The sequence below is a fragment of the Urtica dioica genome, chromosome 4 (assembly GCF_054948205.1).
Source record: "Urtica dioica subsp. dioica isolate 48M chromosome 4, U.dioica_male_clone48M_v1_H2, whole genome shotgun sequence".
NCBI lineage: Eukaryota > Viridiplantae > Streptophyta > Magnoliopsida > Rosales > Urticaceae > Urtica > Urtica dioica.
This window is the reverse complement of record NC_142759.1, coordinates 44,386,874-44,531,052: the sequence shown is the minus strand read 5'-3', so window position 1 is coordinate 44,531,052 and position 144,179 is coordinate 44,386,874. Positions and strand designations below refer to the sequence as shown.

The 144,179-nt window shown below is 42.6% G+C and overlaps 1 pseudogene; it reads left to right on the top strand.

The window, feature by feature from the left end:
* Positions 1 to 91,505: 91,505 nt before the first annotated feature.
* LOC149401583 (uncharacterized) lies at positions 91,506 to 92,803 on the top strand (annotated as a pseudogene).
* Positions 92,804 to 144,179: the final 51,376 nt, after the last annotated feature.

The following is a 144,179-nucleotide window of genomic DNA, read 5'->3' as shown; positions in this document are numbered from 1 at the left end:
GTAGGCAGCCAACCTTTGGCACGGTCACACCCCCCAAAACACACCTCAGGGTTTGGAGGGTGCAGCTCGGTCTGCGAGCTCCCATTTTTGGCCCGGGCGCGATCACTTGGTCCGGCCTTGGATCGAACCGCCCGAGGTATTTAATCGTTGTTCATTTTCGTGCGACAACATGATTGTTAGGAGAATCTATGATGTCTGGTTATGGGACATAGAGAGTTGGAGACTCTATAGTTCTTCCTAGGTATCTTCTGAAGATACTGAATTGACCAGTGCACTTCTAGAGACAAAATAAGAACAAACCATTTAACCTCTTATGTCTCGGAGTTACTATGTATGAATTGCATCATGCTTAACTAAATCTTGAAATGAGATATGTCATTTCATAGCTTACGTACTCTCATTTGAGAAAATCAGAGCTCTAGACTCACTATGTGATATAGACAAGACCTATTGGTGAAGTACTAAGTTATGAAGATGTCATGAAGAACTTTGTGAAGATCTCATAGATATGGAATTCATGTACAAGATTGCTGAAATGCAATGTATATCACCTCATGCTTTGTTCCTTGGAATGTAAATAAATGAACTGGCCAGTGTCCAAATTGAGTCGTGACTCTTTTGGATGAAACAATGTGACTTGTTAGCTCCTCGTCAATACATTGTTTCTAACTTATTCACACGCGACAAATGAGTTGAGGAAATAACAACTAGAAAGGTAAAATGATAATTTTGTAAATCCCATCTAGTTGATGATATTCATGAATGGTAAACATAGACTATATTCAATGGATCTACTCATTACAATTGAGTAGAATTCTTGAGTAGAAAATATATTCATTTGAACCGAGAGATTTCAGTGTCAACTCTTTAGTGGAGTTAGTTAACATTAAGCTAGAACTTGGAAAAAGGTTTGTGAACTTTTGAGTCCAAGTATGCTAGCTCAAGCTTTGTTCATTTGGATCCATGAGGTTACTACCACAAGTCATTAGAGTAGGATTAGTTAAACATGAAAGCTAAGTCAAAACAAGTTCAAACGTTGAACTAGACAAGTTTTACGAAAAATGTCTAAATGGTAATTTTATCTTTTTGGACATAGGATGGTATGAATGTCAATAAATAAGTTTTTTGACATTGACATTGTCATATGATGACAATGAATTCATGTCACACAGCCAACTTGAAAATTTGGGCCTTGAGGATTGAATTTCATTTCATGGAATTTTATGTGAAAATTATTAATGGGCTTTTCTTATGTTGTCATGAACAAATAAAGAAACATCTAGAAGCATGTTCAAGAAGCTCATTTTCGTCCAAACCAAGAGAGAAAAGAGAGTTTATTTTGTGCATAGATGTATGAAGATACTTGTCAAAAGAAAAAGAGGAAACAAATTTGCTCTAAGAGGAAAGCATATGGGCGGCCAAGGAGAGAAGCAAGCAAATGAGGAAACAAATCCATGTGTCATGAAGACATGTTGGACGTCCATGAGGTAGAAAGAGGAAACAAGGATTTGCTAATGAATATGTGATATTTAATTGAAAAGATGAAACTATCTTTTAAAAGCAAAACCTCCTCCTATAAATACCCCACATCATTCACAATTCATAATTCACAATACACAATTTTGAGATTGAGAGCTTCTCTCTCTAGTTGTTGGCCGCCCCCCCCTCTCTCTAGAATCTCTTCTTGTTCTTTTATTTTGGCACCTAGGTCCTCAATAGACCTAGTATTTTGTTTTAGCTCTTTGGCTCATAGACTAGTTCTTGAGTCATAGTGTTTAAAAGTGCCCACACACTAAATCCAACCTAAACTCTAAAGACTCTAGTGGTAGAAACTTTTGTGGTTGCTCGCAGGTTCAAGAAGACTAGTGGGAGAGGCGAGCTGAGTGGGGAGACGAGCGTTTCAACCTTCCTAAGGCTTCTCAATGTTCAAGCTCCATTCAAGGTTGGTACCGAGTAAAAACTAAAAGTAGTTTTAAAATTTTAAATTATACGCTCATGCACTTTGTCTAGGTTGTAAAATCGTTTTACGTGTTTTAAAGAATTTTTCTTTATATTCCGCCGCTTGCTAGAAGCGATAAATCTTTTCTTAACCCTAGATCTATTCCAACACACAGCTGCGCCCGGGATTTTCTACTGAGAATCTCCCTCATCTCCAACGCATACAGCTGCGCCCGAAATTCTCCACTGAGAATTTCCCTCATCTCTAAAGAGAAAATACACATTCTCTCTCAGGTCACTCGAGTCTAGAGTCTTGAGACATCGCCGAAGACTCATCCGCGCTCCGTCTCCTCTGTCGAGCACACCCTCTAGACTCCGCGCCTTAAACAACGTATACAGACGCCTTGAACTACGTTATGACTTGATCCTGCCGTGCTCAGGTACGTAGGCAGCTCATAAGAAGCGCAATCACACCCCCTATTCACTCCTTCTCGCCTTAGAGAACATCTTCGATTGGAGGAACCTCAAATCGAGACTTTCGAGTTCACACACTTGGCTCGGGTGCGGCCACTTGGTCCAGCCTTTGGTCGAACCGCTCGAAGCTTTAAATTGTTGTTCATTTTCATGTGACAATATTTTTGCGCTAGAAGGAGGGGACTTCCCGACTTGCACAACCCAAAATCCCTTCTAATCATCTTCTTATTTTCTTTTGAAAACTCCACTTCCGTAGACTTGAGAAAAGATGAGTAATCAACCACCCGCGCGTGCTGAGCGCATTAAAAACCCCGATAGCACTAGCGGGACCAATAATTTTTCTTGCACTCCCGAATGCATGGTGATGAAGAGTTGGTCCCCGAAGAGAGCTCGACCCGCTCACCATCTCTATCTCTGGATAGTCGAGGTGACCGCATAAGAGATATGTAGGAGGATATCTGCTAACTAAAGGCGACAAACACAAGGTACCACGGCCGATTGGTTGCAAAATGACATATGCATGATACGTAATCTCCAACGGGGAACCCCAAAACCTCAATGAGAAAAGTCGCGACCATGACCCTGATTATAAAGGCCTTGAGAATTCGGAGGATATCGAGACTTCTCTCACTAAGGACGGGAGACTACCCACCGTGAATGAAGCCGGTCCTTCAGACCGCCACTTAAGACGAGGGACGCACATGCAGCCTCCTAAGAAGGGAACTCCCTACGTTCGACCCATGACCAACTTGGTCAAGGGGAAAACGTTGTGGAAAGTCAAGGCACGCGAAGAGAGCGACATCTTAGATGGAGCTTGCGCCTCCGTGCTGCGAACTCGGATCTTAGGGATCGCCTTATCGCCCAACGCAACGAGCGTGGGGAATACCTAAGAGAGCGACTAACTATCCCTCTCTTTGTTCTTTCCACCACCGATATCCTACAATCCTTGGCTCTAAACCCTACTTTTCTTCTGGTCACTCGCTCACAACAACCGCCAATAAAAAATTAAGTCAAATTCAAGGAACAATGAGTCAAAACCTCGGGGATTTCTTGGCAGCAATACTTGCACTAATTTTTCCAAGGTGATTACATAAATCAAGCTCGACGAATCTCATGGCATAGAAGATATAAACGTGACGAAGAAAGCCCAAAATCTTAACTTTCTCTTGTTAACTTGAACCCACAGCCAAAGGTTATAGATTCCTCTTCTTCGAGCATCTCTGGTTTCTTTTGCTCTGAGCGTCTTCGATCAGTTCCGTCGTCATCAAATTTTTTTGGTGGTCCGATTTCTCTATTGGCATTTCACTTATAACTTCTACTTTTAAAATCAATTTATAGATGTATACATTGAACACTCATCGTGTTCATTGTTTCTTGTAAGTTGTACTTAGATGTTGTCATTTCGGATTTTTCATTGTTGTTGGTTTTCGTTGCTACAAGTTAAAGATCCAATTTTTTATGGGTAAGAAGATATAACATTTCAGCTTGGTTCATATACTTCAAAATAAACATTTATAAAAATTTGATCTGTCTATAATTACGAAGGGAACATGGTTTTCAACTTGGCTTTCCGATTCGTTTATGTTATGGTAACAAAAATATGAAATTCATGAAAAATCGATAAGATTTCATGACAGAGTAGTCACAAAATTTGAGAATTTCGTGATAAGTCGATTATCAAATTAATGAATTTCATGAAAAATCTGTCGCGCGTAACAAATCTGCCACGAAACTCTCTAATTTTGTGAGAGGTCGATCACGTAATTCTCCAATTTCGTGACAGGTCAAGTAACGAACCGCGACCTGGTCAAGTCATACATCATATAATCACAACATCTAATATCAAGTAGATAAATAAGTAAACAAACATAATAAACATAAATACTTATATAAACATAATTTAAGTGCGATAATACATAAGTATAAAAGTGGTTATATGAAAATCCCGGAGAATTTTCATTTTTCGTTTCCAAACCTTAAGTCTTATAACGACTATTATATATATACAAGCTCCTGGCTTTACGTATATATATAAGGGATAGTTTAGGAGTGTAGATTAAGAAAGAGTTTGACAAGATACTATTATATAATAGTTTTGATCCCGGGTGAGATTCCATTAGCCCACAGATTGAGAAATACACGTTCGGTCTCCGTCTTTGGTTTCTTCCTTCACATTGCCATCTTTCCCTTCTCTACATTACCATGGGTCATAAAACTATGATTTGATTGACTCAGCAAGTGGGAGTCTAACTTAGGAAGGAAAAGCAAACTAATGCCATGTGACGTGCAAACAAGCACATAAGAATGCATGATGCAAATTTAACTAGTTCTAGAGCATGATTAATGTGTGCACACTATAACTAGTACTTGCCGTCTGCAAGGTTACACACATCCCCCGCTATAACCTTCGGAACGACAAGAGACCAGCCTTAGACTACGAGCAACAGTCGTCCTGTGGCCTGAGAGTTTTATTGCTTGTTTGCGATCCACTAGTGGTACCGTCTGTTAGGAAACGAGGATGGGTATCAGACACAAACGACTGCTCTGACACAACTCGTCAGTGAAGCACATAGGATATCAAACACGAATAATCGCTCTGATGTTAGAGAAACACGAGCGGTATCGGATACGAACAATCGCTCCATTACCACTTGTTGTAATTATGTGCTCACCTTGATAACCATATAAGTTGCGGAATAAATTAATTACACTAACAAGAGCTAATTAAATGTATGGTTATCTAACAAGATCTAGATTTACATTATTAATTTAATAATGAAAGCATTCAAACATGTCAAGCAACCAATAAGAACAAAGAACAAGGTTCATAGAGAACTTACGGATTGGGCTCACGAATAGAAACTTCAAGCTTTCTCAATCCGCTTCAAATGCCTTGATCTCATTCTTCAAGCTTTCAGATCCTCGCACTCCTCTTAATGACACCGTAGTCTTCCGAAACGTAATCTCCGGACGAATAAAGAAAGACGGCTCTTGATGACATCGTAGTCTTCCGAAACGTAATCTCCGGACGAATAAAGAAAGACGGCGTGAGGCTCTTTAATCTCACACGATCGAGAAACAATGTTGTTTCAAGATCTCACTCTTGTTTTCTAAGAACGAATAGAGTAATTCCAAGGGGAGAGAGAGATGTGAGTAGTCCTTCATGCCTAATCCCTCCCGATGCTGGTCGAAGACCTTGCTGGCTAGGGCCTTGGTGAATGGATCTGCTAGGTTATCCACCGTTGAGATCTTCTTCACCACCACATCTCCGCGCTACACGATCTCTCGAATCAAATGGTATTTCCTCTCAATATGCTTAGAGCGCTTATGGCTTCGAAGTTCCTTTGAGTTAGCGACAGCCCCACTATTATCACAATAAAGAGTCATGTGCTTGTCGACATTTGGAACAACTTCCAAATACTTAAGGAATTTTCTAAGCCATACAGCCTCTTTGGATGCTTCACAAGAAGCCACATATTCTGCTTCCATTGTGGAGTCAGCAATGAAAGATTGCTTGATACTCCTCCAAACCACAGATCCACCATTAAGGATGAACAAAGATCCTGAAGTCGATTTCTTGGAATCCTTATCCGCCTGAAAATCGGAGTCGGTATATCCCATCATGGTCAGGTCAGTACCTGAATATGTAAGCATCAAGTTCCTAGTTCTCAGAAGATACTAAGGAACATGCTCAATCCAGTGCTCGGGTCCAGGGTTGGATTGAAAACGGCTAACCAAGCCGACTGCAAAGCAGATATCTGGTCTAGTACATAACATTGCATACATGAGACTTCCCATGGCTGAGGCGTAAGGAATTTTTCTTGTGTCCTCAATCTCTTGTGCAGTCTTGGGAGACTGGTCCTTAGAGAGTGAGACTCCATGTCTAAAGGGTGTTTGGCCTTCTTGGAATCTTTCATCGAGAAGCGATCCATCACCTTATCAACATAAGATGCTTGAGAGAGTGATAGGGTCCGGTTCTTTCTATCTCGAAAGATTTGGATCTCCAGAATGTACGCGACTTCTCCTAGATCCTTCATATCGAATTGCTTTGCTAGCCAGATCTTAACCTCAGATAACTTACCCACATCATTACCTATGAGTAATATATCATTGACATACAATACCAGAAACACAACTTTTCCTTCGTGTATTAACTTGTAAACACATGGCTCATCAATTGTTTGCTCAAAGCAAAAGCTCTTTACAGTTTAATCGAATATAATATTCCATGACCTAGATGCTTGCTTTAATCCATACATGGACTTAAGCAACTCATAAACCTTGGTCTCTTGACCTTCTTCCATGAAACCGTCTGATTGAGCCATATAGATGCGCTTATCAAGATAGGCATTCAGGATGGCAGTCTTGACATCCATTTGCCAGATCTCATAGTCGAGAGCTGCAGCTATGGATAGAAGTATGCAGATGGATTTAAGCATCGCGACTGGTGAAAAGGTATCCTCATATTCGATACCTTCCTTTTGGGTATAACCCTTAGCCACTAGTCGTGCTTTGAATGTCTCGACCTTCCCAACCAGACCCCTTTTCTTCTTGTATATCCACTTACACCCTACGGGTTTAATCCATTCGGGAAGGTCTACAAGTTTCTAGACTTTGTTGACATACATCGAGTGCATTTCAACTTTCATGGCGTCAAACCAAAGGTTTGATTCAGAACTAGCCATTGCATGGCTGTAGGAAACAGGGTTATCCATGTCAGAGACGGCTACGAGAGTATCTCCGTAAGACATGTACCTGTTAGGCTTTTGAGAAGCTCTCCCACTACGTCAAAGTACTTACTTGATGAGGTTCTGATGAGTTAGGTTGTGTTTCAGTTGGGGTAAGAACAGTTCTTACAGATGAGGTAGAAGCTTCCTCACCCAAATTTTCTTCAAGCATAATTTTGCTTCTAGGTTTTACATCTTTCATGAAGTCCTCCTCAAGGAAATGAGCGTTCGTGGTAACGAAATTCTTATCGTCCTCGGGACTATAGAATGTGAAACCTTTTGTTTTCTTCGGATATCCAACAAACATGCACAATTCTGACCTACTAGCCAACTTGCTAGTCTTTTGCCTTAGCACATGTGCAGGGTATCCCCAAATTCGGATGTGGCCTAGATTTACTTTACGGCCGTCTATCGTTCATAAGGAGTACCAGGAACCGTTTTAGACGGAACTTGGTTCAGAATGTAGGCTGCTGTTTCGAGGGCATAACCTCAAAAAGAAGGAGGGAGTGATGAGTAACTCATCATTGGTGTAACCATCTCCATTAGAGTTTGGTTCCTTCTCTTCGACACTCCGTTTTGTTGAGGTGTGCCAGGTATTGTAAGCTGAGAAGCGATACCTTCTTCTTTAAGAAAGTCATCGAACTCTCCAGACATATACTCACCACCTCGATCGGATCAAAGGGTTTTGATCTGTTTACCAGTTTGCTTTTCCACTAAAGCCCGGAAGACCTTAAATATGTTAAAGGTCTCGGATTTGTGGTTGAGCAAATAGAAAAAACCGTATCTTGAGTAACCATCGATGAAGGTAACAAAGTTATTCGTATCCTCCCCGTGCCTGTGTACTGAGCGGACCACATACAGAATGTACAAGTTCCAGCAACTAAGTGGCTCTTCGATCCTTAGCTGAGAAAGGTCGCTTAGTCACTTTTCCTTCTATACAAATTCACAAGTAGGTAATGAACCTATCGGAGAGGCTTGGAGTGGACCGTCCCTCACTAGTCTCTTAATCCTTTCTAGACTGATATGACCAAGTCTTAAGTGCCAGAGATATGTTGATTTTATTAGATCGGAGGAATCAGAAAGTTTGATCCTCTTAGGTTCCCTAACTAGATCGTTATCTATTTCAGTGTCTAAAAGTGAAGGTTGCGTGGGATAAATGTAAAAGAGAGCATTCTTCATACATGCATCAATGACAAAAGAATTTGAAAGAGAAATACGAATTCCATTGTTTATAAACTTTAAACAATAATCTTGCTCAAAAAATCGAGCAACAGATATGAAGTTTTTTCCAAAGGAAGGAACAAAATAAAAATTATTTAAATTTAAAGTTCTGTCTTCAAAAGACAGCGTCACAGATCCCACAGCCTTCGCCTACACCGAGCTCCTATCACCCCATCTGAAGGAGAAGTCACTTCCTTTAAATTTTTGCTTTTCCTGAAACCAGTCAAGGAACAACAAATATGGTTAGTAGCAGCGGAGTCATGAATCCAGGTTGATACATTATCAGCTACTAAGCATGCTTCGGTAATAAGTACAATACCTTTTTCCTTAGTTTTGAGGTAGGCAGGACAGTTCATGCGCCAGTGTCCAGGTTCATTGCAGTTGTGGCACTTGTCGTTAGACTTGTCTACCTTAGCAACCTGGGGTTTCTTCTTTTTTTGAACCTTAGGTTGGTTCTTCTTTTCGGCCTTGCGAGGTCTCTTCTTAGATCCAAAGGTGGAGGCTCTATGCTCAGTAGCATGTACCTCTCCTTGAGTCCTCTTTTTCTTAGTGAGACCCTCAGTAGTGTGAAGCTCCTTCATAAGCGCAGTAATAGTGTACTCCATCTTGTTCATGGAGTAGTTCAGCTTGAAGGTATCAAAAGATACGAGGAGAGTTTCCAAGATCATATCTATTTTGATCTCCCCCTCAATTTCAGATCCTAGGATTTCCATCTCGTTCAGGTAACTAATGATCAGCATCATATGGTCCCTGACAGGAGTCCCAGCTTTCATGCGACAGTTCTTAAACTCTCTGACTGCTTGTTGTCTGGCCTGACGCCCTTGCCCTCTAAACATGTCATGGAGATTGTAGAGCATATCAGCGGCAGTCTCAATGTCACGATCTTGCTGTTGCAGCACATTGTTCATCGATGCTAAGATATAGCACCTCGCAATCTCATCGGAGCAGAGCCAGGCTGCCAAGGCGTCCTTGTCCTCTTAAGTCGAATCATCATTCATCTGAGGAGGACACGGGTTGGTGAGTATTTATGCTTGTTAACGGTAAGGACGATGTCGAGGTTACATTTCCAATCAACGTAGTTTTCCGTTTTGAGTTTGTTTGAGGAAAGGAGGATCGAGAGAGGGTTGAGAAACATCTTGATGAAGTTAAATTGAAACAAGTTTATGATTAGTCTTTTGGTTTAGGATTAAGTTTGTTTAAGTTTTTAGGATGAACCAGACAGGAAAAATCCAAAGGTGTTATGAACGAAATGACACTCTACTCCTTCGAGGGAAGGCCGCAAAGAGTCTCCTTTCATAAGTAAACGACTCATCATTAATGCATAGCCAATATGTCAATACATCGAGCTTGACTACCCACCTTGTAAAAATGTTTGATCATTCACATCCTTTTGCAGGGCCTTGAGGGAGGATTACTAGGGATTGAGTCTAAGTGTGTAACCATCCACTTAGTCCAAAAGATCGACTTTGAAAAACAATCCACCGAAGGGAGGCCTTGTCTCATTGTCTCACTCTCGGACGTAGCTCTTCGAGCAATGATTAGAGCAAAGCGGCGCTGAGTACTCTCATTTAAGAGAAGACCATGAGGGTGACTCTTAGTCTGGCGACAATTGCACTTTTCATTAGTGTTGGAGACCGTGGGTTGCAAACAACAAGTATAACCCTCCCACTTAGTTTTTAGAGTTGGCACATCGTCTCTTATAAGTTCGGAAACACATTTCCTAGCGTATAGAGAGATAGAGTGGAGTTCTAGAAATTGAATCTTAGATCGACATGTTTTTAGGAAGAGCAGTGTTAGTGCATAAAGGCACAAGGTACACACTCAGACATTTTCATATATTTTCTGTTGTCAATGGTGCCCACAAGAAGAGTAATATTGTCTATTTATGTACATTTGATGTCATATAGTCTTACGAAGACTCTTGCTTGTAATTTCTTATTCATTAATAATAAAGTTGAAATGTTCATTCATTCTTTCTTTGTTTGAAGCTTTATGATAAAACCTTAGTCTTTTAGTCCATAAACAAACTAAACAACTTACGAAGAGACAAATGTAGATTTGCATGAACAAACTCTTTGTAGTTTGCTTAAAAAGATATATTCGCAATCTTAGGGTCAAAGGACTATTGACCTCAGTACGATTGTTAGAAGAATCTATGATGTCTGGTTATGAGGCATTGAGAGTTGGAGACTCTATAGTTCTTCTAGGTATCTTTCGAAGGTACTGAATTGACCAGTGCACTTCTAGAGACAAGATAAGAAAAAACCATTTAACCTCTTATGTCTCGAAGTCACTATGTATGAATTGCATCATGCTTACCTTAATCCTGAAATGAGACATGCCATTTCACAGCTTAGTATTCTCATTTGAGAAAGTCAGAGTTCGGACTCACTATGTGATTCCGAACAGGGCCTATTGGTGAAGTACTAAGTTGTGAGTATGTCATGAGTAACTTTGTGAAGTTCTCATAGATATGGAATTCATGTACAAGATTGCTGAAATGCAATGTATGTCACCTCATGCTTTGTTCCTTGGAGTGTGAATAAATGAACTGGCCAGTGTCCAAATTGAGTCCTGACTCTTTTGGATGAAACAATGTGACTTGTTAGCTCATCGTCAATACATTGTTTCTAACTTATTCACAAGCGACAAAGGAGTTGAGGAAATAACAGCTAGAAGGGTAAAATGGTAATTTAGTAAATCCCGACTAGCTGATGACATTCATGAAGGGTAAACATAGATAATATTCAGTGGATCCGCTCATCATAATTAGGTCGAATTCTTGAGTAGAAAATAAATTCATTTGAACCGAGAGATTTTCAGTGTCAGCTCTTTAGTGGAGTCAGTTGGCATTAAGCTAAACTTGGAAAAGGTTTGTGAACTTTTGAGTCCAAGTGTTTAGCTCAAGCTTTGTTCATTTGGGTCCATGAGGTCACTGTCACGAATCACATCGATAGGAATAGTTAAACTGGAAGCTAAGTCAAAACGAGAACGAAAATAGTCAAAAGGGTATTTTTGTCTTTTGAGACAAAGGATGAAATGAATGTCAATAAATTTTTTGACAAATTCATTTGATGACTTAATGTCACTCGGCCATGACTTGATCATTGGGCCTCGTGAATTAATTTAATTTCATAAGAGTTTTATTGAAAATTCTTAATGGGCCTTTTACATGTTCTCATGAATAAATGAAGAAGCTTCTAGAAGCTCCTTCTGGAGATATGTTGGGCGCCTACCCTATAGAGAAATAGGAGAGTTTATTTTGTGCATAAATGTATTTAGATACTTGCCAAAAGAAAAAGAGGAAACAAATTTGCATAAGGATGCATAAGGGAACTTCGGCCATGTTGAGAGAAAAGGCAAGCCATGAACAAAATAGGAAACAAATCAAGGCTTCTAGAAGCCTTGTTTGGCCGAGTTTCTCAAGTGGGAAATAAGGGTTATTTTGCTCATGAATATGTGATATTCTATAGAAGAGGAAACTACCTTATTGAAGGTGAGACCTCTCCTATAAATAGGAGCCTCATTTCCTCACATTTCATTCATCCAAGTTTAAGAGATTTGAGAGACTCTCTCTCTAGAACTTGGCCGAACTCCTCTCTCTCTCTCTCTTTCTAGTTTATTTTCGATTTTTCTTGTTTTGGCACCTAGGTCCTCACTCGACCTAGTGTTTAGCTCTGCGACTTCAAGACTCGTTCTTAAGTCGTAGTGTTTAAAAGTGCCCACTCACTAATTCCTTTATTTCGAGTGATTTAGTGATAGAAACTTTCGTGGTTGCTCGAGGTGCCGAGGAAAGGAAGAGAGACGTGCTGCGAGGGGAGACGAGCGTTGCAACTTTCTAAGAGCTTCTCAAAGATCAAGCTTCAAGAAAGGTTAGTAAACTTCTTAGCTCATATTAGTTTTTAATTACATGTACTTGCACTTGTCTAGGTTAGTAAAAACCGTTTTTACTTGTAAAAGAAAATTTTTAAAATTCCGCCGCTTCCCGAAGCGTTAATTATTTTCTTAAACCCTAGATCGATTCCAACAAATGGTATCAGAGCCATGGTCAAAGATTAGCATGTACATGTATTTAAAAATATGAGCTTGAAAATCGTTTTCGAAAGTTTACTAATTTTGTGACAAGTTAGAATTGTTATCTTAGATTTTTTTTTTTTTAAATTTATGGCTCTTGCCTTTAAATTAAAAATCATGTTGATTTTCTATGATTTTGGGATGTTTTTAAAACACATTAGAATCAGTTCTAAAAGTTTTTAATTTTTTATATTGAAAAACGTGTTTTAAAGATTTGAGAAATTTCGAGTAAAATTTTGTGACTAGTTTTCTTGTCTTACTAGTTTCTTATTTTTACTTGAATCGTTTTATGCTTGTTGTTATTTCTTTCATGCCTTGTTATTACCTTGCTAATAAAATAAAAATAAAAGCTTTAACAACCTTCATAAAACGTTCCGTTACACTCGATTCTTTTTCGCACCTAAAAAGGACCAAGCTTTAATTATTTCTTTTTCTTCAAGCTGGAGTAAACCCGCATTAAAAGTGGCATAACTCTCTATTCAGAAATCTAAATTTAATTATTCTTAAATAAAATTAAAGCTCTGTCTGTCCTCTGTCCAATGCCACCGGTTTCGGCTCAAAAGGACATCGGCGCCGCCAGATATGGCGATTTTACTCCGAGGTGCGCGGCTGTTCCGAAACTCCAGTTTTTTAGAAATCCGGATTTTCAAACCCCACTACCATGAGTTATAGAACTCTAATGAGAAAATTTTCTTGAGCAAAAATGTTTTTCATATGATTATAAACATGATGTGTAAGATTAAAATGTTTTGATTTTTGAAAGTTTAATTGAAATTGAGTTTTTACAAAACTAGTTTGAATTTTGAAAAACCGTTTTCACTTTCAAACTTGAAAATATTTTGTCATCCAAATTAAATAAGTTTTCAAACTGTTTTCAAAACTATATCTATATCACATATGTTCAAAATCTATATGCTCTTGAAAATTTGAGTGGGAGGTCTCTTTGTAGACAAGCCGAAAAATAAAAAGATGTGTAATCTCAAACTTTCAAGTGTTCGAGTGAGTTGAAGTTCACACTTCCCTCATGCACTTTCCCGAAATAGAAAATAGGAAAAGATCGAGTATGTACCTTGTGCCTTTATGCACTAATACTACTCTGAACATGTCGATCTAGGATTCTCTTCTAGTTGTCCGCTCTGTCGCTCTCTAACTAGGAAATTTGTTTCCGAAATTATAAGAGTCGATGAACCAACTCCAAAAACTAAGTGGGAGGGTTATTCTTGTTGTTTGTAACCCACGATCCCCAACACTAATGAAAGAAGCAATTAACGTGGGACTAAGAGCCGCTCTTGCGACCCTCACTTAAATGGGAGTACTCCAAGGCGTTATTGTTTCGATCATTGCTCAATGAGCTACGTCCGAGAGTGAGACGATGATGGCAAGGCCTCCCCTTGGGGGATTGTTTTTCAAAGTTGACCTTTTGGACTAAGTGGTTGGTTGCACACTTAGGCTCAATCCCTAGTAATCCTCCCTTGAGGCTCTGCGAAAGGATGTGAGTGATCAAACCAATTTAAAAGGTGGCTAGTCAAAATAGATGTATTGACATCTTGGCTTAGCATTAATGATGTGTCATTTACTTATAAAAGGAGATTTTTTGCGGCCTTCTCTTGAGGGAGTAAATTATCGTTTGGTTTATAACACCTTTGGATTTAATAAAAGTCTTAATAAAACTTAAATCCTAAACCAAAGACTAATCATAAACTTGTTTCAACTTTTATAGGCAATATGTCTCTCAACCCTCTCTCAACCATTCTTTCCTCGAATAAACTCGAAGGCGACAATTACGTCGACTGGAAACGTAACCTCGACATAGTCCTTACTGTCGACAAGCACAAATGGGTTCTCACCACCCCCTGTCCTCAAACGAATGATGATTCGACGCAAGAGGAGAAAGACGCCCTGGCAGCCTGGCTTCGATCCGATGAGATTGCGAGATGCTATATTTTGGCATCGATGAACAATGTGTTGCAACAACAACATCGTGATTACGAAACTGCCACCGATATGCTCTACAATCTCCATGAGATGTTTGGAGGGCAAGGATGTCAAGCTAGGCAACAAGCAGTCCGACAATTCATGAACTGTCGTATGAAGGCTGGAACTCCCGTTAGAGATCATATGATGCTGATCATTAGCTATCTCAACGAGATGGAGATCCTTGGATCTGAGATTGATGGGGAGACTAAAATAGATATGATCTTGGAAACTCTCCCCGAAACCTTTGATACCTTCAAGTTGAATTATTCCATGAACAAGCTAGAGTACACTGTTACCGAGCTCATGAAGGAACTTCAAACCGCTGAGGCACTCACTAAGAAAAAGAGGGCTCAAGGAGAAGTACATGCTACTGCCTCCACCTCTGGATCTAAGAAGAGACCTCGCAATGCCGAGAAGAAGAACCAACCTAAGGTTCAAACGAAGAAGAAGGCGCCAAAGGCTCCAAAGGTGGACAAGTCTAAAGACAAGTGCCACCACTGCAATGAGCCTGGTCACTGGCGTAGGAACTGTCCTGCCTACCTCAAAACCAAAGTAAAAGGTATTGTACTTGTTACTGAAGCTTGTTTAGTAGCTGATAATGTATCATCGTGGATTATTGACTCCGCTGTTACTAACCATATTTGCTGCTCCTTGACTGGTTTTAGGAAAAGCAAAAGCTTAGAGGATGGCGACTTCTGCTTCAAATTGGGTGATGGGAGAATGGTGTCTGCGAAGGCTGTGGGATCCGTGACGCTATCTTCTGAAGATCGAACTTTAAATTTGAATAATGTTTATTATGTTCCTTCCTTTGGGAAAAACATAATATCTGTTGCTCAACTTTTCGAGCAAAATTATTGTTTAAAGTTTATAATGAATGGAATTCGTATTTCTTTTTCTAATTCTTTTGTCACTGATGCATGTATGAAGAATGGTCTTTTTTACATCTATCCCACTCAACCTTTTCTTTTAGAGACCGAAATAGATAACGATCTAATTAGGGAGCCAAAGAGGATCAAACTTTCTGAATCCTCCGATCTAACAAATTCAACATACCTATGGCACTTAAGACTTGGTCATATCAGTCTAGATAGGATTAAGAGACTTGTGAGGGACGGTCCCCTCCAAGCCTCTGCAATAGGTTCACTACCTACTTGTGAATCCTGCATAGAAGGAAAAATGACTAAGCGACCTTTCTCTGATAAGGGTCGAAGAGCCACTGAGTTGCTGGAACTAGTACATTCTGATGTATGTGGTCCGCTCAACCAACAGGCACGTGGAGGATACGAATACTTCGTTACCTTCACCGATGATTACTCACGATATGGGTTTGTCTATTTGCTCAAACACAAATCCGAGACCTTTAACGTATTTAAGGTCTTTAGGGCTTTAGTGGAAAAGCAAACTGGCAAAGTGATCAAAACCCTTCGATCTGATCGAGGTGGTGAGTATATGTCTGGAGAGTTCGATGACTTTCTTAAAGAAGAAGGTATCGCTTCTCAGCTTACCGCACCTGGCACGCCTCAACAAAACGGAGTGTCAGATAGAAGAAACCGAACTCTTATGGAGATGGTTAGATCAATGATGAGTTACTCATCACTCCCTCTTTCCTTTTGGGGATATGCCCTTGAAACAGCCGCCTATATTCTGAACCAAGTTCCGTCCAAAACGGTTCCTGGTACTCCTTATGAACGATGGACTGGCCGTAAAGTGAATCTTGGCCGCATCCGAATTTGGGGTTGCCCTGAACACGTGCTGAGGCAAAAGACTAGCAAGTTGGCTAGTAGGTCAGAATTGTGCCTGTTTGTGGGATATCCAAAGGAAACCAAAGGTTTTACTTTCTATAGTCCCGATGACGATAAGACTTTCGTTAGCACGAATGCTCGTTTCCTTGAGGAGGACTTCATGAAGGATGCAAAACCTAGAAGCAAAATTGTGCTTGAAGAAAAGTTGGGTGAGGAAGCTTCTACCTCATCTGTGAGAACTGTTCTTACCCCAACTGAAACACAACCTAACTCATCAGAATCTCGTCAAGTAGTACTTAGACGTAGTGGGAGGGCTACTCAAAAGCCTGACAGGTACATGTCTTATGGAGACTCTCTTGTAGCCGTCTCTGACATGGATGATCCTGTTTCCTATAGCCAAGCGATGGCTTGTTCTGAATCAAACCTTTGGCTTGACGCAATGAAACTTGAAATGCACTCGATGTATGTCAACAATGTCTGGAAACTTGTAGACCTTCCTGAAGGGATTAAACCCGTAGGGTGTAAGTGGATATACAAGAAGAAAATGGGTCCTGATGGGAACGTCGAGACGTTCAAAGCACGACTTGTGGAGAAGGGTTATACCCAACAAGAAGGGATTGACTATGAAGAAACCTTCTCGCCAGTCGCGATGCTTAAATCCATCCGCATACTCCTATCCATAGCTGCAGCTCTCGACTATGAGATCTGGCAAATGGATGTCAAGACAGCCTTTCTGAATGGCAATCGTGACGAGCGCATTTACATGGCTCAACCAGACGGTTTCGTGGAAGAAGGTCAAGATACCAAGGTTTGTGAGTTGCTTAAGTCCATTTATGGATTAAAGCAAGCATCTAGGTCATGGAATATTAGATTCGATGAAACTGTAAAGAGCTTTGGCTTTGAACAGTCAATAGATGAGCCTTGTGTTTACAAGTTAATACACGAAGGTAAAGTTGTGTTTCTGGTACTATATGTCGATGATATACTACTCATTGGTAATGACGTGGGTAAGTTATCTGAGGTTAAGGTCTGGCTGGCAAAGCAATTTGATATGAAGGATCTAGGAGAAGCCGCGTACATTCTGGGGATCCAAATCTTTCGAGATAGGAAAAACCGAACCCTGTCGCTCTCTCAAGCATCTTATATTGATAAGGTGATGGATCGCTTCTCGATGCAAGACTCCAAGAAGGGCCAAACACCCTTTAGACATGGAGTTTCACTCTCTAAGGACCAGTCTCCCAAGACTGCACAAGAGATTGAAGACATGAGGAAAATTCCTTACGCCTCTGCCGTAGGAAGCCTCATGTATGCTATGCTTTGCACTAGACCTGATATCTGTTTCGCCGTTGGCGTAGTTAGCCGTTTCCAATCCAACCCTGGACCCGAGCACTGGATTGTGTTAAGCATGTTCTTAATTATCTTCGAAGAACTAGGAACTTGATGCTTACATACTCAGGTACTGACCTGACTATGACGGGATATACCGACTCCGATTTTCAAGCGGATAAGGATTCCAGGAAATCCACTTCGGGATCTGTGTTCATCCTTAACGGTGGAGCTGTTGTGTGGAGAAGTATTAAGCAATCTTGCATTGCTGACTCCACAATGGAAGCAGAATATGTGGCTGCTTGTGAAGCATCCAAAGAGGCTGTATGGCTTAGAAAATTCCTTAAGTATTTGGAAGTTGTTCCAAACGTCGACGAGCCCATGACCCTTTATTGTGATAATAGTGGGGCTGTCGCTAACTCAAAGGAACCTCGAAGCCATAAGCGCTCTAAGCATATTGAGAGGAAATATCATTTGATTCGAGAGATCGCGCAGCGCGGTGACGTGGAGGTAAAGTAGATCTCTAGCAGATCCATTCACCAAGGCCCTAGCGAACATGGTCTTCGACCAACTTCGAGAGGGATTAGGCATGTAGGACTACTCACATTTTCTTTGAGTCAAGTGGGAGTTTGTTGTCAATGGTGCCCACAAGAAGAGTAGTATTGTCTATTTATGTACATTTGATGTCATATAGTCTTACGAAGACTCTTGCTTGTAATTGCTTACTCATTAATAATAAAGTTGAAACGTTCATTCATTCTTTCTTTGTTTGAAGCTTTATGATAAAACCTTAGTCTTTTAGTCCATAAACAAACTAAACAACTTACGAAGAGACAAATGTAGATTTGCATGAACAAACTCTTCGTAGTTTGCTTAAAACGATATATTCGCAATCTTAGGGTCAAAGGACTATTGACCTCAGTACGATTGTTAGAAGAATCTATGATGTCTGGTTATGAGGCATTGAGAGTTGGAGACTCTATAGTTCTTCTAGGTATCTTTCGAAGGTACTGAATTGACCAGTGCACTTCTAGAGACAAGATAAGAACAAACCATTTAACCTCTTATGTCTCGAAGTCACTATGTATGAATTGCATCATGCTTACCTTAATCCTGAAATGAGACATGCCATTTCACAGCTTAGTATTCTCATTTGAGAAAGTCAGAGTTCGGACTCACTATGTGATTCCGAACAGGGCCTATTGGTGAAGTACTAAGTTGTGAGTATGTCATAAGTAACTTTGTGAAGTTCTCATAGATATGGAATTCATGTACAAGATTGCTGAAATGCAATGTATGTCACCTCATGCTTTGTTCCTTGGAGTGTGAATAAATGAACTGGCCAGTGTCCAAATTGAGTCCTGACTCTTTTGGATGAAACAATGTGACTTGTTAGCTCCTCGTCAATACATTGTTTCTAACTTATTCACAAGCGACAAAGGAGTTGAGGAAATAACAGCTAGAAGGGTAAACTGGTAATTTAGTAAATCCCGACTAGCTGATGACATTCATGAAGGGTAAACATAGATAATATTCAGTGGATCCGCTCATCATAATTAGGTCGAATTCTTGAGTAGAAAATAAATTCATTTGAACCGAGAGATTTTCAGTGTCAGCTCTTTAGTGGAGTCAGTTGGCATTAAGCTAAACTTGGAAAAGGTTTGTGAACTTTTGAGTCCAAGTGTTTAGCTCAAGCTTTGTTCATTTGGGTCCATGAGGTCACTGTCACGAATCACATCGATAGGAATAGTTAAACTGGAAGCTAAGTCAAAACGAGAACGAAAATAGTCAAAAGGGTATTTTTGTCTTTTGAGACAAAAGATGAAATGAATGTCAATAAATTTTTTGACAAGTTCATTTGATGACTTAATGTCACTCGGCCATGACTTGATCATTGGGCCTCGTGAATTAATTTCATTTCATAAGAGTTTTATTGAAAATTCTTAATGGGCCTTTTACATGTTCTCATGAATAAATGAAGACTAGAAGCTCCTTCTAGAGACATGTTGGGCGCCTACCCTATAGAGAAATAGGAGAGTTTATTTTGTGCATAAATGTATTTAGATACTTGCCAAAAGAAAAAGAGGAAACAAATTTGCATAAGGATGCATAAGGGAACTTCGGCCATGTTGAGAGAAAAGGCAAGCCATGAACAAAATAGGAAACAAATCAAGGCTTCTAGAAGCCTTGTTTGGCCGAGTTTCTCAAGTGGGAAATAAGGGTTATTTTGCTCATGAATATGTGATACTCTATAGAAGAGGAAACTACCTTATTGAAGGTGAGACCTCTCCTATAAATAGGAGCCTCATTTCCTCACATTTCATTCATCCAAGTTTAAGAGATTTGAGAGACTCTCTCTCTAGAACTTGGCCGAACTCCTCTCTCTCTCTCTTTCTAGTTTATTTTCGATTTTTCTTGTTTTGGCACCTAGGTCCTCACTCGACCTAGTGTTTAGCTCTGCGACTTCAAGACTCGTTCTTAAGTCGTAGTGTTTAAAAGTGCCCACTCACTAATTCCTTTATTTCGAGTGATTTAGTGATAGAAACTTTCGTGGTTGCTCGAGGTGCCGAGGAAAGGAAGAGAGACGTGCTGCGAGGGGAGACGAGCGTTGCAACTTTCTAACAGCTTCTCAAAGATCAAGCTTCAAGAAAGGTTAGTAAACTTCTTAGCTCATATTAGTTTTTAATTACATGTACTTGCACTTGTCTAGGTTAGTAAAAACCGTTTTTACTTGTAAAAGAATTTTTTTAAAATTCCGCCGCTTCCCGAAGCGTTAATTATTTTCTTAAACCCTAGATCGATTCCAACATTTTCTACTCGGGAAAGTGTACGAGGGAAGTGTGAACTTCTAACTCATTCGAACACTTGAAGTTTGAGATTACACATCTTCATGCAGTTTTTTGACTAGTCTACGAGGAGACCTCCTACTTAAATTTTCAAGGGAAAATAGATTTTGAACATAAGTGATATAGATATAGTTTTGAAAACATTTTGAAAATTTATTTGATTTGGATGACAAAACATTTTCAAGTTTGAAAGTGAAAACGATTTTTCAAAATTCAAACTAGTTTTTGTAAAATTCAATTTCAATTAAATATTCAAAAATCAATACTTTTCAATCTTACACATTATGTTTATATCATTTAGAAAAAAAATTTGCTCAGGGAAATTTTTCCATTTGAGTTCTAGAACTCTTGGAATGGGAGCCGGGATTCGGAAATAAAAAATTAAATTTTCAAGAAATCCTGGAATCACGGGCAGCGAACACGTCGAAGTAAAAATACCGTAAAAGGTGACTCCGATGTCTAATTGAGCTAATTCTAACTGTTTTGTAAAGTAGACTCACAGACCTTTAATATTGTTCAAGAACCATTCAAATCTAAGTTCCGAGTAGAAAGATACGTCCTTTTTACAGTCGGTATTTTTTAAGCTCAAGGAAAACTAGACAGAAATTCGGTCGGGACTTAAGTGCAAAAGATTTAAGTGTAACGGAATGTTTTATTGAGTTGTTAGGTCTTTCGGATGTGTATTATTAACATATTAATAGTATAGCACAAGAGATAATAACAACAAAAATAAAACGAGCAAGGAAATAAGCAAAGCAAGCAAGACAATATTACTTGTCACAAAATTACGTGAAATTTCTCAAACTTATCAAAACATGATTTTGATAAAACTTTTAGAACTGATTCTTATGTGTTTTAATATCATCCCAAGGTTGTTTTTCGATCTAAAGTACTATGTGAAATCTTCGCTTTTTTTCTCTTTCAGAAAATCAACATGCTTTATAATTTAAAGACACGAGCAATAAATAAAAAAAAAAATCTAAAATAACAATTCTAGCAAAACCATAACTCGAGTAAATTCATGAAAACGAATTTCAAACTCATATTTCAAATTATATGCACATGCTAATACTTTGACCATAGCTCTGATACAATTTTTAGAATCGATCTAGGATTAAGAAAAGATTTATCGCTTCTAGTAAGCGGCGAAATATAAAATAATTATTTAAAAACTCGTAAAACGTTTTTACAACCTAGACAAAGTGCATGAACATATAATTTAAAATTTCTAAAACTACATTTAGTTTTTACTCGGTAGCAACCTTGAATGGAGCTGGAACGTTGAGAAGCCTTAGGAAGGTTGAAACGCTCGTCTCCCCACGCAGCTCGCCTCTCCCACTAGTCTCTTTGAACCTGTGAGTAACCACAGAAGTTTCTAGCACTAGAGTCTTTGAGTGTGGTTAGGATTTAGTGTGTGGGCACTTTTAAACACTATGACTCAAGAAATAATCTATGAGCCGAAGAGCTAAAACAAAACTCTAGGTCTAATGAGGACCTAGGTGCCAAAACAAAAAGGACAAGAAGAGATAGAGAGAGAGAGGGTGGGCGGCTAACAAGTCTACAGAGAGAATCTCTCAATCTCTAAAATTGTGTGTTGTGAGTTGTGAATGAGGTGGGGTATTTATAGGAGGAGGATTACCTTCAAAAGGTAGTTTCCTCTTTTCTATAGAATATCACATATTCATGAGCAAATATTCATTTCCTCTTTTCCCACCTTGCACGTCCAACTCATGCTTCTAGAAGCAAATTTGTTTCCTCTTTTGCTCTCTCTTGCCTTGCCGCCCATCTACTTTCCTCATAGAGAAAAAATGTTTCCACTTTTTCTTTTGGTAAGTATCTTCATACATGATTGAACAAAATAGTTCCTCTTTCCTTCTCTTGGTTGGACGGTTTCATGGCTTCTAGAAGGAGCTTCTAGATGTTTCTTTATTTGTTCATGACAACATAAGAAAAGCCCATTAAGAATTTTCATAAAATTCCATGAAATGAAATTCAGTCCTCAAGGCCCAATTCTCTTAACTTGGCCGTGTGACTTGAACCCATTGTCATCATATGACAATGTCAAAAAACTTATTTATTGACATTCATACCATCTCATATCCAAAAGGACAAAATTACCCTTTAGACAATTTTCGTAAAACTTGTCTAGTTCTTGTTTTGGCTTAGCTTCTAGTTTAACTAATCCTACTCTAATGACTTGTGGTAGTGACTTCATGGATCCAAATGAACAAAGCTTAAGCTAGCATACTTGGACTCAAAAGTTCACAAACCTTTTCCAAGTTCTAGCTTAATATCAACTGACTCCACTAAAGAGTTGACACTGAAATCTCTCGGTTCAAATAAATATATTTTCTACTCAAGAATTCTACTTAATTGTAATGAGTGGATCCATTGAATTTTATCTATGTTTAGCCTTCATGAATATCATCAACTAGATGAGATTCACATAATTACCATTTTACCCTTCTAGCTGTTATTTCCTAAACTCCATTGTCGCTTGTGAATAAGTTAGAAACAATGTATTGACGAGGAGCTAACAAGTCACATTGATTCATCCAAAAGAGTCATGACTCAATTTGGACACCGACCAGTTCATTTATATACATTCCAAGGAATAAAGAATGAGGTGATATACATTGCACTTAAGCAATCTTGTACACGAATTCCATAACTATGAGATCTTAACAAAGTTACTCATGACATCTTCATAACGTATTACTTCACCAATAGGTCTTGTCTATATCACATAGTGAATCTAGAACACTGACTTTCTCAAATGAGAATACGTAAGCTATGAAATGACATGTCTCATTTCAGGATTGAGGTAAGCATGATGCAATTCATACATAGTGACTTCGAGACATAAGAGGTTAAATGGTTTGTTCTTATTCTGTCTCTAGAAGTGCACTAGTCAATTCAGTACCTTCAGAAGATACCTAAGAAGAACTATAGAGTCTCCTACTGTCAATGTCCCATAACCAGACATCATAGATTCTCTTAACAATCATACTAAGATTAATAGCCCTTTGACCCTTAGATTGTTAATATGCTGTTTTAAGCAAACCATGAAGAGTCTGTTCATGCAAATCTATATTTGACTCTTCATTTGTTGTAAGGTTTGTTTAAGGACTACAAACTATAGTTTATCATAAAGCTTCAAACAGACAAGGAAGAATGAATGAACGTTTCAACTTTTATTAATAATTCAGTAGTTACAAGCAAGAGTCTTCGTGAGACTTTATTACATCAAATGTACATAAATAAAGACTACTAATCTTCTTGTGGGCACCATTGACAACATCTATTACTCTATCGATTTTATCTCATCAACGCGTTTTAACATTCTTTAGTTCATGCTACTTTGCAAGTGATCCTTGACTTACTTTTATTAGGTCAAGTTAACTTGTCCATTAGTAAATCAATTTACTATTGAACACATTAACACTTCGCATACGGTTAGATCATACACCAGACTTTATATCTTCTTGATAATAAGTCCCCTATCACAGGTACATCCCTTTGGCACCAAGACTAGTTGTAGCATAGCATGTTTCAATCTCATCACCACTAACTATAGTGTGATATCATTGAACATATTTTTATGAACTTTTATTGATCTGTTTCCATTACTTGGTTATTACATAGTAGATCGTAATTGGTCGAGTTCATATTCAATATACACATGACTCAAGGTTCTACAATATCTATAATAACTAAGTATCTCACTATTTCCAGAAATCATCGTGTTTTAAACATTTGTCAGATTTGTCGGAAATTGAGCATTGTCAAGGGACTAATGGTTAGCCCTTACAATGTCTTCAGCCTTGTCAGTCGAGCTATATACCTTATGTCAATAAGTATATTTGAGATAATATGGAAAGTGTTGAAATTGATCTAGGGTTAAGAAATGATTTAACGCTTCGAGAAAGCGGTGGAATTTAAAAATTTTCTTTAAAACAAGTAAAACGTTTTTACTAACCTAGACAAATAACAAGTACATATAAGTAAAACTATAAATGAGCATTATATGTTTACTAACCTTTGAGAAGCTTGAACGTTGAGAAACCATAGGATGGTTGAAACGTTCGTATCCCCTCGCATCACGTCTCTCTTCTTTCATCGGGAACTCGAGCAACCACGAAAGTTTCTATCACAATAATCACTCGAGAAAGAAAGGAATTAGTGTGTGGGCACTTTTAAACACGATGACTCAAGAACAAGTCTTTAAGACGAAGAGCTAAAACACTAGGTCAAATGTGGACCTAGGTGCCAAAGCAAAAACGAAAGAAAAACATAGAGAGAGAGAGGAGATGGGCAGCCAAGCTAGAGAGAGAAGCTCTCAATCTTTAAAACTTTGGAATGAATAGAATGAAGGGAATGAGGGCTCTAATTATAGGAGAGGTTTTACCTTCAATAAGGTAGTTTCCTCTTCTATAGAATATCACATATTCATGAGCAAAATTTGCTCTCCTTCCATTTGATTCACACGGCCAAGAGGGGTTTCTAGAAGCCTTGAATTTGTTTCCTCTTTTGCTTCCCCTCTTGCTTTGGCCGAAATCCCCCTTTCCTCATAGAGGAAATTTGTTTGCTCTTTTTCTTTTGGCAAGTATCTTCATACATTAATGCACAAAATAGACTCTCTTTCTTTTGGGTTTGGGCGTGCAACATGTCTAGAAGGAGCTTCTAGATTTTTCTTCATTTGTTCATGACAACATAAGAAAAGCCCATTAAGAATTTTCATAAAATTCCATGAAATGAAATTCAGTCCTCAAGGCCCAATTCTCTTAACTTGGCCGTGTGACTTGAACCCATTGTCATCATATGACAATGTCAAAAAACTTATTTATTGACATTCATACCATCTCATATCCAAAAGGACAAAATTACCCTTTAGACAATTTTCGTAAAACTTGTCTAGTTCTTGTTTTGGCTTAGCTTCTAGTTTAACTAATCCTACTCTAATGACTTGTGGTAGTGACTTCATGGATCCAAATGAACAAAGCTTGAGCTAGCATACTTGGACTCAAAAGTTCACAAACCTTTTCCAAGTTCTAGCTTAATATCAACTGACTCCACTAAAGAGTTGACACTGAAATCTCTCGGTTCAAATAAATATATTTTCTACTCAAGAATTCTACTTAATTGTAATGAGTGGATCCATTGAATTTTATCTATGTTTAGCCTTCATGAATATCATCAACTAGATGAGATTCACGTAATTACCATTTTACCCTTCTAGCTGTTATTTCCTAAACTCCATTGTCGCTTGTGAATAAGTTAGAAACAATGTATTGACGAGGAGCTAACAAGTCACATTGATTCATCCAAAAGAGTCATGACTCAATTTGGACACTGACCAGTTCATTTATTCACATTCCAAGGAATAAAGCATGAGGTGGTATACATTGCACTTAAGCAATCTTGTACACGAATTCCATAACTATGAGATCTTAACAAAGTTACTCATGACATCTTCATAACCCATTACTTCACCAATAGGTCTTGTCTATATCACATAGTGAATCTAGAACACTGACTTTCTCAAATGAGAATACGTAAGCTATGAAATGACATGTCTCATTTCAGGATTGAGGTAAGCATGATGCAATTCATACATAGTGACTTCGAGACATAAGAGGTTAAATGGTTTGTTCTTATTCTATCTCTAGAAGTGCACTAGTCAATTCAGTACCTTCAAAAGATACCTAAGAAGAACTATAGAGTCTCCTACTGTCAATGTCCCATAACCAGACATCATAGATTCTCTTAACAATCATACTAAGATTAATAGCCCTTTGACCCTTAGATTGTTAATATGCTGTTTTAAGCAAACCATGAAGAGTCTGTTCATGCAAATCTGTATTTGACTCTTCATTTGTTGTAAGGTTTGTTTAAGGACTACAGACTATAGTTTATCATAAAGCTTCAAACAGACAAGGAAGAATGAATGAACGTTTCAACTTTTATTAATAATTCAGTAGTTACAAGCAAGAGTCTTCGTGAGACTTTATTACATCAAATGTACATAAATAAAGACTACTAATCTTCTTATGGGCACCATTGACAACATCTATTACTCTATCGATTTTATCTCATCAACGCGTTTTAACATTCTTTAGTTCATGCTACTGTGCAAGTGATCCTTGACTTACTTTTATTAGGTCAAGTTAACTTGTCCATTAGTAAATCAATTTACTATTGAACACATTAACACTTCGCATACGGTTAGATCATACACCAGACTTTATATCTTCTTGATAATAAGTCCCCTATCACAGGTGTACATCCCTTTGGCACCAAGACTAGTTGTAGCATAGCATGTTTCAATCTCATCACCACTAACTATAGTGTGATATCATTGAACATATTTTTATGAACTTTTATTGATCTGTTTCCATTACTTGGTTATTACATAGTAGATCGTAATTGGTCGAGTTCATATTCAATATACACATGACTCAAGGTTCTACAATATCTATAATAACTAAGTATCTCACTATTTCCAGAAATCATCGTGTTTTAAACATTTGTCAGATTTGTCGGAAATTGAGCATTGTCAAGGGACTTATGGTTAGCCCTTACAATGTCTTCAGCCTTGTCAGTCGAGCTATATACCTTATGTCAATAAGTATATTTGAGATAATATGGAAAGTGTTGAAATTGACCTAGGGTTAAGAAAAGATTTAACGCTTCGAGAAAGCGGCGGAATTTAAAAATTTTCTTTAAAACAAGTAAAACGTTTTTACTAACCTAGACAAAGAGCAAGTACATATAAGTAAAACTATAAATGAGCATTATATGTTTACTAACCTTTGAGAAGCTTGAACGTTGAGAAGCCATAGGATGGTTGAAACGTTCGTCTCCCCTCGCATCACGTCTCTCTTCTTTCATCGGGAACTCGAGCAACCACGAAAGTTTCTATCACAATAATCACTCGAGAAAGAAAGGAATTAGTGTGTGGGCACTTTTAAACACGATGACTCAAGAACAAGTCTTTAAGTCGAAGAGCTAAAACACTAGGTAAAATGTGGACCTAGGTGCCAAAGCAAAAACGAAAGAAAAACATAGAGAGAGAGAGGAGATGGGCGGCCAAGCTAGAGAGAGAAGCTCTCAATCTTTAAAACTTTGGAATGAATAGAATGAAGGGAATGAGGGCTCTAATTATAGGAGAGGTTTTACGTTCAATAAGGTAGTTTCCTCTTCTATAGAATATCACATATTCATGAGCAAAATTTGCTCTCCTTCCATTTGATTCACACGGCCAAGAGGGGTTTCTAGAAGCCTTGGATTTGTTTCCTCTTTTGCTTCCCCTCTTGCTTTGGCCGAAATCCCCCTTTCTGCATAGAGGAAATTTGTTTCCTCTTTTTCTTTTGGCAAGTATCTTCATACATTAATGCACAAAATAGACTCTCTTTCTTTTGGGTTTGGGTGTGCAACATGTCTAGAAGGAGCTTCTAGATTTTTCTTCATTTGTTCATGACAACATAAGAAAAGCCCATTAAGAATTTTCAAGTAAAATTCTATGAAATGAAATTAATCCACAAGGCCCAATAAACTTGTTATGGCCGAGTGATAATATGTCATCATATGACAATGTCAAAAAATTTATTGACATTCATTTCATCCTATGTCCAAAAAGAGAAAAATACCCTTTTGACAATTTTTGTAAAACTTGTCTCGTTCTTGCTTTGACTTAGCTTCTAGTTTAACTATTCCTACTCGATGTGATTTGTGACAGTGACCTCATGGATCCAAATGAACAAAGCTTGAGCTAAAATACTTGGACTCAAAAGTTCACAAACTTTTTCCAAGTTTTAGCTTAATGTTAACTGACTCCACTAAAGAGTTGACACTGAGAATCTCTCGGTTCAGATGAATTTATTTTCTACTCAAGAATTCAACTAAATTGTGATGAGTGGATCCACTAAATATTATCTATGTTTACCGTTCATGAATATCATCAGCTAGTCGGGATTTACAAAATTACCATTTTACCCTTCTAGTTGTTATTTCCTCAACTCTTTTGTCGCTTGTGAATAAGTTAGAAACAATGTATTGACGAGGAGCTAACAAGTCACATTGTTTCATCCAAAAGAGTCATGACTCAATTTGGACACTGGCCAGTTCATTTATTCACATTCCAAGGAACAAAGCATGAGGTGATATACATTGCATTTCGGCAATCTTGTACATGAATTCCATATCTTTGAGATCTTTACAAAGTTACTCATGACATCTTCATAACTTAGTACTTCAACAATAGATCCTGTTCAGAATCACATAGTGAATCCGCACTCTGACTTTCTCAAATGAGAATACGTAAGCTATGAAATGACATGTCTCATTTCAGGATTGAGGTAAGCATGATGCAATTCATAAGTAGTGACCTCGAGACATAAGTGGTTAAATGGTTTGTTCTTATCTTGTCTCTAGAAGTGCACCGGTCAACTCAGTACCTTCGGAAGATACCTAGAAGAACTATAGAGTCTCCAACTCTCAATGTCTCATAACCAGACATCATAGATTCTCCTAACAATCGTACTAAGATCAATAGTCCTTTGATCCTTAGATTGCGAATATATTGTTTTAAACAAACCATGAAGAGTTTGTTCATGCAAATCTACATTTGTCTCTTCATATGTTGTTTGGTTTGTTTATGGACTAAAGACTAAGGTTTTATCATAAAGCTTCAGACAAGGAAGAATGAATGAACGTTTCAACTTTTATTAATAAATAAGCAATTACAAGCAAGAGTCTTCGTGAGACTTTATTCCATCAAATGTACATAAGTAAAGACTACAACCCTTCTTGTGGGCACCATTGACAACAGAAAGAGCTAGTTGTTTCTAAAAACTTAGGTTATAGAAACGACCAGCTTAGTCAATTTCCCTGTGTCAATCGTTGACACGTGTTTAAGGAGCTACACATATCGATCATTGTTGTAATATCGATTTCATTCAATAAACTCTTAAGTACAATCGTATTTAGTTTATTTCATTCTTAGATCAACCTTTGTGAAGGTTTTAGTAGTTACACTACTTTGATCCATGTCATAAGTTTTTCAGAACTTTATCCATAAGGTCAGTTTAATAACTTCCAATTGGAAAACCCAATGAATTGGTTCGTGATATCAGAAGAGTCATCGTCGCCAATGTCTCTAACCAAGGGATCAAACCCCATTTCCATCATTAAGCTTATTTAAGCTTGATCGTTATCATTAATCATTTATAGATCCCTTCTAATCTGTTAAGTTGAAGACGTAATTGGTAGATCTACTAAAATTGGGTTTATGACATATTTCAAGTTATTGTGATCAAATCTTTAATTGAGTGAAAGATATTATCGATGATATTGAGGTGACGAGGATCCTTGCCAGGATGCTCCCACTATTTCATTAACTCTGCTCATAAGGAAAGTGTTGTTACCGGCCCGTCCCGGCTCGGTGAAGCGGCGATGGTCGCGATAGCGGCCGACCTTGGATCCCCCCTCGGCGCACGACCGGCCCTGGGCCGTCACTCGGCCAATGGCCAGCCCAGGAATGGCACTCGGCCATTGGTCGGGCCTGGGCCGTCACTCGACCAATGGCCAGCCCAGAGCCGGCACTCGGCCATTGGTCGGGCCTGGGAAGTCGTTCGGCCGGGCCTGGGCCATCACTCGGCCAATGGCCGGCCCAGGACCGACACTCGGCCATTGGCCGGGCCTGGGAAGTCGCTCGGCCGACCCTGGGCCGTCACTCGGCCAATGGCCGGCCCAGGGCCGGCACTCGGCCATTGGCTGGGCTTGGGAAGTCACTCGGCCGGCCCTGGGTCGTCACTCGGCCAATGGCCGGCCCAGGGCCGGCACTCGGCCATTGGCCGGGCCTGGGAAGTCGCTCGGCCAGCCTTGGGCCGTCACTCGGCCAATGGCCAGCCCAGGGCCGGCACTCGGCCATTAGCCGGGCCTGGGCCGTCGCTCGGCCAATGGCCGACCCAGGGCCGGCACTCGGCCGGTCTTGAACCTTCACTAAGCCAAGGGACCTCCAAGTCTCATAACTCATAACTCATAACGCTGCTGAACTGAAACGCTGCTGAACTCATAACTCACTTGTTTCTCTCAAGTCTCGGCTCTCTAAACACCTAATCTCTTTTATCCACCTCAATCCTACTAATGTTGAGCGTCGGAGAGGTAAACAGAGGCACCCCCTATGTTTCCCCTTTGTAGTTCACACTCCTTTTCCCACTTTTCAGGTGTTAAGACGAGACAGGCACCAATAACAGCTAAGGGATGACTTGGGATACCAGGTCCGACACGCTTGAGCCCGGATGCGATCACTTTGTCCGACCTTGGGTCGAACCGTTTGGGGCTCCTAAATCGTTGTCCAAAAATGAGCGACAACATTTTCGCGCTAGAAGGATGGGACCTCCCGACCTTGGCGACGCTCTCCCTTCCAATCCCTTTTCTTGCTACCTCTACGACTCTCGAGAGATGAGTCAAATTCCTACCACCTCCGTAGGCACTCGAGAGACGGGCTCGAGATATGGCCTTCGAAGCCTCGCGCATCGCTTAGGAGGGCAGCTTCGTGACAACGAGAGCGAGCCCCTAGACCCAGCAAATGACTCCGAGGCTGCGCTCGGAGAGGACACGGCTCGAAGGCTCGCCGAGCTCCTAGAACGACCCGGCGTTGACGGCACGCTTATCGCCGACCTTCTCGGCTATGACGTCGAGGAGAGAACCACCCAAGGCGACTCCGACCCCGACTATGTGGGGGAATCAAGAACCGACGAGGCAACGCCTAGCCTCGCCCAGTCTCGGTCAGAAAGGACGAATGGCGCCCCGGCCGGACCATCTCACCCGGCGCGGCAATACGCATGGTCACACACCCAGGGGCCTGCCCCCTCGGTTTCAAGAGGCATCCGAACACGGCCCCTCGCCGGGGAGAGAGTCGCCCTCGGGGAAAATGGGGCCGATAGCTGAAGCGCTCGCCGGACAATCCGGCCAAAGGCAACTTCGTCTCGTCAAGCGCCGAGCATAGACCTAAGAGAGCGCCTAACGGAGCAGAGAAAATACCGAGGGGAGGATCTCCACCAAAGGCTCAACTCCCGAAGGGACGCACTCCCCGTCGCCACTCCTGGCCGACCTCAAGCCAATGTCGGGGACCAAGCGTCCAATGAGTGTCAACGGGCGACTCCCGCGGTCCCGGCGGTCAGCCCAACTAACGGGCTCGACATGGTGACGATGATCCAGAGCCTCCAAAACCAGATCATCGAAATGAGGGAGTCGGGGAGACAAAGGCCCTATGGAGGGATCGAGGAGTCATACTCTCCCTTTGCCGCACAAATCCTCGTGCAGCCTTGCGTAGGGAATTTCAAACTACCGTCCATCCCTCTCTACGATGGACGGACGGACCAGAACTTCCATATCCAACATTACGAGACGTGGATGACAATGCAGGGACAGTCGGACACCACCCTGTGTCAAGCCTTCAGCCTGACCCTCACAGGGTCGGGATTCGAATGGTTCCAGAGTCTAAGACTGGGGAGCATCTCATCCTTCCGAGCCTTGCGAGTGGCCTTCCTTGCTCGTTTCGGCACTCTCGTGGCACAAAAGAAGTCGAAAACCTACCTCCTGTCTATCCGGCAGGGGAGAGACGAGACCTTGAGGCAATACTTCGCTCGCTTCACCGAAGAATCCAACAAGGTCGAAGGGTTCGATGACAAGGACGCCATCACGGCGATCACAGAGGGAGCTCGCACAAGCGATTTCCTCAAGTCTATTGTTGGAAAGGTCCCGCGGGACATGGCGGAGCTGATGTCGAGAGCCCGCACCTACATGGGGATCGAGGACTACCTTGAAGGTCGAGACGGTCGGAAGTCTGGGGGACAAAGCGGTCGCCGTCACGACGATCAGGACGGGGATCATCCCGACCCTTGAAAGAGGAGGAACAAGGGAGGCCAGGCCCCTAACGGTCGCTCCCTCCCCGGACTGAGACCCTCACATGTCGATAGCTTCCCAAAGTTTTCGGCATTCACCCATCTGAACACTCCGTAAGAGCGGATCCTAGCCCTGCACCGCGACAAGCGAGGAAGCCCCGCTCCTCTCACGAAAGATCTTGCGAAGCGGGACCAAAGTAAATTCTGTGAATACCATCAAGACCATGGGCACCTGACGTCCGAATGTTACCAGCTCAAACGTCTGATCGAAGCCCTCATTCAAGACGGGAAACTGAAAGAATATGTCCTTAGAATGATTGGGACAACCGCGACAAATGGAGAACGCCCGCGGCAGGAAAGGAAAGGTCCGGCGACAGTAACCGTCACGGATCGGGCGGCGAACCAAGAACTGGAGAGCTCACAAATGCACGTCGTGGGCTTGATCATGGGAGGCCCTGAGTTCGGGTACTCGAGCACGCAAAGCAAGAAGTACGTGCGAGAAGTCTCCCAGGGGAAGATAGCGCACTACATCAACCACACGTACAAGGCTCCCCCTCCGACCCCGTTCGAGTCCATGTTCTTCACTAACCACCAGGCGGTGCGAGTGCTCTACCCACACAATGACGCGATAGTCGTCTCGGCCCCGGTCGCCAACAATATTGTCCGGGGAATCCTGATCGACAACGGCAACTCTGCCGACATCATCTTCAAATCAGCTTTGGACAGAATGAAGCTGACCAGACTAAGACCGACTTAGATCGCGACCCCACTCTTCGGCTTCTCCGGGGAGAGGGTCATGACAGAGGGCACCATCGACCTCCCGGTGACCTTCGAGACTCCTGGAGGGATCGAGGTCACCCACGTCGTGTCATTCCTGGTTGTGGACTAGCCATCGGCATACAACATCATCATAGGCCACCCGACTCTCAACCGGTTGAAGGCCATAACTTCCACCTACCACTTAATGATGAAATTCCCAACCGAGAAGGGGATCGCCATAATGTTGGGAGACCAATCAATGGCGAGGATGTGTTACATCCAAGGTGTAGACGGAAAGGGGAAGGGCAAGATGTTGAGCACCATCTTCCAACTCGGAGATAAATTCCCATGCAAGATCGAGGGAAGGGGCACCTTCGGAGAATTGGACCAGAGGGACGATGTCGAGCGTCGGAAGGTGGAGACACCGGATGACCTCGTTCCCGTCGTGCTAGATGACGCAAAGCCTGATCAAGTAGTCAAGATAGGCTCCCAGCTCCCATCCGAGATCCGACTCCAACTCGCCGCCTTCCTCCGCGAGTTCAAAGACGTCTTCGCGTGGACACACGCCGACATGCCGGGGATCGACCCCGAGATAATGGTCCACCGCCTCAATAACGACAAAAGGGTGACCGAGCGCGTCCAACCGAGGCAGGCATTCAGCGGAGAAAGGTACCAAGCCATTGGGGAAGAAGTTGACAAACTTCTGGCCGCCAACTTCATCAGGGAGGTGGAGCACCCCAAGTGGGTGTCCAATGTCGTTATGGTAAAGAAGCCGAATGGGAAGTGGCGAATTTGTATCGACTACAAAGACCTCAACAAGGCCTGCCCGAAAGACGGCTTTCCTCTCCCGAGAATTGAGCAACTCGTGGATGCCACAGCGGGCCATGAACTGTTAAGCTTCATGGACGCCTACTCAGGCTACAATCAGATCCGCATGCACGAGCCGGATCAGATCAAGACCACCTTTGTTACAAACCGCGGACTCTATTGCTACAAGGTCATGCCCTTTGGCCTCAAAAACGCGGGAGCAACGTATCAAAGGCTGGTGAACCGAATGTTCGCCAACCAAATTGGCAAAACAATGGAGGTCTACGTGGATGACATGCTAGTCAAAAGCCTCAAAGCCCACGACCACGTCCGAGACCTCAAGGAGATGTTCGCAATCCTGCGGCGCTACAAGATGAAGCTCAATCCCAACAAGTGCGCTTTTGGGGTTGAGTCCGGAAAATTCCTTGGTTACATGGTAAGCCGCCGCAGGATCGAAGCTAATCCCGAGAAGATCAAGGCGATCCTGGAAATGAGGTCGCCACAAAAAGTCAAAGAAGTGCAGAGTTTGACGGGAAGGATCGCCGCCCTGACGCGATTCGTTTCCAAGGCAACCGTTAGGTGCCAACCATTTTTCAAAGCATTGAAGAAGACCAACGGGTTTGTGTGGAAAAAGGAGTGTGAGGAGGCGTTCCGCGAAATGAAGACTTACTTCAGCTATCCTCCGTTCCTGTTGTCAATGGTGCCCACAAGAAGAGTTGTAGTCTTTATTTTGTACATTTGATGTAATAAAGTCTCATGAAGACTCTTGCTTGTAATTGCCTATCTATTCATTAATAAAAAGTTGAAACGTTCATTCAATCTTCCTTGTCTGAAGCTTTATGATAAAACCATAGTCTTTTAGTCCATAAACAAACTAAACAACTTACGAAGAGACAAATGTAGATTTGCATGAACAAACTCTTCGTAGTTTGCTTAAAACGATATATTTGCAATCTTAGGGTCAAAGGACTATTGACCTCAGTATGATTGTTAGAAGAATCTATGATGTCTGGTTATGAGGCATTGAGAGTTGGAGACTCTATAGTTCTTCTAGGTATCTTCCGAAGGTACTGAATTGACCAGTGCACTTCTAGAGACAATATAAGAACAAACCATTTAACCTCTTATGTCTCGAAGTCACTATGTATGAATTGCATCATGCTTACCTTAATCCTGAAATGAGACATGCCATTTCACACCTTAGTATTCTCATTTGAGAAAGTCAAATTTCGGACTCACTATGTGATTACGAACAAGGCCTATTGGTGAGGTACTAAGTTGTGAGTCTGTCATGAGTAACTTTGTGAAGTTCTCATAGATATGGAATTCATGTACAAGATTGCTGAAATGCAATGTATGTCACCTCATGCTTTGTTCCTTGGAGTGTGAATAAATGAACTGGCCAGTGTCCAAATTGAGTCCTGACTCTTTTGGATGAAACAATGTGACTTGTTAGCTCCTCGTCAATACATTGTTTCTAACTTATTCACAAGCGACAAAGGAGTTGAGGAAATAACAGCTAGAAGGGTAAAATGGTAATTTAGTAAATCCCGACTAGCTGATGACATTCATGAAGGGTAGCATAGATAATATTCAGTGGATCCGTTCATCATAATTAGGTCGAATTCTTGAGTAGAAAATAAATTCATTTGAACCGAGAGATTTTCAGTGTCAGCTCTTTAGTGGAGTCAGTTGGCATTAAGCTAAACTTGGAAAAGGTTTGTGAACTTTTGAGTCCAAGTGTTTAGCTCAAGCTTTGTTCATTTGGGTCCATGAGGTCACTGTCACGAATCACATCGATATGAATAGTTAAACTGGAAGCTAAGTCAAAACAAGAACGAAAATTGTGAAAAGGGTATTTTTGTCTTTTGAGACAAATGATGAAATGAATGTCAATAAATTTTTGACAAGGTCATTTTATGACATGTTTCACTCGGCCATGACTTGATCATTGGGCCTTGTGAATTAATTTCATTTCATAAGAATTTTATTGAAAATTCTTATTGGGCCTTTTTGATGTTGTCATGAACAAATGGAAAAGCTTCTAGAAGCCCATTCTAGAAGGACATAGGCGCCCAACATACCCAACCAAGAGAGAATATTTTGTGCATAAATGTATCAAGATACTTGCCAAAAGAAAAAGAGGAAACAAATTTGCATGAGGATGCTATATGGAATTCGGCCAAGAGAGAGACAAGGCAAGGCATGGAACAAAATAGGAAACTATTCCAAGACTTAATGAAGTCTATTTTGGCCGAGCTTCTCAAAGAAAAGAAAGAGGAAATTGGCTCATTTTATAAAAGAGGAAACTACCTTATTGAAGGTGAGAGCTCTCCTATAAATAGGAGCGTCATTCTTCTCATTTTCATTCATCCAAGTTTAAGAGATTTGAGAGACTCTCTCTCTAGAACTTTGGCCGAAAATCCTCTCTCTCTCTCTAGTTTATTTTCGATTATTTCTTGTCTTGGCACCTAGGTCCTCACTCGACCTAGTGTTTAGCTCTGCGACTTCGAGACTCGTTCTCAAGTCGTAGTGTTTAAAAGTGCCCACTCACTGATTCCTTCTTTTCGAGTGATTTAGTGATAGAAACTTTCGTGGTTGCTCGAGGTGCCGAGGAAAGAAAGAGAGACGTGCTGCGAGGGGAGACGAGCGTTGCAACTTTCCAAAAGCTTCTACAAGGTTCAAGCTTCAAGAAAGGTTAGTAACTTTAATAGCTCATATTAGTTTTTATTTACATGTACATGCTCTTGTCTAGGTTAGTAAAAACTAGTTTTACTTAAAAAGAAATTTTTTAAAATTCCGCCGCTTAACGAAGCGTTAAACTTTTTCTTAAACCCTAGATCGATTCCAACAAATGGTATCAGAGCTATGGTCAAAGAAATGCATGTGCATGTTTTTAAATTATGAGCTTGAAAATCGTTTTCGAAAGTTTACTAATTTTGTGACAAGTTAGAATTGTAATCTTAGATTTTTTTTAATTTATTGCTCTTGTCTCTAAATTAAAAACCATGTTGATTTTCTATGAGTTTGGGATGATGTTAAAACACATTAGAATCAGTTCTAAAAGTTTTTAATTTTTTATATTAAAAAACGTGTTTTAAAGGTTTGAGATTTTTCGAGTAAATTTTGTGACTAGTTTTATTTTCTTGCTAGTTTCGTTTATTTACTTGAATCGTTTTATGCATGTTGTTATTTCTTTTATTCTATGTTATTACCCTGCTAATAAAACACAAATAAAAGCTTTAAACAACATCTTAAAACGTTCCGTTACACTCGATTCTTTTTCGCACCTAAAAGGACGAAGCTTTAATTTATTTCTTTTTCTTCGAGCTGGAATGTAAACCCGCATTAAAAGCGGCATAACTCTCTGCTCAGAAATCGAAATTTAATGCTTCTTGAATCAAATTAAAGCTCTGTCTGTCCTCTGTCCAATGCCACCGGTTTCGGCTCAAAAGGACATCGGAGCCGCCAGATATGGCGATTTTACTCCGAGGTGCGCGGCTGTCTGAAACTCCAGTTTTTTAGAAATCCGGATTTTCAAACCCCACTACCATGAGTTATAGAACTCTAATGAGAAAACTTTCTTGAGCAAAAATGTTTTTCATATGATTATAAACATGATGTGTAAGATTAAAATGTTTTTATTTTTGAAAGTTTAATTGAAATTGAATTTTTACAAAACTAGTTTGAATTTTGAAAAACCGTTTTCACTTTCAAACTTGAAAATTTTTGTCATCCAAATCAAATAAGTTTTCAAAATGTTTTCAAAACTATATCTATATCACATATGTTCAAAATCTATATGCTCTTGAAATTTTGAGTGGGAGGTCTCCTTGTAGACAAGCCGAAAAAAAATAAAAAGATGTGTAATCTCAAACTTTCAAGTGTTCGAGTGAGTTGAAGTTCACACTTCCCTCACGCACTTTCCCGAAATAGAAAATAGGAAAAGATCGAGTATGTCCCTTGTGCCTTTATGCACTAATACTGCTCTGAACATGTCGATCTAGGATTCTCTTCTAGTTGTCCGCTCTGTCGCTCTCTAACTAGGAAATTTGTTTCCGAACTTATAAGAGTCGATGAACCAACTCCAAAAACTAAGTGGGAGGGTTATATTCGTTGTTTGTAACCCGCGATCCCCAACACTAGTGAAAGATGCAATAACGTGGGACTAAGAGCCGCTCTTGCGACCCTCACTTAAATGTGAGTACTCCAAGGCGTTATTGCTTCGATCATTGCTCAATGAGCTACGTCCGAGAGTGATGCAATGATGACAAGGCCTCCCCTTGGGGGATTGTTTTTCAAAGCTGATCTTTTGGACTAAGTGGTTGGTTGCACGCTTAGGCTCAATCCCTAGTATCCTCCCTTGAGGCTCTGCGAAAGGATGTGAGTGATCAAACCAATTTACAAGGTGGCTAGTCAAAATAGATGTATTGACATCTTGGCTTAGCATTAATGATGTGTCATTTACTTATAAATGGAGATTTTTTGCGGCCTTCTCTTGAGGGAGTAAATTATCGTTTGGTTTATAACACCTTTGGATTTTACAAAAGTCTTAATGAAACTTAAATCCTAAACCAAAGACTAATCATAAACTTGTTTCAACTTATATAGGCAATATGTCTCTCAACCATCTCCCTATCTTTCTTTCCTCGATCAAACTCGAAAACGAAAACTACGTAGATTCGAAACGTAACCTCGACATAATACCTACCGTTAACAAGCACAAATGGGTACTCACCACCCCGTGTCCTCCTCTGACGAATGATGATTTAACTCAAGAGGACAATGATGCCTTAGCGGCCTGGCTTCGATCCGATGAGATTGTGAGGTGCTATAACTTGGCATCTATGAACAATATGCTGAAAGAGCAACATCGTGACATCGAGACTTCCGCTGACATGCTCTACAATCTCCTTGAGATGTTTGGAGGGCAAAGGCGTCAAACAAGGCTATAAGCAGTCCGACAGTTTATGAACTGTCATATGCAGGCTAGGACTCCTGTTGGAGACTTCATGATACTGATCATTAGTTTTCTGAATAAAATGGAAATCCTAGGATCTGAGATTGATGGGAAGAATATCATAGATATGATCTTAGAAACTCTCCCCGCATCTCTTGATGCCTCCAAGATGAACTACTTCATAAACAAGCTAGAGTACACTGTTACCAAGCTTATGGAGGAACTTCACACTGCTGTAGGTCTCACTAAGAGAAAGAGGAATCAAGGATAGGCACATGCTACTGAGCAAAAAGCCTCCGCCTCTGGAACTGAGAAGAGACTTTACAAGGCCGATAAAAAGAACTGTCCTGCCTATCTCAAAGCAAAGGAACGTAGTATTGTACTAGTTACCGAAGCATGCTTAGTAGCTGATAATGTATCAATGTGGATTCTTGACTCCGCTGCTACTAACCATATTTGTTGTTCCTTGAATAGTTTCAAGAAAACCAAAGGCTTAGAGGAAGGCGAGTTCTGTTTCAAATGGGGTGATGGGAGCCTGGTGTCTGCGAAGGCTGTGGGATCCGTGACGCTGTCTTTTGAAGACCGCACTTTAAACTTGAATAATGTTTATTTTGTTCCTACCTTTGGGAAGAACTTAATATCCGTTGCTCGACTTCTTGAGCAAGATTATTGTTTAAAGTTTATAAAGAATGGAATTCGTATTTCTTTTTCTAATTCTTTCGTCACTGATGCATGTATGAAGAATGGTCTTTTTTACATCTATCCCACTCAACCTTCTCTTTTAGACACCGAAATAGATAACGATCTAATTAGGGAGCCAAAGAGGATCAAACTTTCTGAATCCTCCGATCTAACAAAATCAACATACCTCTGGCACTTAAGACTTGGTCATATCAGTCTAGATAGGATTAAGAGACTTGTGAGGGATGGTCCACTCCAAGCCTCTGCAATAGGTTCACTACCTACTTGTGAATCCTGCATAGAAGGAAAAATGACTAAGCGACCTTTCTCCGATAAGGGTCGAAGAGCCACTGAGTTGCTGGAACTAATACATTCTGATGTATGTGGTCCGCTCAACCAACAGGCACGTGGAGGATACGAATACTTCGTTACCTTCACTGATGATTACTCAAGATATGGGTTTGTCTATTTGCTTAAACACAAATCCGAGACCTTTAACGTATTTAAGGTCTTTAGGGCTTTAGTGGAAAAGCAAACTGGCAAAGTGATCAAAACCCTTCGATCTGATCGAGGTGGTGAGTATATGTCTGGAGAGTTCGATGACTTTCTTAAAGAAGAAGGTATCGCTTCTCAGCTTATCGCACCTGGCACACCTCAACAAAACGGAGTGTCAGAGAGAAGAAACCGAACTCTTATGGAGATGGTTAGATCGATGATGAGTTACTCGTCACTCCCGCTTTCCTTTTGGGGATATGCCCTCGAAACAGCCGCTTACATTCTGAACCAAGTTCCGTCTAAAACGGTTCCTGGTACTCCTTATGAAAGATGGACTGGCCGTAAAGTAAGTTTGGGCCACATCCGAATTTGGGGTTGCCCTGCACATATGGTAAGGCAAAAGACTAGCAAGTTAGCTAGTAGGTCAGAATTGTGCCTGTTTGTAGGATATCCAAAGGAAACCAAAGGTTTCATTTTCTATAGTCCCGAGGACGATAAGACTTTCGATAGCACGAATGCTCGTTTCCTCGAGGAGGACTTTATGAAAGATGCAAAACCTAGAAGCAAAATTGTGCTTGAAGAAAAGTTGGGTGAGGAAGCTTCTACCTCATCTGTAAGAACTGTTCTTACCCCAACTGAAACACAACCTAACTCATCAGAATCTCGTCAAGTAGTACTTAGACGTAGTGGGAGGGCTACTCAAAAGCCTGACAGGTACATGTCTTATGGAGACTCTCTTGTAGCCGTCTCCGACATGGATGACCCTGTTTCCTATAGCCAAGCGATGGCTTGTTCTGAATCAAACCTTTGGCTTGACGCCATGAAAGTTGAAATGCACTCGATGTATGTCAACAAAGTCTGGAAACTTGTAGACCTTCCTGAAGGGATTAAACCCGTAGGGTGTAAGTGGATATACAAGAAGAAAATAGGTCATGATGGGAACGTTGAGACGTTCAAAGCACGACTTGTGGCGAAGGGTTATACCCAACAAGAAGGGATTGACTATGAAGAAACCTTCTCGCCAGTCGCGATGCTTAAATCCATCCGTATACTCCTATCCATAGCTGCAGCTCTCGACTATGAGATCTGGCAAATGGATGTCAAGATAGCCTTTCTGAATGGCAATCTTGACGAGCGCATTTACATGGCTCAACCAGACGGTTTCGTGGATAAAGGTCAAGAGACCAAGGTTTGTGAGTTGCTTAAATCCATTTATGGACTAAAGCAAGCATCTAAGTCATGGAATATTAGATTCGATGAAACTGTAAAAAGCTTCGGCTTTGAACAGTCAATAGATGAGCCTTGTGTTTACAAGTTAATACACGAAGGCAAAGTTGTGTTTCTGGTACTATATGTCGATGATATACTACTCATTGGTAATGACGTGGGTAAGTTATCTGAGGTTAAGGTCTGGCTGGCAAAGCAATTCGATATGAAGGATCTAGGAGAAGCCGCGTACATTCTGGGGATCCAAATCTTTCGAGATAGGAAAAACCGGACCCTGTCGCTCTCTCAAGCATCTTATATTGATAAGGTAATGGATCGCTTCTCGATGCAAGACTCCAAGAAGGGCCAAACACCCTTTAGGCATGGAGTTTCACTTTCTAAGGACCAGTCTCCCAAGACTGCACAAGAGATTGAAGACATGAGGAAAATTCCTTACGCCTCTGCCGTAGGAAGCCTCATGTATGCTATGCTTTGCACAAGACCTGACATCTGTTTCGCCGTTGGCGTAGTTAGCCGTTTCCAATCCAACCCTGGACCCGAGCACTGGATTGCTGTTAAGCATGTTCTTAAGTATCTTTGAAGAACTAGGAATTTGATGCTTACATACTCAGGTACTGACCTGACTATGACGGGATTTACCGACTCCGATTTTCAAGCGGATAAGGATTCCAGGACATCCACTTCGGGATCTGTGTTCATCCTTAATGGTGGAGCTGTTGTGTGGAGAAGTATTAAGCAATCTTGCATTGCTGACTCCACAATGGAAGCAGAATATGTGGCTGCTTGTGAAACATCCAAAGAGGCTATATGGCTTAGAAAATTCCTTAAGTATTTGGAAGTTGTTCCAAACGTCGACGAGCCCATGACCCTTTATTGTGATAATAGTGGGGCTGTCGCTAACTCAAAGGAACCTCGAAGCCATAAGCGCTCTAAGCATATTGAGAGGAAATACCATTTGATTAGAGAGATCGCGCAGCGCAGAGACGTGGAGGTGAAGTAGATCTCTGGAAGATCCATTCACCAAGGTCCTAGCGAACATGGTCTTCGACCAACTTCGAGAAGGATTAGGCATGTAGGACTACTCACATCTTCTTTGAGTCAAGTGGGAGTTTGTTGTCAATGGTGCCCACAAGAAGAGTAGTAGTGTCTATTTATGTACATTTGATGTCATATAGTCTTACGAAGACTCTTGCTTGTAATTGCCTATCTATTCATTAATAAAGTTGAAACGTTCATTCATTCTTTCTTTGTTTGAAGCTTTATGATAAAACCTTAGTCTTTTAGTCCATAAACAAACTTAACAACTTACGAAGAGACAAATGTAGATTTGCATGAACAAACTCTTCGAAGTTTGCTTAAAACGATATATTCGCAATCTTAGGGTCAAAGGACTATTGACCTCAGTATGATTGTTAGAAGAATCTATGATGTCTGGTTATGAGGCATTGAGAGTTGGGGACTCTATAGTTCTTCTAGGTATCTTCCGAAGGTACTGAATTGACCAGTGCACTTCTAGAGACAATATAAGAACAAACCATTTAACCTCTTATGTCTCGAAGTCACTATGTATGAATTGCATCATGCTTACCTTAATCCTGAAATGAGACATGCCATTTCACACCTTAGTATTCTCATTTGAGAAAGTCAAAGTTCGGACTCACTATGTGATTCCGAGCAAGGCCTATTGGTGAAGTACTAAGTTGTGAGTCTGTCATGAGTAACTTTGTGAAGTTCTCATAGATATGGAATTCATGTACAAGATTGCTGAAATGCAATGTATGTCACCTCATGCTTTGTTCCTTGGAGTGTGAATAAATGAACTGGCCAGTGTCCAAATTGAGTCCTGACTCTTTTGGATGAAACAATGAGACTTGTTAGCTCCTCGTCAATACATTGTTTCTAACTTATTCATAAGCGACAAAGGAGTTGAGGAAATAACAGCTAGAAGGGTAAAATGGTAATTTAGTAAATCCCGACTAGCTGATGAAATTCATGAAGGGTAAACATAGATAATATTCAGTGGATCCGCTCATCATAATTAGGTCGAATTCTTGAGTAGAAAACAAATTCATTTGAACCGAGAGATTGTCAGTGTCAGCTCTTTAGTGGAGTCAGTTGGCATTAAGCTAAACTTGGAAAAGGTTTGTGAACTTTTGAGTCCAAGTGTTTAGCTCAAGCTTTGTTCATTTGGGTCCATGAGGTCACTGTCACGAATCACATCGATAGGAATAGTTAAACTGGAAGCTAAGTCAAAACAAGAACGAGACAGTTTTACGAAAATTGTCAAAAGGGTATTTTTGTCTTTTTGGACATAGGACGAAAAGAATGTCAATAAATTTTTTTGACATTGTCATATGATGACAAATGAAATAAATATTACTCAGCCATATTAGTGTAATTGGGCCTTGAGGATTAATTTCATTTCATAGAATTTTACTTGAAAATTCTTAATGGGCTTTTCTTATGTTGTCATGAACAAATGAAGAAACATCTAGAAGCTCCTTCTAGAAGCTCAAATTTCGTCCAACCCAAGGAAAATAAGGCTGAATTTCGTTCATACCATAGTGGGAAAGAGAGTTTATTTTGTGCATTGATGTATGAAGATACTTGCCAAAAGAAAAAGGGGAAACAAATTTCCTTAAGAAGGAAAGTGCATTTTCGGCCAACTAAGAGGAAATCAAATGAGGAAACAAATCCTAAGCCTTCATGAGGCATGTTGGACGTGCAAGGCAATAGGAAAAGAGGAAACTACCTTTTGAAGGTAATCCTCCTCCTATAAATTGGAGCCTCATTCCTCACATTTCATTAATCCAAGTTTAAGAGATTTGAGAGACTCTCTCTCTAGAACTTTGGCCGAAAATCCTCTCTCTCTCTCTCTCTAGTTTATTTTCAATTTTTTCTTGTCTTGGCACCTAGGTCATCACTCGACCTAGTGTTTAGCTCTGCGACTTCGAGACTCGTTCTTAAGTCGTAGTGTTTAAAAGTGCCCACTCACTGATTCCTTTTATTTCGAGTGATTTAGTGATAGAAACTATCGTGGTTGCTCGAGCTGCCGAGGAAAGAAAGAGAGACGTGCTGCGAGGAGACGAGCGTTGCAAACTTTCCAAAAGCTTCTACAAAGTTCAAGCTTCAAGAAAGGTTAGTAAACTTCTATACTCATAATAGGTTTTAATTACATGTACTTGCTCTTTGTCTAGGTTAGTAAAAACTGTTTTTACTTGAAAAGAAATTTTTTAAAATTCCGCCGCTTTCCGAAGCGTTTAATCTTTTTCTTAAACCCTAGATCAATTCCAACAAATGGTATCAGAGCTATGGTCAAAGAGATGCATGTACATGTTTTTAAAATTATGAGCTTGAAAATCGTTTTCGAAAGTTTACTAATTTTGTGACAAGTTAGAATTGTAATCTTAGTTTTTTTTAATTTAATGCTCTTGTCTTTAAATTAAAAAGCATGTTGATTTTCTATGAGTTTGGGATGTTTTTAAAACACATTAGAATCAGTTCTAAAAGTTTTTAATTTTTTATATTGAAAAACGTGTTTTAAAGGTTTGAGAAATTTCGGTAAATTTTGTGACTAGTTACTTTGTCTTTCTAGTTTCTTTTATTTACCGTATTCGTTTTATGCTTGTTGTTATTTCTTTTATTCTATGTTATTACCCTGCTAATAAAACACAAATAAAAGCTTTAAACAACATCTTAAAACGTTCCGTTACACTTGATTCTTTTTCGCACCTACAAAGGACCAAAGTTTTAATTTATTTCTTTTTCTTCGAGCTGGAGTAAACCCGCATTAAAAGTGGCATAACTCTCTGCTCAGAAATCTAAATTTAATGATTCTTGAATCAAATTAAAGCTCTGTCTGTCCTCTGTCCAATGCCACGGTTTTGGCTGAAAAGGACATCGGAGGCGCCAGATATGGTGATTTTACTCCGAGGTGCGCGGCTGTCTGAAACTCCAGTTTTTTAGAAATCCGGATTTTCAAACCCCACTACCATGAGTTATAGAACTCTAATGAGAAAACTTTCTTGAGCAAAAATGTTTTTCATATGATTATAAACATGATGTGTAAGATTAAAAGTTTTGATTTTTGAAAGATTAATTGAAATTGAATTTTTACAAAACTAGTTTGAATTTTGAAAAACCGTTTTCACTTTCAAACTTAAAAATATTTTGTCATCCTAATCAAATAAATTTTTCAAAATGTTTTCAAAACTATATCTATATCACATATGTTCAAAATCTATATGCTCTTGAAAATTTGAGTGGGAGGTCTCTTTGTAGACAAGCCGGAAAAATAAAAAGATGTGTAATCTCAAACTTTCAAGTGTTCGAGTGAGTTGAAGTTCACACTTCCCTCACGCACTTTCCCGAAATAGAAAATAGGAAAAGATCGAGTATGTACCTTGTGCCTTTATGCACTAATACTGCTCTGAACATGTCGATCTAGGATTCTCTTCTAGTTGTCCGCTCTGTCGCTCTCTAACTAGGAAATCTGTTTCCGAACTTATAAGAGTCGATGAACCAACTCCAAAAACTAAGTGGGAGGGTTATACTTGTTGTTTGTAACCCACGATCCCCAACACTAATGAAAAGTGCAAGTGTCGCCGGACTAAGAGTCACCCTCGTGGCCCTCTCTTAAATGAGAGTACTCAAGGGCGCTTTGCTCTGATCATTGCTCAATGAGCTACGTCCGAGAGTGAGACGATGATGGCAAGGCCTCCCCTTGGGGGATTGTTTTTCAAAGTTGACCTTTTGGACTAAGTGGTTGGTTGCACACTTAGGCTCAATCCCTAGTAATCCTCCCTCGAGGCCCTGCGAAAGGATGTGAGTGATCAAACCAATTTACAAGGTGGCTAGTCAAAATTGATGTATTGACATCTTGGCTTAGCATTAATGATGTGTCATTTACTTATAAAAGGAGATTTTTTGCGGCCTTCTCTTGAGGGAGTAAATTATCGTTTGGTTTATAACACCTTTGGATTTTATAAAAGTCTTAATAAAACTTAAATCCTAAACCAAAGACTAATCATAAACTTGTTTCAACTTACATAGGCAATATGTCTCGCAAACATCCCTCAATCATCCTTTCCTCGAACAAACTCGAAACGAAAAACTACGTAGATTCGAAACGTAACCTCGACATAATACCTACCGTTAACAAGCACAAATGGGTACTCACCACCCCGTGTCCTCCTCTGACGAATGATGATTCAACTCAAGAGGACAATGACGCCTTAGCGGCCTGGCTTCGACCCGATGAGATTGTGAGGTGCTATATCTTGGCATCTATGAACAATGTGCTGAAAGAGCAACATCGTGACATCAAGACTGCCGCTGACATGCTCTACAAATGTTTGGAGGGCAAAGGCGTCAAGCAAGGCTACAAGCAGTCCGACAGTTTATGAACTGTCACATATGCAGGCTAGGACTCCTGTTGGAGACTTCATGATACTGATCATTAGTTTTCTGAATAAAATGGAAATCCTAGGATCTGAGATTGATGGGAAGAATATCATAGATATGATCTTAGAAACTCTCCCCGCATCTCTTGATACCTCCAAGATGAACTACTTCATAAACAAGCTAAAGTACACTGTTACCAAGCTTATGAAGGAACTTCACACTGCTGTAGGTCTCACTAAGAGAAAGAGGAATCAAGGAGAGGCACATGCTACTGAGCAAAAAGCCTCCGCCTCTGGAACTAAGAACAGACCTTACAAAGCCGATAAAAAGAACTGTCCTGCCTATCTCAAAGCAAATGAACATAGTATTGTACTAGTTACCGAAGCATGCTTAGTAGCTGATAATGTATCAATGTGGATTCTTGACTCCGCTGCTACTAACCATATTTGTTGTTCCTTGAATGGTTTCAAGAAAACCAAAAGCTTAGAGGAAGGCGAGTTCTGTTTCAAATGGGGTGATGGGAGCCTGGTGTCCGCGAAGGCTGTGGGATCCGTGACGCTGTCTTTTGAAGACCGCACTTTAAACTTGAATAATGTTTATTTTGTTCCTACCTTTGGGAAGAACTTAATATCCGTTGCTCGTCTTCGTGAGCAAGATTATTGTTTAAAGTTCATTAAGAATGGAATTCGTATTTCGTTTCCTGATAATTCTTTTGTCACTGATGCATGTATGAAGAATGCTCTTTTCTACATCTATCCCACTCAACCTTCTCTTTTAGACACCGAAATAGATAATGATCTAATTAGGGAGCCAAAGAGGATCAAACTTTCTGAATCCTCCGATCTAACAAAATCAACATACCTCTGGCACTTAAGACTTGGTCATATCAGTCTAGATAGGATTAAGAGACTTGTGAGGGATGGTCCACTCCAAGCCTCTGCAATAGGTTCACTACCTACTTGTGAATCCTGCATAGAAGGAAAAATGACTAAGCGACCTTTCTCCGATAAGGGTCCAAGAGCCACTGAGTTGCTGGAACTAATACATTCTGATGTATTTGGTCCGCTCAACCAACAGGCACGTGGAGGATACGAATACTTCGTTACCTTCACTGATGATTACTCAAGATATGGGTTTGTCTATTTGCTTAAACACAAATCCGAGACCTTTAACGTAATTAAGGTCTTTAGGGCTTTAGTGGAAAAGCAAACTGGCAAAGTGATCAAAACCCTTCGATCTGATCGAGGTGGTGAGTATATGTCTGGAGAGTTCGATGACTTTCTTAAAGAAGAAGGTATCGCTTCTCAGCTTATCGCACCTGGCACACCTCAACAAAACGGAGTGTCAGAGAGAAGAAACCGAACTCTTATGGAGATGGTTAGATCGATGATGAGTTACTCGTCACTCCCGCTTTCCTTTTGGGGATATGCCCTCGAAACAGCCGCTTACATTCTGAACCAAGTTCCGTCTAAAACGGTTCCTGGTACTCCTTATGAAAGATGGACTGGCCGTAAAGTAAGTTTGGGCCACATCCGAATTTGGGGTTGCCCTGCACATATGGTAAGGCAAAAGACTAGCAAGTTAGCTAGTAGGTCAGAATTGTGCCTGTTTGTAGGATATCCAAAGGAAACCAAAGGTTTCATTTTCTATAGTCCCGAGGACGATAAGACTTTCGATAGCACGAATGCTCGTTTCCTCGAGGAGGACTTTATGAAAGATGCAAAACCTAGAAGCAAAATTGTGCTTGAAGAAAAGTTGGGTGAGGAAGCTTCTACCTCATCTGTAAGAACTGTTCTTACCCCAACTGAAACACAACCTAACTCATCAGAATCTCGTCAAGTAGTACTTAGACGTAGTGGGAGGGCTACTCAAAAGCCTGACAGGTACATGTCTTATGGAGACTCTCTTGTAGCCGTCTCCGACATGGATGACCCTGTTTCCTATAGCCAAGCGATGGCTTGTTCTGAATCAAACCTTTGGCTTGACGCCATGAAAGTTGAAATGCACTCGATGTATGTCAACAAAGTCTGGAAACTTGTAGACCTTCCTGAAGGGATTAAACCCGTAGGGTGTAAGTGGATATACAAGAAGAAAATGGGTCATGATGGGAACGTTGAGACGTTCAAAGCACGACTTGTGGCGAAGGGTTATACCCAACAAGAAGGGATTGACTATGAAGAAACCTTCTCGCCAGTCGCGATGCTTAAATCCATCCGTATACTCCTATCCATAGCTGCAGCTCTCGACTATGAGATCTGGCAAATGGATGTCAAGATAGCCTTTCTGAATGGCAATCTTGACGAGCGCATTTACATGGCTCAACCAGACGGTTTCGTGGATAAAGGTCAAGAGACCAAGGTTTGTGAGTTGCTTAAATCCATTTATGGACTAAAGCAAGCATCTAAGTCATGGAATATTAGATTCGATGAAACTGTAAAAAGCTTCGGCTTTGAACAGTCAATAGATGAGCCTTGTGTTTACAAGTTAATACACGAAGGCAAAGTTGTGTTTCTGGTACTATATGTCGATGATATACTACTCATTGGTAATGACGTGGGTAAGTTATCTGAGGTTAAGGTCTGGCTGGCAAAGCAATTCGATATGAAGGATCTAGGAGAAGCCGCGTACATTCTGGGGATCCAAATCTTTCGAGATAGGAAAAACCGGACCCTGTCGCTCTCTCAAGCATCTTATATTGATAAGGTAATGGATCGCTTCTCGATGCAAGACTCCAAGAAGGGCCAAACACCCTTTAGGCATGGAGTTTCACTTTCTAAGGACCAGTCTCCCAAGACTGCACAAGAGATTGAAGACATGAGGAAAATTCCTTACGCCTCTGCCGTAGGAAGCCTCATGTATGCTATGCTTTGCACAAGACCTGACATCTGTTTCGCCGTTGGCGTAGTTAGCCGTTTCCAATCCAACCCTGGACCCGAGCACTGGATTGCTGTTAAGCATGTTCTTAAGTATCTTTGAAGAACTAGGAATTTGATGCTTACATACTCAGGTACTGACCTGACTATGACGGGATTTACCGACTCCGATTTTCAAGCGGATAAGGATTCCAGGACATCCACTTCGGGATCTGTGTTCATCCTTAATGGTGGAGCTGTTGTGTGGAGAAGTATTAAGCAATCTTGCATTGCTGACTCCACAATGGAAGTAGAATATGTGGCTGCTTGTGAAACATCCAAAGAGGCTATATGGCTTAGAAAATTCCTTAAGTATTTGGAAGTTGTTCCAAACGTCGACGAGCCCATGACCCTTTATTGTGATAATAGTGGGGCTGTCGCTAACTCAAAGGAACCTCGAAGCCATAAGCGCTCTAAGCATATTGAGAGGAAATACCATTTGATTAGAGAGATCGCGCAGCGCAGAGACGTGGAGGTGAAGTAGATCTCTGGAAGATCCATTCACCAAGGTCCTAGCGAACATGGTCTTCGACCAACGTCGAGAAGGATTAGGCATGTAGGACTACTCACATCTTCTTTGAGTCAAGTGGGAGTTTGTTGTCAATGGTGCCCACAAGAAGAGTAGTAGTGTCTATTTATGTACATTTGATGTCATATAGTCTTACGAAGACTCTTGCTTGTAATTGCCTATCTATTCATTAATAAAGTTGAAACGTTCATTCAATCTTTCTTTGTTTGAAGCTTTATGATAAAACCTTAGTCTTTTAGTCCATAAACAAACTTAACAACTTACGAAGAGACAAATGTAGATTTGCATGAACAAACTCTTCGTAGTTTGCTTAAAACGATATATTCGCAATCTTAGGGTCAAAGGACTATTGACCTCAGTATGATTGTTAGAAGAATCTATGATGTCTGGTTATGAGGCATTGAGAGTTGGGGACTCTATAGTTCTTCTAGGTATCTTCCGAAGGTACTGAATTGACCAGTGCACTTCTAGAGACAATATAAGAACAAACCATTTAACCTCTTATGTCTCGAAGTCACTATGTATGAATTGCATCATGCTTACCTTAATCCTGAAATGAGGCATGCCATTTCACACCTTAGTATTCTCATTTGAGAAAGTCAAAGTTCGGACTCACTATGTGATTCCGAGCAAGGCCTATTGGTGAAGTACTAAGTTGTGAGTCTGTCATGAGTAACTTTGTGAAGTTCTCATAGATATGGAATTCATGTACAAGATTGCTGAAATGCAATGTATGTCACCTCATGCTTTGTTCCTTGGAGTGTGAATAAATGAACTGGCCAGTGTCCAAATTGAGTCCTGACTCTTTTGGATGAAACAATGAGACTTGTTAGCTCCTCGTCAATACATTGTTTCTAACTTATTCATAAGCGACAAAGGAGTTGAGGAAATAACAGCTAGAAGGGTAAAATGGTAATTTAGTAAATCCCGACTAGCTGATGACATTCATGAAGGGTAAACATAGATAATATTCAGTGGATCCGCTCATCATAATTAGGTCGAATTCTTGAGTAGAAAACAAATTCATTTGAACCGAGAGATTGTCAGTGTCAGCTCTTTAGTGGAGTCAGTTGGCATTAAGCTAAACTTGGAAAAGGTTTGTGAACTTTTGAGTCCAAGTGTTTAGCTCAAGCTTTGTTCATTTGGGTCCATGAGGTCACTGTCACGAATCACATCGATAGGAATAGTTAAACTGGAAGCTAAGTCAAAACAAGAACGAGACAGTTTTACGAAAATTGTCAAAAGGGTATTTTTGTCTTTTTGGACATAGGACGAAAAGAATGTCAATAAATTTTTTTGACATTGTCATATGATGACAAATGAAATAAATATTACTCAGCCATATTAGTGTAATTGGGCCTTGAGGATTAATTTCATTTCATAGAATTTTACTTGAAAATTCTTAATGGGCTTTTCTTATGTTGTCATGAACAAATGAAGAAACATCTAGAAGCTCCTTCTAGAAGCTCAAATTTCGTCCAACCCAAGGAAAATAAGGCTGAATTTCGTTCATACCATAGTGGGAAAGAGAGTTTATTTTGTGCATTGATGTATGAAGATACTTGCCAAAAGAAAAAGGGGAAACAAATTTCCTTAAGAAGGAAAGTGCATTTTCGGCCAACTAAGAGGAAATCAAATGAGGAAACAAATCCTAAGCCTTCATGAGGCATGTTGGACGTGCAAGGCAATAGGAAAAGAGGAAACTACCTTTTGAAGGTAATCCTCCTCCTATAAATTGGAGCCTCATTCCTCACATTTCATTAATCCAAGTTTAAGAGATTTGAGAGACTCTCTCTCTAGAACTTTGGCCGAAAATCCTCTCTCTCTCTCTCTCTAGTTTATTTTCAATTTTTTCTTGTCTTGGCACCTAGGTCATCACTCGACCTAGTGTTTAGCTCTGCGACTTCGAGACTCGTTCTTAAGTCGTAGTGTTTAAAAGTGCCCACTCACTGATTCCTTTTATTTCGAGTGATTTAGTGATAGAAACTATCGTGGTTGCTCGAGCTGCCGAGGAAAGAAAGAGAGACGTGCTGCGAGGAGACGAGCGTTGCAAACTTTCCAAAAGCTTCTACAAAGTTCAAGCTTCAAGAAAGGTTAGTAAACTTCTATACTCATAATAGGTTTTAATTACATGTACTTGCTCTTTGTCTAGGTTAGTAAAAACTGTTTTTACTTGAAAAGAAATTTTTTAAAATTCCGCCGCTTTCCGAAGCGTTTAATCTTTTTCTTAAACCCTAGATCAATTCCAACAGTTTCCTATAGCCAAGCGATGGCTTGTTCTGAATCAAACCTTTGGCTTGACGCCATGAAAGTTGAAATGCACTCGATGTATGTCAACAAAGTCTGGAAACTTGTAGACCTTCCTGAAGGGATTAAACCCGTAGGGTGTAAGTAGATATACAAGAAGAAAAGGGGTCCTGATGGGAACGTCGAGACGTTTAAAGCACGACTTATGGCAAAGGGTTATACCCAACAAGAAGGGATTGACTATGAAGAAACCTTCTCGCCAGTCGCGATGCTTAAATCCATCCGCATACTCCTATCCATAGCTGCAGCTCTCGACTATGAGATCTGGCAAATGGATGTCAAGACAGCCTTTCTGAATGGCAATCTTGACGAGCGCATTTACATGGCTCAACCAGACGGTTTCATGGATAAAGGTCAAGAGACCAAGGTTTGTGAGTTGCTTAAATCCATTTATGGACTAAAGCAAGCATCTAAGTCATGGAATATTAGATTCGATGAAACTGTAAAGAGCTTCGGCTTTGAACAGTCAATAGATGAGCCTTGTGTTTACAAGTTAATACACGAAGGCAAAGTTGTGTTTCTGGTACTATATGTCGATGATATACTACTCATTGGTAATGACGTGGGTAAGTTATCTGAGGTTAAGGTCTGGCTGGCAAAGCAATTCGATATGAAGGATCTAGGAGAAGCCGCATACATTCTGGGAATCCAAATCTTTCGAGATAGGAAAAACCGGACCCTGTCGCTCTCTCAAGCATCTTATATTGATAAGGTGATGGATCGCTTCTCGATGCAAGACTGCAAGAGGGGTCAAACACCCTTTAGGCATGGAGTTTCACTCTCTAAGGACCAGTCTCCCAAGACTGCACAAGAGATTGAAGACATGAGAAAGATTCCTTACGCCTCTGCCGTGGGAAGTCTCATGTATGCCATGCTTTGCACTAGACCTGACATCTGTTTCGCCGTTGGCGTAGTTAGCCGTTTCCAATCCAACCCTGGACCCGAGCACTGGATTGCTGTTAAGCATGTTCTTAAGTATCTTCGAAGAACTAGGAACTTGATGCTTACATACTCAGGTATTGACCTGACTATGACGGGATATACCGACTCCGATTTTCAAGCGGATAAGGATTCCAGGAAATCCACTTCGGGATCTGTGTTCATCCTTAATGGTGGAGCTGTTGTGTGGAGAAGTATTAAGCAATCTTGCATTGCTGACTCCACAATGGAAGCAGAATATGTGGCTGCTTGTGAAGCATCCAAAGAGGCTGTATGGCTTAGAAAGTTCCTTAAGTATTTGGAAATTGTTCCAAACGTCGACGAGCCCATGACCCTTTATTGTGATAATAGTGGGGCTGTCGCTAACTCAAAGGAACCTAGAAGCCATAAGCGCTCTAAGCATATTGAGAGGAAATACCATTTGATTCGAGAGATCGTGCAGCGCGGAGACGTGGAAGTGAAGAAGATCTCAACGGTGGACAACCTCGCAGATCCATTCACCAAGGCCCTAGCGAACAAGGTCTTCGACCAACATCGTGAGGGATTAGGCATGAAGGACTACACACACCTTCTTTGAGTCAAGTGGGAGTTTGTTGTCAATGGTGCCCACAAGAAGAGTTGTAGTCTTTATTTTGTACATTTGATGTAATAAAGTCTCATGAAGACTCTTGCTTGTAATTGCCTATCTATTCATTAATAAAAAGATGAAACGTTCATTCAATCTTCCTTGTCTGAAGCTTTATGATAAAACCATAGTCTTTTAGTCCATAAACAAACTAAACAACTTACGAAGAGACAAATGTAGATTTGCATGAACAAACTCTTCGTAGTTTGCTTAAAACGATATATTCGCAATCTTAGGGTCAAAGGACTATTGACCTCAGTATGATTGTTAGAAGAATCTATGATGTCTGGTTATGAGGCATTGAGAGTTGGAGACTCTATAGTTCTTCTAGGTATCTTCCGAAGGTACTGAATTGACCAGTGCACTTCTAGAGACAATATAAGAACAAACCATTTAACCTCTTATGTCTCGAAGTCACTATGTATGAATTGCATCATGCTTACCTTAATCCTGAAATGAGACATGCCATTTCACACCTTAGTATTCTCATTTGAGAAAGTCAAATTTCGGACTCACTATGTGATTCCGAACAAGGCCTATTGGTGAGGTACTAAGTTGTGAGTCTGTCATGAGTAACTTTGTGAAGTTTTCATAGATATGGAATTCATGTACAAGATTGCTGAAATGCAATGTATGTCACCTCATGCTTTGTTCCTTGGAGTGTGAATAAATGAACTGGCCAGTGTCCAAATTGAGTCCTGACTCTTTTGGATGAAACAATGTGACTTGTTAGCTCCTCGTCAATACATTGTTTCTAACTTATTCACAAGCGACAAAGGAGTTGAGGAAATAACAGCTAGAAGGGTAAAATGGTAATTTAGTAAATCCCGACTAGCTGATGACATTCATGAAGGGTAGCATAGATAATATTCAGTGGATCCGCTCATCATAATTAGGTCGAATTCTTGAGTAGAAAATAAATTCATTTGAACCGAGACATTTTCAGTGTCAGCTCTTTAGTGGAGTCAGTTGGCATTAAGCTAAACTTGGAAAAGGTTTGTGAACTTTTGAGTCCAAGTGTTTAGCTCAAGCTTTGTTCATTTGGGTCCATGAGGTCACTGTCACGAATCACATCGATAGGAATAGTTAAACTGGAAGCTAAGTCAAAACAAGAACGAAAATTGTGAAAAGGGTATTTTTGTCTTTTGAGACAAATGATGAAATGAATGTCAATAAATTTTTGACAAGGTCATTTTATGACATGTTTCACTCGGCCATGACTTGATCATTGGGCCTTGTGAATTAATTTCATTTCATAAGAATTTTATTGAAAATTCTTATTGGGCCTTTTTCATGTTGTCATGAACAAATGGAAAAGCTTCTAGAAGCCCATTCTAGAAGGACATAGGCGCCCAACATACCCAACCAAGAGAGAATATTTTGTGCATAAATGTATCAAGATACTTGCCAAAAGAAAAAGAGGAAACAAATTTGCATGAGGATGCTATATGGAATTCGGCCAAGAGAGAGACAAGGCAAGGCATGGAACAAAATAGGAAACTATTCCAAGACTTAATGAAGTCTATTTTGGCCGAGCTTCTCAAGGAAAAGAAAGAGGAAATTGGCTCATTTTATAAAAGAGGAAACTACCTTATTGAAGGTGAGACCTCTCCTATAAATAGGAGCCTCATTCTTCTCATTTTCATTCATCCAAGTTTAAGAAATTTGAGAGACTCTCTCTCTAGAACTTTGGCCGAAAATCCTCTCTCTCTCTCTCTAGTTTATTTTCGATTATTTCTTGTCTTGGCACCTAGGTCCTCACTCGACCTAGTGTTTAGCTCTGCGACTTCGAGACTCGTTCTCAAGTCGTAGTGTTTAAAAGTGCCCACTCACTGATTCCTTCTTTTCGAGTGATTTAGTGATAGAAACTTTTGTGGTTGCTCGAGGTGCCGTGGAAAGAAAGAGAGACGTGCTGCGAGGGGAGACGAGCGTTGCAACTTTCCAAAAGCTTCTACAAGGTTCAAGCTTCAAGAAAGGTTAGTAACTTTAATAGCTCATATTAGTTTTTATTTACATGTACATGCTCTTGTCTAGGTTAGTAAAAACTAGTTTTACTTTAAAAGAAAATTTTTAAAATTCCGCCGCTTAACGAAGCGTTAAACTTTTTCTTAAACCCTAGATCGATTCCAACAGTTCCTTGCAAAACCAAACGACGGCGAGACCTTGTATGTCTACCTCGCGGTTTCCGATAGGGCTGTGAGCGCGGTTCTAGTGCGTGAAGAGAACAAGGTCCAATGGCCGGTCTATTACGTAAGCAAAGCGCTCCTCGACGCTGAGACTCGATACCCAGAAATTGAGAGATTGTCCCTCGCCCTTGTCATGAGCGCGAGAAAACTGCGCCCTTACTTCCAAGCGCATCCAATCGTGGTGCGCATGGGACATCCCATCGAGAAGGCCTTACAAATAGGGACCTCGTCACGGATGGCCATATGGTCCCAAGAACTGGGCGAGTACGGGGTCGAGTTTCAACCAAGAACCGCTATCAAAGGCCAAGCCCTCGCCGACTTTGTCGTCGAATTCACCAACGTGCCCTCAATGGACCAGGCCAACGAAGACAACGAGAACGAGGAAGACAAGGAGAATGACCACAATGGGTCGTCAAAGAAGAAGACCACTAACCCGATAGGGCCTGTCTGGGACTTACACGTAGATGGCACATCGAACGCCCGGGGGGCTGGTGCCGGCGTCGTGCTCACAAATCCCGATAGGGAAAAACTGAGATACGCCATGCGATTCGAGTTCAAGGCCTCCAACAATGAGGCAGAGTACGAGGCTCTAATCGTTGGCTTGGAGTTGGCGAACAAGCTAGGAGTCCAAAACCTGCGCATCCATTGTGATTCACAATTGATTGTGAACCAGGTTAAAGGCGACTACGCAGCCAAGGAGTCGAACATGGTCGCGTATCTGTCGAAGACTCAGAAAAATCTAGAGGCCCTGTCATGGTTCAAGATAGTCCAGGTTCCCCGAGAGGCCAACATTGACGCTCACGCCCTGGCGTGCCTCACGTAGGGGATAGTTGAAGAGGGAGAGGGGAGCGTCCCGATAGAAGTACTAACTCGACCCTACGTCTCGAGGGAGAGTGGAGTACCTCAAGCGAGGAGTCGTCCCTGAAGACAAGGAAGAGGCTAGAAAGCTGAGAAGCTTGGCGCCGAAATACACCATGAGGGAGGACAACCTATTCAAGAGAGGATACTCTATGCCCTTTCTCCGATGCTTGACCGAGGTCGAGGCGTAGAAGGTGCTCCACGAGGTGCACGAAGGGGTGAGCAGAAACCACGCCGCCGGACAGTCTTTTGCCCTGAAGCTGCTAAGGCTCGGGTACTTTTGGCCTACCTTGAAAAAGGACTCCCACGAGTGGGCCCAAAGATGCGATAAATGCCAAAGGTTTACCCACATCCCACGCCAAGCGCCGGCCCCATTGTGCCCGATCATCGTACCTCGGCCTTTCGCAAAACGGGGAATCGACCTCATTGGTGAGCTGCTTACGGCCCCAAGACAGTACAAGCACGTGATCGTGGCTATCGATTACTTCACAAAATGGGTAGAGGTCCGAACCGCTAGAAAAGATCACGGAGGCGAACACGACTAACTTCATCTGGAAGAACATTGTCTGCCGCTTCGGAATCCCCGCATCGATCGTGACCGACAACGGAAAACAAATCGATAATGCACGCGTCGGGGACATATGCGAACAGCTGGGCATTAGCAAGACCTTCTCCTCTCCTCATCATCCTTGAATTTATCATTACTATCAACATGGAGGCACCAGAATCGAAAAGGTTCCTTTATGGGTGCAAGAACAGTAGGAATTGTATCACCATTTTTTTTCTTCATTTATGACAGAAAGAATTTATGAAGAGGCACCAACTGGCCAACGGTCAAGTCGAGGCGGTCAACAAGACAATCAAGGAAAATTTGAAAAAGAAGCTGGAAGAGAGATAGGGGGCATGGGCTGAGGAACTCCCCATGGTCCTCTGGGCATACCGGACCACCGCACGGAATGCAATCGGCGAAACCCCTTTCGCGTTGGCATTCGACATCGAGGCCGTGGTACCCGTCGAGACCAAGCTGCCAACCTTTCGCATCAAAGAGTTCGAAGAAGCCGCCAACAATGAAGCAATAAGGCTCGAGCTAGATCTCATAGACGAGAAGAGGGCGGACGCGCTCACTCGCCTCGCCGCACAGAAGAGGAAGGTTGAAAAGTACTGCAATTCGAAGGTCAAGCTGCGGAAGTTCGCCGACGGGAGCCTCGTCCTGAGGAGGGTGTTCCAAAACACCAAGGTGTAGGGGGCGGGGGTCCTAGGTCCCACCTGGGAAGGACCATATCGTGTGCGATGAGCCATCTATGGTGGTACATACGAGCTCGAGAACCTGGAAGTGCTTGTGTTCACTCATCCGTGGAACGCCGAACACCTGCGACAATACTACCAATAGAATCCCGCTCCCGATTTCCTTATGTTTGGTTGCTTTCGTTTTATTTTCGGTTTTAGCGAAAGACAATTTCAAATTTCAAATAAGGCCAGTGGCCTGGGAATGTAATTTTTGCTTATTTCAACTTAGTAATGAGATTACATTTCGCCAAATAAAAAAAAACCGTTGTCATATGCTGCTATAATTTATAGTCTCCTCTACGAGTACACAAGAAACTCGGGGGGCTAATAAGTAACAGGTACACATTTTTCGCTCGACGCACTCGCGCACCGAAAGGTAACGAGACATCAACGGGTCGGATCCGCGCACCGGACCTCTAACCCTACACATCTTTCACGCGACGCTCTCGCACGATTCCACGCCTCGTACGCCGATAGGTAGCGGGGCGTCGACGGGTCGCGTCCGCGCACCGGACCGTTGATCCTGGCAGTCAAAACCCAAAACGTGGTATGCGTACCGACAGGTACCGCGCCCACTGGGAACTGCGCTTGCCTCAAGCCCGTCCTGATGGGTGCGACAGCTGTCCAGCTCGCACGCGCCGATAGGCAGCGAGTCACGAATGGATGGCAAAGACTCGCACCCGCCGGACAAAACTGGTCTAGCCAGCGTCCACGGGAAACCTCGCCGCTAAGTGTGGCACTAAGCCGTGCAAACCGATTACGCTAGATATAGTAAATCGGGGATCGTAAGAAATGCACTAGCCGGATTGCGTGAATCGATTACGCTAAGCATAGTAAATCAAGAAGATAAGATGCATGATAAACCGGAAAAAGCTTTAGCAAAAACAAGCAATGTTGCGGAAACAAAAGAAAATATAACAAATATCCGAAAGGGAAAACAAAGCAAGCGCTAAACAAGTGCACGGGAAACCAAAATAAAGCCGACTACTCGGAAACGAAGTCGATCTGCTCCTCATTGTTCTCGGGGAAAGGGACGCCCGACCCATTGGTGGCCTCTCCGTCGAGCGGGCAGTTCGTTGATTAAGCAGCCTCCGCGGGAACCTGGGGACGTGGGTCATCCACCTGTGGCATGTCGTCCAAAGGAGGAAACATGGCATCGAAGAAGGAAAAGGTGGTCCCGCGAGACGCGTTCTCCTTCGTGGTCGCGTCTCGAACCCGTATGGCCGCCGCGTAACGAGCCTCTTCCAACGCGAAGTCCCAGTCATCCTCTAGATCCGCCTTGGATCGCATGGCGCCGTCCTTCTCTTCAATGAGGGCCTGCATCTCCACTAGCAGAGAATCCCTCTCCCTCTCCGCCTTGACGCGAGAGATCTCGCTCGCCGATAGTCGAGCATGGACGATCTTCAGCTCCTCGTCTCGGCTTGAGAGCGCCACTTGAAGTTTCTTCGTCTCCCCCAAGAAGGTGTCGGCCGCTTGTTCCGCCTTCTCCCGAGACGCCTGTTCAGCCATACGTAGTGATCTCTCGGCAATCAATTCCTCGCGTGTTCGCTTCGACTCCTCCTCGAGCGCCTGAAACTCTTAGGCAGTCCGGACCCCCACTAGGGCGGCGGCATGGTCGGCCGCCGAGCTCTCCATGTCCCTCTTCATGATCTGCATTCGCCGTAACAAGTCTCGGAGAATATGGTCGCCTCGTTCTTGACACGCGAGCATCTGCAAAAGAGGGTGGCGTACGTACAATCAGGATAAGTGTAATGGCTGCATGTAAGTCAAACAAGTGGATCGTACCTTTCGAGCATCGCTGATCCCGTTTTGGAAGTACTCGAGGTCGCTCGTCATCAGGAGACCCTTAAAGTCTCACAGGGGGGCTTGGAGGATCCCCTGGGAACACTGGCCCCTCAACTCTGCCGCCTGCGCTAGGAGCATCGAGTCCATGCCGTCTGGCGCTGTCAACGTGTGAGCACGCTTTTGGCTGGAGGGTGAACTGAGGGAGATTGACGACGACGGTCGCTTGTTCGAAGAGAGCGCCTCGTTCCTTGTCGGCACCGGGGATCCCTCGTGGCGAGCCTTAACTTGAGAGCGAGCCGCGGCAACAACTTCGGTAGTAGGTTCCACCCTCGGCACCCACGCACGCGAACGATCCCGAGCCATGGTATCTGTCGCAAAGAATGACAATCAGTTAGAGCATAATGATAAACATGAACGAAAGAGTACTATAACAGCATAAAAGACACGTATGTGGTTAGTACCCCCCGTATCGGGGAGGGGAGCGGAGGAACCTCCCTCCTCAGAGTCGGGGCCCTCCGTGACCTCCGCACTGAGGACTGGGCGTCGTGGTACATCGTCACCAGGGATGAACCACCCGGTCGTCTCCATTAAGTCCGGGGACTCAAAGAGCGATCCCTTCCGCCTCGAATCCGTCACCGCCCTGATCACCGTTTCAAGCTCAGAGCCCTCGATATCGCCTACAGGTGAGAAGTCGGCCGTGGGACCAAACGCGAGAGGTGCCACCCCAAAGGCAGACTCAGACACCCACACCCAAGGATATATGTGCTTCGAAGTGACCTTAGTGATGATGGCGAGGCGCTTCCGATGTGCTACTAGGTAGGAGCCCGGTTTCTCGGGCACCCCGCGAACAACCATGAGGTTCTGGATGTCGTCTGCGGTATCAACTCTCTTCTTTGCTCGATAGAGCATCATATGGCATGCCGCGACCACCCGATAGAAAAAGGGGACATCTGCGAAGCATGAACCCCCAATCGAACCAGCAAGTCCTGAATCACCGCCTGGAAGGGCAGTCGCAGCCCTCCGCGATGGCTCGCTTCGTGGATCGCAGCGTACCCCTTTCGCGGACGAGTTGGAAGGTCATCGGGTAGTGGCCTCAGGATCGACACCAACTTCGGGATGCAATAGCGCTTCCTCAGACTCATGAAGTTAGCAAGCGAGAGCGAGCTTGGGACGTTGTCGCCCGAACAATCGATGTCGCCGTGAATTGCCGACTCTCCGACCGGGAAAGCCAAGGCTCGCGCCTCCTCCCACGCGGTTAGGGAAAGCATCATTACCGGTGTGGCATGGTGGCCCGACGACTCGCCCGAACGCTCGACGTCAGGGACGCTCGTCGAGCGGGGTGAGGCCCCCTGACGGTCGCCTAATCGACCCGGTCGGCTCCCCTCGGGTCCGACGAGATCGCCCGCGCGCGCGTCTGGCCTGGCGGCCCGGCCCAGCTCTCGATCGGCTGGGTCCTTCACGTGCGGGCCCGGCCCAGGCGGCCCATCGCCCTCCTCGCGCGCGCCCAACTCAGTAGCTCGGCCCAGCTCTCGGCTGGCTGGGTCTGCAGCGCACAGGCCCGACCCACTCGGGCCTAGGGTTTGCTCGGGTGGCAAACAGGCCGCCACCCCTTGGCTGGTGCCACCTGGCTGGGCCACTCTCATCGCTGGCGCGGCTAGCAGACAGGCGAACGCCCCCACACTATCGGGTGGGGTCCTCCCCGATGCCTGGGTCGGCCCAGGCGGTGTCGTCATCGGCCGACGTGCCTCCTTGGATGCCGGTCTCGCCGGGCGTCGTCCTTCCTGGTGCGAGCGCTCGACCCGGGTGGTCCCCCTCGCAGGCGCGACCAATGGCCAGCCAAACAGCTCCTCCCGGTCGGGTGGGGGCCTCCTCGATGCTGGGATCGACCCAGACCGCGCAGCCCCCAGTCGGCGCATCTCCCCCGGCGCCATTCTCGACCGGCGCGCCTCCTCTAGCGTCGGCCTCACCGGGCGCGGCCTCCTCTGGTACGCGCGCGCCACCCAAGCCGGCTATGGGTAGCCAAACACCCCTTCCCGGCCGGGAGGGGTCTCCCCTGACACCTGCAGCAGCCTGTAAGGTGCCGCCCAAGGCCGGCGCATCCTCCCAGACGCCGGGCTCGCCAAAGGCGTCCTCACCAAAGCCACGCGCGCCGCCGGCATCCTCCTGGTCGACCCAACTCGTGCGCATGACGTCCCCAGCACGGCTATAGCTCGATCCGGTCCCGCGATGGTTGGTCCGGCCTTCATCGGCGTCCGGGACGGCCGGGCCGGTGTCCTCCTGGCGGCAAGGGCCGTCTCCGGCACACGCAGCCTCTCCCTCACCGGCCAACCATGTTTCAATCGAGGAAAAGTCATCCCCAGTCATCTCTACGACGTCATTGACCACACCAGTTACACTCGTTGATAAACTCAGGAGGCTATTATTACCGGCCCATCTCGGCTTGGTGAAGCGGCGACAGTCGCGATAGCGGCCGACCTTGGATCCCCCCTCAGTGCACGGCCAGCCCAGGGCCAGCACTCAGCCATTGGTCGGGCTCGGGAAGTCGCTCGGCCGACCCTGGGCCGTCACTCGGCCAATGGCCGGCACTCGGCCATTGGCTGGGCCTGGGAAGTCGCTCGGCCGGCCCTGGGCCGTCACTCGGCCAATGGCCGGCACAGGGCCGGCACTCGGCCATTGGCCGGGCCTGGAAAGTCGCTCGGCCGGCCCTGGGCTGTCACTCGGCCAATGGCCGGCCCAGGGACGGCACTCGGCCATTGGCCGGGCCTAGGAAGTCACTCGGCCGGCCCTAGGCCGTCACTCGGCCAATGGCCGGCCCAGGGCTGGCACTCAGCCATTGGCCGGGCCTGGGAAGTCTCTCGGCCGGCCCTGGGCCGTCACTCGGCCAATGGCCGGCCCAGGGCCCGGCCTGGGAAGTCGCTCGGCCAGCCCTGGGCCGTCGCTCGGCCAATGGCCGGCCAAGGGCCGGCACTCGGCCGGTCTTAAACCTTCACTCGGCCAAGGGACCTCCAAACGTCCCTAAGTCGCCTAAAAATACTAGGCTCGACCCCTCGAGTCAGGTAATCCGATTTTGAGTACTGAAACGCTGCTGAACTCATAACGCACTCGTTTCTCTCAAGTCTCGGCTCTCTAAACACCTAATCTCTTTTACCCACCTCAATCCTACTAATGTTGAGCGTCGGAGAGGTAAATAGAGGCACCCCCTCTGTTTCCCCTTTGTAGTTCACACTCCTTTTCCCACTTTTCAGGTGTTAAGACGAGCGACCTTTCTCCGATAAGGGTCGAAGAACGAGACAAGTTTTACGAAAATTGTCGAAAGGGTAATTTTGTCTTTTTGGACATTGCATGAAATGAATATCAATAAATTTTTTGATATGGTCATATGATGACTTAAATCACTCGGCCATGATGTGTTCATTGGGCCTTGTGAATTAATTTCATTCCATAGAATTTTACTTGAAAATTCTTAATGGGCTTTTCTTATGTTGTCATGAACAAGTAAAGAAAAATCTCGAAAGGCTTTCTTGAAGACTTTTGGCCGTCCAACCCAAGGGAATGGGAGATAAAATTTCGTGCAGCCCTAGTGTGAAAGAGAGTTTATTTTGTGCATTAATGTATGAAGATACTTGCCAAAAGAAAAAGAGGAAACAAATTTCCTCTATAAGGAAAGAGGGAATCGGCCAAGGCAAGGAGAAGGCAAGCAAAAGAGGAAACAATTTTGCTTCTAGAAGACCTCTCTTGGCCGACCAAATGAGAAAGGGAAATAAGGCAATTTTGCTCATGAATATGTGATATTCTATAGAAGAGGAAACTACCTTATTGAAGGTAAAGCCTCTCTTATAAATAAGGGCCTTATTCTTCTCATTTCATTCATTCCAAGTTTTAGAGATTTGAGAGCTTCTCTCTCTAGCTTGGCCGCCCCTCCCCCCTTCTCTCTCTAAGTTCTTTTCGTTTTTGTTTTGGCACTTAGGTCCTCATTTGACCTAGTGTTTATAGCTCTTCGACTTTGAGACTTGTTCTCGAGCCGTCGTGTTTAAAAGTGCTCAATGACTAATTCCTTTTCTCTCGAGTGATTCTTGTGATAGAAACTGTCGTGGTTGCTCGTGTTGCCGATGAAAGAAGAGAGACGTGCTGCGAGGGGGGACGAACATTGTAACTTTCCAAAAGCTTCTCAACGTTCAAGCTTCTAAAAACGTTAGTAAATTTATAATGCTCATAATAGTTTTTATTTACGTGTACTTGCTCTTTGTCTAGGTTAGTAAAATTGTTTTACTTGTCAAAAAGAAAATTTTTAAAATTCCGCCGCTTGCTCGAAGCGTTAAACTTTTTCTTAACCCTAGATCGATTCCAACAGAGCTAACATACTTGGACTCTAAAGTTCACAAACCTTTTCCAAATTTAGCTTAATGTCAACTGACTCCACTAAAGAGTTGACACTGAGAATCTCTCGGTTCAAATGAATTTATTTTCTACTCAAGAATTCAACTTAATTGTGATGAGTGGATCCAATGAATGTTATCTATGTTTACCTTTCATGAATATCATCAACTAGATGGGATTTACAAAATTACCATTTTACCCTTCTAGCTGTTATATCCTCAATTCCTTTGTCGCTTGTGAATAAGTTAGAAACAATGTATTGGCGAGGAGCTAACAAGTCACATTGATTCATCCAAAAGAGCCATGACTCAATTTGGACATTGACCAGTTCATTTATTCGCATTCCAATGAACAAAGCATGAGGTGATATCCATTGCACTTCAGCAATCTTGTACACGAATTCCATAACTATGAGATCTTAACAAAGTTACTCATGACATCTTCATAACTTAGTAATTCACCAATAGGTCCTATTCATAATCACATAGTGAATCTAGAACACTGACTTTCTCAAATGAGAATACGTAAGCTATGAAATGACAAGTCTCATTTCAGGATTGAGGTAAGCATGATGCAATTCATACATAGTGACTTCGAGACATAAGAGGTTAAATGGGTTGTTCTTATTCTGTCTCTAGAAGTGCACTGGTGAATTCAATACCTTTAGAAGATACCTAGAAGAACTATAGAGTCTCTAACTCTCAATGTCCCATAACCAGACATCATAAATTCTCTTAACAATCATACTGGGATCAATAGCCCTTTGACGCTTAGATTGTGAATAAACTGTTTTAAGCAAAATATGAAGAGTTTGTTCATGCAAATCTATATTTGACTCTTCATTTGTTGTTAGGTTTATTTAAGGACTAAAGACTGTAGTTTATCATAAAGCTTCAAATAGACAAGGAAGAATGAATGAACGTTTCAACTTTTATTAATAATTCAGCAGTTACAAGCAAGAGTCTTCGTGAGACTTTATTACATCAAATGTGTTGTCAATGGTGCCCACAAGAAGAGTTGTAATCTTTATATTATGCATTTGATGTAATAAAGTCTCATGAAGACTCTTGCTTGTAATTGCTTATTCATTAATAAAAAGTTGAAACGTTCATTCAATCTTCCTTGTTTGAAGCTTTATGATAAAATCTTAGTCTTTAGTCCATAAACAAACTAAACAACTTACGAAGAGACAAATGTAGATTTGCATGAACAAACTCTTCGTAGTTTGCTTAAAACGATATATTCGCAATCTAAGGGTCAAAGGACTATTGACCTCAGTATGATTGTTACAAGAATCTATGATGTCTGGTTATGAGGCATTGAGAGTTGGAGACTCTATAGTTCTTCTAGGTATCTTCCGAAGGTACTGAATTGACCAGTGCACTTCTAGAGACAAGATAAGAACAAACCATTTAACCTCTTATGTCTCGAAGTCACTATGTATGAATTGCATCATGCTTACCTTAATCCTGAAATAAGACATGCCATTTCACAGCTAACGAACAGGGCCTATTGGTGAAGTACTAAGTTGTGAGAATGTCATGAGTAACTTTGTGAAGTTCTCATAGATATGGAATTCATGTACAAGATTGCTGAAATGCAATGTATGTCACCTCATGCTTTGTTCCTTGGAGTGTGAATAAATGAACTGGCCAGTGTCCAAATTGAGTCCTGACTCTTTTGGATGAAACAATGTGACTTGTTAGCTCCTCGTCAATACATTGTTTCTAACTTATTCACAAGTGACAAAGGAGTTGAGGAAATAACAGCTAGAAGGGTAAAATGGTAATTTAGTAAATCCCGACTAGCTGATGACATTCATGAAGGGTAAACATAGATAATATTCAGTGCATCCGCTCATCATAATTAGGTTGAATTCTTGAGTAGAAAATAAATTCATTTGAACCGAGAGATTTTCAGTGTCAACTCTTTAGTGGAGTCAGTTGGCATTAAGCTAAACTTGGAAAAGGTTTGTGAACTTTTGAGTCCGAGTGTTTAGCTCAAGCTTTGTTCATTTGGGTCCATGAGGTCACTGTCACGAATCAAATCGATTAGGAATAGTTAAACTGGAAGCTAAGTCAAAACAAAAACGAAAATAGTCAAAAGGGTATTTTTGTCTTTTAAGACAAAGGAGGAAATGAATGTCAATAAATTTTTTGACAAGTTCATTTGATGACTTAATGTCACTCGGCCATGACTTGATCATTGGGCCTTGTGGATTAATTTCATTTCATAAGAATTTGATTGAAAATTCTTAATGGGCCTTTCTCATGTTGTTATGAACAAATGAAGAAGCTTCTAGAAGCTCCTTCTAGAATGATGTTGGGCGCCCAAATACCTAAGAGAAAGAGAGAATATTTTGTGCATAAATGTATCAAGATACTTGCCAAAAGAAAAAGAGGAAACAAATTTCCTATGCTTGCCATAAGGAAATTCGGCCAAGACAAGCAAAGAAGAGGAAACAAATTAGGAAACAAATCCCTTAAGGGAATGGCAATGTTGGGCGCATATGGAGAGAATGGGCAATAAGAGATTGCTCATGAATGCTTGGAAAAAGAGGAAACTCCCATTTCTAAGGCTAACCCTTCTCCTATAAATAGGGCCCTCATTCTCATTGTTTTCTCAATTCCACACAAGTTAGAGATTGCGAGACTCTCTCTCTAGACATTGTGGCCGCCCCTCTCCTCTCTCTCTCTAGTCAATTTCGCTTTATTGTTTTGGCACCTAGGTCCTCATTTGACCTAGAGTTTAGCTCTGCGACTTCAAGACTCGTTCTTAAGTCGTAGTGTTTAAAAGTGCCCACTCACTGATTCCTTTATTTCGAGTGGTTTAGTGATAGAAACTTTCGTGGTTGCTCGAGGTGCTGAGGAAAGATAGAGAGACATGCTGCGAGGGGAGACGAGCGTTGCAAACTTTCCAAAAGCTTCTTCAAAGTTCAAGCTTCAAGAAAGGTTAGTAAACTTCTTTACTCATAATAGTTTTTAATTACATGTACTTGCTCTTTGTCTAGGTTAGTAAAAACTGGTTTTACTTGTAAAAGAAAATTTTTAAATTTCCGCTGCTTACCGAAGCGTTAATTATTTTCTTAAACCCTAGATTGATTCCAACAAAATGTACATAAGTAAAGACTACTACTCTTCTCGTGGGCACCATTGACAACAAAAAGATGCTCCTATTTATTTAGTGAACTAGAGTAGCTTTGTTTTTATTAAGAAAGCTCCCACTCATTTTGAGAACTAGAGTAGCTAGGTTCCAATTAAGGAACCTCCCACTCAATTAATGGAGTATTAGTGGCTAGGATCAAAGATGCTCCCACTAACTCATCATCACCAACACTAACTTTTATTGTGTTTCCTTATTACCTATTATTCGCACAAGTTATTGTCGAAACAAGGTGACGTTTCTTTAGACTCTCTCAGAGCTCCAAAGAGTTCTTAAACATACAAACATATTCAATTATAAGAAATAAAGCAAGTAAATGCTAATTAAATTTCTTACAGAGATATAACTAATAGAACATTATAACGCTCACTTATAGTGTATGAACGGAACACTAAGTCCTTCATACTCTATAACATCCACATTATTAAGCATAAGGCATTCATCCATAAACATTATCATAAAAACTTCAAATGCATTCTAGGAATCAAAGAGGGAAAAATATTCATATGACAAAGCCAAGTGTTCATAAAAGAATATAAGACATAATGTATAAGAGAAAAGAAAAGATTCATCTTATCTGAAATAGCCACGAATGCTACAGATCAGCTTCTCTACAACTCGGGCTTGAATCCGACATTGTTTAGCAAGCTCATCAACACTTGCGTGCCCCATCAGATCTACTCTGCAACAAGAGAAGAAGTAGGCTCATGAATAATTATCCTCAAGACATTTTTATGATATCTTTAATCATGAATTTTAAGGTACCACACCAGCATTCTTCTTATTTTTCTCAAGTTCGGCCAAATACAAAGGACAGTGCCTTCGCCAATGGCCCTCAGTGTTGTAGTGGTCACATTTACCAATTCTTTCTTACTTCTTATCTTTTCCCTTTCCATTCCTCTTGAAGTATTTATGTTCCCTCTTAGCGGGAGCTTTCCCCTTAGAGGTACTAGGTCGTGCCTTAGATGACTCAGCACCAGACGTTCACTTCTTCTTGGTTATTTGAGAAGAACTCTTGTCAGCAGAATTCGCTGCTCCTTTGTTCTTCCCATGTCGAGTGATAGACTCGAAATTTTGTGATTCATTCAACAGCTGAGACAATCCATAACTCAACTTATTCATGATATAGTTGGATGTGAACTGTATGAAGTCACTCGAAATTCTGTGATTCCCACTCGAGTGACCTTATCCATCTGTGCCCCATGAAATGTCAGCCTCGGTGAAGTAGTTAGTCATTTTCATGACATGTTCCCTCACCAGGGTTCCAGCATTCATCCTAGTGCTATTGCACTTACGGGTGAGCTCTGTGCGGGCTTGTTCTCTTTGCATCCCAAACATTTCCTGTAGCGATTCAAGGATTTCCACGGTAGTCTCCTTCCCTTCATGTTCGCAATGCATCAGATATGCTCACGAGCATGTAGGCCATAGCTTTGTTGCTAGCCATGAACCAGTTGTCATAATCCTCCCTTAAGTCTTGGAGGCATTAGGAGCAGGAAAGACATGTCTCTCTTAAGTGAGGATAAAGCGTAGGCTTTCACTCACCAGCATGATGTTAAGGTTCGACTTCCACTTCAAGAAGTTATCACCAGTGAGAACGTCTTTCGACAACAAGGCCATAATAAAGTTTGACATGATTGCTACAATTTATAATGGCAATTACTAGCAATATGAAAAGAAACAACTATCAATAATATTTAGGAAAATAAAAACATAATGCATAAGTGTTGTCGCACGAAAATGAACAACTATTATATACCTCGGGTGGTTCGATCCAAGGCCGGACCAAGTGATCGCACCCGGGCCAAAAGTGTGAACTCGAAAGTCTCGACCTAGGCTTTCTCCGATCAACCCACCTCTTAGAGGAGGGAAGGGGTGAGGAGGGGGAGTGACCGTGCCTTATGTGCCGGCTGCCTACGTACCCGTGTGTGGGATCAGGTCAGAACGTAGTTCAGGCGTGTAAGACGCAGTATGAGGCGCGGAGCCTTGGCGGAAAAGCGTACTCGACGAAGGAGACGGTGCGCGGAGGAGTCCTCGGCAACGTCTCAGAACGTTGGAGACCGCAAGCGCGAGAGAGAATGTGTGTTTTCTCTCTTTTGGAGACGTGGAAGACTCTAAGTCAAGAGTTCCTTGTTGTGGCGGAGATTCCGGAAGAGTAGGCGATTTCTAGTCGGAAATGCCGGACGCGTAGGCGATTTCTTGTCAGAAATGGTGGACGCGTCTAGGGTGCTAGACGCGTAGGCGATTTTCAGTCGAAAACCGTTAGAGCACTCGTGGGCTCAAGATTAATCATTCGATCAAGAGAGGCGGCACTTGGGAGTCCCCGAAAAGCGCTTCAGAATCTACGAGAACGAGAAATCGAGGAGAATCCGCATCAGGCCAAGGATGGCATCCAGAGAAGCAGAGAGAAGTCTCAAGTTCGTTGAGAATGAATGGGATGGCTTCCCCCCTCAATGAGAGGGTGTATTTATAGGTGTTTGAGGGCCTCAAAAGGTCCCTTTTTCGTCTGTGTGGGAATGGGGGCGCGCGTGCCATCAAGTGGAGGCGCACAACGCGCGGCGCGGGGCCGCGGGTCATTGGGCGCGGCACGGGATGCGCGGCGCGGGCTTGTCTTGGCACGGCGCGGTGTGCTGCGTGCGCGGTTTCCCCGAGGGGCGCACAGCGTGTTGTCCGTCTCGTCGGACTCTTGTGGGCTTTAGTGGTCTTGGGTTATCACGCTTGTCACGCAAAATATGAAGGTCCCTACTTGACGAGAGTGACTTGATTCGATGAGCAAGGCTCGACGATAGTGACTAGAGGCTCGACTCGAGGAGAACAACTCCAGGCTCGACTCGAGGAGAGCGACTCGAGGCTCCACTCGAGGAGCGATGCTCAACTCGAGGAGAACGACTCGAGGCTCGACTCGGGGAGGACGACTCGAGGCTCGACTCGAGGAGAACGACTCGAGGCTCGACTCAAGGAGAACGACTCGAGGCTCGACTCGGGGAGGACGACTCGAGGCTCGACTCGAGGAGAACGACTCGAGGCTCGACTCGAGGAGAACGACTCGAGGCTCTACTCGAGGAGAACGACTCGAGGCTCGACTCGAGGAGAACGAAACGAGGCTCGACTCGAGGAGCGAAGCTCGGCTCGAGGAGAACGACTCGAGGCTTGACTCGAGGAGAATGACTCAACTCAAGGAGCGAGGCTCGACTTGAGGGGCTGAGAGTTTGGCACGAGGACTTTCCAGTCGACTCATGACGGAAGGCTTGCCACTCTTCAGGATCCCCGGCCTGACCATCGGCCCTTTGAGCGGCGTGTTTTCTTGGCGTTCCGGGTTTTCCGAAAACGACCGACAACATTAGCCCCCCAAGTTCAGCGCTCGGGAGGCCCCGGGCGGTGAATTAGATGTTTCTGCCTGGTGTTTGAGGAAAATTTATTTCCTCGGGCTTCACCGTCGTGAAGCCTTTGTGATTATAAAGGATATTCTCACAATTGCATGTGCTCTCTTTCGCATTTCCGTCTCTCTCAACACGATTGTGTGTTCAACACGTGGAGGAGGATCCAAACGAATAGGAGGCGTAGCTCAACGTGGGCGAGGAGGACGCGATCGCATCCATCACTCTAGCCCCAGAGCAACGGGGACATGCGTGCGCAGGTAGGGCGTGCGTGTGTAGAGGCGGACCGGCGTGTCACAGCTTGTTGATCTTTTGGGGAAGTCTTGCCCAAGTCTTTCTTCGATGGCATTTTGTTTGATGATATCATCAACCCGGAGTCCATGGGACTCGACCGTGACTAGCAGGGCGACGATTATGTAATCGTGACCTATTAGGAGAAGATCATGGCTTCTGTCTCGGACAGCTTGGAAGGTGACTGCACTTTTGCATTTTGCGAAGGCGTGCTCATTCCGAGATCTCGGAGATAGAGGTTGATGCTGCGGGCTGATGCTTCAAGAAGGCGGGGTGGTACCTGGTGGGAGGCTCTGCCGCACCGGAGGGCTACGACTGCTCGGGGATCAACGCTCAAAGTTCGATCACGCATCAAGCATAAGTCGGTCTCACGGGGCATCCACCATTCCAGTTTTGGTGACGCTTCTCCGTCTTCATTCGGAAGATCGGCTTATATTCCCCAGGCGTGAGTGCGAGGCTCTGTTAAAGACGCGAATGGACATTGTAACGAGTAGTGATGTGGACTTCTTATGTCATGGCATTTTCGATGCCCAAAGGGTAAGTTTCCCTCCATTTGTTTGTTTTGTTTTGCAATAGTCTCGCTTTGGCTAGCCAGTTCTTCATATCGTTTCAGGCGCTTGCTCGAGGAGCGGGACTCGACTCAAGGAGAATGACTCGACTCGAGGAGCAAGGCTCGACTCGAGGAGAATGACTCGACTCGAGGAGAATAACTCGACTCGAGGAGCAACACTCAACCAGAGGATAGTGACTCGACTCGAATAGCAAGACTCAACCCAAGGAGAGTGACTCGACTCGAGGAGCAAGGCTCGAATCGAGGAGAATGACTCGACTCGAGGAGCAAGGCTCGACTCGAGGAGAATGACTCGACTCGAGGAGCAAGGCTCGACTCGAGGAGAATGACTCGACTCGAGGAGAGGGGGCTCGACTCGAGGAGCGAGGCTCGACTCGAGGAGAATGACTTGACTCAAGGAGCGAAGCTCGACTCTAGGAGAATGACTCGACTCAAGGAGAATGACTTGACTCAAGGAGCGAAGCTCGACTCGAGGAGAATGACTCGACTCGAGGAGCGAAGCTCGACTCGAGGATGATGATTCAACTCGAGGAGCGAGGCTCGACTCGAGGAGAGTGACTCGACTCAAGGAGCGAAGCTCGACTCGAGGAGAATGACTTGACTCAAGGAGCGAAGCTCGACTCGAGGATAATGACTCGACTCGAGGAGAATGAGTTGACTCAAGGAGCGATGCTCGACTCGAGGAGGATGACTCGACTCGAGGAGCGAGGCTCGACTCGAGGAGAATGACTCGACTCGAAGAGCAAGGCTTGCCTCGAGGAGAGTGACTCGACTCGAGGAGCAAGGCTTGACTCGAGGAGATTCTACACGACCTCCTTCGTCGCCTGGGACTCTTCCAGGAGGAGCTTGCTCAAGCGAAGTATCAGCTAGCTCAGGCCGAGCGAAATTCTTGCTTAGAGGCGGAGTTCGCGAGTCTTTGTGAGCAGCTTCAATTAGCTCGCGTGGAATGGGGAGTCTCCCAAGGCGAGTGTGATCGTGCTCAGTTGGCGGTGGCGAAGATGGCAGGACCTATGCCTTGTATGGCTGTTCAGGTGCGCCTTGTGGCGGCTCCAAGTGCGTTGCGATTAGTCATCATACGCAGCGCCTTGTGGCGACTCAGAGCGCGTCGTGAGAGACGGCTCTGTACATCGTTTAAGCGTCTTAGGCATGTCGCGAGGGATGGCCCAGACGTGCCATGTCGACTTCCTAGGTGTGCCGTATAGGCGTTTTAGACGTGCCATGTAGGCATCTTACGTGCGTCATGTAGGCGTCTTAGGTGCGTCACGAGGGACGACTTGGTTACGCCATGTAGGCATCTTACGTTCGCCATGTAGGCGTCTTAGGTGCGTCGCGAGGGACGACTTGGTTGCGCCATGTAGGCGTCTTACGTACGCCATGTAGGCGTCTGAAGTGCGCCATGTAGGCGTCTTAGGTGCGTCGCGAGGGACGACTTGGTTGTGCCATGTAGGCGTCTTACGTGCGCCATGTAGGCGTCTTAGGTACGTCGCGAGGGACGACTTGGTTGCACCATGTAAGCGTCTTACGTGCGCCATGTAGGCGTCTTAGGTGCATCGCGAAGGACGACTTGGTTGCGCCATGTAGGCATCTTACGTGCGCCATGTACGCGTCTTAAGTGCATTGCGAGAGACGACTTGGTTGCGCCATGTAGGCGTCTTATGTGCGCCATTTAGGCGTCTTAAGTGCGCCATGTAGGCGTCTTAGCCTGCATCTCTGGGATGTCTTATGGCGCGCTGTTGAGGCGTCTTAAGCCTGCATCTGTGGGATGTCTTACGGCGCGCCGCAGAGGCGTCATTAGCCTGCATCTCTGGGATATCTTACGGCGCGCCGCGAAGGCGTCTTCAGCCTGCATCTCTGGGATGTCTTATGGCGCGCCGCGGAGGTGTCTTCAGCTTGCATCTCTGGGATGTCTTACGGGCGCGCCGCGGAGGCGTCTTCAGCCTGCATCTCTGGGATGTCTTATGGCGCGCCGCGGAGGCGTCATCATCCTGCATCTCTGGGATGTCTTACGGCGCGCCGCAGAGGCGTCTTCAGCCTGCGTCTCTGGGATGTCTTATGGCGCGCCGCAGAGGCGTCTTCAGCCTGCAACACCGGGATGTCTTACGGGCGCGCCGCGGAGGCGTCTTCAGCCTGCATCTCTGGGATGTCTTATGGCGCGCCGTGGAGGCATCTTCAGCCTGCATCTCTGGGATTTCTTATGGCGCGCCGCGGAGGCGTCTTCAGCCTGCATCTCTGGGATGTCTTACGGCGCGCCGCAAAGGCGTCTTCGGTGAACGCCCACTCCCGTTTATGTTCGGGTGTTTTGTTTTGGTGGAGCGTACTTTCTTTGGGTGGAGCGTACTTTCTTGAGGATTTTGAGTGTACTTACCATTGCCTATGTCACTAGCCCCCGAGATTTTGGGTTTACAATCGTATTTTGACGACCGAAAAACTTTGAAAAAGTTGATTTTGAAAGAAATACCTCGAACTTTATTAATATTGCAAAAATTTGAAATCCTAAAACATTGGCTGGTAGGCCTTATTGAATGTTGGAAAGCAAAGAAATAAAATGGAGGAAGTGCTGGCTACTGGTAGTACTGTCTCAAGCGTTCCGTATTCCACAGGCGACGGATCGATGTCTCGTCCGTGTATTTGATGTAGTGTGTCTCGTCGTGTATGACTTGGCAGACTTTGTGGGGTCCCTCCCTGTTTGGGATGAGGATGTCGACACCTTGCACTTGGGTGTCATGCAGATGTCTTCGTGGATTTCGCGGAGGACCTTGGTCGACTCGACGCTGTCTCTAAGTTGGAAGATCGTGTTAACCGTCTTTCTAGTGGTTTTTCCATCGATTCCTTGAATGTAGCATATTCTGACTTGGGATTGATCTCCAGCCATGATACCGATTCCATCCTTGGTAGGAAACTTCACCAGTAGGTGGTATGTGGAAGTAATAGCCCTTAGTCGGTTCAGCGTAGGTCGTCCAATGATGACATTATACGGCGACTCCTGATCAACCACTAGGAATGGGACCATGTGAACGACTTCAATGTCTCCGGGAGTTCTGAAGGTGACCGGTAGATCGATGATGCCTTCAGTCATGACTCTCTCCCCAGTGAACCCGAATAATGGCGTTTGGGTCGGAGTTGGGCGTAGCCCCCCGAGCTTCATGCGCTCTAAGGTGGACTTGAAAATTATGTCAGCAGCACAGCCGCTGTCGATGAGAACTCTTTTCACCAAGTTATTAGCCACTTGGGCTTTGAGCACAATCGCGTCATTGTGCGGATGCACAACTCGCTTGGCCTCTTTGTTGGTGAAATACATCGTCTCGTGAGGCACGAACGGAGGTTCTTCATACGTAAGGTTGACGTGCATAGCAGCGTCTTCTTGAACCACGGCCCTTAGGAATTTTTTCCGTTGTCGGGCCGAATCTCCATCTTGCGGACCTCCCAGTATGGTGGTTACAACGTGGAGCTGTGGATTGGCATCGGCAGTAGCCGTGGTTCGGTCGGCAGAAGCGGCTGTTCCTTCTCCCTTGCCAGACTATGGTCTGTTTGTGGTGGGGCCCACATCGCTGATCATGCGCAACACGAACTCTTTCAACTCACCCCGTTGGATCAATGCCTCGATCTGCCTTTTAAGACTATAGCATTCGGAGGTCAAGTGACCGTATTCCTGATGGAACTCGCAATATTTAGATCGATCGCGAGTCGCGAGATCTTTGCTCATTGGAGCCGGGGGAGTGAATTTGTCACGTGCCAAAGCTATGATTTGATCTGGCGTCGTGTTCAATGGCGTGAACAATGAGTAGCCCTTAAAGTCTTCCGCAAGTCGCGGCTTTTGGGGCATCGGAGGTCGGCTATTAGAAGTCTGACCCCCTCTGTTTCGCCTTTTACGGGAGTTGCCTTGCTCGTTGCTAGGCTCGTCTCGGTGGTGAGGGCTTTGATTATTGCCCTTGCGGCCATCGAGGTAATCTTCGACTCCCATGAAGGTCTTGGCTCGAGTCATTAACTCGGCCATGGTAGAAGGGACACGACCGACGATGGACTTAAGGAAGTCACTTGTGCGCAAGCCTTCAATGATGGCAGTGATTGCGTCTTTGTCGTCAAAGCGGTCGACCTTATTCGATTCTTCAGTGAATCGGGCGAGGTATCGTCTAAGAGACTCGCCATTCTCTTGCCTGATTGACCACAGGTACAGCTTGGTCTTCTTTTGGACCATAGATGTAGCGAAGCGTGCTAGGAACATGTCCTTCAGGTCTTTGAACGATCGGATGCTTCCCGGCCTTAAGTTCTTGAACCACTCGAAGCCGGGTCCGGCGAGGGTAAGACTAAAAGCTTGGCACATGGCGCCGAGAGCGACACCCTGCATCGTCATCCAGGTTTCATAGTGCTGGATATGGTAAGCGGGATCCGTTTTCCCATCATATGGAGCAAGGTTCGGGAGTTTGAAATTTCTCGTGCATACCTCGGCCAATATCTGAGCCGTGAAAGGCGATGGATTCTCCTCGATGACCCCATAGGCACTTCTTCCTATTCCGTGTTCTCGGAGATCTCGTACATCATTTCGAAGATTGTGGATCATAGTGATCATACCGAGATCGGTAGTCGGAGTAACTCCCTGTTTGGGAGGAGTTACCTGCCGCCTCTCATTAGACCCTTGTCCCGTGCGGCGGTTCCCGTTAGTTGGGGCTGCTACGGGGATGTTTGGCCGAGAGCTTAGTCACTCTCTTAGGTCATCGTCACGCTTGTTGCGTTTGGCAGTAAGATGATCCCTAAGATCCGGGCTTGCTACACGGAGGCGCATGCTTCGTCTAAGACGGCGCGCTCTTCGCGTGCCCTGACTTTCCACAACATTCTCCCTTTGACGAAGTCGGTCATGGGCCGAACGTCGGGAGCTCCCTGCTTGGGAGGCCGCAGGTGCATTCCCCGTCTTGGGTGAAGGATCCGAAGGACCGGCTTCATTCACAGCGGGGAGTTCCCCGTCCTTTGTGAGGGAAGTCTCGATATCCTCCGAATATCAGCACCCTCGTAATCTGGGTTGCGGTCGCAAATTTCCTCATTGAGGTTCTCGGGATCTCCATCGGGGATCACCGCGTTATGCACGGGTTGCTTCGCAGCCAGTCGGATGTGGTACCTCGCGTTCTTCGCCTTTAGTTGGCGGATATTCTCCTCCAACTCAATGATGCGGTCGTCCCTGTTATCTGGAGATGGAGATGGTGAGTGGGTCGAGCTCTCTTCATGGAGCGACTCTTCATCACCATGCGCTCGGGAGGGCAAGAAGTATTTCTTGGTCCCAGTGACGTTATCGGGGTTGTTCACGCCCTCAGATGGTACGGGTGGCTGATTACTCATCTTTTCTCAAGTCCGAGAAAGTCGAGTTTTCAAGAGAAAAGAAGAAGATGGATAGAATGGATTTCTGGCTGAACAGGTCGGGAAGTCCCCTCCTTCTAGCGCCAAAATGTTGTCGCACGAAAATGAACAACTATTATATACCTCGGGTGGTTTTATCCAAGGCCGGACCAAGTGATCGCACCCGGGCCAAAAGTGTGAACTCGAAAGTCTCGAGCTAGGCTTTCTCCGATCAACCCACCTCTCAGAGGAGAGAATGGGTGAGGAGGGGGAGTGACCGTGCCTTATGTGATGGCTGCCTACGTAACCGTGTGTGGGATCAGGTCAGAACGTAGTTCAGGCGTGTAAGACGCAGTATGAGGCGCGGAGCCTTGGCGGAGAAGCGTACTCGACGAAGGAGACGGTGCGCGGAGGAGTCCTCGGCGACGTCTCAGAACTTTGGATACCGCAAGCACGAGAGAGAATGTGTGTTTTCTCTCTTTTGGAGACGTGGAAGACTCTAAGTCAAGAGTTCCTTGTTGTGGCGGAGATTCCGGACGCGTAGGCGATTTCTAGTCGGAAATGCCAGACGCGTAGGTGATTTCTTGTCAGAAATGGTGGACGCGTCTAGGGTGCTAAACGCTTAGGCGATTTTCAGTCGAAAACCGTTAGAGCACTCGTGGGCTCAAGATTAATTGTTTGATCAAGAGAGGCGGCACTCAGGAGTCCCCGAAAAGCGCTTCAGAATCTCCGAGAACGAGAAATCGAGGAAAATCCGCTTCAGGCCAAGGATGGCATCCAGAGAAGCAGAGAGAAGACTCAAGTTCCTTGAGAATGAATGGGATGGCTTCCCCCTCAATGAGGGGGTGTATTTATAGGTGTTTGAGGGCCTCAGAAGGTCCCTTTTTCGTCTGTATGGGACTGGGGGCGCGCGCGCCATCAAGTGGAGGCGCACGGCGCGCGCGGCACGGGATGCGGGGCGCGGGCTTGTCTTGGGGCGGCGCGCGGTCTGTCTGGCGCGGCGCGCGGCTTGCTGTGCGTGGCTGGCCGGCGCGGCATGCTGCGCGCGCGGTTTCCCTTAGGGGCGCTCAGCATGTAGTCCGTCTCGTCGGACTCTTGTGGGCTTTAGTGGTCTTGGGTTATCACGCTTGTTACGCAAAATATGAAGGTCTCTACTTGACGAGAGTGAATCGATTCGATGAGCAAGGCTCGAGGCTCGACTCGAGGAGAACGACTCGAGGCTTGACTCGGAGAGTGAAGCTCGACTCGAGGAGAACGACTCGAGGCTCGACTCGGGGAGGACGACTCGAGGCTCTACTCGGGGAGAACGACTCGAGGCTCGACTCGAGGAGCGAAGCTCGACTCGAGGAGAATGACTTGAGGCTCGACTCGGGGAGGATGACTCGAGGCTCGACTCGAGGAGAACGACTCGAGGCTCGACTCAAGGAGAACGACTCGAGGCTCGACTCGAGGAGCGAAGCTCGAATCGAGGATAACGACTCGAGGCTTGACTCGAGGAGAATGACTCAACTCAAGGAGCGAGGCTCGACTTTAGGGGCCGAGAGTATGGCACGAGGAATTTCCAGTCGACTCATGACGGAAGGCTTGCCACTCTTCGGGACCTCCGGCCTGACCATCGGCCCTTTGAGCGTCGTGTCTTCTCGGCGTTCCGGGTTTTCCGAAAACGACCGACAACAATAAGCACGGGAAAAAAATACTAATATCTAAAAAGACCAAGTGTTTATATTCCATGGTAATTCACCATTAGCCATTCACTAAGTTGATGTAACAGAGTGCATCTAGCGAAAATGAGCACCATCTCAGATTAGTAAAGCAATCGTGGTTCATGTACATTCATAACTAGCTTATTAACTACCAATTTTATAGGAATCGTTGGCCATATGAGACAATCACCGGTCATCTCATACTTGAGTCGACCTAACATTTCAGCAGACAACGCTTAGCCCATGTGTGCTAGGGAAGCCTAGGTCAAACACGAGATCCATTTCTCTACCTATCGTCAGAAACACAACCTTGGTATTGGAATGCGCCTACACCTTCCGAAGGGAATGGACCACCATGTCTAAAAGACCTCCGGTAGCGAGGCGAGCAAGACCACCCTCACGCTGTTGTGTTAATGTTGGAGACCTTACAAACGCAATATACTTTTAGTATTTTAATTTTCCTAGCATTAACATTAATCTAGGTGATCCACTTGAGTTAACTAAATCGTATTAGAAACTCGAGTGTTTCTAAGCTACCCTTAAAAACATAAGTTTCGATATAGCTTAGTTATTAGGAATTTTGTGACATCCAGTCTTGATTATCATAATAGTTTTCCTTCACGGAAAAGCTTCCAGATGGAAGGGAAGACATTGTCTTTTATTAACCCCCCAGCTTAGCCTCTTATCGGGTTGGTGACTAAGATTTCCGATCCATTCAACTCATTCATTAATTAACTATCCTAATCCAATTAGATAATTTCAAATGAATAAATGAAAGCCCATGATAACCCACGACACAAGATCCAAGTTATATCAAGTATGGAAAAGCAATTAAATAAACAAGCAAAGCAAGTAAGCATTGTTAGATTCGGTTTGATTGTATTCTATTTGACTCTTTATAAAAAAAAAGAGATGAACCCAATATCAAATTGGTTCAAGGATACGTTATGGGTGTCGGAATTGATCTAGGGTTAAGAAAAGATTTAACGCTTCGAGCAAGCGGCGGAATTTAAAAATTTTCTTTTAAACAAGTCAAACGATTTTACTAAACTAGACAAAGAGCAAGCACATGTTTATATTTAAAACTATCAAAAAGCAAAACTCGTTTACTTACCTTTGTGAAGGTTGAACGTTGAGAAGCCTTAGGAAGGTTGAAACGTTCATCTCCCCATGCAGCTAGTCTTTATCACATGAATCACTCGAGATTAGAAGGAATTAGTGTGTGGGCACTTTTAAACACGATGACTCAAGAACAAGTCTAAGAGTCGAAGGACTAAAACACTAGGTCAAATGTGGACCTAGGTGCCAAAACAAAAACGAAAAGAACTAGAGAGGGAGAAGGGCGGCCACAATGTCTAGAGAGAGAAGCTCTCAATCTCTAACTTATGTACGATGAGAATGAGGGCCCTATTTATAGGAGAAGGATAACCTTCAAAAGGTAGTTTCCTTTTCTCTATAGAATATCACATATTCATGAGCAAATATTATTTCCTCTTTTCTCACCTATATGGACGTCCAACATGAGCCAATTCAGGCTTTGGATTTGTTTCCTCATTTAGCTTGCTCTCTCTTGGCCGAAAATACACTTGCTTCTAGAAGCAAATTTGTTTCCTCTTTTTTTTTTTGGCGAGTATCTTCATACATTAATGCACAAAATAAACTCTATTTCTCTCTATGCTATTGACGAAATTAAGGCTCTAGAACATGCTTCTAGATGTTTCTTCATTTGTTCGTGACAACATAAGAAAAGCCCATTAAGAATTTTCAAATAAACTTCCATGAAATGAAATTAATCATCAAGGCCCTATTAACTTGAACTTGGCTGCGCGATATAGTTTCATTTGTCATCATATGACAATGTCAAAAAATTTATTGACATTCATTTCGTCTATGTCCAAAAAGACAAAAATACCCTTTAGACAATTTTCGTAAAACTTGTCTCGTTCTTGTTTTGACTTAGCTTCTAGTTTAACTAATCCTACTCGATATGACTTGTGACAGTGACCTCATGGATCCAAATGAACAAAGCTTGAGCTAACATTCTTGCACTCAAAAGTTCACAAACCTTTTCCAAGTTTAGCTTAATGTCAACTGACTCTACTAAAGAGTTGACACTGAGAATCTCTCGGTTTAAATTAATTTATTTTCTACTCAAAAATTCAACTTAATTGTGATAAGTGGATCCATTGAATATTATCTATGTCTACCCTTCATGAATATCATCAGCTAGTCGGGATTTACAAAATTACCATTTTACCCTTCTAGCTGTTATTTCCTCAACTCCTTTGTCGCTTGTGAATAAGTTAGAAACAATGTATTGACGAGGAGCTAACAAGTCACATTGATTCATCCAAAAGAGTCATGACTCAATTTGGACATTGGCCAGTTCATTTATTCACATTCCAAGGAACAAAGCATGAGGTGATATACATTGCATTTCAGCAATCTTGTACATGAATTCCATATCTATGAGATCTTCACAAAGTTACTCATGACATCTTCATAACTTAGTACTTCACCAATAGGTCCTATTCAGAATCACATAGTGAATCCGAACTCTGACTTTCTCAAATGAGAATACGTAAGCTATGAAACGTCATGCCTCATTTCAGGGCTTCAACTAAGGTTGGTACCAAGTAAAAACTCATTATAGGTTTATTTTAGATTATATTTTCATGCACTTTGTCTAGGTAGTAAAATCGCTTTACACGTTTTAAAGAATTTTTTATATTCCACCGCTTACCAGAAGCGATAAATTATTCTTAATCCTAGATCTATTCCAACAAAGGGTATCAGAGCTATAGTCAAAGTTTAAGCATGTGCATGTAATTTTAAACTATGAGTATGAAAATTGTTTTCTTAATTTCACTCGGGTAATGAATTTGCTAGAATTGTTTATTAGATTTTTTTAAAATTTATTGCTCGGGCCTTTAAATTAAAATGCATGTTGATTTTCTACACTATTGGGATGCTATTAAAACACATTAGAATCAGTTCTAAAAGTTTTTAATTTTTGCATAATCAAAATCGTGTTTTGAGAAGTTTTAGAATTTCGGATAATTTTATGAAGTAGCTAGTATTGTTTTGATTGCTTTATTTATTTACTCGCTTGTTTTATGTTTGTTGTTATTTTCTTCAATAAAACATTTCGTTACACCTAATTCTTTTGCATTTTTGTCCTCGACCTTAAAGTTCTAGGTAAAACAAGCGAATCTCTCCGCTCAGAACTTGGATTTGAATAGTCCTCTAACCAAATTAAATGCATGTGAGTCTATTTTCCAAATCATTCAGAATTAGCTCAATTAGACATCGGAGCCGCCATCTACGTCATTTTTACTCCGAGGTGCTTGCAGTCCGGGATTCCAGGATTTCTAAATATTTTGGATTCCGGATCCCATTCCGAGAGTTCTAGAGCTCGAATGAAAAATTTCCTTGAGCAAAAACGTATTTTTAAGTATAATAAGAATAATGTGTAAGATTGAAAAGTTTTGATATTTTGAAATTTACTTGAAATTGAGATTTTATGAAAACTACTTTGAATTTTGAAAAATTGTTTTCACTTTCAAACTTGAAAAATGTTTTTTCATCCAAATCAAATATATTTTTCAAAATGGTTTAAAAACTATATCTATATCACTTATGTTCAAAATTTACTACTCTTTAAAATTTAAGTGGGAGGTCTCCTCGAAGACTAGTTGGCAAGAAGATGTGTAATCTCAAACTTTAAGTGTTCAAGTGAGTTAAAGGTTACAACTTTTCTCACACACTTTCCCTTGTAGAAAATAGGAAATGTCTGAGTATGTACCTTTTGCCTTTGTGCATTAACACTGCTCTCCCTAGAAACATGTCAATCTAAGAATCAATTTCTGGAATTCCACTCTATCTCTCTATACACTAGGAAATGTGTTTTCGAACATATAAGAGATGATGTGCCAACTCTAAAAACTAAGTGGGAGGGTTATACTTGTTGTTTGAAACCCACGATCCCCAACACTAATGAAAAGTACAATTGTCACCAGACTAAGAGTCACCCTCGTGGCCCTGTCTTAAATGAGAGTACTCAACAGTGCTTTGCTCTGATCATTGCTAGAAGAGCTACGTCCGAGAGAGAAATGATGAGACAAGGCCTCCCCTCGGTGGATTGTTTTTCAAAGTAGATCTCATGGACTAAGTGGTTGGTTACATACTTAGACTCAATCCCTAGTAATCCTCCCTCGAGGTCCTGCGAAAGGATATGAGTGATCAAACTTTTTTAAAAGGTGGCTAGTCAAAAATTGATGTATTGACATCTTGGCTATGCATTAATGATGAGTCATTTACTTATGAAAGGAGACTCTTTTCGGCCTTCTCTCGAAGGAGTAAAGTATCATTTCCTTCATAACACCTTTGGATTTCTTCTGTCTTGTTCATCCTAAAAACTTAAACAAACTTAAATCCTAAACCAAAAGACTAATCATAAACTTGTTTCAACTTATTTTTAGCAAAATGTCTCTCAGCCCTCTCTCAACGATCATTTCCTCAAACAAACTCGAAGGTGAAAACTACATTGATTGGAAACGTAACCTCGACATCGTCCTTACCGTTGACAAGCACAAGTGGGTGTTGGAATTGATCTAGGGTTTAAGAAAAAGTTTAACGCTTCGCAAAGCGGCGGAATTTTAAAAATTTTATTTTCAAGTAAAAACAGTTTTTTACTAACCTAGACAAAGAGCAAGTACATATAAATAAAAACTATTAAGAGCAAAGAAGTTTACTAACCTTTCTTGAAGCTTGAACTTTGAGAAGCTTTTGGAAAGTTGCAACGCACGCTCGTCTCCTCGCAGCACGTCTCTCTTTCTTTCCTCGGCAACTCGAGCAACCACGATAGTTTCTATCACTAAATCACTCGGAATAAAAGGAATCAGTGAGTGGGCACTTTTAAACACTACGACTTAAGAACGAGTCTTGAAGTCGCAGAGCTAAACTCTAGGTCAAATGAGGACCTAGGTGCCAAAACAATAAAACGAAATTGACTAGAGAGAGAGAGGAGAGGGGTGACCAAGTTCTAGAGAGAGAGACTCTTAAATCTCTTAAACTTGGATGAATGAAATGTGTGGAATGAGGGTCTTATTTATAGGAGAGGTCTCACCTTCAATAAGGTAGTTTCCTCTTCTATAGAATATCACATATTCATGAGCCAATTTCCCTTTTCCTTCATAGTGGTACACGGCCAAGACAAAACAAGTAAGCCCTTGGATTTGTTTCCTCTTTTGTTTGCTTCTCCCTTGACCCATGTGGCCGAAATTCCCTATGCATGTGTGGGAAATTTGTTTCCTCTTTTTCTTTTGGCAAGTATTGTTGTCGCAGTTTTTCGGACAACGATTTAGGAACCGGAAATGGTTAGACCCAAGGCCGGACCAAGTGGTCTCACTCCGGCTCGAGCGTGTCGGACTTGGTATCCCAAGTCGTCCCTTAGCTGTGGGTGGAGCTCACCTCGTCTTGATACCTGAAAAGCAAACAAGAGATTGTGAACTACAAAGGGGAAACAGGGGGGGTGCCCCTGTTTACCTCTCCGACGCTCAACATTAGTGGGATTGAGGTGGAGTATAGAGGTTTTAGGGGTGTTTAGAGGCCAAAGATGAGCGAAACGGGCGAAGTACGAGTTCGGCAGCGTTTCGGGACTCAAAAATGGATTACCTGGACCAAGGGGGGTGCCTTGGTATTTATAGGCAGCCAAGGGGTGGTTTGAAGACCCCTTGGCCGAGTGAGAATGCTTGGGTCGGCATTGGAGGAGGTTGGGTCGGCCAATGGCCGAGTGAACATGGTGGTGAGGTTCACTCGGCCATTGGCCGAGTGAAGGTCTTGGGCCGGTGAGGTTCACTCGGCCAATGGCCGAGTGAACTGCTGAGGCAGCAGGGAGGTTCACTCGGCCATTGGCCGAGTGAACTGTTGGAAGGTTCACTCGGCCAATGGCCGAGTGAACTGTCTTGGCGGCTGAAGGGTTCACTCGGCCATTGGCCGAGTGAACTGCTGGAAGGTTCACTCGGCCAATGGCCGAGTGGACTGCCTTGGTGGCTGAGGGGTTCACTCGGCCATTGGCCGAGTGAACTGTCAAATGGCCGAGTGAGCCATTTGACCCAGCCAATGGCCGGGTGAGCCATTGACTCGGCCCGTGGCTGGGTTTTGACTTGGCCATTGGTTTGGGCCGGCTCCTGGTTGAGTCGGGGTTTCGCCGCCCAAGATCTCGTACCAGCCATGTGGGTCGAAGAGATGACCTTGTTCCCGTTGGCCCTAGACGGGCCAACAACATTAGCCCCCGAGTTTCCGGTCGAGCGTAGATCGAGTGGAAACTCAAAATCTACGCCTTTATACGGATGCGGGATGAACGCTCTCGGGTCCGTGCCATGAGGAATGGCCTTCGCGCGTCGCGAGGGACGGCCTTTGTGCGTCGCGAGGGACGACTTTTTGTTTCGGGTTGATCGTGCGTGGCTCATTTTCTCGATCTACCAATGAGGGCGTGATCGGTTAGCACGGCTTTATTGTGTTGTGCGCGTCTTGTTTTCTCGACTTGCCAATGAGGGCATAATCGATTTGCGCGTCTTCTTTGTGTGGTGCGCGTCTTACTTTTCTCGACTCGCCAACGAAGGCATAATCGATTTGCACTTCTTTTTTGTGTAGTGCGCGTCTTACTTTTCTCGACTTGCCAACGAAGGCATAATCGATTTGCACGTCTTTTTTGTGTCATGCGCGTCTTACTTTTCTCGACTTGCCAACGAAGGCATAATCGATTAGCACGTCTTTTTCGTATTGTGCGCGTCTTACTTTTCTCGATTTGCCAACGAAGGCATAATCGATTAGCACGTCTTTTTCGTTTTGTGCGCGTCTTACTTTTCTCGACTTGCCAATGAAGGCGTAATCGATTTGCACGTCTTTGTTTGTTTTGTGCGCGTCTTACTTTTCTCGACTTGCCAGCGAAGGCACAATCGATTTGCACGTCTTTGTCGTATGGTGCGCGTCTTATGTTCTCGACCTGCCAACGAAGGCATAATCGATTAGCACGTCTTTGTTGTATTGTGCGCGTCTTATGTTCTCGATTTGCCAACGAAGGCATAATCGATTTGCACGTCTTTTTTGTGTCATGCGCGTCTTACTTTTCTCGACTTGCCAACGAAGGCATAATCGATTAGCACGTCTTTTTCGTATTGTGCGCGTCTTACTTTTCTCGATTTGCCAACGAAGGCATAATCGATTAGCACGTCTTTTTTGTTTTGTGCGCGTCTTACTTTTCTCGACTTGCCAATGAAGGCGTAATCGATTTGCACGTCTTTGTTTGTTTTGTGCGCGTCTTACTTTTCTCGACTTGCCAGCGAAGGCACAATCGATTTGCACGTCTTTGTCGTATGGTGCGCGTCTTATGTTCTCGACCTGCCAACGAAGGCATAATCGATTAGCACGTCTTTGTTGTATTGTGCGCGTCTTATGTTCTCGATTTGCCAACGAAGGCATAATCGATTTGCACGTCTTTTTTGTGTCATGCGCGTCTTACTTTTCTCGACTTGCCAACGAAGGCATAATCGATTAGCACGTCTATTTCGTATTGTGCGCGTCTTACTTTTCTCGATTTGCCAACGAAGGCATAATCGATTAGCACGTCTTTTTTGTTTTGTGCGCGTCTTACTTTTCTCGACTTGCCAATGAAGGCGTAATCGATTTGCACGTCTTTGTTTGTTTTGTGCGCGTCTTACTTTTCTCGACTTGCCAGCGAAGGCACAATCGATTTGCACGTCTTTGTCGTATGGTGCGCGTCTTATGTTCTCGACCTGCCAACGAAGGCATAATCGATTAGCACGTCTTTTTCGTATTGTGCGCGTCTTACTTTTCTCGATTTGCCAACGAAGGCATAATCGATTAGCACGTCTTTTTTGTTTTGTGCGCGTCTTACTTTTCTCGACTTGCCAATGAAGGCGTAATCGATTTGCACGTCTTTGTTTGTTTTGTGCGCGTCTTACTTTTCTCGACTTGCCAGCGAAGGCACAATCGATTTGCACGTCTTTGTCGTATGGTGCGCGTCTTATGTTCTCGACCTGCCAACGAAGGCATAATCGATTAGCACGTCTTTGTTGTATTGTGCGCGTCTTATGTTCTCGATTTGCCAACGAAGGCATAATCGATTTGCACGTCTTATTTGTGTCATGCGCGTCTTACTTTTCTCGACTTGCCAATGAAGGCATAATCGATTAGCACGTCTTTTTCGTATTGTGCGCGTCTTACTTTTCTCGATTTGCCAACGAAGGCATAATCGATTAGCACGTCTTTGTCGTATGGTGCGCGTCTTATGTTCTCGACCTGCCAACGAAGGCATAATCGATTAGCACGTCTTTGTTGTATTGTGCGCGTCTTATGTTCTCGATTTGCCAACGAAGGCATAATCGATTAGCACGTCTTTTTTGTGTCTTTTTTTTTTTTTTTTTTTTAGCATTGTTTCCCATTAGCCCCCCGAGTTTCTCGTGTACTCGTAGAGGAGACTAGAAATTTTAATGCAGCAAGATAAAGACTTCGAGGTGAAATGTGATGCAATTATCATGCACAAATAGTCAAAAATTACATCCCTGGGCCATTGGCCTTATTGAAATTCGAGATTGTCTTAAAACTGGAAATAAAATGACATAATGAAAAGAGGGGACGGGCTTAGCCCACGACATGCAGCTGTGAGCTCTCCGGTTGTTCGATCGCTGCCTGGTTCATGTCAGTCACTGTCGCCGGACCCTTCCTTCCCCGCCGTGGACGGCCTTCGTGCACCGTGGCCGCCCCGACCGTTCTTAGGACATACTCTTTTAATTTCCCGACTTGAATCAGGGCCTCGATCTGACGCCTAAGATGATAGCACTCGGACGTCAGATGCCCGTGATCCTGGTGGTACTCACAGAACTTGTTCCGATCCCTCTTCGCGGGATCCTTCGCTAGAGGAGCCGGACTTCCTAGCTTGTCGCGATGCAGAGCTAGGATCCGCTCTTGCGGAGTGTTCAGCGGGGTGTACGTTGATAACGCTTGGAAGTTATCAACGTGCGACGATCTTGGACCGGAGAGGGGGCGACCGTTAGGGGCCCGGCCTCCCTTGCTCCTCTTGCTTTGAGGGTCGGGGCGATCTTCGTCCCGTTCTTCGCGGTGGCGACCACCTTGTCCTCCTGACTTCCGGCCATCGCGGCCATCGAGATAGTCCTCGATTCCCATATGTGTGCGGGCTCTCGTCATCAGCTCCGCCAAGTCTCGCGGGACTTGCCCGACAATGGACTTGAGGAAGTCGCTCGTGCGAACTCCCTCAGTAATCGCCGTGATGGCGTCCCTGTCGTCGAAGCCCTCGACTTTGTGAGACTCCTCGGTGAAGCGGGCGAGGTATTGTCTCAACGTCTCATCTCTCCCTTGTCGAATGGAGAGGAGGTGGGTCTTCGGTTTCTTTTGTGCCACAAGCGTGGCAAAGCGAGCAAGGAAAGCCTCTCGCAAGGCCCGGAAGGACGGGATGCTTCCAGGCCTCAAACTTTGGAACCACTCAAAGCCCGACCCTGTGAGGGTCAGGCTGAAGGCTTGGCAGAGGGTGGCGTCCGTCTGCCCTTGCATCGTCATCCACGTCTCATAGTGTTGGACGTGGAAGTGGGGGTCCGTGCGTCCATCATAGGGGGGAATGGACGGTAACTTAAAATTTCCCACGCATGGCTGCGCGAGGACTTGTGCGGCGAAGGGAGAGTATGATTCCTCGCTCCCTCCGTACGGCCTTTGCCTCCCTGATTCCCTCATCTCGATGATTTGGTTTTGGAGGCTCTGGATCATTGTGACCATATCAAGCCCGTTGGCAGGGCCAATCGTCGGGGCCACGGGGGTCACTGGTTGGCGTTCATTGGACGCTTGATCCACGACATTGGCCTGAGGTCGGCCAAGAGTTGCGGCGGGGAGCGCGTCCCTTCGAGAATTTAGCCTTTGGCGGAGATCTTCCCCTCGGGAGTTTCTCTGCGCCGTCAAGCGCTCTCTAAGGTCCACGCTTGGTGTGTGACGAGGCGAGGTCGCCCTTGGCCGGGTCGTCCGGCGAGCGCTTCGGCTATCGGCTCCATCGTCGACCAGAGTCGCTCTCTCCTCGACGAGGGGCCGTGTCCGGCCACCTCTTGAGACCGAGGGGGCGAGTCCCCGGGACTGTGACCGTGCCTGTTGTCGCGCCGAGCACAAAGGATCGGCCAACGCACCGTTGGCCCTCTCGGGTCGCGTTTGAGCGAGGCTAGGGGTGGCCTCGTCGGTCCTCGACTCCTCCACGTACTCGGGGTCGGAGTAATCTTGAGCGGATCGATCCTCGACGTCGTAGCCGAGGAGATCGGCGATGAGGGAGCTGTCAACGCCGGGACGGTCAAGGAGCTCCGCGAGCCGCCGGGCCGTGTCCTCTCGGAGCTCGGCCTCGGGGTCGTTCACCGGGTCTTGGGGCTGGCTCTCGCTATCGCGAGGTTGCCCTTCAAGACGGTGCGCAAGGTTTCGGAGACCGTACCTCGAGCTCGTCGCTCGGGTACCCACGGAGGTAGTGGGTAGATGACTCATCTCTCGAGAGTCGTGAGAACGAAGGGAGAAAACTGGTAGAGGGAATGCGTCGTCAAGGTCGAGAGATCCCCTCCTTCTAGCGCCAAAATGTTGTCGCAGTTTTTCGGACAACGATTTAGGAACCGGAAATGGTTAGACCCAAGGCCGGACCAAGTGGTCTCACTCCGGCTCGAGCGTGTCGGACTTGGTATCCCAAGTCGTCCCTTAGCTGTGGGTGGAGCTCACCTCGTCTTGATACCTGAAAAGCAAACAAGAGATTGTGAACTACAAAGGGGAAACAGGGGGGGTGCCCCTGTTTACCTCTCCGACGCTCAACATTAGTGGGATTGAGGTGGAGTATAGAGGTTTTAGGGGTGTTTAGAGGCCAAAGATGAGCGAAACGGGCGAAGTACGAGTTCGGCAGCGTTTCGGGACTCAAAAATGGATTACCTGGACCAAGGGGGGTGCCTTGGTATTTATAGGCAGCCAAGGGGTGGTTTGAAGACCCCTTGGCCGAGTGAGAATGCTTGGGTCGGCAGTGGAGGAGGTTGGGTCGGCCAATGGCCGAGTGAACATGGTGGTGAGGTTCACTCGGCCATTGGCCGAGTGAAGGTCTTGGGCCGGCTGAGGTTCACTCGGCCAATGGCCGAGTGAACTGCTGAGGCAGCAGGGAGGTTCACTCGGCCATTGGCCGAGTGAACTGTTGGAAGGTTCACTCGGCCAATGGCCGAGTGAACTGTCTTGGCGGCTGAAGGGTTCACTCGGCCATTGGCCGAGTGAACTGCTGGAAGGTTCACTCGGCCAATGGCCGAGTGGACTGCCTTGGTGGCTGAGGGGTTCACTCGGCCATTGGCTGAGTGAACTGTCAAATGGCCGAGTGAGCCATTTGACCCAGCCAATGGCCGGGTGAGCCATTGACTCGGCCCGTGGCTGGGTTTTGACTTGGCCATTGGTTTGGGCCGGCTCCTGGTTGAGTCGGGGTTTCGCCGCCCAAGATCTCGTACCAGCCATGTGGGTCGAAGAGATGACCTTGTTCCCGTTGGCCCTAGACGGGCCAACAACAAGTATCATGATACATTTATGAACAAAATATTCTCTCTTTTTCTTGGGTATTTGGGCGCCCAACATGTCTATAGAAGGAGCTTCTAACTACCAGAAATATGGGATACAACTACAGTTTTTTTTTTAACTTCAGTTTAGCCTTTTAATGGAGTCTTTGAATACAGACTACGGTCACCTTTTTTTAGGTCTATATTAGACTCCAGTCGAATATAAAGCTGTAGATAATGGTTTATTTTTCTCTACAGCTAATATAAAAAAGTAGTGGTAATACTCAAAAAATTAAAAATGATCAAAATTTCACCATTTTTAAATGGAGGGAAATTTCCCACAAAATTTTGGCACATTTACACTACAGTCAAAGGTAAAGAAGGAGTTATAATACTTAAAATATAAAAAAATAACAAAATTTTACTATTTGTGTATGAGAGGGAAATTTCCCACCCACAAATTAGATTAAGTATTGGAAATTTTCATATTCCCACCAATATGAAAATAAAGTAAAAATGAATAAGTATTGGAAATACACTAATATTCACACGTACACAACTCTTTTACTATCTTCCTCAAATATTCGACATACTTCAAATCGCCACTCTAAATCCACGACCACCGCCAAATCGCCACTCTAAATCCACGACCACCGCCAAATCCACGACCATCACTACCTTAAAAATCCACGACCATCACTCTAAATCCATGACCATCACTCTAAACCCATTATTTTTTTTCGCCGACTCTCTCTCTCCCTTAAAAATCGCCACTCTAAATCCACGACCACAAGCAGTGCCACGACCATTTGAAGAGGCTTCAGTCGCTGCTTCGCTCCGAAACGGGGAACGATCAGCGGGTTTTGATGAAGCCCCTCATCGGCGACAATAACTGGAGAAGGAAGCTTGAGAGAATTAGGCATTATCTGTACTAGAAAGAATCTTTTTGTTTTTTTTTTCCTTTGACAGAAACTGTATAGAAATTCCGGCCGGCTTTCTTGACTAATTCGGAGAAGAGTTTTGCTTTTTTGGGGGGACAGATTAAGATTCTATTTTTCTCTCGGTGGATGGATACTAAATAAGTGGACCGGAATGAAAGGCAGGTTCATTTTGCTTACCAATACCAATGGCAATCTCAGAAATTATTCTTCACTTTTCTCGTTTATTCAGGGTAATTGTCATGTTTCTTTTCCTGTATTATTATTCTTTTTGTTTTTTTTTCTTTTCTTTTTCATAGATTGTTACTTATGTATTTTTTGTTTTGGTGTAGCAGCGACAGCGAGTCTGGTATCTCCGATCTCGCGCACCTGGCCGAGAAAATTCCGGTAAGTCTTTCTCATTCAATCTCTCTTTCTTTCGATTTCGCCCTAATTTTGGAGCTGTCAGTGTTTTAGAATTGGATGATTAATGCTTTTTTGTTTTTATGGTGTGTAGTTTTGCAAACGTCCGATAGCGCAGTTCGAGGACGACTTGGTCTCGACTGTGAATTCGCTAATAGTGTCGATGAAGAAGACGGAGCTTCAGGCGGTGATGAAGCCCGGGCTCTGCAATGCCAGCTGTATTAGGTTTGCTCTTGTCAAGCTCTTGAGACTCTCTGGCTACGACGCCGCGGTCTGCACTTCCAAGTGGCAAGGCTCTGGAAAAGTCCCCGGAGGTAATTTTTTCTTTATATGATCTCGTTTTTCGACTGGTGAATTTGAGCTCTTTGTTTTGTTAGGTTGAGATTTTCAAATTCTGAGGCGTGTGTTCGATAGATTGTCCGAAGAAAAAACTATACTTTGAATCATTTAACAAATTTATGAACAAGAGAATGTTAGAATTGGATTGAACTCGATGATATAAAATCAAAACGATGGCCGAGGTAGAGGTGATTTCTTTGATAGCTTTTAAAATTGTAAATTATTCAAGGTTAGTATTGCGATGATATGTGTAGGGGATCACGAGTATATCGACGTGATAAACCGCGGCCACGCCGGAAATTCCGATCGCTTCCTCAACGATATAGACTTCAGGAGCCATTTCGAGATCGCCCGAGCGGTTGATTCGTACGACAGGATTCTGAATTCTCTGCCGGTGGTGTTTGTGGGTTTGTCGGTGAGGCTGAGCCAGTACCTCCAAGTGATGGCCGAGGCAGCCCGATTCTCTCTGAAGGAGAACTTGATGCCTCTCCCGCCATGGAGGTCTCTCGCGTATTTGCAAGCCAAATGGCAGTCGCCGTACCAAAGAGTGATGTGCCCAGACTAGGACCGCTTCGTTGCCCGAGCTAACCCTTTTGGCCACAAGCAGTACCACGGCCATTTGAAGAGGCTTCAGTCGCTGCTTCGCTCCGAAACGGGGAAAGATCAGCGGGTTTTGATGAAGCCCCTCAACGGCGACAATAACTGGAGAAGGAAGCCCGAGAGAATTAGGCATTACCTGTACTAGAAAGAAGCTTTTTGTTTATTTTTTTTTGGTTGTCAAACCTAGAATAAATTTTTTTGATAGAGCAGAAATAGGATTTGATTAAATTTGTAGTTCAAATCTGTAGAAATAGAGCAGAAATAGGATTTGATTAAATTTGTTTGTGTGTTTGTACTATGTACAGCCATAGCTCTATCTCTCCCTCCGTTCATAAGGCCCACTGTCTGCCACGCTTTCAGGTTCTCTCCCTCTCTTTCGCTCTAATTTTTGTATGTGAGAAATGTATGTGTGTATGTAATTTTTGTATGCCGATATATCTCTGGGAGGTTTTGACTCTTACCTTAGAAACTGATTTAATCTTAGGCAATTATGGTCTTTTTCTTAGTATGTTGAGTTGTTTTATTGGTGTTAAATTCTGACCAAGATAATGTACCAGGATTGCATTTTTTTAAAGTGAAGGATTGTGCTCCTCTTCATTTCATGTAAACAAGTAGTGGTTTATTCCATAAATTTTATTTCTCTCATTCTCTGCTTATTCCGCGTTGCTGACATTATCTAGATTCTACAAATAGATCTCAAGTTCCTTCGTTGCAAAACGCCTTACTTGTCAACGATCTAATCCATTCTCTTGCCCTGATCTCTAGTCTCCGCAGAGTCTATCCTTCCCTCCCAAAAGGTAACTGTCTCCAGGAATTTTTTATTAATGAGCATATTAGGCGATAAGTAGAATACTTTCATATATTGCAGGTCAGCATCAGCTTAATCTGCAACTTAATTATATTCTTTTTTTACTCTCGGCATGCTTTCATCAAAACTTGTAAGCCAAATGAAATGACAACATAGTATGTGTTCTTTTCCCGACTTTTATACGGCCAGCATTCTGAAAGTCGCGTGGCTACGACCGTGTTTTCTTTGCAAGGATTTGAGCACGGATCTGAGGTAGAGGAAGCTTATAATCACGTGGGTTTGTTCAGCAGCAAGGTAGGAATTTCGCTCATTTTCTTTGCTTCTAGTCCGATTTCTATAGGTTTTCCAATTAGGGGTTTTTGAGTTCATTTGGTTGATGTCATGGGTTGCTTGTGTTTGGACTCGGTTTGTGCTTGTAGTGAGCTGAAATTATTTAAGTTAGGGTTTTCAGATTTTTATGGATAGTTTGGCCGAAATTTGGAAGAGAAGAATTGGGGGTTTTCATGTTGTGATTCTTGAATAAGTCCATTGATGTTTAGGACTCAGACTTAAGTAATTAATTGGATGATTACATGCTTGATTTCAAGATTCCTTGCTTGATTGGAATTATGGACGAATTTGGGCTGATTTTGGGGGTTCCGGATTTGTAGGGAATTGCTTGGCTTTGAAGTGTGTTGTATGGATTTTTGCTCTGTTTGTGGTGTGGCATTGATATGTGTATGATCGGATTTGAGTTTGTGGTGTTTTTAGATGAGTCGGAGACTCGTTAAGATGTGAATAACGTAGGTTTTTTTTATAGAAAATTTACTTGTTTTGAACTTGGCTCTGGTTGTTGTTGTTGTTGCTGAGTGTGGGACGGGTTAGGATCGGATGAGTGTTCGATTTCCGAATGCTTCGTTCGGGAATTGATTTCGAATCAAGAAATTTGGGTATTCTCGGTTCAATTTTTAATCTAACCATGCTCTCTTGTTGGTGTTGCGTGCCTCTCCGAGCTCGTACCGCAGGTACGAGGATGCAGCGAGGACGGTTTCGGCGAGTCGCGGGCGAGCAGCGAGGGCTGTTCGGGTTCAGAGACGAGGCAAATAGGGGTTGTTCAGTGCCAACGACAAGTCAACGGCTCGGTGAGATGTCTTGAGGCTGCGACAGCGCGCAGAGACGGTGCGGACACGGGCTGCGAAACCTCGGCGTGTTGAGGCATAGTGAGTTACGCAGCGACGACAGCGACTTGGCATCTTTTCGATTCCGCGTCGGCGATGATGCGTTTGAGCAGCGACGGCGGCGACGACGAGTCGAAAACGCACCGGCTCCCGACTCTAATTTTTAACCGAGTCGTTTATACTAAAAGTCTAACTATAATATGTAATATTATTTGTAAAATAGTTATGTACGTTTATGATACTAATCACGTGAGTTAGTAAGTTGTTTCGGGATTCAAATCGAGTGCTTCGATGAGCTTTGGTTCGTGGGTTCGAGGCAAACCGAGAGGGTCGTTACAGAATTTTTGGTAGAACGCATAACATCTAGCTATCGATCGATGACCTGTGCCTTAAGTTTTATGATACTTCGAAGACAAAAAATCTAATCTCGTGTTCTTTTCTAAATTTTAATGTTGTTTCTTGGTTTTGGACAGATCAAAACATAAACTCTTCACAACATGAAAGAAGAAGATACAGAGAGCCGCAAATGCAGAGAACCAGTTTTGGAGAGAGCTTGACAGTCTTGGCATTGCTCATCCACTTGAACATAGTGAATGAAAATGAAAGAGTACATTTATGGAACAATGCATATCGGAGTCTGAATCAGACTATAACATTTCTTGAACATGTTTTTTATTGTCTTTATTTTCTGAAACTGTTATTGCAGGCTGGGGTTCTCACTGGAAAGTCTTGTCGATGGGCTGCTGATGAGCAACAAGGATAATGTGTGGGTGGAAGATGGTAAATGCTATCTTGTCCTTGTGTTTGAGGCAAAGGCTTTGGCACTGTCCGATTATGAGAAAAGATAGGTAAATGAAACTGTTATACTGTGTATAACTGATACAAATTAAAGTCATGATGATCAAACTTTATAAAATATGCAGATATCTCCATGAGCACATCACATATTTTGAGAGAAACGGAAAACTGGAAACACTTGAAGCAATGAATGATAAGCTTCGTAAGCGCTTCAAGAATCCAAAGTTGTCCAATAGCAACTGCGCCAAAGTTTGCAGGCACGCCTTGATCGCTTGGTGTCGGGCTCTTGTGATCAGCCTTGGACAGATCGCTCGGGTCTCTTGAGGTAGCAAACAAGAACTTTTTTTATCATTATATGATCTATTTCTTGTAATGATTTTGTAGTGTCATAGGTTTAAGTATAATTTTCATTGTAATTCATGACTTGGTATTTTTTTATGGCATTGGTTTAAGATTTGGGTATAAGATTGTATTTAATATTTATTATTTGCTATGTTAAATTATAAATAATTAAAATGGGTGGGATATTATATGTTGTTTTGTTGTATTTTTAATTTATTTTCTATTTTTAATTATAAATGTTTTTTATTTTATATTTATATAAATATATATTTTTATTAAAAAATTGCTCTACACAAATAAGATGGAGTCTATATTGTTAAAATATAATTTCATACATATAAACTACAATTAAAAAATGTAGTCTTCAACATAAAAGACTGGAGTCATAGGCAAATAGATAAGACTCCAGTGCAATAGATGACACAAAAACACAGTAGTCTGTTCAACTCAATTAATTATAACTACTCTTTAAAGCTGTAGTGTTTATAGACTCTCAACTTGAACAACTACAGCTAAACAATGTAGTCTTCAACAGAAAAGACAGGAGTTATAGGCAAAGAGATAAGACTCCAGTGCAATAGATGACACAAAAACGCCGTAGTCTGTCTAATTAAATCAATTAAGACTACTTGTTAAAACTGTAGTGTTTTTTTCTTATGTAATTGAGTTATATATAACTACATCATAACGCTGTAGTATTTATAGATGAGACTAGTAAGACTACATCTATAAAATGTAGTTATATATTTTAACTACAGTCTTATAAAACAGATACACTACGGCCAAAAACTGGAGTCATAATCAAAGAGATAAGACTCCAGTGCAATAGATGACAGTCAGTAAACTGTAGTCGACTTAAAATGACTACGACGTTCGGCAGTAGTTGGAAGCCAAATTTCTAGTAGTGGCTTCTTCATTTGTTCATGACAACAAGAGAAAGGCCCATTAATAATTTTCAATAAAATTCTTATGAAATGAAATTAATCCACAAGGCCCAATTAATCTTATTATGGCCGAGTGTACTTGTCATCAAATGACCATGTCAAAAAATTTATTGACATTCATTTCATCCTATGTCTCAAAAGACAAAAATACCCTTTTGACAATTTTCGTTCTTGTTTTGACTTAGCTTCCAGTTTAACTATTCCTAATCGATGTGATTCGTGACAGTGACCTCATGGATCCAAATGAACAAAGCTTGAGCTAAAATACTTGGACTCAAAAGTTCACAAACCTTTTCCAAGTTTAGCTTAATGTCAACTGACTCCACTAAAGAGTTGACACTGAAAATCTCTCGGTTCAAATGAATTTATTTTCTACTCAAGAATTCAACCTAATTGTAATGAGTGAATCCACAGAATATTATCAGTGTTTACCCTTCATGAATATCATCAGCTAGTCGGGATTTACAAAATTACCATTTTACCCTTCTAGCTGTTATTTCCTCAACTCCTTTGTCGCTTGTGAATAAGTTAGAAACAATGTATTGACGAGGAGCTAACAAGTCACATTGTTTCATCCAAAAGAGTCAAGACTCAATTTGGACACTGGCCAGTTTTATTCACAGTCCAAGGAACAAAGCATGAGGTGATATATATTGCATTTCAGCAATCTTGTACATGAATTCCATATCTATGAGAACTTCACAAAGTTACTCATGACATTCTCACAACTTAGTACTTCACCAATAGGCCTTGTTCGGAATCACATAGTGAGTCCGAACTCTGACTTTCTCAAATGAGAATACTAAGGTGTGAAATGACATGTCTCATTTCAGGATTAAGGTAAGCACGATGCAATTCATACGTAGTGACTTCAAGACATAAGAGGTTAAATGGTTTGTTCTTATCTTGTCTCTAGAAGTGCACTGGTCAATTCAGTACCTTCAGAAGATACCTAGAAGAACTATAGAGTCTCCAACTCTCAATGGCTCATAACCAGACATCATAGATTCTTCTAACAATCATACTGGGGTCAATAGTCATTTGACCCTTAGATTGCGAATATATCGTTTTAAGCAAACTACGAAGAGTTTGTTCATGCAAATCTACATTTGTCTCTTCGTAAGTTGTTTAGTTTGTTTATGGACTAAAGACTAAGGTTTTATCATAAAGCTTCAAACAAGGAAGATTGAATGAACGTTTCAACTTTTTATTAATGAATAAGCAATTACAAGCATGAGTCTTCATGAGACTTTATTACATCAAATGTACAATGTAAAGATTACAACTCTTCTTGTGGGCACCATTGACAACAAACTCCCACTTGACTCAAAGAAGATGTGTGTAGTCCTTCATGCCTAATCCCTCTCGATGTTGGTCGAATATCTTATTCGCTAGGGCTTTTGTGAATGGATCTGCTAGGTTGTCCACCGTTGAGATCTTCTTCACTTCCACGTCTCCGCGCTGCACGATCTCTCGAATCAAATGGTATTTCCTCTCAATATGCTTAGAGCGCTTATGGCTTCGAGGTTCCTTTGAGTTAGCGACTGCCCCACTATTATCACAATAAAGGGTCATGGGCTCGTCGACGTTTGGAACAACTTCCAAATACTTAAGGAATTTTCTAAGCCATACAGCCTCTTTGGATGCTTCACAAGCAGCCACATATTTTGCTTCCATTGTGGAGTCAGCAATGCAAGATTGCTTAATACTCCTCGACACAACAGCTCCACCATTAAGGATGAACACAGATCCCGAAGTGGATTTCCTGGAATCCTTATCCGCTTGAAAATCGGAGTCGGTATATCCCGTCCTAGTCAGGTCAATACCTGAGTATGTAAGCATCAAGTTCCTAGTTCTTCGAAGATACTTAAGAACATGCTTAACACCAATCCAGTGCTCGAGTCCAGGGTTGGATTGGAAACATCTAACTACGCCAACGGCGAAACAGATGTCAGGTCTAGTGCAAAGCATAGCGGACATGAGGCTTCCTACGGCAGAGGCGTAAGGAATTTTCCTCATGTCGTCAATCTCTTGTGCAGTCTTGGGAGACTGGTCCTTAGAGAGTGAAACTTCATGCCTAAAGGGTGTTTGACCCTTCTTGGAGTCTTGCATCGAGAAGCGATCCATCACCTTATCAATATAAGATGCTTGAGAGAGCGACAGGGTCCGGTTTTTCCTATCTCGAAAGATTTGGATTCTCAGAATGTACGCGGCTTCTCCTAGATCCTTCATATCGAATTGCTTTGCCAGCCAGACCTTAACCTCAGATAACTTACCTACGTCATTACCAATGAGTAGTATGTCATCGACATATAGCACCAGAAACACAACTTTGCCTTCGTGTATTATCTTGTAAACACAAGGCTCATCTATTGACTGTTCAAAGCCAAAGCTCTTTACAGTTTCATCGAATCTAATATTCCATGACGTAGATGTTTCTTTAATCCATAAATGGACTTAAGCAACTCACAAACCTTGGTCTCTTGACCTTCTTCCACGAAAACGTCTGGTTGAGCCATGTAAATGCGCTCGTCAAGATTGCCATTCAGAAAGGCTGTCTTGACATCCATCTGCCAGATCTCATAGTCGAGAGATGCAGCTATGGATAGGAGTATGCGGATGGATTTAAGCATCGCGAATGGCGAGAAGGTTTCTTCATAGTCAATCCCTTCTTGTTGGGTATAACCCTTCGCCACAAGTCGTGCTTTGAACATCTCGACGTTCCCTTCAGGACCCCTTTTCTTCTTGTATATCCACTTACACCCTACAGGTTTAATCCCTTCAGGAAGGTCTACAAGTTTCCAGACTTTGTTGACATACATCGAATGCATTTCAACTTTCATGGCGTCAAGCCAAAGGTTTGATTCAAAACAAGCCATTGCTTGGCTATAGGAAACAGGATCATCCATGTCAGAGACGGCTACGAGAGAGTGTCCATAAGACATGTACCTGTCAGGCTTTTGAGTAGCCCTCCCACTACGTCGAAGTACTACTTGATGAGATTCTGATGAGTTAGGTTGTGTTTCAGTTGGGGTAAGAACAGTTCTTACAGATGAGGTAGAAGCTTCGTCACCCAACTTTTCTTCAAGCACAATTTTGCTTCTAGGTTTTGCATCTTTCATAAAGTCCTCTTCAAGGAAACGAGCATTCGTGCTAACGAAAGTCTTATCGTCCTCGTGACTATAGAAGATGAAACCCTTGGTTTCCTTTGGATATCCCACAAACAAGCACAATTCTGACCTACTAGCCAACTTGCTAGTCTTTTGCCTTAGCACGTGTGCAGGGCAACCCCAAATTCGGATGTGACCCAGATTTACTTTACGGCCAGTCCATCGTTCATAAGGGGTACCAGGAACCGTTTTGGATGGAACTTGGTTCAGAATGTAAGCGGCTGTTTCGAGGGCATATCCCCAAAAGGAAAGCAGGAGTGATGAGTAAATCATCATTGATCTAACCAACTCCATAAGAGTTCGGTTTCTTCTCTCTAACACTCCGTTTTGTTGAGGTGTGCCAGGTGCGGTAAGCTGAGAAGCGATACCTTCTTCTTTAAGAAAGTCATCGAACTCTCCAGACATATACTCACCACCTCGATCAGATCGAAGGGTTTTGATCACTTTGCCAGTTTGCTTTTCCACTAAAGCCCTAAAGACCTTAAATACGTTAAAGGTCTCGGATTTGTGTTTGAGCAAATGGACAAAACCATATCGCGAGTAATCATCGGTGAAGGTAACGAAGTATTCGTATCCCCCACGTGCATGTTGGCTGAGCGGACCACATACATCAGAATGTATTAGTTCCAGCAACTCAATGGCTCTTCGACCCTTATCGGAGAAAGGTCGCTTAGTCATTTTTCCTTCTATGCAGGATTCACAAGTAGGTAGTGAACCTATTGCAGAGGCTTGGAGTGGACCGTCCCTCACAAGTCTCTTAATCCTATCTAGACTGATATGACCAAGTCTTAAGTGCCATAGGTGTGTTGATTTTGTTAGATCGGAGGATTCAGAAAGTTTGATCCTCTTTGGCTCCCTAATTAGATCATTATCTATGTCGGTGTCTAAAATGGAAGGTTGAGTGGGATAAATGTAAAAAAGAGCATTCTTCATACATGCATCAGTGACAAAAGAATTATCAGGAAACGAAATACGAATTCCATTCTTAATGAACTTTAAACAATAATCTTGCTAAAGAAGATGAGCAACAGATATTAAGTTCTTCCCAAAGGTAGGAACAAAATAAACATTATTCAAGTTTAAAGTGTGGTCTTCAAAAGACAGCGTCACGGATCCCACAGCCTTCGCGGACACCAGGCTCCCATCACCCCATTTAAAACAGAACTCGCCTTCCTCTAAGCTTTTGGTTTTCTTGAAATCATTCAAGGAACAGCAAATATGGTTAGTAGCAGCGGATTCAAGAATCCACGTTGATACATTATCAGCTACTAAGCATGCTTCGGTAACTAGTACAATACTATGTTCCTTTGCTTTAAGATAGGCAGGACAGTTCTTTTTATCGGCCTTGTAAGGTCTCTTCTTAGATTCAGAGGTGGAGGCTTTGTGCTCAGTAGCATGAGCCTCTCTTTGATTCCTCTTTCTCTTAGTGAGACCTTCAGTAGTGTGAAGCTCCTTCATAAGCTTGGTAACAGTGTACTCTAGCTTGTTCATGGAGTAGTTCCACTTGAAGGTATCAAAAGATTCGGGGAGAGTTTCCTAGATCATATCTATTTTGGTTTCCTCGTTAATCTTAGATCCTAGGATTTCCATTTCATTCAGGTAACTAATGATCATTATCATATGGTCCCTGACAGGAGTCCCAGCCTTCATACGACAGTTCATAAAATGGCGGACTGCTTGTTGCCTTATTTGACGCCTTCGCCCTCCAAACATCTCAAGGAGATTGTAGAGCATGTCGGCGGTAGTCTCGATGTCATGATGTTGCTCTTTCAGCATATTGTTCATCGATGCTAAGATATAGCACCTCACAATCTCATCGGAGCAGAGCCAGGCCGCCAAGGCGTCTTTGTCCTCTTGAGTTGAATTATTATTCGTCAGAGGAGGAAACGGGGTGGTGAGTACCCTTTTGTGCTTGTTAACGGTAAGGATGATATCGAGGTTATGTTTCCAATTAACGTAGTTCTAGGTTTCGAGTTTGTTCTAGGAAAGGATGATCGAGAGAGTGTTGAGAGACATGTTGCTTATTTAAGTTGAAACAAGTTTATGATTAGTCTTTGGTTTAGGATTTAAGTTTTTTAAACATTTGATAAAATCCAAAGGTGTTATTAACTAAACGATAATTTACTCCTTCGAGGGAAGGCCGCAAAAAATCTCCATTTATAAGTAAATGATACATCATTAATGCTTAGTCAAGATGTCAATACATCATTTTTGACTAGCCACCTTGTAAATTGGTTTGATCACTCACATCCTTTTGCAGGGCCTCGAGGGACGATTACTAGGGATTGAGTCTAAGTGTGTAACCAACCACTTAGTCCAAAAGATTGACTTTGAAAAACAATCCGCCGAGGGGAGGTCTTGTCTCATTATCTCACTTTCGGATTTAGCTCATTGAGCAATGATCAGTGCAAAGCGCCCTTGAGTACTCTCATTTAAGAGAGGGCCACGAGGGTGACTCTTAGTCTGGCGACAATTGCACCTTTCATCAGTGTTGGGGATCGTGGGTCACAAACAACAAGTATAACCCTCCCACTTAGTTTTTGGAGTTGGTACATCGACTCTTATAAGTTCGGAAACGGTTTTCCTAGTTATTGAGCGACAGAGCGGACAACTAGAAGAGAATCCTAGATTTTCATGTTCAGAGCAGTATTAGTGCATAAAGGCACAAGGTACATACTCGATCTTTTCCTATTTTCTATTTCGGGAAACTGCATGAGGGAAGTGTGAACTTCAACTCACTCGAACACTTGAAAGTTTGAGATTACACATCTTTTTATTTTTCGGCATGTCTACAAGGAGACCTCCCATTCAAATTTTCAAGAGCATATAGGTTTTGAACATATGTGATATAGATATAGTTTTGAAAACATTTTGAAAACTTAATTGATTTGGATGACAAAAATTTTCAAGTTTGAAAACGAAAACGGTTTTTCAAGATTAAAACTAGTTTTGTAAAAATTCAATTTCAATTAAACTTTCAAAAATCAAAACATTTTAATCTTACACATCATGTTTATAATCTTATGAAAAACATTTTTGCTCAAGAAATTTTTCTTATTAGAGTTCGATAACTCATGGTAGTGGGGCTGAAAATCCGGAATTCTAAAAAAAAACTGGACTTTCGGAACAGCCGCGCACCTCGGAGTAAAATCGCCATAACTGGCGGCTCCGATGTCCTTTTGACCTGAGACCGCTAGCATTGGACAGAGGACAGACAGAGTTTTAATTTGATTCAAGAATCATTAAATATCGATTTCTGAGCAGAGAGTTATGCTACTTTTATTGCGGGTTTTACTCCAGCTCGAAGAAAAAGAAATAATTAAAGCTTGGTCCTTTTTAGGTGCGAAAAAGAATCGAGTGTAACGGAACGTTTTAGGATGTTGTTAAAGATTTTATTTATGTTTTATTATCTGGGTAATAACATAGTATAAAAGAAATAACAACATGCATAAAACGATTCAAGTAAATAAAAGAAACTAGCAAGATAAGAAAACTAGTCACAAAATTTACTCGAAATTTCTCAAACCTTTAAAACACGTTTTTCAATATAAAAAATTAAAAACTTTTAGAACTGATTCTAATATGTTTTAATAACATCCCAAACTCATAGAAAATCAACATGATTTTTAATTTAAAGGCAAGAGCAATAAATTAAAAAAAAACTAAGATAACAATTCTAACTTGTCACAAAATTAGTAAACTTTCGAAAACGATTTTCAAGCTCATATTTTTAAATTACATGTACATGCATATCTTTGACCATAGCTCTGATACCATTTGTTGGAATTGATCTAGGGTTTAAGAAAAAGTTTAACGCTTCGCAAAGGGGCGGAATTTTAAAAATTTTCTTTTCAAGTAAAAACAGTTTTTTACTAACCTAGACAAATAGCAAGTACATATAAATAAAAACTATTAAGAGCTAAGAAGTTTACTAACCTTTCTTGAAGCTTGAACTTTGAGAAGCTTTTGGAAAGTTGCAACGCTCGTCTCCTCGCAGCTCGTCTCTCTTTCTTTCCTCGGCAACTCGAGCAACCACGATAGTTTCTATCACTAAATCACTCGGAATAAAAGGAATCAGTGAGTGGGCACTTTTAAACACTACGACTTAAGAACGAGTCTTGAAGTCGCAGAGCTAAACTCTAGGTCAAATGAGGACCTAGGTGCCAAAACAATAAAACGAAATTGACTAGAGAGAGGGGCGGCTACAAGGTCTAGAGAGAGAGGCTCTCAATCTCTAACTTATGTGGAATGAATAGAATGAGAGGAATGAGGGTCCTATTTATAGGAGAAGGGTTGGCCTTGGAAAGAAGTAGTTCTAGAGAGAGAGTCTCTCAAATCTCTTCAACTTGGATGAATGAAATGTGTGGAATGAGGCTCCTATTTATAGGAGAGGTCTCACCTTCAATAAGGTAGTTTCCTCTGTTGTCAATGGTGCCCACAAGAAGAGTTGTAATCTTTATTTTGAACATTTGATGTAATAAAGTCTCATGAAGACTCTTGCTTGTAATTGCATATTCATTCATTAATAAAGTTGAAACGTTCATTCAATCTTCCTTGTCTGAAGCTTTATGATAAAACCATAGTCTTTTAGTCCATAAACAAACTAAACAACTTACGAAGAGACAAATGTAGATTTTCATGAACAAACTCTTCGTAGTTTGCTTAAAACGATATATTCGCAATCTTAGGGTCAAAGGACTATTGACCTCAGTATGATTGTTAGAAGAATCTATGATGTCTGGTTATGAGGCATTGAGAGTTGGGGACTCTATAGTTCTTCTAGGTATCTTCCGAAGGTACTGAATTGACCAGTGTACTTCTAGAGACAATATAAGAACAAACCATTTAACCTCTTATGTCTCGAAGTCACTATGTATGAATTGCGTCATGCTTACCTTAATCCTGAAATGAGACATGGCATTTCACACCTTAGTATTCTCATTTGAGAAAGTCAAAGTTCGGACTCACTATGTGATTCCGAACAAGGCCTATTGGTGAAGTACTAAGTTGTGAGTCTGTCATGAGTAACTTTGTGAAGTTCTCATAGATATGGAATTCATGTACAAGATTGCTGAAATGCAATGTATGTCACCTCATGCTTTGTTCCTTGGAGTGTGAATAAATGAACTGGCCAGTGTCCAAATTGAGTCCTGACTCTTTTGGATGAAACAATGTGACTTGTTAGCTCCTCGTCAATACATTGTTTCTAACTTATTCACAAGCGATAAAGGAGTTGAGGAAATAACAGCTAGAAGGGTAAAATGGTAATTTAGTAAATCCCGACTAGCTGATGACATTCATGAAGGGTAAACATAGATAATATTCAGTGGATCCGCTCATCATAATTAGGTCGAATTCTTGAGTAGAAAATAAATTCATTTGAACTGAGAGATTTTCAGTGTCAGCTCTTTAGTGGAGTCAGTTGGCATTAAGCTAAACTTGGAAAAGGTTTGTGAACTTTTGAGTCCAAGTGTTTAGCTCAAGCTTTGTTCATTTGGGTCCATGAGGTCACTGTCACGAATCACATCGATAGGAATTGTTAAACTGGAAGCTAAGTCAAAACAAGAACGAAAATTGTCGAAAGGGTATTTTTGTCTTTTGAGACATAAGGATGAAATGGATGTCAATAAATTTTGACAAGTTCATTTGATGACTTAATGTCACTCGGCCATAATATGATTAACTGGGCCTTGTGAATTAATTTCATTTCATGAGAATTTTATTGAAAATTCTTAATGGGCCTTTCTCATGTTGTCATGAACAAATGAAGAAGCTTCTAGAAGCTCCTTCTAGAGAGACTTGGGCGCCTACCCTAATAGAGAAATAGGAGAGTTTATTTTGTGCATAAATGTATTTAGATACTTGCCAAAAGAAAAAGAGGAAACAAATATCCTCCAAGAGGAAAGTGGGAATCGGCCAAGTGAGAGACAAGGCAACGCCTTGAACAAAATTGGAAACAAATCAAGGCTTCTAGAAGCCTTGAGTTGGCCGAGTGTCTCAAAGGGAAAAAAGAGGAAATTGCTCATGAATATGTGATATTCTATAGAAGAGGAAACTACCTTATTGAAGGTGAGACCTCTCCTATAAATAGGAGCCTCATTTCCTCACATTTCATTCATCCAAGTTTAAGAGATTTGAGAGACTCTCTCTCTAGAACTTGTGGCCGAAATCCTCTCTCTCTCTCTCTAGTTTATTTTCGATTTTTTCTTGTCTTGGCACCTAGGTCCTCACTCGACCTAGTGTTTAGCTCTGCGACTTCGAGACTCGTTCTTAAGTCGTAGTGTTTAAAAGTGCCCACTCACTGATTCCTTCTTTTCGAGTGATTTAGTGATAGAAACTTTCGTGGTTGCTCGAGGTGCCGAGGAAAGAAAGAGAGACGTGCTGCGAGGGGAGACGAGCGTTGCAAACTTTCCACAAGCTTCTTCAAAGTTCAAGCTTCAAGAAAGGTTAGTAAACTTCTAGCTCATATTGGTTTTTAATTACATGTACTTGCACTTGTCTAGGTTAGTAAAAACTGTTTTACTTGTAAAAGAAAATTTTTAAAATTCCGCCGCTTACCGAAGCGTTAATTATTTTCTTAAACCCTAGATCAATTCCAACAAATGGTATCAGAGCTATGGTCAAAGATTAGCATGTACATGTTTTTAAAATTATGAGCTTGAAAATCGTTTTCGAAAGTTTACTAATTTTGTGACGAGTTAGAATTGTTATCTTAGATTTTTTTTAATTTATTGCTCATGTCTTTAAATTAAAAAGCATGTTGATTTTCTATGAGTTTGGGATGTTTTTAAAACACATTAGAATCAGTTCTAAAAGTTTTTAATTTTTTATATTGAAAAACGTGTTTTAAAGGTTTGAGAATTTTCGAGTAAAATTTTGTGACTAGTTTTGTTATCTTGCTAGTTTCTTGTTTTTACTTGAATCGTTTTATACTTGTTGTTATTTCTTTTATGCCTTGTTATTACCTTGCTAATTAAACACAAATAAAAGCTTTAAACAACTTCTTAAAACGTTCCGTTACACTTGATTCTTTTTCGCACCTAAGTAGGACCAAGCTTTAATTTATTTCTTTTTCTTCGAGCTGGAGTAAACCCGCATTAAAAGTGGCATACCTCTCTGCTCAGAAATCTAAATTTAGTCATTCTTGAATCAAACTAAAGCTCTGTCTGTCCTCTGTCCAATGCCACCGGTTTCGGCCGAAAAGAACATCGGAGCCGCCAGATATGGCGATTTTACTCCGAGGTGCGCGGCTGTCTGAAACTCCAGTTTTTTTGAAATCTGGATTTTCAAACCCCACTACCATGAGTTATAGAACTCTAATGAGAGAACTTTCTTGAGCAAAAATGTTTTTCATATGATTATAAACATGATGTGTAAGATTAAAATGTTTTGATTTTTGAAAGTTTAATTGAAATTGAATTTTTACAAAACTAGTTTGAATTTTGAAAAACCGTTTTCACTTTCAAACTTGAAAATATTTTGTCATCCAAATCAAATAAGTTTTTCAAAATGTTTTCAAAACTATATCTATATCACATATGTTCAAAATCTATATGCTCTTGAAAATTTGAGTGGGAGGTCTCTTTGTAGACAAAGCCGAAAAATAAAAAGATGTGTAATCTCAAACTTTCAAGTGTTCGAGTGAGTTGAAGTTCACACTTCCCTCACGCACTTTCCCGAAATAGAAAATAGAAAAAGATCGTGTATGTCCCTTGTGCCTTTATGCACTAATACTGCTCTGAACATGTCGATCTAGGATTCTCTTCTAGTTGTCCGCTCTGTCGCTCTCTAACTAGGAAATTTGTTTCCGAAATTATAAGAGTCGATGAACCAACTCCAAAAACTAAGTGGGAGGGTTATATTCGTTGTTTGTAACCCACGATCCCCAACACTAATGAAAGATGCAATAACGTGGGACTAAGAGCCGCTCTTGCGACCCTCACTTAAATGTGAGTACTCCAAGGCGTTATTGCTTCGATCATTGCTCAATGAGCTACGTCCGAGAGTGATGCAATGATGACAAGGCCTCCCCTTGGGGGATTGTTTTTCAAAGCTGATCTTTTGGACTAAGTGGTTGGTTACACACTTAGGCTCAATCCCTAGTAATCCTCCCTTGAGGCTCTGCGAAAGGATGTGAGTGATCAAACCAATTTAAAAGGTGGCTCGTCAAAATAGATGTATTGACATCTTGGCTTAGCATTAATGATGTGTCATTTACTTATAAATGGAGATTTTTTGCGGCCTTCTCTTGAGGGAGTAAATTATCGTTTGGTTTATAACACCTTTGGATTTTATAAAAGTCTTAATAAAACTTAAATCCTAAACCATAGACTAATCATAAACTTGTTTCAACTTTTATAGGCAATATGTCTCTCAACCCTCTCTCTACAATTCTTACCTCGAATAAACTCGAAGGCGACAATTACGTCGACTGGAAACGTAACCTCGACATAGTCCTTACTGTCGACAAGCACAAATGGGTTCTCACCACCCCCTGTCCTCAAACGAATGATGATTCGACGCAAGAGGAGAAAGACGTCCTGGCGGCCTGGCTTCGATCCGATGAGATTGCGAGATGCTATATTTTGGCATCGATGAACAATGTGTTGCAACAACAACATCGTGATTATGAAACTGCCATCGATATGCTCTACAATCTCCATGAGATGTTTGGAGGGCAAGGACGTCAAGCTAGGCAACAAGCGGTCCGACAGTTTATGAACTGTCGCATGAAGGCTGGGACTCCCGTTAGAGATCATATGATGCTGATCATTAGCTATCTCAACGAGATGGAGATCCTTGGATCTGAGATTGATGGGGAGACTAAAATAGATATGATCTTGGAAACTCTCCCCGAAACCTTTGATACCTTCAAGTTGAATTATTCCATGAACAAGCTAGAGTACACTGTTACCGAGCTCATGAAGGAACTTCAAACCGCTGAGGCACTCACTAAGAAAAAGAGGGCTCAAGGAGAACTACATGCTACTGCCTCCACCTCTGGATCTAAGAAGAGACCTTGCAACGCCGAGAAGAAGAACCAACCTAAGGTTCACACGAAGAAGAAGGCGCCAAAGGCTCCGAAGGTGGACAAGTCTAACGACAAGTGCCACCACTGCAACGAGCATGGTCACTGGCGTAGGAACTGTCCTGCCTACCTCAAAACCAAAGCAAAAGGTATTGTACTTGTTACTGAAGCCTGTTTAGTAGCTGATAATGTATCATCGTGGATTGTTGACTCCGCTGCTACTAACCATATTTGCTGCTCCTTGACTGGTTTTAGGAAAAGCAAAAGCTTAGAGGATGGCGACTTCTGCTTCAAGTGGGGTGATGAGAGCGTGGTGTCTGCGAAGGCTGTGGGATCCGTAACGCTATCTTTTGAAGATCGAACTTTAAATTTGAATAATGTTTATTATGTTCCTTCCTTTGGGAAAAACCTAGTACCTGTTGCTCAACTTTTCGAGCAAGATTATTATTTAAAGTTTATAAAGAATGGAATTCGTATTTCTTTTTCTAATTCTTTCGTCACTGATGCATGTATGAAGAATGGTCTTTTTTTTACATCTATCCCACTCAACCTTCTCTTTTAGACACCGAAATAGATAACGATCTAATTAGGGAGCCAAAGAGGATCAAACTTTCTGAATCCTCCGATCTAACAAAATCAACATACCTCTGGCACTTAAGACTTGGTCATATCAGTCTAGATAGGATTAAGAGACTTGTGAGGGATGGTCCACTCCAAGCCTCTGCAATAGGCTCACTACCTACTTGTGAATCCTGTATAGAAGGAAAAATGACTAAGCGACCTTTCTCCGATAAGGGTCGAAGAGCCACTGAGTTGCTGGAACTAATACATTCTGATGTATGTGGTCCGCTCAGCCAATAGGCACGTGGGGGATACGAATACTTCGTTACCTTCACTGATGATTACTCAAGATATGGGTTTGTCTATTTGCTTAAACACAAATCCGAGACCTTTAACGTATTTAAGGTCTTTAGGGCTTTAGTGGAAAAGCAAACTGGCAAAGTGATTAAAACCCTTCGATCTGATCGAGGTGGTGAGTATATGTCTGGAGAGTTCGATGACTTTCTTAAAGAAGAAGGTATCGCTTCTCAGCTTACCGCACCTGGCACACCTCAACAAAACGGAGTGTCAGAGAGAAGAAACCGAACTCTTATGGAGATCGTTAGATCAATGATGAGTTACTCATCACTCCCGCTTTCCTTTTGAGGATATGCCCTCGAAACAGCCGCCTACATTCTGAACCAAGTTCCGTCCAAAACGGTTCCTGATACTCCTTATGAACGATGGACTGGCCGTAAAGTGAATCTTGGCCGCATCCGAATTTGGGGTTGCCCTGCACACGTGCTGAGGCAAAAGACTAGCAAGTTGGCTAGTAGGTCAGAATTGTGCCTGTTTGTAGGATATCCGAAGGAAACCAAAGGTTTTACTTTCTATAGTCCCGAGGACGATAAGACTTTCGTTAGCACGAATGCTCGTTTCCTTGAGGAGGACTTTATGAAGGATGCGAAACCTAGAAGCAAAATTGTGCTTGAAGAAAAGTTGGGTGAGGAAGCTTCTACCTCATCTGTAAGAACTGTTCTTACCCCAACTGAAACACAACCTAACTCATCAGAATCTCGTCAAGTGGTACTTAGACGTAGTGGGAGGGCTACTCAAAAGCCTGACAGGTTCATGTCTTATGGAGACTCTCTTGTAGCCGTCTCCGACATGGATGACCCTGTTTCCTATAGCCAAGCGATGGCTTGTTCTGAATCAAACCTTTGGCTTGACGCCATGAAAGTTGAAATGCACTCGATGTATGTCAACAAAGTCTGGAAACTTGTAGACCTTCCTGAAGGGATTAAACCCGTAGGGTGTAAGTGGATATACAAGAAGAAAAGGGGTCCTGAAGGGAACGTCGAGACGTTCAAAGCACGACTTGTGGCAAAGGGTTATACCCAACAAGAAGGGATTGACTATGAAGAAACCTTCTCGCCAGTCGCAATGCTTAAATCCATCCGCATACTCCTATCCATAGCTGCAGCTCTCGACTATGAGATCTGGCAAATGGATGTCAAGTCAGCCTTTCTGAATGGCAATCTTGACGAGCGCATTTACATGGCTCAACCAGACGGTTTCGTGGATAAAGGTCAAGAGACCAAGGTTTGTGAGTTGCTTAAATCCATTTATGGACTAAAGCAAGCATCTAGGTCATGGAATATTAGATTCGATGAAACTGTAAAGAGCTTCGGCTTTGAACAGTCAATAGATGAGCCTTGTGTTTACAAGTTAATACACGAAGGCAAAGTTGTGTTTCTGGTACTATATGTCGATGATATACTACTCATTGGTAATGACGTGGGTAAGTTATCTGAGGTTAAGGTCTGGCTAGCAAAGCAATTCGATATGAAGGATCTAGGAGAAGCCGCGTACATTCTGGGAATCCAAATCTTTCGAGATAGGAAAAACCGGACCCTGTCGCTCTCTCAAGCATCTTATATTGATAAGGTGATGGATCGCTTCTCGATGCAAGACTGCAAGAGGGGTCAAACACCCTTTAGGCATGGAGTTTCACTCTCTAAGGACCAGTCTCCCAAGACTGCACAAGAGATTGAAGACATGAGGAAGATTCCTTACGCCTCTGCCGTAGGAAGCCTCATGTATGCTATGCTTTGCACTAGACCTGATATATGTTTCGCCGTTGGCGTAGTTAGCCTTTTCCAATCCAACCCTGGACCCGAGCACTGGATTGCTGTTAAGCATGTTCTTAAGTATCTTCGAAGAACTAGGAACTTGATGCTTACATACTCAGGTACTGACCTGAATATGACGGGATATACCGACTCCGATTTTCAAGCGGATAAGGATTCCAGGAAATCCACATCAGGATCTGTGTTCATCCTTAATGGTGGAGCTGTTGTGTGGAGAAGTATTAAGCAATCTTGCATTGCTGACTCCACAATGGAAGTAGAATATGTGGCTGCTTGTGAAGCATCCAAAGAGGCTGTATGGCTTAGAAAATTCCTTAAGTATTTGGAAGTTGTTCCAAACGTCGACGAGCCCATGACCCTTTATTGTGATAATAGTGGGGCTAACGCTAACTCAAAGGAACCTAGAAGCCATAAGCGCTCTAAGCATATTGAGAGGAAATACCATTTGATTCGAGAGATCGTGCAGCGCGGAGACGTGGAAGTGAAGAAGATCTCAACGGTGGACAACCTAGCAGATCCATTCACCAAGGCCCTAGCGAACAAGGTCTTCGACCAACATCGTGAGGGATTAGGCATGAAAGACTACACACATCTTCTTTGAGTCAAGTGGGAGTTTGTTGTCAATGATGCCCACAAGAAGAGTTGTAATCTTTATTTTGAACATTTGATGTAATAAAGTCTCATGAAGACTCTTGCTTGTAATTGCCTATTCATTCATTAATAAAGTTGAAACGTTCATTCAATCTTCCTTGTCTGAAGCTTTATGATAAAACCATAATCTTTTAGTCCATAAACAAACTAAACAACTTACGAAGAGACAAATGTAGATTTGCATGAACAAACTCTTCGTAGTTTGCTTAAAACGATATATTCGCAATCTTAGGGTCAAAGGACTATTGACCTCAGTATGATTGTTAGAAGAATCTATGATGTCTGGTTATGAGGCATTGAGAGTTGGGGACTCTATAGTTCTTCTAGGTATCTTCCGAAGGTACTGAATTGACCAGTGCACTTCTAGAGACAATATAAGAACAAACCATTTAACCTCTTATGTCTCGAAGTCACTATGTATGAATTGCGTCATGCTTACCTTAATCCTGAAATGAGACATGGCATTTCACACCTTAGTATTTTCATTTGAGAAAGTCAAAGTTTGGACTCACTATGTGATTCCGAACAAGGCCTATTGGTGAAGTACTAAGTTGTGAGTCTGTCATGAGTAACTTTGTGAAGTTCTCATAGATATGGAATTCATGTACAAGATTGCTGAAATGCAATGTATGTCACCTCATGATTTGTTCCTTGGAGTGTGAATAAATGAACTGGCCAGTGTCCAAATTGAGTCCTGACTCTTTTGGATGAAACAATGTGACTTGTTAGCTCCTCGTCAATACATTGTTTCTAACTTATTCACAAGCGACAAAGGAGTTGAGGAAATAACAGCTAGAAGGGTAAAATGGTAATTTAGTAAATCCCGACTAGCTGATGACATTCATGAAGGGTAAACATAGATAATATTCAGTGGATCCGCTCATCATAATTAGGTCGAATTCTTGAGTAGAAAATAAATTCATTTGAACTGAGAGATTTTCAGTGTCAGCTCTTTAGTGGAGTCAGTTGGCATTAAGCTAAACTTGGAAAAGGTTTGTGAACTTTTGAGTCCAAGTGTTTAGCTCAAGCTTTGTTCATTTGGGTCCATGAGGTCACTGTCACGAATCACATCGATAGGAATTGTTAAACTGGAAGCTAAGTCAAAACAAGAACGAAAATTGTCGAAAGGGTATTTTTGTCTTTTGAGACATAAGGATGAAATGGATGTCAATAAATTTTGACAAGTTCATTTGATGACTTAATGTCACTCGGCCATAATATGATTAACTGGGCCTTGTGAATTAATTTCATTTCATGAGAATTTTATTGAAAATTCTTAATGGGCCTTTCTCATGTTGTCATGAACAAATGAAGAAGCTTCTAGAAGCTCCTTCTAGAGAGACTTGGGCGCCTACCCTAATAGAGAAATAGGAGAGTTTATTTTGTGCATAAATGTATTTAGATACTTGCCAAAAGAAAAAGAGGAAACAAATATCCTCCAAGAGGAAAGTGGGAATCGGCCAAGTGAGAGACAAGGCAAGGCCTTGAACAAAATTGGAAACAAATCAAGGCTTCTAGAAGCCTTGAGTTGGCCGAGTGTCTCAAAGGGAAAAAAGAGGAAATTGCTCATGAATATGTGATATTCTATAGAAGAGGAAACTACCTTATTGAAGGTGAGACCTCTCCTATAAATAGGAGCCTCATTTCCTCACATTTCATTCATCCAAGTTTAAGAGATTTGAGAGACTCTCTCTCTAGAACTTGTGGCCGAAATCCTCTCTCTCTCTCTCTAGTTTATTTTCGATTTTTTCTTGTCTTGGCACCTAGGTCCTCACTCGACCTAGTGTTTAGCTCTGCGACTTCGAGACTCGTTCTTAAGTCGTAGTGTTTAAAAGTGCCCACTCACTGATTCCTTCTTTTCGAGTGATTTAGTGATAGAAACTTTCGTGGTTGCTCGAGGTGCCGAGGAAAGAAAGAGAGACGTGCTGCGAGGGGAGACGAGCGTTGCAAACTTTCCACAAGCTTCTTCAAAGTTCAAGCTTCAAGAAAGGTTAGTAAACTTCTAGCTCATATTGGTTTTTAATTACATGTACTTGCACTTGTCTAGGTTAGTAAAAACTGTTTTACTTGTAAAAGAAAATTTTTAAAATTCCGCCGCTTACCGAAGCGTTAATTATTTTCTTAAACCCTAGATCGATTCCAACATCCTCTTCTATAGAATATCACATATTCATGTGTCAATTTCCCTTTTCCTTCATAGAGGTACACGGCCAAGACAAAACAAGTAAGCCCTTGGATTTGTTTCCTCTTTTGTTTGCTTCTCCCTTGACCCATGTGGCCGAAATTCCCTATGCATGTGTGGAAAATTTGTTTCCTCTTTTTCTTTTGGCAAGTATCATGATACATTTATGCACCAAATATTCTCTCTTTTTCTTGGGTACTTGGGCGCCCAACATGTCTCTAGAAGGAGCTTCTAGAAGCTTCTTCATTTGTTCATGACAACAAGAGAAAGGCCCATTAAGAATTTTCAATAAAATTCTTATGAAATGAAATTAATCCACAAGGCCCAATTAATCTTATTATGGCCGAGTGTTACTTGTCATCAAATGACCATGTCAAAAAATTTATTGACATTCATTTCATCCTATGTCTCAAAAGACAAAAATACCCTTTTGACAATTTTCGTTCTTGTTTTGACTTAGCTTCCAGTTTAACTATTCCTAATCGATGTGATTCATGACAGTGACCTCATGGATCCAAATGAACAAAGCTTGAGCTAAAATACTTGGACTCAAAAGTTCACAAACCTTTTCCAAGTTTAGCTTAATGTCAACTGACTCCACTAAAGAGTTGACACTGAAAATCTCTCGGTTCAAATGAATTTATTTTCTACTCAAGAATTCAACCTAATTGTAATGAGTGGATCCAAAGAATATTATCAGTGTTTACCCTTCATGAATATCATCAGCTAGTCGGGATTTACAAAATTACCATTTTACCCTTCTAGCTGTTATTTCCTCAACTCATTTGTCGCTTGTGAATAAGTTAGAAACAATGTATTGACGAGGAGCTAACAAGTCACATTGTTTCATTCAAAAGAGTCAAGACTCAATTTGGACACTGGCCAGTTCATTTATACACAGTCCAAGGAACAAAGCATGAGGTGATATATATTGCATTTCAGCAATCTTGTACATGAATTCCATATCTATGAGAACTTCACAAAGTTACTCATGACATTCTCACAAATTAGTACTTCACCAATAGGCCTTGTTCGGAATCACATAGTGAGTCCGAACTTTGACTTTCTCAAATGAAAATACTAAGGTGTGAAATGCCATGTCTCATTTCAGGATTAAGGTAAGCATGACGCAATTCATACATAGTGACTTCGAGACATAAGAGGTTAAATGGTTTGTTCTTATATTGTCTCTAGAAGTGCACTGGTCAATTCAGTACCTTCGGAAGATACCTAGAAGAACTATAGAGTCCCCAACTCTCAATGCCTCATAACCAGACATCATAGATTCTTCTAACAATCATACTGAGGTCAACTCGTGGACTCGCGGAGTTGACTCATAGTACATGTGTGAAGAGTCAGCACGAGGAGTATCAGTCGACTCGTGGACTCGAACTCGGCTCGAGGGCTTACGTAAAGCCTGCACGAGGAGTTTCGTGAAGAGTCGGCGCGAGGAGTATCGGTTGACTCGCGGACTCGGAGCTCGACTCGAGGAATGGGCTCGTCTCGAGGAAATATGTGAAGAGTCGGCACGAGGAGTATCAGTCCACTCGTGGACTCGAACTGGGCTCGAGGGCTTATGTAGAGCCTGCACGAGGAGTTCCGTGAAGAGTCGGCGCGAGGAGTATCGGTCGACTCGCGGACTCGGAGCCCGACTCGAGGAATGAGCTCGTCTCGAGGCGATGTGTGAAGAGTCGGCACGAGGAGTATCAGTCGACTCGTGGTCTCGAACTCGGCTCGAGGGCTTACATAAAGCCTGCACGAGGAGTTTCGTGAAGAGTCGGCGCGAGGAGTATCGGTCGACTCGCAGACTCGGAGCTCGACTCGAGGAATGGGCTCGTCTCGAGGAGATATGTGAAGAGTCGGCACGAGAGGTATCGGTCGACTCGTGGACTCTAACTCGACTCGAGGAATGTACTCATTTCGAAGAGTTCGTGGGGAGTCTCTCTTTGGGGCCTCCGGCCTAACCATCGACCCCTTGAGACTTTACTATTATTATTATTTGTTTTTTGTTTCGAGAGAGTTAGCCCAACACGTTTGGGTGAACCGACGAACCGAATCCAAAGACGTTTGGATAAAGTGATGAAGTCGCTCCAGCTCGACTAGACGAAGTGGCGAGTTCGACTAGACGAAGTGGCGAGCTCGACTGGACGAAGTGGCGAGCTCGACTAGATGAAGCGACGAGCTTGACCAGGCGAGGTGACGAGATCGACCAGGCGAGGTGACGAGCTCGTCCAGGCGAGGTGACGAGCTCGACCAGGCGAGGCAGCGAGCTCGAAATTCCAACCATTTGTTAGAGTCGGCACGAGGAGTATCAGTCGACTCGTGGACTCGGACTCGACTCGAGGACCCATGTAGAGCCTGCACGAGGAGCCACGTGAAGAATTGGCACGATGAATATCAGTCGACTCGCGGACTCGGACTAAACTCGAGGACTCATGTAGAGCCTGCACGAGGAGCCACGTGAAGAGTCGGCGCGAGGATTATCGGTCGACTTGCAGATTCGAAACTCGACTCGAGGAATGAACTCATCTCGAGGAGTTACGTGAGAAGTCTTTCTTTGGGACCTCTGGCCTAACCATCGGCCCCTTGAGACTTTATTATTATATTTTTTTTTGAGTTGTTGTTGAGTTGTTTTTGATTGAGCATTGATCCCTGTTAGCCCCCCGAGTTTCTTGCGTTTGTGAGACGACGGCCAAGAAACTCTTGCGTTGGAGGTATACAAAAAGGTTGTCATGTGTAGAATAACTTTTTATTGCAATAAAGGGGGTCGTTACAGGTAGTCATGGCACTTGGCCTTCTTTGAAAAAAGAAGAAATTACATTTTCGAAATAAAAGTGATCACGAAGCCGATCGGGTTCGGGCGTGAATTTAAAGGTCGAAGTCGCGACAATCATGGCTTGCTAGCAGATGCGACGAATTCCTTGAAGTTCCCACCTCGAATTAGGGAATCAATTCGCTTCTTAAGCTGGTTGCATTCGATCGTCACGTGCCCGTGATCTTTGTGGTATTCACAGAACCTACTTCGATCTCGCTTCGCGGGTCCTTTGTGAGTGGAGCGGGGCCTCCCAGCTCATCGCGGCGTAAGCTCAGGATCCGGTCGGGCGTCGTGTTGAGAGGGATGAAGGATCGCTTCAGGGTCGGAGAAGGAAGGTCATTAGGGACTCGACCTTTTTTGCGCATCTTCCTTCGCGAGTCGGGAGCGACGGCCAATGCGGCGAGTGTGGAGGCGCGTTTCTTGTTAGGTGCGCAGTTAGCAGCGTCAGGTGGTTGACGTCCCAAGACGACATTGCTAGCGATCTCGCGTTGGGCGTTGAGCTTTTCTCCTAAGTCGCTCTCATGAGATTCCTTCCGGGAGTTGAGGTGATCTCTCAAGTCTCCGGCGGCCGTCCCTATCACTTTAGGCGGGAGTGCGTCATTTGAGTGACGTTCTCGATAGACGACACGGCCATTGTTGTCGTCATCCCCCTGGGGGTTTTGGATGCGGATGGTGAGCTTGGAGCGTCCCTCTCGGGGCCTAGAGGTTGAGCGCCCCCGTGTACCTTTCGACACTTGTCGTCTTGACGTGGTCGCCCGAGGGTGTCCCCTCAAGGGCGCGTGTGGGTGCTCATCAGAAAGTTGACGTTTCGACGCGGCCGCCCGAGGGTGTCCCCTTGGAAGCGTGCGCGTGTGTCCACTTTCGTGAATAGCGTGGTCAAGGTTGGTCTCGTGGTTGATGTCGTCGACGTTGTTGGAGTCGAGGAGGCCGGCGATGAGCGCGCCGGTGACGCCGGGCGGTCTAGGAGTTCGGCGAGCCTCCGAGCTGTGTCCTCTCGGACTGCGGCCTCGGGGTCATTCGCCGGGTGTCGGGGCTGGCTCTCGTTATCACGAGGTTGCCCTCCAAGACGACGCACGGGGCTTCGGAGGCTGCACCTCGAGCTCGTTGCTCGGGCGCCCACGGCGGTGGCGGGGCCATGACTCATCTCTCGAGAGTCGTAGAAGTAAGAAGGAGACTGGTAGAGGGGATGTGTCGCCAAGCTCGAGAGACCCCCTCCTTCTAGCGCCAAAATGTTGTCGCTGTTTTTCGGACAACGATTTAGGAGTCAAAGGTGGTTAGACCCAAGGCCAGACCAAGTGACCTCGCCTTGACTCGAGCGTGTCGGGCTTGGTATCCCAAGCCGTCCCTTAGCTGTTGGTGGTGTCAATCTCGTCCAGGCACCTGAAAAGCAAGCAGAAAGAGTGAACTACAAAGGGGAAACAGAGGGGGTGCCTCTGTTTACCTCTCCGACGCTCAACATTAGTAGGATTGAGGTGGATATAGAGGGTTTAGAGGTGGTGAGAGGCCAAAGATGAGCGAAACGAGTGAAGTACGAGTTCGACAGCGTTTCGGGACTCAAAAATGAATTACCTTTGGGAGAGGGCAGACCTCTCTATTTATAGGCGGCCAAGGGGTGTTTGGGGGACCCCTTGGCCGAGTGGGCACTTAGAGCCGGTCAATGGCCGAGGGAAGGCTCTAGAGCAGGCCATTGGCCGAGGGAAGGCTCTAGAGCCGGCCAATGGCCGAGGGAAGGCTCTAGAGCCCGCCATTGGCCGAGGGAAGGCTCTAGAGCCGGCCAATGGCCGAGGGAAGGCTCTAGAGCCGGCCAATGGCCGAGGGAAGGCTCTAGAGCCGGCCAATGGCCGAGGGAAGGCTCTAGAGCCGGCCATTGGCCGAGGGAAGGCTCTAGAGCCGGCCATTGGCCGAGGGAAGGCTCTAGAGCCGGCCATTGGCCGAGGGAAGGCTCTAGAGCCGGCCATTGGCCGAGGGAAGGCTCTAGAGCCGGCCATTGGCCGAGGGAAAGCTCTAGAGCCGGCCAATGGCCGAGGGAAGGCTCTAGAGCCGGCCAACGGCCGAGGGAAGGCTCTAGAGCCGGCCATTGGCCGAGGGGAGACTCTAGAGTTGGCCATTGGCTGGGGGGAGACTCTAGAGCCGGCCAATGGCCGAGGGAAGTCTCTAGAGCCAGCCATTGGCTGAGGCAAAGTTTCGCCGTCTGCGGCCTCGCGCCTATCGTGCGGGTCGAAGTGACTCCTTTGTCCTCGTCAGTCCGAGACGGCCCGACAACAGGAACTGTCCTGCTTACCTCAAAACAAAGGAAAAAGGTATTGTACTTATTACCGAAGCATGCTTAGTAGCTGGTAATGTATCAACGTGGATTCTTGACTCCGCTGCTACAAACCATATTTGTTGTTCCTTGACTGGTTTCACGAAAAGCAAAAGCTTAGAAGAAGGTGACATCTCCTTTAGATGGGGTGATGGGAGCTCGGTGTTAGCAAAGGCTGTGGGATCAGTGACACTATCTTTTGAGGATCGAACTTTAAATTTGAATAATGTTTATTTTGTTCCTTCCTTCGGGAAAAACCTGATATCTGTTTATTGTTTAAAGTTTATTATGAATGGAATTCGAATTTCTCTTTCCAATAATTCTTTCGTCACTGATGCATTATGAAGAATGCTCTCTTTTTTACATTTATCCCACATAACCTTCGCTTTTAGACACTGAAATAGATAATAAATCTAGTTAGGGAGCCAAAGAGGATCAAACTTTCTGATTCCTCTGATCTAATAAAATCGACATATTTATGGCACTTAAAACTTGGTCATATCAGTCTAGACAGGATTAAGAGACTTGTGAGGGATGGTCCACTCCAAGCCTCTGCAATAGGTTCATTGCCTACTTGTGAATCTTGTATAGAAGGAAAAATGACTAAACGACATTTCTCTGCTTAGGGTTGAAGAGTCAATGAGTTGTTGGAACTCAAACATTCTGATGTATGTGGTCCGCTCAGTACACATGCATGGGGAGGATACGAATACTTCGTTACCTTCAACGATGATTGCTCAAGATACGGTTTTGTCTATTTGCTCAAACACAAATCCAAGACTTTTGACGTATTTAAGGTCTTTCGGGCTTTAGTGGAAAAGCAAACTGGAAAACATATCAAAACCCTTCGTTCCAATCGAGGTGGTGAGTATATATCTAAAGAGTTTGATGACTTTCTTAAAGAAGAAGGTATCTCTTCTCAGCTTACAGCACCTGGCACAACTCAGCAAAATTGATTGTCAGAGAGAATGAACCGAACTCTAATACAGATGGTTAGATCGATGATGAGTTACTCATCACTCCCTCTTTCCTTTCGGGGATATGCCCTCGAAATAGCAGCTTACATTCTAAACCAAGTCTCATCTAAAATGGTTCCCGGTACTCCTTATGAACGATGGACTGGGTGTAAAGTAAATCTATGCCACATCAGAATTTGGGGTTGCCCTGCACATGTGCTAAGGCAAAAGACTAGCAAGTTGGCTAGTAGGTCAAATTGTGTCTGTTTGTTGGATATCTGAAGGAAACCAAAGGTTTCACATTCTATAGTCCCGAGGACAACAAAATGTTTGTTAGCACGAACGCTCGTTTCCTTGAGGAGGACTTTACGAAAGATGTAAAACCTAGAAGCAAAATTGTGATTGAAGAAAAGTTGGGTGAGAATGCTTCTACCTCATTTGTAAGAATTGTTCTTACCCCAATTGAAACACAATCTAACTCATCAGAATCTCGTTAGGTAGTACGTCGACATAGTGGGAAGGCTTCTCAAATGACCGACAGGTACATGTCTTACGGAGATACTCTCGTAGCCATCTCTAACATGGATGACCCTGGTTTGTACAGCCAAGCAATGGCTCGTTTTAAATCAAACCTTTGGCTTGACACCATGAAAGTTGAATTGCATTCGATGTACGTCAACAGAGTTTAGAAAATTGTAGACCTTCCCGTAGGGATTAAAACCGTAGGGTGTAAGTGGATATACAAGAAGAAAAGGGGTCCAGAAAGGAACGTTGAGACGTTCAAAACATAACTGGTGGGTGAAGGTTATATCCAAAAGGATGTTATTGACTATGAGGATACCTTCTCGTCAGTCGTGATGGTTAATTCTATCCGCATACTTCTATCCATTGCTGCAGCTCTCAACTATGAGATCTGGCAAATGGATGTTAAGACTGCCTTTCTAAATGGCAATCTTGACGAGCGCATTTATATGGCTCAACTAGAAGGTTTCGTGGAAGGAGGTCAAGAGACCAAGGTTTGTGAGTTGCTTAAGTCCATTTATGGATTAAAGCAAGCATCTAGGTCATGGAATATTAGATTCGATGAAACTGTGAACAGCTTCAGTTTTGAGCAGTCAATAGATGAGCCTTGTGTTTACAAGTTAATGCACGAGGGCATGATTGTGTTTCTAGTATTGTATGTCGATGATATATTACTCATAGGTAATGACGTGGGTAAGTTATCTGAGGTTAAAATTTTTGTCAATGGTGCCCATAAGAAGAGTTGTAGTCCTTATTTTGTAAATTTGATTTAATAAAGTCTCACGAAGACTCTTGGTTGTAATTGCTTATTCATTAATAAAAAGTTGAAACGTTCATTCATTCTTCCTTGTCTGTTTGAAGCTTTATGATAAAACATTAGTCTTTAGTCCATAAACAAACTTAACAACTTACGAAGAGACAAATGTAGATTTGCATGAACAAACTCTTCGTAGTTTTCTTAAAACGATATATTCGCAATCTAAGGGTTAAAGGATTATTGACCTCAGTACGATTGTTAGGAGAATCTATGATGTCTGGTTATGGGACATTGAGAGTTGGAGACTCTATAGTTCTTCTAGGTATCTTCCGAAGGTACTGAATTGACCAGTGCACTTCTAGAGACAAAATAAGAACAAACCATTTAACCTCTTATGTCTCGAAGTCACTACGTATGAGTTGCATCGTGCTTACCTTAATCCTGAAATGAGACATGCCATTTCACAGCTTATGTATTCTCATTTGAGAAAGTCAGAGTTCGGACTCACTATGTGATTCTGAACAGGGCCTATTGGTGAAGTACTAAGTTGTGAGAATGTCATGAGTAACTTTGTGAAATTCTCATAGATATGGAATTCATGTACAAGATTGCTGAAATGCAATGTATATCACCTCATGCTTTGTTCCTTGGAGTGTGAATAAATGAACTGGCCAGTATTCAAATTGAGTCCTGACTCTTTTGGATGAAACAATGTGACTTGTTAGCTTCTCGTCGATACATTGTTTCTAACTTATTCACAAGCGACAAAGGAGTTGAGGAAATAACAGCTAGAAGGGTAAAATGGTAATTTCGTAAATCCCGACTAGCTGATGATATTCATGAAGGGTAAACATAGATAATATTCAGTGGATCCGCTCATCATAATTTTGTTGAATTCTTGAGTAGAAAATAAATTCATTTGAACCGAGAGATTTTCAGTGTCAATCTTTAGTGGAGTCAGTTGACATTAAGCTAAACTTGAAAAAGGTTTGTGAACTTTTGAGTCCAAGTATTTAGCTCAAGCTTTGTTCATTTGTATCCATGAGGTCACTGTCACAAATCACATCGAGTAGGAATAGTTAAACTAGAAGCTAAGTTAAAACAAGAACGAGACAAGTTTTACGAAAATTGTCAAAAGGGTATTTTTGTCTTTTGAGACATAGGATGAAATGAATGTCAATAAATTTTTTGACAAGGTCATTTGATGACATGCATCAATCGGCTAATATTCATTTATTGGGCCTTGTGGATTAATTTCATTTCATAAGAATTTTATTGAAAATTCTTAATGGGCATTTTTCATGTTGTCATGAACAAATGAAGGAGCTTCTAGAAGCCCCTTCTGGAGAGCATATGGGCGCCTACTACCCAAGGGAAAAGAGAGAATATTTTGTGCATAAATGTATCAAGATACTTGCCAAAAGAAAAAGAGGAAATAAATTTCCTATGCAAGCATAAGAATTTCGGCCAACCTAGGGAAGGAACAAAATAGGAAACAAATCCAAGGGCTTCTAGAAGCCTTGTTGGCCGTGTTAATTAAAGGGGCAATGGGGAATATTTGCTCATGAATATGTGATATTCTATAGAAGAGGAAACTACCTGATTGAGGGTGAGACCTCTCCTATAAATAGGAGCCCCATTCTTCACATTTCAATCATCCAAGTTTTAGAGATTTGAGACCTTCTTTGTCTAGCTTGGCCGACTCCTCTCTCTCTCTCTCTAGTCAATTTCGTTTTTTGTTTCGGCACCTAGGTCCATATTTGACCTAGTGTTTTAGCTCTTCGACTCCAAGACTTGTTCATGAGTCGTCGTGTTTAAAAGTGCCCACTCACTAATTCCTTTTCTCTCGAGTGATTTAGTGATAGAAACTTTCGTGGTTGCTCGAGTTGCCGAGGAAAGAAGAGAGACGTGCTACGAAGGGGGAGACGAATGTTTTCAACCTTTCGAAGTCTCATCAACGTTCAAGCTTCTAAAAAGGTTAGTAAATTTATTATGCTCATAATAGTTTTTAATTACGTGTACTTGCTCTTTGTCTAGGTTAGTAAAATCGTTTTACTTGTTAAAAGAAAATTTTTAATTCCGCCGCTTACCGAAGCGTTAAACTTTTTTCTTAACCCTAGATCAATTCCAACAAATGGTATCAGAGCTATGGCCAAAGATATGCATGTACATGTATATAAAATTATGAGCTTGAAAATCGTTTTCGAAAGTTTACCAATTTTGTGACAAGTTAGAATTGTTATCTTAGATTTTTTTTAATTTATTGCTCTTGCCTTTAAATTAAAAATCATGTTGTTTTTCTATGAGTTTGGGATGTTATTAAAACACATTAGAATCAGTTCTAAAATTTTTTAATTTTTTATATTAAAATCGTGTTTTTAAGTTTGAGAAAATTTCGAGTAAATTTTGTGACTAGTTATATTGTCTTGCTAGTTTCTTTTATTTACTTGAATCGTTTTATGCTTGTTATTATTTCTTTTATATCATGTTATTACCATGTTAATAAAACACAAATAAAAGCTTTAACAACTTCCTAAAACGTTCCGTTACACTCGATTCTTTTTACGCACTAAAAGACCGAACTTTAATTATTTCTGTTTTCTTCGAGGTGGAGTAAAAGCCGCAGTAAAAGTGGTATAACTCTCTGCTCCGAATTCGAAATTTAATTATTCTTATATCAAATTAAAGGTCTGTCTGTCCTCTTTCCAATGCCACCTGTTTTGGATAAAAAGGACATCGGAGCCGCCAGTTATGGAGATTTTAATCCGAGGTGCGCGGCTTTTCCGAAAGTCCATTTTTTTAGAATTCCGGATTTTCAGCCCCACTACCATGAGTTATAGAACTCTAATGAGAAAATTTTCTTGAGCAAAAATGTTTTTTATAAGATTATAAACATAATGTGAAAGATTAAACTGTTTTGATTTATGAAAGTGTAATTGAAATTGAATTTTTACAAAACTAGTTTGAATTTTGAAAAACCGTTTTCATTTTTAAACTTGAAACTATTTTGTCATCCAAATCAAATAAGTTTTCAAAATGTTTTCAAAACTATATCGATATCACATATGTTCAAAATCTGTACGCTCTTGAAAATTTGAGTGGGAGGTCTCCGCGTAGACGAGCCGAAAAATAAAAAGATGTGTAATCTCAAACTTTCAAGTGTTCGAGTGAGTTGAATTCACACTTCCCTCATGCACTTTCCCGAATAGAAAATAGGAAAAGATCCGAGTATGTACCTTGTGCCTTTATGCACTAACACTGATCTGAACATGAAGATCTAGGATTCCTTTCTAGTTGTCCACTCTATCGCTCTATAACTAGGAAATCTGTTTCCGAACTTATAAGAGTCGATTTACCAACTCCAAAAACTAAGTGGGAGAGTTATACTTGTTGTTTGTAACCCACGATCCCCAACACTAATGAAAAGTGAAAGTGTCGCCAGACTAAGAGTCACCCTTGTGGCCCTCTCTTAAATGAGAGTACTCAAGGGCGCTTTGCTCTGATCAATGCTCAATGAGCTAAGTCCGAGAGAGAGACAATGAGACAAGACCTCCCCTCGGTGGATTGTTTTTTAAAATCGATCTTTTGGACTAAGTGATTGGTTACACACTTAGACTCAATCCCTAGTAATCCTCCCTCTAGGCTCTGCGAAAGGATGTGAGTGATCAAACCAATTTAAGGTGGCTAGTCAAAATTGGTGTATTGACATCTTGGCTAAGCATTAATGATGTGTCATTTACTTATAAATGGAGATTTTTTGCGGCCTTCTCTTGAGGGAGTAAATTATCGTTTGGTTTATAACACCTTTGGATTTTATCAAGTCTTAAAGAAACTTAAATCCTAAACCAAAGACTAATCATAAACTTGTTTCAACTTTTATAGGCAAAATGTCTCTCAAACCTCTCTCGATCATCCTTTCGTCAAACAAACTCGAAACCAAAAACTACGTTAATTGGAAACATAACCTCGACATAATACGTACCTTTAACAAGCACAAATGGGTACTCACCACCCCGTGTCCTCCTCTGATGAATGATGATTCGACTCAAGATGACAAAGATGCCTTGGAGGCCTGGCTCTGCTTCGATGAGATTGTGAGGTGCTATATCTTTTCATCAATGAAGAATGTGTTGCAACAACAACATCGTGACATCGAGACTGCCGCTTACATGCTCAACAATCTTCATGAGATGTTTGGAGAGCAAAGGCGTCAAACAAGGCAACAAGTAGTCCGACAGTTTATGAAGTATCGCATGAAGGCTTGGACTCCTGTCAGGGAGCATACGATGCTGATCGTTAGTTACCAGAATGAGATGGAAATCCTAGGATCTAAGATTAATGAGGAGATCAAAATAGATATGATCTTGGAAACTCCCCCCGAATCTTTTGATACCTTCAAGTGGAACTACTCCATGAATAAGCTAGAGTACATTGTTACCGAGCTTGTAAAGGAGCTTCACACTGTTAAAGGTCTCACTAAGAGAAAGAGGAATCAAGGAGACGCACATGCTACTGAGCACAAAGCCTCCGCCTCTAGATCTAAGAAGAGACCTCAAAAGGCCGAGAAAAAGAATTGTCCTGCCTATCTCAAAGCAAAGGAACATAGTATTGTACTAATTACCGAAGCATGCTTAGTAGCTGATAATGTATCATCGTGGATTATTGACTCCGCTGCTACTAACCATATTTGTTGTTCCTTGAATGATTTCAAGAAAACCAAAAGCTTAGAGGAAGGCGAGTTCTGTTTTAAATGGGGTGATGGGAGCCTGGTGTCCGCGAAGGCTGTGGGATCCGTGATGCTGTCTTTTGAAGACCGCACTTTAAACTTGAATAATGTTTATTTTGTTCCTACCTTTGGGAAGAACTTAATATTCGTTGCTCGTCTTCTTGAGCAAGATTATTGTTTAAAGTTCATTAAGAATGGAATTCGTATTTCGTTTCCGGATAATTGTTTTGTCACTGATGCATGTATGAAGAATGCTCTTTTCTACATCTATCCCACTCAACCTTCTCTTTTAGACACCGAAATAGATAATGATCTAATTAGGGAGCCAGAGAGGATCAAACTTTCTGAATCCTCCGATCTAACAAAATCAACATACCTCTAGCACTTAAGACTTGGTCATATCAGTCTAGACAGGATTAAGAGACTTGTGAAGGACGGTCCACTCCAAGCCTCTGCAATAGGTTCACTACCTACTTGCGAATCTTACATAGAAGGAAAAATGACTAAGCGACCTTTCTCCGATAAGGGTCGAAGAGCCACTGAGCTGCTGGAACTAGTACATTCTGATGTATGTGGTCCGCTCAGTCATCAGGCACGTGGTGGATCCGAATACTTCGTCACATTCACCGAAGATTACTCAAGATACGGTTTTGTCTATTTTCTCAAACACAAATCCGAGACCTTTAACGTATTTAAGGTCTTTAGGGCTTTAGTGGAAAAGCAAACTGGCAAACAGATCAAAACCCTTCGATTCGATCGAGGTGGTGAGTATATGTCTGGAGAGTTCGATGACTTTCTTAAAGAAGAAGGTATCGCTTCTCAGCTTACCGCACCTGGCACACCCTCTTACCTTTTGGGGGTATGCCCTCGACACAGCCGCTTACATTCTGAACCAAGTTCCGTCCAAAACAGTTCCTGGTACTCCTTATGAAAGATGGACTAGCCGTAAAGTAAATCTGGGCCCGAATTTGGGGTTGCCCTGCACATGTGTTAAGGCAAAAGACTAGCAAGTTGGCTAGTAGGTCACGTCCAAAACGGTAAGACTTTCGTTAGCACGAATGCTCGTTTCCTTGAGGAGGACTTTATGAACGATGCAAAACCTAGAAGCAAAATTGTGCTTGAAGAAAAGTTGGGTGAGGAAGCTTCTACCTCATCTGTAAGAACTGTTCTTACCCAACTGAAACACAACCTAACTCATCAGAATCTCGTCAAGTAGTACTTCGACGTAGTGGGAGGGCTACTCAAAAGCCTGACAGGTACATGTCTTATGGAGACTCTCTAGTAGCCGTCTCCAACATGGATGATCCTGTTTCCTATAGCCAAGCGATGGCTTGTTCTGAATCAAACCTTTGGCTTGACGCCATGAAAGTTGAAATGAACTCGATGTATGTCAACAAAGTCTGGAAACTTGTAGACCTTCTTGAAGGGATTAAACCCGTAGGGTGTAAGTGGATATACAAGAAGAAAAGGGGTCCTGATGGGAACGTCGAGACGTTCAAAGCACGACTTGTGGCGAAGGGTTATACCCAACAAGAAGGGATTGACTATGAAGAAACCTTCTCGCCAGTCGCGATGCTTAAATCCATCCCCATACTTCTATCCATAGCTGCAGCTCTCGACTATGAGATCTGGCAAATGGATGTCAAGACGGCCTTCCTGAATGGCAATCTTGACGAGCGCATTTATATGGCTCAACCAGACGGTTTTGTGGAAGAAGATCAAGAGACCAAGATTTGTGAGTTACTTAAGTCCATTTATGGACAAAAGAATGCGTCTAGGTCATGGAATATTATATTCGATGAAACTGTGAAAAGCTTCGGCTTTGTACAGTCAATAGATGAGCCTAGTGTTTACAAGTTAATACACGAAGGCAAAGTTGTGTTTCTGGTACTATATTTTAAAATGATATATTACTCATAGGTAACGATGTGGGTAAATTATCTGAGGTTAAGGTCTGGCTAGCAAAGCAATTCAACATGAAGGATCTATGAGAAGCCGCGTACATTCTGGGGATCCAAATCTTTCGAGATAGGAAAAACCGGACCCTGTCACTCTCTGAAGCATCTTATATTGATAAGGTGATTGATCGTTTCTCGATGCAAGACTCCAAGAAGCGCCAAACACCCTTTAGGCATGGAGTCTCGCTCTCTAAAGACTAGTCTCCCAAGACTGCACAAGAGATTAAAGACATGAGGAAAATTCCTTACGCCTCTGCTGTAGGAAGCCCCATGTATGCTATGTTTTGCACTAGAACTGATATATGTTTCGCCGTTGGCGTAGTTAGTCGTTTCTAATCCAACCCTGGACCCGAGCACTTGATTGTTGTTAAGCATGTTCTTAAGTATCTTCGAAGAACTAGGCACTTGATGCTTACATACTCAGGTACTGACCTGACTATTACGGGATATACCGACTTCGATTTTCAAGCGGATAAGGATTCCAGGAAATCCACTTCGGGATCTGTGTTCATCCTTAATTATGGAGCTGTTGTGTGGAGGAGTATTAAGCGATCTTGCATTGCTGACTCCACAATGGAAGCAGAATATGTGGATGCTTGTGAAGCATCCAAAGAGGCTGTATGGCTTAGAAAATTCCTTAAGTATTTGGAAGTAGTTCCTAATGTCGACGAGCCCATGACCCTTTATTGTGATAATAGTGGGGCTATCGCTAACTCAAATGAACCTCGAAGCCATAAGCGCTCTAAACATATTGAGAGGAAATACCATTCAATTCGAGAGATCGTGAAGCACGGAGACGTGGAAGTGAAGAAGATCTCAATGGTGGACAACCTGGCAGATCCATTCACCAAGGCCCTAGCAAACAAGGTCTTTGACCAACATTGAGAGGGATTAGGCATGAAGGACTACACACATCTTCTTTGAGTCAAGTGGGAGTTTGTTGTCAATGGTGCCCACAAGAAGAGTTGTAGTCTTTACTTTTGTGCATTTGATGTAATAAAGTCTCACGAAGATTCTTGCTTGTAATTGCTTATTCATTAATAAAAAGTTGAAATGTTCATTCATTATTCCTTGTGTGAAGCTTTATGATAAAACCTTAGTCTTTAGTCCATGAACAAACTTAACAACACATGAAGAGACAAATGTTTATTTCGTTTTAGAGACTTGAGAGCTTCTCTCTCTAGCTTGGTCGACTCCTCTCTCTCTCTCTCTCTCTCTCTCTCTAGTCAACATGTTTTAGCTCTTCGACTCTAAGACTTGTTCTTGAGTCGTCGTGTTTAAAAGTGCCCACTCACTAATTCCTTTTCTCTCGAGTGATTTAGTGATAGAAACTTTCGTGGTTGCTCGAGTTGCCGAGGAAAGAAGAGAGACGTGCTGCGAACGGGGAGACGAACGTTTTCAACCTTCCGAAGGCTCATCAACGTTCAAGCTTCTAAAAAGGTTAGTAAATTTATTATGCTCATAAAAGTTTTTAATTACGTGTACTTGCTCTTTGTCTAGGTTAGTAAAATCGTTTTACTTTTTAAAAGAAAATTTTTAATTCCGCCGCTTACCGAAGCGTTAAACTTTTTCTTAAACCCTAGATCAATTCCAACAAAAATCTGGCTAGCAAAGAAATTTGATATGAAGGATCTAGGAGAAGCCTGGTACATTCTGGACATTCAGATCTTTCGAGATCGGAAGAACCGGACTCTATCGTTCTCTTAAGCATCTTATATTGATAAGGTGATGGATCGCTTCTCGATGCAAGACTCCAAGAAGGGCCAAACACCCTTTAGGCGTGGAGTCTCACTTTCTAAGGACATGTCTCCCAAGACTGCACAAGAGATTGAGGACATGAGAAAGATTCCTTCAGATATCTGCTTCGCAGTTAGCGTAGTAAGCCGTATTCAATCCAACCCTGGACCCGATCACTGGATTGTTGTTAAGCATGTTCTTAAGTGTCTTTGGAAAACAAGGAACTTGATGCTTACATATTCAGGTACTGACCTTACTATGAGGGGATATAGCGACTCCGATTTTCAGGCGGATAAGGATTCCAGGAAATCCACTTCAGGATCTGTGTTCATCATAAATAATGGATTTGTTGTTTGGAGGAGTATCAATCAATCTTGCATTGTTGACTCCACAATGGAAGCAAAATATGTGGCTGCTTGTGAAGCATCCAAAGAGGTTATATGGCATAGAAAATTCCTTAAGTATTTAGAAGTCGTTGCAAAAGTCGACGAGCCTATGACGATTTATTGTGATAACAGTGGGGCTATCGCTAACTTAAAGGAACCTCGAAGCCACAAGCGCTCTAAGCATATTGAGAGCAAATACTATTTGATTCGAGAGATAGTGCAGCGCGGAGACGTGGAGGTGAAGAAGATCTCGACGGTGGACAACTCTACGAACAATACAAATCGGAGTTTGAAGAAGGAGTCCTCGACCCGCAAATTTTATTTAGAATTTTTTTTTTTATAATTTATAAAATGTAGAATTAATTTCAAAATAAATGAGGACCTTGGTCTAAAATTCCCAAAAAATTGGTTTTTTATGATTACATCGGTAATAATCCTGCAAAAGGGGGATTATTCAGAGCGAGTTAAATGGATAGCGGGGATGGAATAGCTGTAGGTTGGTTAGGACACCCTATCTTTAAGGATAAAGGGCCTGGATTCGATTCTCAGAAAAAGAGTAACCTTCTCTTTTTTACCAGCTCTCTCTTGCATCTCCAGAGTTCCCTTTCGGAACTCATACAAAAACCCTCGTCTTCGACGTCTTTGCTGCTTTTGACGGAAATTGAGCAGATTTCGCAATCGCACCCGCAAATAATAGAAAGGCGCACAAAGGAAATTGAGCACAATTTTGCAAAGAGGGAGCCCACTTGTTTCTCGAGATTGGTAGAAAAAAACCCGCAACTCCTTGGGGTTATCCTGTACTCTACGAGATCACCCCTACCATTCTGTATTTTGTCCTTTGTTCTCCATAGCAACTGTGGAGAAAAAAGCCCCAAAATTGATGACTTATTAAGGGAAATACGAGGATTCTTTCGACATCTGAGGGACATTTAGCCAGCAAGGTCTTCGACCAGCATCGAGAGGGATTGGGCATGAAGGACTACTCTCATCTTCTTTGAGTCAAGTGGGAGTTTGTTGGCTTTGATGCACACAAGAAGAGTGGTAGTTATTACGTGTATGCATTTGATGTAATAAAGTCTCACAAAGACTCTGGCTTGTACCTACTCAATAATTAATAAAGAGTTGAAACTTTCATTCATTCTTCCATGTTTGTTTGAAGTTTTATGATAAACCTTTGTCTTTAGTCCTTAAACAAAGCTAACAACAAATGAAGAGTCAAATATAGATTTGCATGAACAAACTCTTCATGGTTTGCTTAAAGCAGTATATTCACAATCTAAGGATCAAAGGGCTATTGATCTTAATATGATTGTTAGCAGAACATATGATGTCTGGTTATGAGACATAGAGAGTTGGAGACTCTATAGTTCTTCCTAGGTATCTTCTGAAGGTACTAAATTGACTAGTGCACTTCTAAAGACAGTATAAGAACAAACCATTTAACCTCTTCTATCTCAAAGTCACTATATATGAATTGCATCATGCTTACCTCAATCCTGAAATGAGACATGTCATTTCATAGCTTACATACTCTCATTTGAGAAAGTCAGAGTTCTAGATTTACTATGTCATACACACAAGACCTATTGATGAAGTACTAAGTTATGAAGATGTCATGAACAACTTTGTGAAGATCTCATAGATATGGAATTCATGTTCAAGATTGCTAAAATGCAATGTATATCACCTCATTCTTTGTTCCTTGGAATGTGAATAAATGAACTGGCCAGCGTCCAAATTGAGTCCTAACTTTTTGGATGAATCAATGTGACTTGTTAGCTCATCATCAATACTTGTTTCTAACTTATTTACAAGTGACAAATAAGTTGAGGAAATAACAACTAGAAGGGTAAAATGGTTGTTGTTGGCCTGTCTCGAGCCGACGAGATTTAAAAACATTTGCTAAAGGACACCCGCCATGACTTGGCCGGAGTCACCGGTCACTGCGACGAAAAGCTCGGCGGAGACTCTCGGTCGTCGCTCGGCCACTGCTCGAGGATGCTCAGCCACCCTGCTCCTCTCGGCCATTGCCCGAGGCTGCTTGTCCCTCCATCAAGAGGCCGCTAGACCATCGCTCGAGGACGCTCGGCCATCCGGCCCCTCCCGACCATTACTCGAGGTTGCTCGGCCATCCGTCAAGAGGCGGCTCGGCCATCGCTCGAGGACGCTTGGTCATCCGGCCCCTCCTGGCCATTGCTCGAGGTCACTTGGCCATCCTGTCAAGCGACGGCTCCGCCATCACTCGAGGAAGCTCGGCCATCCGGCCCCTCCCGGCCATCGTTCAAGGCCGCTCGGCCATGCACCAGAGGCCGCTTGATCATTGCTCGAAGACGCTCAGTCGCTCAAGTCCTTCTCGGCCGTCACCCAGGGCTGCTCGGTCATCCACCAGGAGCCGCTTGGCCACTGCCCAAGAGGGCCCGGTCACCCACTCCAATCGGGGTCTAATGTTGTCGGCCCGTCTTGAGCCGACGAGATTTAAAAACATTTGCTAAAAGACACCCGCCATGCCTTGGCCGGAGTCACCGGTCACCTCAATGAAAAGACTCGGCGGGGACTCTCGGCCGTCGCTCGGCCACGCTCGAGGACGCTCGGCCACTCAGCTCCTCTCGGCCATTGCCCGAGGCCGCTCGGCCATCCACCAAGAGGCCGCTCGGCCATGGTTCGAGGAAGCTCGGCCATCCGGCCCCTCCCGGCCATTGCTCGAGGTCGTTCAGCCATCCGTCAAGAGGCGGCTCGGCCATCGCTCGAGGACACTCGGCCATCCGGCCCCTCCCGGCCACTCCTCGAGGTCGCTCGGCCATCCGTCAAGAGGCGGCTCGGCCATCGCTCGAGGACGCTCGGCCATCCGGCCCCTCCCGGCCATCGCTTGAAGCCGCTCGACCATCCACCAAAGGCCGCCCGGCCATTGCTCGAGGACGCTCGGCCGTCACCCGGGGCAGCTCGGCCATCCACCAGGAGCCGCTCGGCCACTGCCCAAGAGGGCCCGGCCACCCACTCCAACCGGCCTCCCGGCCCCTTCCGAGCTCTATAAATATCGAGCTTGGCCTTTACCAAAAAGGTAACCAACTTCTCCTCATGCTTGAGTACCCAGAACGCTGCTCAGATCCTGACTCACTCGTTTCACTCAACGCAGGCGATGAACCTCCAAACACCTCTACACTCCACCTCAATCCTCCTAATGTTGAGCGTCGGAGAGGTAAACAGAGGCACCCCATCTATTTCTTCTTTGTAGTTCACGTATTTCTCTCTTATTTCAAGTGTTCCGACGAACGTTATCTATATTCAAGCTAAGGGACGACTGGGGATACCAAGTCCGACACGCTCAAGCCCAAACGCGACTACTTGGTCCGGCCTTGGGTCAAACCGTTTGAGGCTCCTGAATTGTTGTCCTAAAACAAGCGACAACAATGGTAATTTTATAAATCCCATCTATTTGATGATATTCATGAAGGGTAAACATAGATAATATTCAATGGATCCACTCATCACAATTAAGTAGAATTTTGAGTAGAAAATATATTCATTTGAACCGAGTGATTTTCAGTGTCAACTCTTTAGTGGAGTCAGTTGACATTAAGCTAGAATTTGGAAAAGGTTCGTGAACTTTTGTGTCCAAGTATGCTAGCTCAAGCTTTATTTATTTGGATCCATGAGGTTACTACCACAAGTCATTAGAGTAGGATTTGTTAAACTAGTAACTAAGTCAAAACAAGTTCAAGTGTTGAAGTAGACGAATTTTATGAAGATTGTCTAAAGGGTAATTTTTTCCATTAGGACATAAGATGGTATAAATGTCAAAATAAGATTTTGGACATTATCATACGATGATAATGTGAATTAATTCACACGGCCAAGAATTAGTTTTGGGTCTTGAGGATTGAATTTCATTTTATGGAATTTTATGTGAAAATTCTACATTAGCTTTTCTTTATTGTCTTGAACAAACAAAGAAACATCTAGAAGCATGTTCTAGATGACTATTTTCGAGGCCTCCATCAAAAGAAAGAAAGAAGTTATTTTGTGCATTGATGTATGAAGATACTTGCCAAAAAGGAAAAAGAGGAAACAGATTTATATAATTTAGCTATTAGTGTACACGGCCAAAGAGAAGAAAGAGGGAAACAAATTCCAGCCTTGGTATTTTTATGATAGGAATGAGAAACAAATATTGTGCTCATGAATATGTGATATTCAACCATAATAGAAAAGAGGAAATTGCCTCTTCAAGGCAATCCCTTCTCCTATAAATATCAGATTCACAGTGTTGAAACAAGTTTTTGGTGAGACCTTATCTCTCTAGATTGGCCGTCCCCCTCCCTCTCCCTATCTTCTTCTTGATCTTTTGTTTTGGCACCTAGGTCCTCATTAGACCTACCGTTTTGTATTATCTCTTTGGTTCTAAGACCCTTTCTTGAGTCATTGTGTTTAATAGTGCCCACACACTAAATCCTTTCCAAACTCGAAGACTCTAGTAGTAGAAACTATCGTGGCTACTCGGATTCAAGAAGACAAGAAAGAGACAAGTTAAGTGGGGAGACGAGCGATTCAACCAATCTAAAAGCTTCTCAATGCTTAAGCTTCAACTAAGGTTGGTACCAAGTAAAAACTTATTATAGTTTTATTTTAGATTGTATGTTCATGCACTTTGTCTAGGTAGTAAAATCGTTTTACACGTTTTAAAGAATTTTTTATATTCCGCCGCTTACTAGAAGCGATAAATTATTCTTAATCCTAGATCTATTCCAGCATCCACATAATTACTTGACACGATGCCCTTCCACACCTTGAAATGTGACTCTTAAAGCCCTGAGAACACTCCCCTTTGACCTCCAAGGCCTCCGCCTCGATCATAGAGTTCGTGCGCTTCGAGTCCGAAGGTGCCGAGGAAGAGTGTCGCTTCAAAGAAGCGCGGAGACCGCACTCCGCCAAGTAACCGACATCAAACTAATCATTGCCGTTTCACGATGCGATCCGAGAACGGGTCACTGTCAATGCCCTTAAGTCTCGAGAAGATCTCGCCAAGCTCACCCGAGCCCTCATCTTGGACGAGGAAGCTGTAAAATACAACGAAGGTCAGGACTCTGACCAAAAGAAACTAAAGTCATAAGACGAAGGATGAAAGTACCTGGAAGACAACTGCTCATGGGAGACGATGCAGCGCGATGGACTTCCTTCGCCTGCGGAACGTCCTCGGGACTGGGAGGGAAGGATGATAACCACCCAGTCGACGCCATCAACTTGGGTGAAAGAAGCCGCTCTTCAGCTTTCCGAGCCTCCGACATGCCTCGGATCTCCTCAACAAACTCGAGAATATCTACCCCCCGTCGACAGAAAAGTCAGCTAGAGGACCGAATCAAAGCGGCGCCGCTCCAAAGGCCTTGACCGAGACCCACACCCATGCCTTCATGCTTGGGGTCTCGGTGTTCGTGATCACCTTGGTTTTATGGCGATCACAGGCCATGTGAAGGCCAGGCTGCCCCGATTCGGAAAATGTTGTCAATGGTGCCCACAAAAGGAGTAGTAGTCATTGCTTATGTACATTTGATGTAATAAAGTCTCACAAAGACTCTTTCTTGTAACTGCTGAATAATTAATAAAAGTTGAATGTTCATTCATTCTTCCTTGTCTATTTGAAGCTTTATGATAAAATATAGTCTTTAGTCCTTAAACAAACCTAACAACAAATGAAGAGACAAATATAGATTTGCATGAACAAACTCTTCATGTTTTGCTTAAAACAGTATATTCACAATCTAAGGATCAAAGGACTATTGATCTCAGTATGATTGTTAGGAGAATATAGAGAGTTGGAGACTCTATAGTTCTTCCTAGGTATCTTATGAAGATACTGAATTGACCAGTGCACTTCTAGAGACAGAATAAGAACAAACCATTTAAGCTCTTATGTCTCGGAGTCACTATGTATGAATTGCATCATGCTTACCTCAATCCTGAAATGAGACATGTCATTTCATAGCTTACATATTCTCATTTGAGAAAGTCAGAGTTCAGATTCACTTTGTGGTTCTGAACAAGACTTATTGGTGAAGTACTAAGTAATGAAGATGTCATGAGTAACTTTGTGAAGATCTCATAGATATGGAATTCATGTACAAGATTGCTTAAATGCAATGTATATCACCTCATGCTTCGTTCCTTGGAATGTGAATAAATGAACTGGCTAGTGTCCAAATTGAGTCATGACTCTTTTGTATGAATCAATGTGACTTGTTAGCTGATCGTCAATACATTATTTCTAACTTATTCACAAGCAACAAAAGAGTTGAGGTAATAACAACTAGAAGGGTAAAACGGTAATTTTGTAAATCCCATCTAGTTGATGATATTCATGAAGGATAAACATAGATAATATTCAATGTATCCACTCATTACAATTAAGTAGAATTGTTGAGTAGAAAATATATTCATTTGAATCGAGAGATTTCAGTGTCAGCTCTTTAATGGAGTCAGTTGACATTAAGCTTGAACTTGGAAAAGGTTTGTGAACTTTTGAGTCCAAGTATGCTAGCTCAAGCTTTATTCATTTGGATCCATGCGTTCACTACCACAAGTCATTAGAGTAAGATTAGTTAAACATGAAAGTTAAGTCAAAACAAGTTCAAATTTTGAACTAGACAAGTTTTACGAAAATTGTCTAAAGTGTAATTTTGTCTTTTTGGACATAGGATGGTATGAATGTAAATAAATAAGTTTTTTGACATTGTCATACGATGACAATAAATTTGGGTTAGTCAGCCATACTAGTATATTGGGCCTTGAGGATTGAATTTCATTTTATGGAATTTTGTGTGAAAATTCTTAATGGGCTTTTCTCATGTTGTCATGAACAAATAAAGAAACATCTAGAAGCTCAAAAACCGTCCAACCTAAGAGAGAAAAAGAGATTATTTTGTGTATTGATGTATGAAGATATTTGCCAAAAGAAAAAGAGGAAAAAAATTTCCTCTATGAGGAATTGTTTTGGGCGGCCAAGGAGAGAAGCAAGTAAATGAGGAAACAAATCCATGTGTCATGAAGACATGTTGGACGTCCATGAGGTAGAAAGAGGAAACAAGGATTTGCTCATGAATATGTGATATTCAATGGAAAAAGAGGAAACTACCTTTTCAAGGCAAAACCTCCTCCTATAAATACCCCACCTCATTCACAATTCACAAGAGATTGAGAGCTTCTCTCTCTAGATTTTTGGCCGCCCATCTCTCTCTCTCTCTCTCTCTCTCTCGATCTCTTCTTGTTCTTTTGTTTTGGCACCTAGGTCCTTATTAGATCTAGAATTTTGTTTTAGCTCTTTGGCTCATAGACTAGTTCTTGAGTCATAGTGTTTAAAAGTGCCGACACACTAAATCCAACCTAAACTCTAAAGACTCTAGTGGTAGAAACTTTCGTGGTTGCTCATAGGTTCAAGAAGACTAGTGGGAGAGGTGAGCTAAGTGGGGAGACGAGCGTTTCAACCTGCCTAAGGCTTCTCAACGTTCAAGCTCCATTCAAGGTTGGTACCAAGTGAAAACTCAAAGTAGTTTTAAAATTTTAAATTATAAGCTCATGCACTTTGTCTAGGTAGTAAAAACGTTTTACGAGGTTTTAAAGAAATTTTTATATTCTCCCGCTTGCTGGAAGCGATAATCTTTCTTAAACCCTAGATCTATTCCAACAGAAAAGACCACGACAAGATTACGAAAGTCATGAATGGTCATGACCGCTCTGTTTGGCAATGCCACTCCATATGGCACATCGCAACCAAGCGATAGAATGCAGGGATCATCTGATGCATCCTAATCGCGCGAGGAGCTGCTGGACAATGGGCTGAAAAGGCAAACGCATCCGGTACTGAGGACTCGTCACGGCCACCGCGGAAAATCCACGCCGCGGAAGAAACTGTCGATCTCCCGCCAAAGGATGGAGAAGCGCCACGGACGTCGGAAAGGCGTATCTCTCCCTGAGACCGACATATGCTCGATAGGTGATCGAGCTTGAAGCATTGATACCTGAGCAGTCCAAGCCCTCCGGAGTAGCAGAGCCTTCCGCGAGATACCACTCCGTCCTCCCAAAGACTTCGCCGATATGCGAGACTCCGTGTCCAAGACCTCGGACCTTGAACGCGTTGGCCCTAGAGGAGAGCTGTCGCCCTTCAAGACGGCCAAGGTAGTCGCCATCACCTTCCCCCGAGCGCTCCACAGCATAACTTTTGTCCACCGGACAAGACTCCGAGTCACCAGCGGGATCCTCCGATTCCAGCCCAAAGATATCCACGCAGTCAAGCTCGTCGAGAACAACTCTTACAAAGCCAGCAAAACGACATCAACGCCTCCCTGTCAACCAGGTTGATCACAAGACGGCATCAACGCCTCCCCGTCAACCAAGTTGATCACAAGGCAGCACCAATGCCTCCCCGCCTCCGGCACACCTGGAGCATCTAAGACGGACACTCGGCACAATGCGCCAGACTTTGACGCGTCGCGCGTCACCCCGTCAACCAGGTTGATCACGAGGGGGGACGCACATTCTCCTGGCACACCACGCCAATCTACTTCCTTGACCATGCCATGCCAAGTCAGCGCGCGCACCTCCTCCTGCTCCATAGGCTGAGTGACGGACGCATTCGCGTCCGCCTCGCCCGCTCCGAGCCACTGCTCGACTCCACTTGGATCCTCCTCCACGTGCACGGGGATCTTCTCCAATCCTTAAAATAGATCGATCTCTGCATGCTCTGAGTCCTGAAGCGGGTGAGAGAAATCCACCTTGGGATCTTCGGTTGAGAAAGGGAATTAAATTTCGATTATGTACTCATGTAGAATAAGAGACGGAAAAGTGTGAGAAAGCACATGTAGTTGTGAAAAATATGTAGAGTTGTGCTCTAATTTATAGACACATTGGGGGGAGGGGGTTGGAAAAGTAGGATTCCAAAAGTAGGAATCTTAATCCTACTTTAGCAAGGAAGGGAAAAGGAAGCAAGGAAAAAAGGAATAAATTTTCTCTAGGTCGACCACGCCACGCGCGCACGAGCGATCCCATCGCGCGGTGCGCCTCCCCCCAAAAAAAGGAGAGAGATTGCGATGGCGAAGCTGGAGGAAATCAATTTTCCTCAAATACCGGGCATAAAATAACTAAAGTTCATCGCTCGGGCCTCCCGAGCGATGAACTTGGGAGGCTAATGTTGTCGGTCGTTTTTGAAAAATCTGAAACATTAAATTCCACGCGACTTGCGTGGTATTCCAAATTCTAAAGCCCAATGGGCCAGTTCACCACAAAATCCATCAAGGCCCGCAAAGGCTAATTCCCACACAAAATGTCCCAAAAGTCCGAGCCCAAGCTCACACACGAAGCATAGTTCACCATCGCGCGCTCCTCGAAAGAGACACGTGTTGTCAATGGTGCCCACAAGAAGAGTTATAGTCTTTACTTTTGTGCATTAGATGTAATAAAGTCTCATGAAGACTCTTGCTTCTAATTGCTTATTCATTAATAAAAAGTTTAAACGTTCATTCATTATTCCTTGTGTGAAGCTTTATGATAAAACCCCAGTCTTTAGTCCATGAACAAACTTAACTACACATGAAGAGACAAATGTAGATTTGCATGAACAAACTCTTCATGGTTTGCTCAAAACAATATATTCGCAATCTAAGGGTCAAAGGACTATTGACCTCAGTACGATTGTTAGGAGAATCTATGATGTCTGGTTGTGGGACATTGAGAGTTGGAGACTCTATAGTTCTTCTAGGTATCTTCCGAAGGTACTGAATTGACCAGTGCACTTCTAGAGACAAAATAAGAACAAACCATTTAACCTTTTATGTCTCGAAGTCACTACGTATGAATTGCATCGTGCTTACCTTAATCCTGAAATGAGACATGCCATTTCACAGCTTACGTATTCTCATTTGAGAAAGTCAGATTCAGACTCACTATGTGATTTTGAACAGGACCTATTGGTGAAGTATTAAGTTATGAAGATGTCATGAGTAACTTTGTTAAGTTCTCATAGATATGGAATTCATGTACAAGATTGCTGAAATGCAATGTATATCACCTCTTACTTTGTTCCTTGGAATGTGAATAAATGAACTGGCCAGTGTCCAAATTGAGTCTTGACTCTTTTGGATGAAACAATGTGACGTGTTAGCTCCTCGTCAATGCATTGTTTCTAACTTATTCACAAGCGACAAAGGAGTTGAGGAAATAACAACTAGAAGGGTAAAATGGTAATTTTGTAAATCCCATCTAGTTGATGATATTCATGAAGGGTAAACATAGATAATATTCAATGTATCCACTCATTACAATTAAGTAGAATTCTTGCGTAGAAAATATATTCATTTGAATCGAGAGATTTCAGTGTCAACTCTTTAGTGGAGTCAGTTGACATTAAGCTTGAACTTGAAAAAGGTTTGTGAACTTTTGAGTCCAAGTATGCTAGCTCAAGCTTTGTTCATTTGGATCCATGAGGTCACTACCACAAGTCATTAGAGTAGGAATAGTTAAACTAGAAGCTAAGTCAAAACAAGAACGAGACAAGTTTTACAAAAATTATCAAAAGGGTATTTTTGTCTTTTTGCACATAGGATAAAATGAATGTCAATAAATTTTTTGACATGGTCATATGATGACTTAAATCACTCAGCCATGATGAGTTCATTGGGTATTGTGGATTAATTTCATTTCATAGAATATTACTTGAAAATTCTTAATGAGCCTTTCTTATGTTGTCATGAACAAAAGAAGAAGTTTCTAAAATCTCCTTCTAGAGAGTCTTGGCCGCCCAACCCTAAGAAATAAAAGGGAGATTATTTTGTGCATTAATGTATGAAGATACTTGCCAAAAAAAATAGGAAACAAATTTCATCTATGAGGAAGGAGAATTTTGGCCAACAAGCAAGAGGGAACAAAAGAGGAAACAAATCCAAGGACTTCTAGAAGCTCTCTTGGCCGTGTGGAATAAAGGGAAGGAGAGCAAACTCTGCTCAAGAATATGTGATATTCTATAGAAGAGGAAACTACCTTATTGAAGGTAAAACCTCTCCTATAAATAGAGCCCTCATTCTTCACATTTAATTCATTCCAAAGTTTTAGAGATTGAGAGCTTCTCTCTCTAGACTTGGACGCCCCTCTCTCCTTCTCTCTCTAGTTTTCTTTCGTTTTTGTTTTGGCACCTAGGTCCACATTTGACCTAGTGTTTTAGCTCTTCGACTTTGAGACTTGTTCTTGAGTCGTCATGTTTAAAAGTGCCCACACACTAATTCCTTTCTTTCTCGAGTGATTATTGTGACAGAAACTTTCGTGGTTGCTCGTGTTCCCGAGGAAAGAAGAGAGACGTGCTGCGAGGAGAGACAAACGTTTCAACCATCCAAAGGCTTCTCAACGTTCAAGCTTCTCAAGGTTAGTAAACTTATAATGCTCATTTATAATTTTAATTTATATGTACTTGTTCTTTGTCTAGGTTAGTAAAATCGTTTTACTTGTTTTAAAGAAAAATTTTAAATTTCGTCACTTGCTCGAAGCGTTAAGCTTTTTCTTAACCCTGGATCAATTCCAACAAATGGTGTCAGAGCTATGGTCAAAGATATGCATGTACATGTAATTAAAATTATGAGCTTGAAAATCGTTTTCAAAAGTTTACTAATTTTGTGACAAGTTAGAATTGTTTTTTTAGATTTTTTTAATTTATTGCTCATGCCTTTAAATTAAAAATCATGTTGATTTTCTATGAGTTTGGGATGTTATTAAAACACATTAGAATCAGTTCTAAAAGTTTTTATTTTTTTATAATGAAAAACGTGTTTTTAAGTTTGAGAAAATTTCGGTAAATTTTTGTGACTAGTTATCTTGTCTTTCTAGTTTCTTTTATTTACTTGATTCATTTTATGCTTGTTGTTATTTCTTTTATACCATATTATTACCTTGTTAATAAAACACAAATTAAAGCTTTAACAACTTCCTAAAATGTTCCGTTGAACTCGATTTTTTTTTTCGCACTCAAAGTCCGACTTTTAATTATTTCCAGTTTTCTTCGAGCTCGAGAAAATCCGTAGTAAAAGTGGCATAACTCTAAGCTCCGAATTTGAAATTTAATGATTCTTAAATCAAATTAAAGGTCTGTTTATCATCTTTCCAATTCAATTGGTTTTTGGTCAAAAGGACATCGGAGCCGCCAGTTATGGCGATTTTAATCTGAGATGCGTGGCTGTTCCGAAAGTCCAGTTTTTAGAATTCCGGATTTTCAGCCCCACTACCATATGAGTTCTAGAACTCTAATGAGAAAATTTTCTTGAGAAATTTTTTTTTTTATAAGATTATAAACATGATGTGAAATATTAAAATGTTTTGATTTTTGAAAGTTTAATTGAAATTGAATTTTTACAAAACTAGTTTGAATTTTGAAAAACCGTTTTCGTTTTCAAACTTGAAGATATTTTTTCATCCAAATCAAATAAGTTTTCAAAATGTTTTCAAAACTATATCTATATCACATATGATCAAAATCTATATGCTCTTGAAAATTTGAGTGGGAGGTCTCCTTGTAGCAAGCCGAAAAATAAAGATGTGTAATCTCAAACTTTCAAGTGTTCGAGTGAGTTGATGTTCAGACTTCCCTCATGCACTTTCCCGAATAGAAAATAGGAAAAAATCTGAGTATGTACCTTGTGCTTTTATGCACTAACACTGCTTTGAACATGAAGATCTAGGATTCCTTTCTAGTAGTCCAGTCTATCACTCTATAACTAGGAAATTTGTTTCCGAACTTATAAAGACGATGTGCCAATTCCAAAAACTAAGTGGGAGGGTAATACTTGTTGTTTGTAACCCACGATCCCCAACACTAATGAAAGAAGCAATTAACGTGAGACTAAGAGTCACTCTTGTGGCCCTCTCTTCAATGGGAGTGCTCTATGGCGTTTTTGCTTCGATCATTGCTCAATGAGCTACGTTTGAGAGTGAGACGATGAAGACAAGGCCTCCTCTTGGGGGATTGGTTTTTTTAAAAGTTGATCTTTTGGACCAAGTGGTTGGTTGCACACTTAGGCTCAATCCTTAGTAATCCTCCCTTGAGGCTCTGCGAAAGGATATGAGTGATCAAACCAATTTAAAAGGTGGCTAGTCAAAATTGGTGTATTGACATCTTGGCTAAGCATTAATGATGTGTCATTTACTTATAAATGGAGATTTTTTGCGGCCTTCTCTTGAGGGAGTAAATTATCGTTTAGTTTATAACACCTTTGGATTTTATCAAGTCTTAAACAAACGTAAACCCTAAACCAAAGACTAAATCATAAACTTGTTTAAACTTAATTAAGCAACTTGTCTCGCAACCCTCTCTCAATCATGCTTTCCTCAAACAAACTCGAAACAAAAAACTACGTTAATTGGATACATAACCTCGACATCGTCCTTACCATTAACAAGCACAAATAGGTACTTACCACCCCGTGTCCTCCTCAAACGAATGATGATTCTACTCAAGAGGGCAAAGACGCCGTGGCAGCCTGGCTCCGCTCCGATGAGATTGTGAGGTGCTATATCTTAGCATCTATGAACAATGTGCTGAAACAGCAACATGGTGACAGCCGCCGACA